The sequence below is a fragment of the Thunnus albacares genome, chromosome 7 (assembly GCF_914725855.1).
Source record: "Thunnus albacares chromosome 7, fThuAlb1.1, whole genome shotgun sequence".
Lineage (NCBI taxonomy): Eukaryota > Metazoa > Chordata > Actinopteri > Scombriformes > Scombridae > Thunnus > Thunnus albacares.
The window spans coordinates 35,462,914-35,586,827 of NC_058112.1; the positions used below are offsets into that span (position 1 = coordinate 35,462,914).

The 123,914-nt window shown below is 41.9% G+C and overlaps 3 protein-coding genes and 2 long non-coding RNA genes across 8 annotated transcripts in view; 2 read left to right on the forward strand and 3 right to left on the reverse strand.

Annotated features, from left to right (window-relative positions):
* The window catches only part of lamb1a (laminin, beta 1a), a 31,740-nt gene extending 10,756 nt beyond the window's left edge, over nucleotides 1-20,984 (reverse strand). Inside the window, exons 1-19 of the mRNA XM_044356619.1 lie at nucleotides 20,853-20,984; nucleotides 19,442-19,641; nucleotides 17,745-17,883; nucleotides 14,429-14,502; nucleotides 13,889-14,077; nucleotides 13,714-13,777; nucleotides 13,058-13,260; nucleotides 12,854-12,974; nucleotides 12,079-12,267; nucleotides 8,413-8,589; nucleotides 8,151-8,263; nucleotides 7,928-8,007; nucleotides 7,607-7,742; nucleotides 6,885-7,043; nucleotides 6,608-6,735; nucleotides 5,501-5,621; nucleotides 4,097-4,298; nucleotides 2,036-2,179; nucleotides 658-889 (exon numbers count right to left, since the gene is read on the reverse strand). Of these exons, the coding sequence (XP_044212554.1) occupies nucleotides 658-889; nucleotides 2,036-2,179; nucleotides 4,097-4,298; nucleotides 5,501-5,621; nucleotides 6,608-6,735; nucleotides 6,885-7,043; nucleotides 7,607-7,742; nucleotides 7,928-8,007; nucleotides 8,151-8,263; nucleotides 8,413-8,589; nucleotides 12,079-12,267; nucleotides 12,854-12,974; nucleotides 13,058-13,260; nucleotides 13,714-13,777; nucleotides 13,889-14,077; nucleotides 14,429-14,502; nucleotides 17,745-17,883; nucleotides 19,442-19,641; nucleotides 20,853-20,871 (2,690 nt within the window). The 5' untranslated portion in view covers nucleotides 20,872-20,984. The remainder of the gene's footprint in view (nucleotides 1-657; nucleotides 890-2,035; nucleotides 2,180-4,096; nucleotides 4,299-5,500; nucleotides 5,622-6,607; nucleotides 6,736-6,884; nucleotides 7,044-7,606; nucleotides 7,743-7,927; nucleotides 8,008-8,150; nucleotides 8,264-8,412; nucleotides 8,590-12,078; nucleotides 12,268-12,853; nucleotides 12,975-13,057; nucleotides 13,261-13,713; nucleotides 13,778-13,888; nucleotides 14,078-14,428; nucleotides 14,503-17,744; nucleotides 17,884-19,441; nucleotides 19,642-20,852) is intronic.
* Nucleotides 20,985-31,039: 10,055 nt separating this feature from the next.
* On the forward strand, nucleotides 31,040-86,305 carry lamb4 (laminin, beta 4). 4 transcript variants are annotated; one of them, XM_044356615.1, is made up of 36 exons: nucleotides 31,040-31,257; nucleotides 40,823-40,899; nucleotides 45,205-45,303; nucleotides 49,558-49,724; nucleotides 53,471-53,606; nucleotides 55,195-55,268; nucleotides 56,057-56,245; nucleotides 58,255-58,318; nucleotides 60,305-60,519; nucleotides 62,163-62,277; nucleotides 63,447-63,635; nucleotides 64,776-64,931; nucleotides 65,629-65,732; nucleotides 65,943-66,022; nucleotides 66,361-66,565; nucleotides 67,197-67,325; nucleotides 67,401-67,589; nucleotides 68,164-68,276; nucleotides 68,585-68,696; nucleotides 68,936-69,116; nucleotides 69,303-69,446; nucleotides 69,613-69,844; nucleotides 73,494-73,651; nucleotides 74,022-74,246; nucleotides 74,394-74,611; nucleotides 74,834-74,930; nucleotides 75,046-75,415; nucleotides 78,917-79,077; nucleotides 79,611-79,813; nucleotides 79,941-80,135; nucleotides 82,700-82,844; nucleotides 83,271-83,478; nucleotides 83,826-83,961; nucleotides 84,077-84,247; nucleotides 84,473-84,626; nucleotides 85,644-86,305. In XM_044356615.1, exons 3-36 carry the CDS (start codon nucleotides 45,279-45,281, stop codon nucleotides 85,781-85,783), a joined length of 5,400 nt encoding a protein of 1,799 aa, XP_044212550.1. In that variant the 5' UTR covers nucleotides 31,040-31,257; nucleotides 40,823-40,899; nucleotides 45,205-45,278; the 3' UTR covers nucleotides 85,784-86,305. The 4 variants fall into 4 exon arrangements, with proteins under 4 accessions (XP_044212550.1, XP_044212552.1, XP_044212551.1 ...); XM_044356616.1 differs by lacking the exons at nucleotides 31,040-31,257; nucleotides 40,823-40,899 and adding an exon at nucleotides 44,998-45,059; XM_044356617.1 differs by lacking the exons at nucleotides 84,473-84,626; nucleotides 85,644-86,305 and having other exon boundaries at nucleotides 84,036-84,196.
* LOC122985743 lies at nucleotides 80,201-83,306 on the reverse strand. The gene is made up of 4 exons (XR_006404179.1): nucleotides 83,241-83,306; nucleotides 83,016-83,094; nucleotides 82,408-82,573; nucleotides 80,201-80,819 (listed from the first exon to the last, which is right to left on the reverse strand). It is a non-coding gene; the product is annotated as an uncharacterized LOC122985743 (long non-coding RNA).
* Nucleotides 86,306-104,795: 18,490 nt separating the features above from the next.
* On the forward strand, nucleotides 104,796-105,280 carry LOC122985078. The gene is made up of 3 exons (XR_006404015.1): nucleotides 104,796-104,834; nucleotides 104,928-105,038; nucleotides 105,161-105,280. It is a non-coding gene; the product is annotated as an uncharacterized LOC122985078 (long non-coding RNA).
* Nucleotides 105,281-112,433: 7,153 nt separating this feature from the next.
* Nucleotides 112,434-113,809, reverse strand: LOC122986307 (collagen alpha-1(XII) chain-like). The gene is made up of 2 exons (XM_044357511.1): nucleotides 113,695-113,809; nucleotides 112,434-113,234 (listed from the first exon to the last, which is right to left on the reverse strand). The coding sequence occupies exons 1-2, from the start codon at nucleotides 113,807-113,809 to the stop codon at nucleotides 113,008-113,010; spliced, it is 342 nt and encodes a 113-aa protein (XP_044213446.1). The 3' UTR covers nucleotides 112,434-113,007.
* Nucleotides 113,810-123,914: the final 10,105 nt, after the last annotated feature.

The window sequence follows — 123,914 nt, forward strand, 5'->3', positions numbered from 1 at the left end:
GGAAGTGATGAGGAGAACTGTTAAATGAAGATTCAGTTTCTTTAAGGTGACATCAACATTACAAGTGCTGCGTCCCTGTCACACCTGAACGAGCCGTTCAAGCTGCACATGAACATGTTGGATACAGAAGCAACCACCTGCTGCTCAAAGCAACAAAGCTTCACCTGAAGCTCCACCTGGACTGAGCTGGTGCTCACGCAGGGAAAAGGATGCCCGGGTCAGGACTTGTCCATCACCATGACAACACTGTAGTGATGTCAGCTCAGATGGTGAGGACCCTGAGTGATGAACTGTTGCTCTGAGAAAACACGGCAGTAGAAGCTCCTGTAGATTCCTCCTGTACATCCGGAGGATTCAGGCAACCAGACCCCAGAATCTGGCAACCGGACCCCAGAATCTGGCAACCAGACCCCAGAATCTGGCAACCGGACCCCAGAATCTGGCAACCGGACCCCAGAATCTGGCAACTGGACCCCAGAATCTGGCAACCGGACCCCAGAATCTGGCAACTGGACCACAGAATCTGGCAACCAGACCCCAGAATCTGGCAACTAGACCCCAGAATCTGGCAACCGGACCCCAGAATCTGGCAACCGGACCCCAGACCTCTGCAACTAGTCCCCAGTTTATCAGTGTTATATGACAGTTGTGACTCACCTCTCACAGCTGTATCCTGTGCTGTGGTCCCTGCAGTCGAGGCAGCGTCCGGTGTGGGTGTCGCAGTCCTCGGTGTGTCCATTACAGGAGCAGGGTCGGCAGGCAGGGAAGCCCCAGTGGCCCGGCAGACATCGGTCACACTGACGACCGTATGCTCCCGAAACACAGACACACTGACCGGTCAGCTGATCACAGAACGGACTCTGTGAACCCTGAGGGTCACACTCACACGCTGCAAACACAAAAACCATAAACCCACACTGTTTTAATGGTTCATGACTGTAGGATAACTGAAATTATAAAGACATCATCAGGGGGACAAGCATGATATCCAATACATTACTGTGTACTACTTATTAACCTTCCACATTCATGTTCATGTGTCTTTCTCCTCCTAAACCTTGAGTCAGACTGAAGCACAGATTTATTTGGTGGATGTGCATCTTGTTTTTGAGATGAGAGTTGGTAAAGTGAAATTAACCGAATCAACAACTATTTCTGACCTCTTCAACATCCTTATTTTCTACACAAGAGATTCTGTCATTAAGTCAATCAATATATACACACACACACACACACATATACATACATATATATATATATATATATATATATATATAGAGTACTGTGCAAAAATTTTAGGTACTTTAGATATTCAGATTCTTATCTATTATGCAGGGAGATGTCTGAAGGGCTCCAAATTTATTCTGCAGCATGACATCGACCACAAACATACAGTCAGAGTCATAAAGAACCATCTTCAGTGACAAGAAGAACAAGGAGTCCTGCAACAGATGGTTTGGCCCCCACAGAGCCTTGATCTCAACATCATGGAGTCAGTCTGGGATTAACATGAAGAGACAGAAGCAGCTGAGACGCCTGAATCCACAGAACAACTGAAACTAGTTCTCCAACCAACCTGACCAGTACCATGAAAAACTGTGTGCAGGTGTGCCGAGGAGCGCCGGTGTTGTTTTAAAGGCAAAGCATGGTCACACCAGATATTGATTTCATTTAGGTTTTCTTGTCTTTTCTGCACTTTGTATGAAGTTAATTGATAAATAAAAACTATTAGCCTAATAGAATTATTTTTGTGAGCATCCTCACTTTACTTTTAATGTCTAAAACTTTTGCACAGTACTGTATATATATATAAAAGTTTGGACACCAAACATTTGATTGATACTGTATATTGATAATAGTCATAAGTCCTATTATATATGATGTCCTATTATATGTGACTGAACCTCTGCAGCTGTTCTCTTCTGCAAACCGGAATGTAGCTGGAGCACAAATACAGAATGTTGTCATTGTCGATCATATATGCATATCTTAATGATAATTATCAGTATGTATTGATTATAAATCACGTGATTACCTCTGCAGCCGTTGGGTCCGAACTGGAATGTAGCTGGAGCACATCTGTCACAGTTTCTGCCCACCACATTGGGTCGACATTGACACTGACCCCCGTTGGGATCACACACAGTACTCAGAGAGCCCTGAGGGTCACACTGGCATTCTGGGAAATGAAGTCAAACACAGGACAGATGTTAAACAATACAAAGACGACAATAAACTCTCCTTCACAGCCACAGATCCTGTGAGCGCTGATGACAAATTTATGAGCTGAGAGGTGTGACGATGTTTCTGGAATGTGAAGAGGAAACTCGTCGAGTCTTGTTCTAGATGTGAAACTGGATGTCGAGGATCAACATGACGGAAACTGTGATGCTGAGAAGATTAACGGAAACAAAAGGAAGGAAAAGAAAGAAAGAAATAATGTAACCACTGAAGAGAAGAGGGCAGAGATCAGAAGATGTTCAGCAGCAGTCAGACTTTATTTCAGAGAAGACGATGTGATGACAGAGATGTTTAAACCATACAACAGGATCAGCTGACCTGCAGCTCCTCTTTAAACCAATCAAACACAAGCTCTGACCTGCATCATTTCTCCAACAAAAATATTTGAAGTGATTGAGACTGTCTGCAGTGATATTTAGTCTTGAAACAGATCAAATAAACTGAATCTGTTCTGATCCTCTGAGTGGCAGAACCAGGTTTTAATAAACCCTGAGGGGGATTCCTCCTTCCTACTCTCATTCCACAGAGGTCAAGGGTCAGAGTTGAGCAGCAGAGCAGAGACTCATCAGATCTCATGCAGGACCATTTCCATCATCGTCACCTACAACTCCATCAGGTTTGTTCATGCGAGTGTGACATTCATCAAACTTTCATGGATTTTGGAATTTATGGAAGTATTTGTGCAAATGAAATCCAGAAATCGACTTGTGCAACCTTAACATCAATATTATTTAGAGTTCTTCTAAATGACTCATGCAAGCCACTAAAGAACAGATCTGTTTTAATTTGATAGATTGAATTCTTGTGGTTCATTTTAACAACAGAGGGCTTAAAACTGAACCTCATATTGCTCCTTAAAGTCTGCTTAAGGTTCATAATGGCTCGTTAAGACTCATAAAAATTTGTAAAGGCAGGTAAGGGCTAGTAAAGGTTCATAAAGAACTGTAAAGACATGTAAGGGCTAGTAAAGGCTCATAAAGAACTGTAAAGGCAGGTAAGGGCTAGTAAAGGCTCATAAAGAACTGTAAAGGCAGGTAAGGGCTAGTAAAGGCTCATAAAGAACTGTAAAGGCAGGTAAGGGTTAGTAAAGGCTCATAAAGGGCTCATAAAGGACCATAAAGATTTGTAAAGGTTCGTAATGGCTCATAAAGGCTCATAAAGAACTGTAAAGGCAGGTAAGGGCTAGTAAAGGTTCATAAAGAACTGTAAAGACATGTAAGGGTTAGTAAAGGCTCATAAAGAACTGTAAAGGCAGGTAAGGGTTAGTAAAGGCTCATAAAGAACTGTAAAGACATGTAAGGGTTAGTAAAGGCTCATAAAGAACTGTAAAGGCAGGTAAGGGCTAGTAAAGGTTCATAAAGAACTGTAAAGACATGTAAGGGTTAGTAAAGGCTCATAAAGAACTGTAAAGGCAGGTAAGGGTTAGTAAAGGCTCATAAAGAACTGTAAAGGCAGGTAAGGGTTAGTAAAGGCTCATAAAGAACTGTAAAGGCAGGTAAGGGCTAGTAAAGGTTCATAAAGAACTGTAAAGACATGTAAGGGTTAGTAAAGGCTCATAAAGAACTGTAAAGGCAGGTAAGGGCTAGTAAAGGTTCATAAAGAACTGTAAAGACATGTAAGGGTTAGTAAAGGCTCATAAAGAACTGTAAAGGCAGGTAAGGGTTAGTAAAGGCTCATAAAGAACTGTAAAGACATGTAAGGGTTAGTAAAGGCTCATAAAGAACTGTAAAGGCAGGTAAGGGCTAGTAAAGGCTCATAAAGGACCATAAAGACTTGTAAAGGTTCATAAAGAATTGTAAAGGATAGTGTGAGATTGTAAAGGTGGAGTCAGCAGGCATAAAGTGGACTGGTGTACCTTTGGCTCCTTGGTGTAGCATGGCGGAGATGCTGAAGATGAAGTTTCTGCAGATGTCGGTCATCGGAGACTTGATGACGCCCTGGCTGTTCTCTAGACAACGATAACGCTGAAAAGTGTCCCAGCCGCTGCTCCCGCTGGAGTCTCCTCCCTCTGATGGCGTGAAGATCTCCAAGTTCTTACAGTGAGGCATCAGCACGATCTGAGAGGAAGAAAACCATGAGACTGACAGAAAGAACACTGTCTACAAGTGTCTTTAACTGATCCTGGCTCTGAGGACCCTCAGTAATCCAGGTCTAAAGGTGGTTGTATACTCCTTCAGATATGCTTGTCAGAGGGTGGAAATGCCCATTAAACTCCCTTCCCAACAGTGGATATGGGGGGGTCATGCATGGCCATTTCTGTAACTCTCCGAAACAGACAAGCTGACATTCACACCCGTTTCACACCGTGATTGTTCAGCTGTGTGAAGGTGAGGAAGGAGTCTGGGTTTCAACTTCTCTCACTGATCTTCTTTGTCATTCTTGACTATTTCTGTAACTTTTCATGTGAACAAATGAGTGTAACACTATGACTGTGACGGTCGTCTCCCTCCCCTCTCTGTGGCGGTCGTCTCCCTCCCCTCTCTGTGACGGTCGTCTCCCTCCCCTCTCTGACGGTCGTCTCCCTCCCCTCTCTGTGGCAGTCGTCTCCCTCCCCTCTCTGCGATGGTCGTCTCCCTCCCCTCTCTGCGATGGTCGTCTCCCTCCCCTCTCTGACGGTCGTCTCCCTCCCCTCTCTGACGGTCGTCTCCCTCCCCTCTCTGTGGCGGTCGTCTCCCTCCCCTCTCTGACGGTCGTCTCCCTCCCCTCTCTGTGACGGTCGTCTCCCTCCCCTCTCTGTGGCGGTCGTCTCCCTCCCCTCTCTGTGACGGTCGTCTCCCTCCCCTCTCTGTGGCGGTCGTCTCCCTCCCCTCTCTGTGACGGTCGTCTCCCTCCCCTCTCTGCGACGGTCGTCTCCCTCCCCTCTCTGCGACGGTCGTCTCCCTCCCCTCTCTGCGATGGTCGTCTCCCTCCCCTCTCTGTGACGGTCGTCTCCCTCCCCTCTCTGACGGTCGTCTCCCTCCCCTCTCTGTGAGATCAAGCTTCAGATCTCACAGGACTGATTAATAGTTTTTAGACCCGAAGAAGTTTCTTCAGATATTTAAATGTTTAAATATCGATGTCACATGTAGGTCATATGACTGAGTTACATATAAGTTATTAACATCACTCCCCAACCTCTGCTGTGCTGAGCTTGAGGTCAGAGGTCAGTTATGAGGTCAGAGCCCAGACACCAAACATCAACTTTATACTCACAACTCTAGGAGCTGAACATCATGTTGACATATGGTTTCCTTTATAATTTGTAAATGAGTTTCCTCACCGAGTCGATGAGCGTGTATGGAGACTGGACGTCGCTGAGGGCTGAGTACAGCAGTAGACTGAGGCGGACTGTGTAGTTCAGACCAGATTCAAAACATACTGGTCTGGGAAGAACCACGTACCTGAAGAGAAAGACAGGATGCAGGAAAACCTCTTGACTCACCAAGCAGTTTAAACATTACACTTTATGCTAAACACAACCAGGAGAACTCTTTAATCGAGATTTAGAGCCAGGAGATGGTACTGTAGGAACACTGGTGTGGATCAGGGTCGTGGAACCCTAATTATGGATCGCAGGCTTCTATGGACCGTGGCTGCAGGAACCCCATGCTGCCGTAGTCCTGCTTGACACCCACACCTGCTATTATTATTATTAGCCATATTTCTATAATTATTATTGTTGCTATTGTTATTATGCTTCTTTGTCTCTCCCTCTTTCTCTCTCAACCCAGCCGGTCGAGGCAGATGGCGTCCACCTCGAGTCCAGTTCTGCTTGATGTTTCTTCCTGTTAAAGGGGAGTTTTTCCTGCTGCTGTCACCAAGTGCTGCTCATGGAGGAATGTTGGGTCTCTGTAAATTAAAGAGTTCGACCTGCTCTATGTGAAAAAAGCCCTAAGATGACTTCTGTTATGATATGGCGCTATATAAATAAAATAGAAGTGAAGTGAAGTGAAGTAAATTGGTAATAGGCTACTAATGATTTTCACTCGCACAGTGTGAAAGCACAACAACACCCTGCATTATTGTGGATTTTTTTGAGTCATCCTCCCTCTCTTCATTCTTCAAAGGACATCGACATGAAAGGTACTGTTATGAGAGTAGCGTGGCTCCGTTAAGGAATAGGGCAGTGCATAATATGTGTGCGTAGCGAGTGTGTAGTTGAGCGAGTGGAGAGAGCAAGCAACAGAAAACGTGACAGTGAGTGTGAGCGGAGCAAAGGAAAAGGTTAGCAGTAAGTTGTCAGAGTGGCAGTAAATGTACAATACAGGCTGCAGTGTGTCAGTTAATAACGCAGTGAACCTCGGGAAAACACTATGTTCTACATGAATATGTTACATCGACACGATCCATCTCATTTTAGAAAACAGGATTTGCTGCTGAACTTTACCGTGAGCCGGGATGAAGCGAGATCATCTGGTGGTCGTCGTCTGGTACGGTGTTGACACAGCGGCTGTCTGCTCTGATTGGGCCAGGTCTCATCACCGTCATCAGAACCTCCTCCCATTGGTCAGGCAGCTGGAGGTCCAACACACACATCAGAGGTTTAAGGACAAAACTTTAGTCTCTGTAATGCAACGTTAATCAAACAGAGGGACGTCAGCATCCAATCCCATGGTCTGGGTTCTGCTGGTGGGCGGGGCTACACCTGGCTGACAGCGGCCTACCTGAGGCTCGTAGCGGATGAGGATGTCGTACTCCATGGAGTGAGGGATGTTGTCGACAGTGAACTCCAGGAAGGCCCCCTCTGGGACGTTGACCAGGCCCACACCCGTCCAGGTGGGACTGCGGTCCAGAGGGTGGGGCCTCGGGACCACCATCACTCCCTAAAGACACAACATGAAGTAATGAAAACTGAAGAACTGGCACATTTGATTATTTTTCATATGGAAGCATCAAGTCAAAATCAAGACTTTTAAAGCTGTGAGCTCTTGCAGATATTTCGTGCTTTTGGAGTTAAGAGCAAACTTTAAATGAATAAAATAAGTCTGGGGGAGAAGGAAGAGCCGATAGAATACAGGACGTATCATCAGCAGAGAAAAGGAAAATAAATATTTATTTATAGAGCAAATAACAAGACCTGACCTTTAATCTTCAGCAACAACAGTCTGAGCTCTGATCTAAACCAGCTTTAAGCAGAATCATCAAAACCAACAGAAAGCTGCTTTTTGAACAAAATGCTGTTTAAACTTGATTCTAAAAGAGAAAATCACTGGATCAAAAATCCAGTTTAAAGATGCCAAAATGGGTGAAATGTCCTCATTTTGTACAAGCAGCAGCAGTGGTGTACTGGCCATCGGTCATACTGGTACAGATCTTGTGATAGATCCTGATCCCCTGCAATGGGATTCAAAGACAAAGAGAGGTTGAAGGTTGAAATATGACTCACAGGTCCCAACTTGGCATCCTCAGCCTCGTAGGTGTAGTGATCCAGAGCAATGAAGTAGAATCCAGACTCGACCTGATCACAGCGACGACCAAACATGTGATCTCTGCAGACGCACTGACCGGTCAGCTGATCACACCTGCAGGACGACAGGAAATGAAGAATGTCAGGAAAATAAAATGAACTGAAAGAGAACCCGCAACAGGGAGGGCCATGACACCTGAGGGCCACAACAGGGAGGGCCACGACACCTGAGGGCCACAACAGGGAGGGCCCTTAGCAGTTAAATGTTAACTGTTAGCTGTTATTTGGATGTGAACTCACTGGTTGTTGATGGCTCCTCCCAGATCACAGTCACATGGTCTGCAGCCGTCCAAATCATTACTGAGACCCCAGTGTTCAGACTGTACACACACACACACACACAGAGCAGATGTTAGACAATGTGTCATTAAGTTGTTTCTGTCTCTAAAAACTTGATTTCAAGCTGTGAGAGGAAATGAACACACACAACAAAAACTGTATCTGTGTGTGTGTATTTTCTCACCACACACTGGTCACAGTCTCGTCCAATCACCAGTCGTTTACAGAAGCAGCTTCCTGTTTCACTGTCGCAGGGGTTTCCTCCAGGAACCGTTCCCAGAGGGCTACAGGTGCATGCTGAAACACAAACACATCTTTATCCATCTATACACACACACACACGTGTATATGTATGTATATATGTATATGCATATATACATACTCACATGTACATATATATACATATACATGTGCATATCGTACAGGTGTTGTGGATCATATTGTACCCTTGCAGCCTTCAGGCTCGTCAGTCAGCCCGTAGTGCGCCTGTTTGCAGCGCTCGCAGCGTTCTCCCTCCACGTTGGCTTTGCAGCGGCACTGACCAGCGATCAGTCCGGCTCGAACATCCGTCATCCTGTCACACATTCCTCCATTCAGAGAGCCCAGAGGGTCACAGTTACAGGCTACGGAGACACACACAGCACAAACTTCAAACATTTAAACTGAGACTTCAGGTCAAGTGAAGTATTTTCGACAGGAAGTTTTGCACATAACAGTGACATCATCACGTTCACAATAACATCTCAAAGAAAAGGAAACAGGCTCAAACATCCTGACAGGACTGTTGGTCATTTGTTTAAAGATATATCAAATCGAGTCAGGCATGAGATGGTGGATGCTCCACAATTCAGTTATATCTCTGTAATAATACTAGTAACCATCTCTTACAGATTCTTCATTCAATATATCCCTCTGATTAAGGAGTTTTTATGGAATGGAAAAAAGCCCAGGATGGGTCTGAAAAAACTCAAGATAATGGTGGATTGGCTCTCCCAAATATAGAATTACTGTATATAACATAGCATTTGAAATGAATAAGCTAGCAAGACAGCAAATTATGAGTCCAACTCCATGTGGGTAAAGATGGAGGGGGCACCTGTGGCTCCACTTGGTGTTGTGGAACTATTATCACAGAAGAACACAGCAAAACAGACAGAAGAAGGAAACCCAATTTTACAACACGCCCAGTGGGCACGGGCAAGGGCACACAAGATTTTAGAGGGTTTCACAGTAAAAACAAAGCTACTGCTCCATATGGAAAAACCCCTCAATCTCTCCAAGGTAAAAGGTATTTTTATGGGATACATGGTTGGCAAAAGGGATATGTGTTGTCAATGATCTCTACAGAGATCATTTATTAATGTCATTTGAGGACCTTAAAGAACAATTTAATTTAACTGATAAAGGGGATTTCTGGAGGTATTTACAGCTGAGGAGCAGCACGAGATGTGTCTTTTGACTGAAAAGGGAAGAGGAAGAAGAGAATAAGGTTCAAGAGTTTCTAAATTCTCCTCATACTCTACACTCTGCTTCAATATTTTATAGGGAAAATGTTAAATATTCAAACTAGAATGTGTGGAAGCTTGAGACTAATATGGCAAAAGGATCTTGGTAGTGAGATTAGGGAAGACTTATGGCAGGATGTGATCTCAAATGTAGGTTGGACTACAAGGGATACAAGAAGTGAGTTTATCCATTATAAAATTGTACATAGACTAGTGCAGTGCCCGTTCAAAATGTGCCTGATTGGAATGGGCCGATTTCTCAGTACCTAGAGAGAGTTGTATCCCTTCCCTAAACGCCTCACATGCAGACTATCAGTACACACTATAATTTACCCATGTTCCCTAAATGCCTCTCATGCAGACTATTGGTAGACTCTGCAATTTACCGATGTTCCCTAAATGCCTACATGCAGGCTATCAGTAGACACTATAATTTACCAATTCTCCCTAAACACCTCCCACACAGAATATCTGGAGAGTACAGTTTTGAGTTGAGCTGTAGTTAATGGGATGAACTGTAGTGCCCATTCAAAACGTGCCTGAGACATTCTGCACTATGTCTTCAACATACATACAAAGTTTCTGCATGTGAGGAACAGGAATAGAGCTGAATTCTCTAAACTTTTTCAGTTCATTCGCTATGGTTGTTCTTATCACTATGGATGTAATCCCACCTCTGACCACAATGTGGGTTGCAATGACAGAGTGGCGTGGTCTATATTTAAGCTTGTTGACTCCATGGGCAGAAGAAGAAGCAAATCAATGTTATCAACGTCATTTATGAGGTATTTTTATATATTTCTTGAGAACCGCTCATCCAGACAACTTTACATTGACTTTACATTGACACTGCACTTCGTCATTTCCCCAGCAATCCACCTGCCAGGTATGAAGTATCAGATGAACAGTTCTTGAGATATGTGAAGGACAAAAATACACACATACATACATACATACACACATACATACAGACAGACAGACAGACAGACAGACAGACAGACAGACAGACAGAGATTCCTTGCTTTATAAACAGAGATATTATTTTACACCCCTGAAACTGTTTAAATTGGGTTAAACCCAGGACAATAAATGTTGGAAATGTAACAAAGAAGTGGGCACATTTCTGCATGCTCTATGGGACTGTCCCATGTTACTGCCTTTTTGGAAAGTGGTACTGAAAAACCTCGAAGGGTCACTCAAACAACCTCTACTAGAAACTATGTCTGTTAGTGGAAAAATCTCTTGTGCCAGCAGGCCTTACTAAAGCAGAACTTGGACTGACAGTAACAGGTTTTATTTTAGTGGCCAGGCTTATTCTACACATCTGGAAGAACCCACAGAGTTTACAGAGTGGCTTAAACTCATGACATAGACTGCTGCCTCTGAAAATATGATTGTCAGGGTAAATAAAATCCCAAGCAAAACTAGCCAAATATGGCAGATTTCTCTGGCTTACATTAGAGATGCAACATCTTAGAGAGGGTATAGGGTACTAGTGGACAGGATGGGTGTGTGTATGTCTGTCTGTATGTATATATGTAAGTATGTATGTATGTGTATGTCTGTCTGTATGTATGTATGTATGTATGTATGTATGTATTTATGTATGTATGTATGTATGTATGTATGTGTGTGTGTATGTATGTATGTGTGTGTGTATGTATGTAAGTATGTATGTATGTATGTATGTATGTATTTATGTATGTATGTATGTATGTATGTATGTGTGTGTGTATGTATGTATGTGTGTGTATGTATGTAAGTATGTATGTATGTATGTATGTATGTATGTATGTGTATGTCTGTATGTCTGTATGTATGTATGTATGTATGTATGTATGTATGTATGTATGTATGTATTTATGTATGTATGTATGTATGTATGTATGTATGTATGTATGTATGTATGTATGTGTGTATGTATGTATGTATGTATGTGTGTGTGTATGTATGTAAGTATGTATGTATGTATGTATGTATTTATGTATGTATATGTTTTTTCTTTTTTTCCTCTTTTCTTAATTGGCTATAAATCCTCTTATATCACATCTGTGTCATTTGTATTTTTGTATAAAGTTAATATGTATATGTAACTTAAATGACATATATTTATATATACAGATGGTGACACATTAAAGGAAAAACTGGTCCAGGTCTGAATGCTGGACCCCTACAGTGAGGGGGTCTGCTAATCAATACAAAGTAGTTGTGAGTGATCAGCTTTATCCTGTGATGAAACATGTCTATCCTGATGGGAGTGGTCTCTTCCAGGATGACAATGAATGGTTTGATGTGTATTAAATGATGTGAATCATATGTTATGACCTTCACAGTCACCAGATCTCAACCCAGCTGACGTGTTAGACAGCGCTCTCCATCATCATCATCACAACACCACATGAGGAAGATCTTTATGAAGAATGGTGTTCCTCAGCCTTGGCATTGATCTTATAGTCTCTGGAACTCCTCTGGAGGGATGAACACCATTCTTCAAAAAGATATTCCCTCTCTCTGATGTCTCTCTCAGGAGGTTGGAAGTCAAACTGTTTACAATGTTGAGTTGTTTTTTTTTTTTTTAGAAAAACTAATGAGACAATTTGGACTCACGCTGACAGATGTTGGGGTCTCTGACGTCTCTCTCGGGATGTTGGAAGTAAAATGGTTGACACTGCTCACAGTTGTGTCCGGCTGTGTTGTGTTGACAGTCATCACAGACGCCTCCGCTGACATTTCCTGAAGCCACGAACACGGCCATGTCAAAGTGACAGGAGTCCGAGTGCTGGTTGCAGTTACACTCTAAAGACACCACAGAAGAAGAAATGCAGTCAGTCAACAGAGTGACAGAATTCAGGTCAAATTCATTGGTTATCCATTTTATCTGTTGCAGCTGTTTCCTGATCTTTTCATTAATATCTCGCACTGCACTCTAACTTTTATTCTCCTGATTTATATCTTATTCTATTTCAGCTTGTTTTCATTTTCTATTTAACTTTGATTGTATTTAAATGTATCTTTTACATTTTGTCTTGATGCCTTTTATGTTTTAAGTAAAGCACTTTGAACTGCCTTGTTGAAATGTGCTGTGCAAATAAATGTGCCTTGATTATTGATCAATATAAAACAGACTGAAACAGGACGAGCAGTAACACATTTGACTTCCACATCAGTACAGATTTTAAACCAGTAAATGTAAATGTGCTGTTTAATCCTCGACTATCTTCAGGATCATTTCAGAAACACAAACAGGACCGCAGGTATTATTTTAGTACTGCAGTCCACAATAAACCAGCAGAGACTGTGTTTGTACTTGTCAGTTCCCAGTTGAGACACACAGAAACCAGTACACAACAGTGGAAACTAGTAGAAACCAGTAGAGACTCACTCTTGCAGGCATTGGTGTTGCGTCCCTCAGCTGGTCTCCAGGGCAAGTCATGGTAGAAATCCTGACATTGTTCACAGTTCAGACCTTTGGTGTTGTGATTACACATGCAGTGACCGTGAACCTGGAGACACACACACATACAATTATCAATAACCAATCAATATTTACATACCCAGGACTCACCCTGCCCCCTTCAAGACTCACCATGCCCTCCCTGGTCTGGCTGGCTCCCTGAATGGGGGCACACTCAGAGGCGTGTCCATAGCAGAAGCAGTTTCCTCGGACCACCATGTCGTAGACAGCGTAGTAATACTTCTCTTTGATCTCCATACGAGAGTCCAGCAGGTTGTCTCCGAGCGTGTGCAGTTTGGTGAACTTCACTCTTAGGTTGGTGATCTTCAACATGTCTGAACGACAGTTATCAATAACAGGACAATAAGAGGTCAACAACAGGTCAATAATGGGTCAATAACAGATCAATAACAGATCAATAACAGGTCAATAATGGGTCAATAACAGATCAATTTTGGGTCAATAACAGGTCAATAATGGGTCAATAACAGATCAATTTTGGGTCAATAACAGGTCAATAATGGGTCAATAACAGATCAATAACAGGTCAATAATGGGTCAATAACAGATCAATATTGGGTCAATATTGGGTCAATAACAGATCAATATTGGGTCAATAACAGATCAATAACAGGTCAATAATGGGTCAATAACAGATCAATAATGGGTCAATATTGGGTCAATAACAGGTCAATAATGGGTCAATAACAGATCAATAATGGGTCAATAACAGATCAACCCTGTCTTTATTCAGACTGCGGTCACATGATCAATGTAGGGGGGCATACTCTGGATTCTGGGGCTGTACGGGTCATCGATTTGGAACGCTGGATCCAGGACTCTGAAAATCACCTGAAAGAAAAAAAGGACATTTCACCAACTTATTGACCTGTTGAACTGAATAGCTAGAAACAAAGATGACATCACAGTGACATCACAAAGGTGAGTTATGACATCATTTACCTCTCCCTCAGTAGACGGCTCAATGTCAGAGTAACGTGAGTCACAGATGACATCATCGACCTTCTGCATGGGACCCTGGGAAACGGAGGGGAAGGATGTCTCGCAGTCGTAGGCGAAGTAACGGTACACATGCCAGGTGTTCCCATAGTCAGCTGACCGCTCGATCACCATGGCAGCTGGACGAAACGTCTGCAGGAAGATTGTATCACATTACAAAACATCCTCTAATTCTGTAACTGCTGATCCCACTGAGAACCAACATCGCAGACTACAGGCAGACTACAGGTAGACTACAGACTACAGGCAGACTACAGGTGGACTACAGGCTACAGGCAGACTACAGGTGGACTACAGGCTACAGGTAGACTACAGGCGGACGACAGGCTGGCTACAGTCAGACTACAGACTACAGGTAGACTACAGCAGACTACTGTCAAGCTACAGTCAGACTACAGTCAGACTACAGACTACAGGTAGACTACAGAAACGACCAAGAGCATCAGTCTGTGATTACCCAGAGTCTCCTGCTATGTGGCTTACCTTGAAGGTCATGATGAGGTGTGTGAAGTGAAACTCGGCCTCCAGATTCAGCTGGATGGTGACGTTCTCCAGACCTGCAGACAGCAGCACAACATCTGATCAGATTACACCAACAGATCAATAATCTATATATCAAAAGGAACTGTGTGTACTCCGTATGTTTCCTCAGCTGCAGTTCCTCTAATGTCCACTGGATGCTACTGTGATCAACCTCTGGAAAAACTGCATTGAAGTGAATGGGAAAGGCCTGCTGGAAGGACTCTTTGGCCCCGTTTTGACCAAAAGTTCAGGTAATTTGGAACCAGAGGACCTAATCTCAGGAACTAAACATCCTGTTTGATCCTGCAGATTAGACTCATGATAAATTAAAAAATAAAATGCGGCATTCACACATAAGAAAATAACAACACAGATCTGTCCTGTTGTTCTTGGTATTTACTGCTGCATGAGTTGGATGTGATGAATGAATGAAAAGCAGAAATGCAGTGAGCGTCTGTCTCTGCAGTAAATCATCTGCTATATGTTTGATGCCTTTATTTCTGTTTTAGAACAAAACAACATGAAACAATCAGAAAATAACATTTAATTTCATTCATTCAATGGCTTTGTTTTTGCTACCGCCAGTATTGGTGAGTAACTAGTTACATGTTACAGCGTTACGTAAATAAATGACTAAATAAATGTAATTGTAATCCGTGACAGTTATTGAGAAAAAAATATGTAATTAAAATACAGTTACTAATCAAAATGTTGGTCATTACAAAGGGGTTACATCCAAATATATTCTTTTCAGTAAAAAGCTTATTTGTAGAATATAACATTCATTCTGTTGCTTTGCATCTTTTCACATGCAGGAATGTCTTTTGGCATATTGGACCATTAACTTTTGAATTCCTATTATATGCCATTAAGCAAAAATGTCCTCACTAGATGTTTATCTGATATCACTGTAGCTACATTTAAGGAAGCAATTCAATCAGCATTGAATTCAATGCCATGTCTCAATATAACAGTTGTTGATAGTGCTGCAGGCTCACTGTAAATATCACTCGATTCCATCGCCTCTTTAAAAAGGAAGATAATTAAACATAAGAGCTTAGCTCCATGGTTTAACTCCCAAACCTGCAAATTAAAGCAAACATTGCGGAAACTTGAAAGGATATGGAGTTTCACCAAACTAGAAGAATCCATGTATCCATGGTTACCTATAGCTCTCAGTAGTAACAGGCACCGATTTATCCCCAAACACAGGAACCTTAGAAACAGCCGTAAAACCTGATATGTAATTAGACTGTTTTTCTCTCCAATTGACCTTTCAACGATTTCTTTATCTAAACCATCAACCTGTCTCTTAGACCCCAACTAGGCTGCTTAAGGAAGTCTTACCCTTAGTGAGCACTTCTTTACTAGATATGATCAGTCTGCCTTTAGTAACAGGCTATGTACCACAGTCCTTTAAAGTAGCTGTAATTAAACCTCTTCTTAAGAAGCCTACTCTTGATTCAGGTGTTTTAGCCAATTATAGACCTATATCTAACCTTCCATTTCTCTCTAAGATCCTTGAGAAAGCAGTCTCTAATCAGTTATGTGACTTTCTACATAACAATAGTTTATTTGAGGATTTTTAGTCAGGATTTAGAGGCATCATAGCACAGAGACAGCACTGGTGAAAGTCACTAATGACCTCCTAACTGCATCAGACAAAGGATTTGTCTCTATACTTGTCCTGTTAGATCTTAGTGCTGCATTCGACACAATTGACCATCAAATCCTATTACAGAGACTGGAACATTTAATTGGCATTAAAGGAACTGCATTAAGCTGGTTTAAATCCTATTTATCAGACCGATTTCAGTTTGTACATGTTAATGATGAATCCTCCATGAAGGCAAAAGTTAGACACGGAGTTCCACAAGGTTCTGTACTTGGACCAATTCTATTCACCTTATATATGCTTCCTTTAGGTAATATTATTAGGAAACACTCCATAAATGTTCATTGTTACGCAGATGATACCCAATTATATTTATCAATGAAGCCTGATGAACCCAATCAGTTAAACAAACTCCAAGCATGCCTTAACGACATAAAGACCTGGATGACCTGCAATTTTCTGCTACTAAACTCAGATAAAACTGAAGTTATTGTGCTTGGCCCTAAACACCTTAGAAACACATTATCTAATGATAAAGCTACTCTGGATGGCATTACCCTGGCCTCCAGCACCACCGTAAGGAATCTGGGAGTTATCTTTGATCAGGATATGTCCTTTAACTCCCACATAAATCAAATTTCAAGGACTGCCTTTTTTCACTTACGTAATATCACAAAAATCACATCCTGTCCCTAAAAGATGCAGAAAAACTAGTCCACCCATTTGTTACTTCTAGGCTGGATTATTGCAATTCCTTATTATCAGGCTGCCCTAACAAGTCTCTAAAGACTCTCCAGCTGGTCCAGAATGCAGGATGGAAATTAAAGAGTTTGGTCTACATCTGCTCTATGTGATAACTGCTCTGAGATAACGTCTGTTGTGATTTGTCGCTATATAAATAAAACTGACTTGACTAGACTTAAATCAATACTAGAGTCCTTCCTTGTTTTATGAATGAAGCTGTGTACAAGTTGAAGAAGCCACACTGTCAGTGTTTGACCAATCAGAGATGGTCAGACCTCCCACAAATGTTTTTACACTTGGAACTGAATGTGCTTCCTTCTTCAAACTCAAGTAAACTTTCTGAGTTCTTGATCTGGTGGGAAAGTTCCTGCAGTGGAAACAACCTCTGATAATTTCCCCCTCTGGTCAAACACACCCCCACAGTTTGAAAGCCTCTAATCAAGGATTTATGAAGGCCTGAGGCCACATTCAGACTGACATTAGCTCTGTGGAAACGTCGCTTCCCATTCATTTGATGGGGCGGTACATTTCATTACAGAGAGCTCCAGCAAAACAACACTGGGTCGTCCAGAATCTGGTTCCACTTCCTGCAACGCAACATGATGTCATCCGAGGCAGTGTGTTAGCCAATCACATTTGTGCAAGCGCACATTCCTGGTATTATGTTGTAACATGAACGTCATATTTCTACTGTTCACCCTGCAATCATCATGGTGAAAGATTAAATACCTGCCGTGATAACTTTGTAAAATCCTGTCTGAGCTTTACAAACCGCTGTAAGGTGTTTTGGTGTCTGATACAATATAACCCAACCTTAATCCCCACTAAACACATTCATCTGTTTTTAAACTGAACTTTCTGGATCTGTTCTCACTGGAACCTAAAACAACCAACCCAGCCCCCCCCCTCAGGATTTACCGTTCTCTGACTGCCACCAGGTCTTCAGTCTGTTTGGAGCAAATGTGGTGACGACATTCTCAATACGATGGCTGCTCGTCTGATTGGTCAGCTCATCGTAGGACGCCACCGAGTCGCACAAGAAACACTTCTTCTCCTCCTGACAGAAAGTAAAGGGGGGGGGGGGGCAGAGAGAGGGAGAGAAACGGGGGGAGGGTTAATGATGAGAGACATTCCTCAGATTCCTCACTGCTGGTGGTCTTTATGGGTTCAGTGGAGATACGAGGAAACTTTCTGACTCTGAATCACTTCCTGCATCAAACAAAAAGAAACTCTTCAGTGTTTACAGACACAACAGCTTCACACTGAGCGTGCTCCGTTTCATCTCTCAACATGATGTGATCTGATTGGACAGCTTCAGTTTGAACCTTAAAGGAGTTCTGTGTGTTCTCTGCACAGCTGCACAAAGATCAACACTTCCTTATAGGGGACCATCCTACACAGGAAACACTCCAGACTGTAACACCCCCCCCCCAACACACACACACACACACACACACACACACACACACACACACACACACACACACAAACACACACACACACACATTAACTAAACACACTGACCATACAATCAGGGTGAAGCAGACAAACACGGCATGAGGCCAAAACTAACACATGTTTAGACAGAAAACAGGAAGATGTTTACTGACTGACATTTAAATTAATTTGCCTTCATTCATTTTGATTAAACGTTTGTGTTTCCTGTCCTTTCACTCACTGACTCACTGTTTTCATCTCTGAACTCTAGTGACAGTCTACTGCAGGACTAATGGACGCTTCAGACCTGTGAAACACTGAAAACACCAGAACTGTGACAGGTTTGGGTTGAAGAATGTGTTGTTGATGTTTACCTGCAGTTTGTGTTGTTTAGGTGTTGTTTACCTGCAGTTTGTGTTGTTCAGGTGTTGTTTACCTGTAGTTTGTGTTGTTAAGGTGTTGTTTACCTGCAGTTTGTGTTGTTTAGGTGTTGTTTATCTGCAGTGTGTGTTGTTTAGGTGTTGTTTACCCGCATTGTGTGTTGTTTAGGTGTTGTTTACCCGCAGTGTGTGTTGTTTAGGTGTTGTTTACCTGCAGTTTGTGTTGTTTAGGTGTTGTTTACCTGCAGTTTGTGTTGTTTAGGTGTTGTTTACCTGCAGTTTGTGTTGTTCAGGTGTTGTTTACCTGCAGTTTGTGTTGTTCAGGTGTTGTTTACCTGCAGTTTGTGTTGTTCAGGTGTTGTTTACCTGCAGTTTGTGTTGTTTAGGTGTTGTTTACCTGCAGTGTGTGTTGTTAAGGTGTTGTTTACCTGCAGTTTGTGTTGTTCAGGTGTTGTTTACCTGCAGTTTGTGTTGTTCAGGTGTTGTTTACCTGCACTGTGTGTTGTTCAGGTGTTGTTTACCTGCAGTTTGTGTTGTTTAGGTGTTGTTTACCTGCACTGTGTGTTGTTTACCTGCACTGTGTGTTGTTCAGGTGTTGTTTACCTGCAGTTTGTGTTGTTTAGGTGTTGTTTACCTGCACTGTGTGTTGTTTACCTGCACTGTGTGTTGTTCAGGTGTTGTTTACCTGCACTGTGTGTTGTTCAGGTGTTGTTTACCTGCACTGTGTGTTGTTTACCTGCAGTTTGTGTTGTTTAGGTGTTGTTTACCTGCAGTTTGTGTTGTTTAGGTGTTGTTTACCTGCAGGTGGCTGACGATGCAGAAAGGTTCGGGTCGGTTCAGTCCACAGGTGGAGGTAGACAACAGCTGGTGGGCCCGGCCAATCAGAAGGTCTCCTGTTGCCGGGTAACAGCTGCCTTCAGTGCAGACGTCACTGAGCTCCGGGAGGCTGCTGTCCTCCTGGGCCCTGCCCACCTGGGCACAGGTAAACACCTGCAACGCTGAGAGCACAAGACTATTTTAAAAAGTGAACTGAGGTCAGAGGTCAAACTGGGACGCTGCTCTGATTTCAACGTGAAACTGTTAACAGTGAAGTCGGGTGTTGAAGCCCCACCCACTGTTTGATTGACAGGTAAATAATGACACAAACGAAGAAGAGTGATGTCAGTTTTCTCACTGACGGTTGTATTTAGAGTCTGTGAGTTAACAGCAGCTGCAGTCAATGATTGATCATTAACTGATCAATCATTAACTGATCAATCATTGACTGATTAACAGACTGCAGTGATTCAATCACAGAGCTTCATGAAAACTTATCAAACTTTTAGAAAATCTAAAAACCTTGTTTTGATTCAGATCAGTTATTGATCCTGTCGCTCTGGTTCCTTTAAATGTTTTTCATTTGTTTAAAACTTTTTACTTTATGAGAACTCTCTTCTTCTTCTTCTTCTTCTTCTTCTTTTCTTCTTCTTCTTTTCTCCTTTTCTTCTTCTTCTTCTTCTTCGTCTTCTTCTTCTTTGAGTTTATTTTTTCTACTTCATTTTACTCTTAAACTCTGTTTCTGTCTCTTTATATCTCATCGTTTCTCTCCTTCGTGTCTCTTTGTGTTTTATGAAAATAACTTCAAGGTTTTAAACAAATAAACTTTGTAACTGATTTACAAATTCATTTTAATGTAACATGTATGTTTGTGTATGAAACAGTCAAGATTTCATTACTAATTATTCTACATTTAACCTTTACATCTTAATTAATTTCAGTTTATTAAACATCATAAGTAGTAAAAACAAACTTCCTTCTTTAATGTTACATTCAGTCTGAAGCTGTTTATTATGTCATATAATCATATTCAGAGTGTGATAGAAAAGCAGGGGAGACTATTTGGGACTTTGATTAATAAATTACTTAAATGATTGATCAGTAATTAGAAACCGATCGATTTTTAATTTAGGTGAGAAAAAATGACGTCACGGTTGATTCAGGAGCTGAAGGTGAAATTCTGTTTTTCATGTTGGTTAAAAAAAAACTAAAAACATTTTGAAGTGAATGTTTGTGTGAACTGATTGATTGATCGCGTGATTATTGATCTCAAAACAAAAATCAGTTTGTAACAAAGGAAAGTGAATCAGATCAAAGATTCAAAGATCTCAGGACTCAGAAATGAAACTTTACTGAGCAGCTGATCGAGAACAAACATTTAAAGTGAACTCACCGAGCAGCAGCTGCAACATGCTGCCGATCCAGAACCTGAAGCTGTGAAACCTGAAGTCCAGCAAACCGCGACCCGTCCGGAACTCTGAAGACCCGCACAGCGTCTGAACCTCCGCAGACCCCCACGGACCTGCAGATAGTCAGGTCCCGCCCCCACAGATACACCGGCAAGTACACGACATGCAACATCCGGGGGAACTTTCAAAATAAAAGTGTTCGGTCATGTTGGCAGTCCGACTTTATTTATTTATTTACACTGACAACAAACAATTGTATAAAACATCAAAGTCTCTGATTGATATAAGTGAGAAGGACTCTCAGTATTTAATGCAGTTAAACATCAGATGAATAAAAGGTCAGCATTATGATTAGCATTAGCATTAGCTGGAGGTTCCTAATAAACTGGCAGCTGAGTGTAAACATTACATATAATAAATATAGAATTCTAACTGCAAGACTGTGAGCTCTTAAACACTGAAACGGAACCAAATAGTACATTTATAAAGATAAAATAATAAAGCACAATAACAACAAAAATACTTTAAGGTGTGAAATTAAATCAACTCACTTTCTGTCTGAGTTTCACCTTCAGTTGAAAGTTTTTTAAATATATATATTTATATTGTTTGTTCAGATCTGTTCAGAGATGATTGGAGTGAAACCACAAACCATCTGTGATCATACTGAACCAATCTGCTGTCCGCCGTCTCACTTCCTCAGTCATTTTTTCTTTTTTTGCTTTTGCATTACCTTTTGTATATTTTTAATTATTTGTTTAGATATTTAAAGTTATCTATGTTTACAAATGTTACAAATGTTTGTAACCAGTTTCTCAAATAGTTTTTAAGCTTATAGACACTGAATGTTTTCAGCTTTGTGATTGACAGTATTCTTTCTCTCCTCTCTGTGTTGATGTAATGATCCGCTGGCACACTGCATGTAACTGCATGTAACTGCATATGACTGCATGTGACTGCATGTAACTGCATGTAACTGCATGTAACTGCATGTAACTGCATGTGACTGCATGTAGCTGCATGTAACTGCATGTAGCTGCATGTAACTGCATGTGACTGCATGTAACTGCATGTAACTGCATGTAACTGCATGTAACTGCATGTGACTGCATGTAACTGCATGTGACTGCATGTAGCTGCATGTAACTGCATGTAGCTGCATGTAACTGCATGTAACTGCATGTGACTGCATGTAGCTGCATGTAACTGCATGTAACTGCATGTGACTGCATGTAGCTGCATGTAACTGCATGTAACTGCATGTAACTGCATATGACTGCATGTAACTGCATGTAACTGCATGTAACTGCATGTGACTGCATGTAACTGCATGTAACTGCATGTGACTGCATGTAACTGCATGTGATTGCATGTAACTGCATGTGACTGCATGTGACTGCATGTAACTGCATGTAGCTGCATGTGACTGCATGTGACTGCATGTGACTGCATATGACTGCATGTAACTGCATGTAACTGCATGTGATTGCATGTAACTGCATGTGACTGCATGTAACTGCATGTAACTGCATGTGACTGCATGTGACTGCATGTAGCCACATGTAATTGCATATGACTGCATGTAACTGCATGTAGCCGCATGTAACTGCATGTAACTGCATATGACTGCATGTAACTGCATGTAACTGCATGTGATTGCATGTAACTGCATATGACTGCATGTGACTGCATGTGACTGCATGTAGCCGCATGTAACTGCATATGACTGCATGTAACTACATGTGACTGCATGTGACTGCATGTAGCCGCATGTAACTGCATATGACTGCATGTAACTGCATGTGACTGCATGTGACTGCATGTAGCCGCATGTAACTGCATGTGACTGCATGTAGCCACATGTAATTGCATATGACTGCATGTAACTGCATGTAGCCGCATGTAACTGCATATGACTGCATGTAACTGCATGTAACTGCATGTGATTGCATGTAACTGCATATGACTGCATGTGACTGCATGTGACTGCATGTAACTGCATGTAACTGCATGTGACTGCATGTAACTGCATGTGATTGCATGTAACTGCATGTGACTGCATGTAACTGCATGTAACTGCATGTAGCTGCATGTGACTGCATGTAGCCGCATGTAACTGCATGTAACTGCATGTAGCCGCATGTAACTGCATATGACTGCATGTAACTGCATGTGACTGCATGTGATTGCATGTAACTGCATATGACTGCGTGTGACTGCATGTGACTGCATGTAGCCGCATGTAACTGCATATGACTGCATGTAACTGCATGTGACTGCATGTAACTGCATGTGACTGCATGTAACTGCATGTAACTGCATGTAGCTGCATGTAACTGCATGTAACTGCATGTGACTGCATGTAGCTGCATGTGACTGCATGTAACTGCATGTGACTGCATGTAACTGCATATGACTGCATGTAACTGCATGTAACTGCATGTGACTGCATGTAACTGCATGTGACTGCATGTAGCTGCATGTAACTGCATGTAACTGCATGTGACTGCATGTGACTGCATGTGACTGCATGTAAATGCCCTCACTGCGATGAGCTGTATTGAACTGAATGTTTTCAAACTCTTATTGTGAAAGCAAAGTGACCTGACTTCCTGTGTGACTGTTTCTCTCAGTCACTTTACAGACTCAGAAGAATGAAGTTCTGATCTTTCATTGGTTCTTTTGTTCTGGTTGAAGTGAAATCTGATAGTTTAGACTAAACTTTGTGTTTGTCTCTTTCCTGTTTCAACATAAAGAAAACCGTCCCACACTGTGAAGATGAACCAGCTCGTCACCGACATGTGGTCAGCTTCAAACATCTGCTGCGAACCAAACAGCTGCTCTGGCAGCACATTAATGTCCAAATCACATGTTATTCTGTGGTCAGCTGTCCGCATACTTTTGGACATGTAGATTCAGGAGGTAAAAACTGTTTGAAGAAAATGAATCAAAACTCTTTTGTCTTCCACTGGGAGACAGTCATGAACCCCCCCCCCCCTCCCCCCGCCCCCCACCCCCACCCCCAGGACACACACACACTTCACTGAGGACTTTACAGACAAAAGACATTCCTAACACCCCCCCAACCCCCACCCCCCAACCCCAACAGACATAAACACCTCCTCCTTTGTACCTGCAGGTGAGGTTACTGAGGTTTAACTGTGGGGGGGAGGGGGGGGGGGTGTATGTGTGTGTGTGTGTGTGTGAATCCGACCCCCCACTTGAACATCTGAAGGCTCATCCAGGGCCGCATGCCCCGGTGCATTGTGGGTAGGTGTAGTGACTGTGAACGTGTGGCGGCCTGCAGAGCCCAGCTCTCAGCCAATCAGAGATCAGCTCATCTGTCTGAGGACAAACATTAACAGATGAATGGAAACTACAGTAACACACACACACACACACACACACACACACACACACACACACACACACACACCACACACACACACACCACACACACATACACACACACACACACACACCCACACACCACACACACACACACACACACACACACACACACACACACACACACACACTCTGTGATGAAGTTTCTATCTCTGAGGGAACTAAGTATTGATCCTCTGATGGTGTTTTGGATGCACTGATCCAGTTTCTGCAGAGAGTTCAGTCGAGCTGATGTGATGCTGAGAAAGCTGCTCTTTGCTTAGAATAACAGTTCTGACTCTTTCACATAGTTCTGACGTCATGTTTCCCGCCATCACAACGCTGCTTATCGAGCGATGATCTGCTGGAAACTTGAGGCAGCCATGTTTATAACAGGTGAACGCTGGCTGCAGGTTGAGTTAGTGAACAGCTGAGTGTCATCTGAACACTTCAATGGAAGAGAAACAACTCAAGGAAATCTGACCTCCTGTATCAAGTAGTTCAGTTGGTCACAAGTTTTTAAAGATTTGATTGGTGCAGAATCTGAAATATTTCTTCTTAATTTTATACGTCATAACTTCTTGTGTTTTTAAACCTTTCTGATTATTACCAGGTGATTTTTCTCAGACTTTTGGGCCGACTCTCTATATATACATTCATATACATATATATATGTATATATATATACATACATAAAGACATACAAAGAGGCAGATACTCAAATGCCACAATTTAAAACACAATAACACAATTTTAAGATTTCTCAAGTCCAAAAACAACTTATATATCCTGTACCCCGTCTTTCTCTGCCATTATTCCTTTCTGATCCATTTTTATGTTTGTTCAGTAAATTATTTTGTGTTTTACATGTTTTCAGCTCCTCACTGCAGCTCTTCCATGAATTCAGTCCTCACTAATTGTTTTTTAAACATGTAAATTCTTCTCAGATCACATCGACTTTCTCTCTTTTTAAAAGACTTTTGGGTATAGTAATTAATTTTTTGCTTAATACATAATGAGAACCAGTTTAAAGTCGACCAGAGTTTGTTGGTTTTGTTTACAGGTCTTATGGTTCTTCTGAAGTATGAAGACTGGTTTAGTATTTGTTTTTGGGACTATAAAGGAACAGTATGAGGCATTTTTAAGAACTTTATACAGTATTGCAATTGACTTTGTTATTTTAGATTTGATATAATTTTTATGTGACTTCCAGAATGATTTATTATCTATTATCATTTAATTTCAGTCTTTCTCTTCTCGACGTTGTTTATCATGAGTTTGCTTTATGAGTTACAAAAGATTTAGTTCTTCCTCTCCAGTGTGGAAATGTCACATATATAATATAATATAATATATAATTTATGTAATAATGGGTCTAACACAGAGCCTTGGGTGACCCAACAAGTAACACTCAATAGTTGTGAGTTAAAGTTATTGATTTGGACATATTGATAACCTACCTATTCTCCAGGAACTACTTAACCAAATGTGCTAACCCTCTAATTCCATATCTTTGTAATTTCTTCAATAATAAGTCATGGTCAACAATATCAAATGCTTTTCACTGTATATTCTTTATTATCTACTGCAGTTGTTATTTCCTCCACTAATTCCATCAGTGCAAACAAAGTTCACCTTTTAGTTCTAAACCCATTCAAAGCTCAAAGAAGAGTGTAAGTGCCTTTAGTTTTGGCTGTTGTGTGTTTATTGGATTGTAAATATTCTTCATACAGTTTCATGTATATTCCTTTGCTTTACTGCTGGTCTGTTAATTATGCTAGTTTTAGTTTAAGTGATGTACAAGGTTTTCTTAGCCTGTCTTTTTGTTTCCCTTTTTAGAAACCACACACACATGCTCCCCCCCCCCCCCCACACACACACACACACACAGGGACTGTGTTATAAACCCTGTAAAACCACTTTTCAGCAATACAACTTTAAACTGGAACTCTGAACTAGTCGTGATTTGTCACTTCAGTGGTGGTGGGTGGTTTTAACAATCTCAATAATTTATTTTGTCATCTGTTCCCCTTATAAACATGGATTATTTATTCACATTAATAGTTTTACTTTTCACCTCATCTTTACTAAATTACACTGTAAAAATAGATTATAAAATGGAGTGCCAATAAAATACTGTAAAATAACAGACAATAAAAATACATTAATTTTCCATAATCTAAATACAGTTTAGAGCTTTAATTCTACATAAAATCTTGTGTATTTTTGTTTTTGTTGTTTTGTTTTTTGGCTTTTTAATGATCAAAATGTGCCTGTTTGGAACGATTTCTTAATACCTAGAGAGAGTTTTAATCTTTCCCTTAATGCCTCACATGCAGATTATCTGGAGACTACAGTTTGTCTAAGACATCCTGCACTATGTCTTCAACATACATACAAACAGGAATAGAGTTTAACTCTCCAGTTATTATCACTATGGGTGTAATCCCACCTCTGACCACAGTGTGGGTTGCAATGGCAGAGTGGCGCTGGTAACTCCACGGGCAGAAGAATAAGCAAATCAATGTTATTTATGAGGTATTTTTATATATTTCTCGAGAACTGCTCATCCAAACAACTTCACACATCAACACTGCACTTCCTTGATTCTCCAGCAATCCACCTGCCAGGTATGAAGTGGATCAGACGAACGGCTCTCAAGATATGTGAAGGACAAACTTACAAACAGACAGACAGAGATTCCTTGTTTTATATAAAGAGATAAGGGTACATTTACTGACACTGCTATAATATAAATAATCAGGCTTAAAATTACAGAAATGTCCTGTTATAAGTTGATTTAATTACATAATGTTACATAACATCTTGTGTATTTAATCTATATTCAGTGCAATAAAATGATAAACTACCAATAAAACATTTGATTTACCTTTCAAAAAATGTCAAAATACTGTTGTAAAACATATAATCAGGTTTATAATTGCATCAATCTATTGTTAATGCAAGACCACTTCAAGTATAACTTCTATAATGAAATGTAATTTTATTATATTGTTTGTGTTTAAATGGAAAAAAGCTTTCCACCTGTGAAAAGAGAAACACAAAAACACAAATTTCCTCTGTAATTATATATACACATACATACACATTTTAACTATATTTTCTTTTAAAAAATTGAAATTTTATGGTAAATCACAGTTACACATGAGTCATGTCATTTTACATTAGACATATACATTCACAGTATATTTTTGTAATTTTATTGACATTTTATGTATTTTTGAAATACAGGAAAAACCTATAAAAGAAAAAAGATATCTGTAAAAATACAGATATCTTTTCCAGGTCCAGTATGCAACTACATTCATATCATTAATAGTCGTATTATGCTTTGTCAGGAAATAGGTTTCCAGGTCCATTTCTAATAATGTCGTTCTGTCCTGTTGGTGTCCCCTCGACCTTTCTGTCTCTGCCTTCACTCTCCTCTCCTCTCCTTGTCGTTCTCCACCTGTCCACCAGATGCCTCCAGACACACTGCTCACCTGCTGCCCGTTCCCTCATTAGCTCCGCTGTACATATACAGATCCTCTGTCAGTTTATCTTTGTTACCCCTTTGGACTTGTTTGCCTGTTTTGAACTGTCTCTTGTTACGACCTGTAAGCTAGTGATGGGAGAAATGAAGCTTTCTGAAGCAGTGGATCATATGATCATCATATGTTTCAAAGCATTTGATACAGTCAAAATAGTGACATCTGCTTTTATATGCAAGGATTTGGGGCAAGACGTCATGAAACAGGTAAACTATAAGTAAACTCACCGCTGTCATTTGTTTGATGTTTTCTGTCACATTTTATTCAATAAAGGTTATTTACCAACACTGTCTCTGGATGTACAAATATATCTGGAGATAATTAGTCACTTGTTAATAAGGTTTGTGGTAACCTCTTTACTTTTATAAACTCTTTGATGACGTAGGGACAGTAAACTCTGTGACAGATTTATGATTACTGGCTTTAAGCAGTGACACGAAATAAAGGAATAAACATGTCTGCATTATATAGTATGCTGCAACTAGGAAAGTGATTGTGCTACAATGATAATATAGTGTTTAAGGATATACTTGTGCAACTAGGAAAGTGATTGTGCTACAGTGATAATATAGTGTTTAAGGATATAAAGTGATTGTGCTACAGTGATAATATAGTGTTTAAGGATATACTTGTGCAACTAGGAAAGTGATTGTGCTAATGAAAAAAGAAAATAAAAACATGTTGGGGATTTTGATGTGTATATGCAGGGGGTTCAAAGATTTCTTACTCAAAAATGAAATCATTTGGACATCACTATGCTTCAGTCTGCTCCTCTTCTTGCTCACTACCTGTTCACATGACACCGATACACTGACAGCTACTGAGCACAGATCAAACATTTGACCTTTTCAGGACTAATTAAGTCAAAGTGCTCCCATACATATGATCTTTTTGCTGGTGCTGCCCCCATTCCCCCTTTTTCTTCTTCCCTCACTCTACAGTACAGGTATGTGTGTGTGTTGGTTGGTGTATCTATCTACAGTACAGGTATGTGTGTGTGTTGGTTGGTGTATCCATCTACAGTACAGGTATGTGTGTGTGTTGGTTGGTGTATCTATCTACAGTACAGGTATGTGTGTGTGCTGGTTGGTGTATCTATCTACAGTACAGGTATGTGTGTGTGCTGGTTGGTGTATCTATCTACAGTACAGGTATGTGTGTGTATTTGTGTCTGTCTATTCTATAGTATGTATCTAATCTAATACTAATCTAACCTTAATCAAACTGTTCTTGGCTGTCTCTCAATGAAAATTTAGCGTATGCAAAAATCTCCTCCACTCAAAAAACCCACAAGTTCTGTGATTCTCCACTTTTAAACATTATGGGAGATTGACAAGTGCCCATTTAACCACGGATATACAGACGTTGCTGGAAATATTGGTACCAATCCACCTTTTTTTAAAAAAAATAAATTTTCTCTGTATTAAGTTGAAACTGACAGAAGTATATGGTATCTGTCATTCTTTATTTTACATTGAATATAACTGAAACGTTGCTTTTGATTTACAACTTAACATATTATTTAATACAATAAAGCAAATGAAAATGACCAAAAATATTGGTTCCCCTAACTTAATAATTAGCAGCTCAGCCTTTGGAGGCAATAACTGCAGTCAAGCTCTCAAAAACAGAAGGGACTGGAGCACACTGATTAATTTGCAGACTTTAATTGTGCAAACAGACTAATGTTTCGACACTACTGTGTCTTCATCAGAGTCAGGGTGCACAAAGACATGAGGTAAACAACATATGTAATCAGCCTAAAACAGGTGTGCAGTTGTAATTAGATAATAGGTTGAACAGGGATTCAAATCTATTGGATGATGAATCCGAGGGTGGGAGTTTCCCCACCCCCAACATGTCTAAAGAGGTGTGGACATGGATACCTGGAGATATGCAGAGGTGACAGAGGAGAGCTGTTTGATTTCCTGAAATATATAAATTCTACTACTATCTTTCTTTCACTATGGAACAGCATGATACCTTTGTTCACTTCCTGGATCTAACACTTTACAAGGGAAACAACAGTACTATTGAGACTACAATCTACCATAAACCCCTCAGCAGAAACACACTTTTAAAGGCTGAGAACCATCCAAAACAACTCATTGGCAATATTCCTGTTGGTCAATTTTTACAGATTTCCAGTCTAAAGCTATTGAAATGAAAGAGCGGGGTTACCCTACATCATACATCTCCTCAGCCTATCTGAGGGCCCTACATACAGAGAGGGAATCCCTGTTAGTTAAGAAAATTAGAGCTACCACCACTTATTCATAGATCACAGATACTCTACTGAGTACTCTTCTCTGGCAGACGGGTCAAAAATATTATCCTTAAACATTGGAATGTCCTCAAAAGTAACCCATCTCTACCTCTACCAACCCTCCCCTGATCACATTTAAATAACCCTAACCCTGAGAGACAGACTGGTTCATTCTGATACTAAAAAACAGCCTCCTGGCTGGCTAATCAACCCTCGCTGTGGACACTGTGCACAATGTTCTAACTCATCGGACACCAAGTACTTCACACATCCACATACTGATCTTCCATTAATTGCAGTAGCACACATGTTGTCTATGTGCTGAAGTGCCCCTGTGGTTTGGTTTATGTTGGACAAATAAAAAGAGCCTTAAAGACTCACATATCTGAACATAAGACTGCAATACGTACACAAAACATGCACCATACTATGGCTCGTCATTATGCTCAGGCTAATCACGGCTCTGCAGCATCATTAAAGTTCTGGGGAAAGAGAGGCGTTTTGGATTCGCACTCTGAACACGGTGGAGCCCTTTGGCATCAATGAACAACTGAATTTGTCATGTTTCCTCTGACTTGTCATACTTCATAGATTTTTGCATTTGTACTTTAGGTACTTTTATTTCTGTAACTCTCTAGAAGGGGTTCTGTTTTGTTTTTGTTTCTGATATGGTGTTGTCCCTTTGGCATCAATAAAGAACTAAGTATGTCATCTTTCTTCTAGTTTGTCACTTTTGATGGACTGGATTGGATTTGATGCATTTTATTAATTGTGAGTGGTTTGTGGTCTTTTGTTCCTGACGTGTTGGGGGTGTGGCACTTGGACACTGACTATGGCAACTCCCACCCTTGGATTCATCATCCAATAGCTTTGAAATCCTGCTTAACCTATTATCTAATTACAACTGCACACCTGTTTTAGGCTGATTACATATGTTATTTGCCTCATGTCTTTGTCCACCCTGACTCTGATGAAGACACAATAGTGTCAAAACGTCTGTTTGCACAATTAAAGTCTGCAAATTAATCAGTGTGCTCCAGTCCCTTCTGTTTTTTGAAGTCTGCTGTCCTCAAACTGAGAAGCACCTGATTCAGCTGCTTTTTGTTGGAAGATACGTGGAGAACCCTGTTTCTGCAGTCAAGCTCTTTCTGTAACTCTGAATAAGGTTTCTACACTTCTCCACTGGTTAGTAGTTTTATTATTATTTGATATTATTCATTTAATCTATCAGCAGTGCTAAATCTGGTCCTGTATTGTAAGTATATACACACTGCAGCCATGAGGGCAAAATGCAGAGCCTCCTTATATAAAAGCATCCAATTCCGTATGGTTAGTGATCCAATGGCGCACCTACATGCAAATCATACACAAGTTTCATGTTCCAAATGAATGCTGTCATCCATTTCATTATGTCTTATGATTTCCACAACAATATGTTTTGATAACACAAATGTGGCAGAAGAGAAATGACCTTCATTGGCCTTTGTGAGCTTGAAATCTGAAGATGTACCAGAAAGAATTACTGAAACGTCTGTAGGGAAAACTTCTTTATCTTTTTCCTGGGAGCGAGTGTAGATGCTCGTACAGCTGGTTCATTGTGCTTTAAAGCAGTATTGTCTTATGACTGAAATTACAAATATCAAACTTGAAGTCTTTCACTGGTCCTTTAGCAGAATGTCCATTTGGAATAAACAAGCCTTTTCCAGCAGCTCAGGTGCTGTGTTCCACCTCCATGTCTTGTTCAGACCTGGTGGGAATCACCCTTATCAAACTGGAGCTATCCCATTTTAACCCACCAGCTGTCTTTGGCTGCATGTCTATTGCTGACACCAGGGCCTGCTGTGTCACCGTTGGCAGGAGGTTTCCATGGTTGCCGTAGTCTGTCTCTTACTCTTTGCATGACAGCGGACTGAACTGTCTTTACTTCTCCAGACTTTTTGTTTGTCACAGTTCTTTGTCGACAAAATGCTCTGAGTATAAGTTGATCCCCATGTTTTACGATATACTGTCCTAACCCCTCATTAGTCATAACATCTATGATGCTGATGTTGATCTGAGAAAAAAAAACAGGGCAAATGTCAAAAATATTTGGAAAAAAAGATCAAACCAGCCAGGTAGAAAAAGCTACCAAATGAGATTAATGAAGTATTGCTAACATTGTGTGGCTGAAGTTAACATTTATCTTCAGAAAATGCAATGAGTTAACAGCAGGATCATTTACCTCATCTTTTAGTTGGTTGATGATACTATCAGGTATATTTGACATTTTCAGGAAAATGAATATGAGCTTAATGTTCTTGCAGCTCTAACCCTAACCCTAGCCCTGAAGGAGCTTCTCATGTTCACAAATTGCCCATGTCCCCGTAGGGGCTCCAAAGTGTTCCAATAAGTGAGGTAGTTTTGTTTCTGTTGTGTTATAATTTGGTTGGCTCGAATAGTTCTGGTCTCAGACTGGTCCTGAGCTCATCTCTTGGCACTGCAGGGCTTTGTGGTGGTAGGAGTGAGGGTCACTTTCTTTTATATGAAGCCATTTAATTGATCGCTTTTGGATTTTCAATTATGGTTATCATCATGGAAATGGGCCTAATTCAGCTCTGCAGGTGTTGGAAGTTGTTGTTCAGTTAACTAGACTCCAAGCATGCCTTAACGACATAAAGACCTGGATGACCTGCAATTTTCTGCTACTAAACTCAGATAAAACTGAAGTTATTGTGTTTGGCCCTAAACACCTTAGAAACACATTATCTAATGATAAAGCTACTCTGGATGGCATTACCCTGGCCTCCAGCACCACCGTAAGGAATCTGGGAGTTATCTTTGATCAGGATATGTCCTTTAACTCCCACATAAATCAAATCTCAAGGACTGCCTTTTTTCACTTACGTAATATCACAAAAATCACATCCTGTCCCTAAAAGATGCAGAAAAACTAGTTCACGCATTTGTTACTTCTAGGCTGGATTATTGCAATTCCTTATTATCAGGCTGCTCTAACAAGTCTCTTAAGACTCTCCAGCTGGTCCAGAATGCAGCTGCACGTGTTCTGACTAAAACTAGAAAAAGAGACCACATTTCTCCCATTTTAGCTTCACTACATTGGCTTCCTGTAAAATCTAGAATACAATTTAAAATCCTTCTCCTAACTTACAAAGCCCTTAATGGTCAGGCACCATCATATCTTGAAGAGCTCATAATACCGTATTATCTCACTAGAACACTGCGCTCCCAGTATGCAGGCTTACTGGTGGTTCCTACAGTCTCTAAAAGTAGAATGGGAGGCAGAGCCTTCAGTTATCAGGCTCCTCTTCTATGGAACCATCTACCGGATTCAGTCCGGGGTGCAGACACCCTCTCTATGTTTAAGAGTAGGCTTAAAACTTTCCTTTTTGATAAAGCTTATAGTTAGGGCCGACCAGGCTCGCCTTGGATCAGCCCTTAGTTATGCTGCTATAGGCCTAGACTGCTGGGGGACTTCCCATGATGCACTGAGCTCCTCTCTCCTCCTCCTCCTCTCTATCTGTATGTATTCATGTAACATCAATGCATGTCACTAACTTAATAATGATGATGATAATAATAATAATAATAATAATAATAATAACAACAATAATAATAGTCATATATCTATTATTGTTATTATGCTTCTGTGTGTCTCCCTCTGTCTTTCTTTCTCAACCCAGCTGGTCGAGGCAGATGGCGTCCACCTAGAATCCGGTTCTGCTTGATGTTTCTTCCCGTTAAAGGGAGTTTTTCCTGCTGCTGCTCATGGAGGAATGTTGGGTCTCTGTAAATTAAAGAGTTTGGTCCAGACCTGCTCTATGTAAGAAGTGCCCTGAGCTGACTTCCTTTTGTGATTTGTGATTATATAAATACAATTGAATTGAATTAATATTATTATATTTGTCACATTTTAAGAGGAAGTGCATCTTTGCCTCTTAAGGTAGTTTAATAATTTGGTCGACTCTGACTGGTGGTTGAAAGCAGTGCTGGTCTGAGGTTGAGCAGTATTGGGTGTTATTGATCAGTGCTGGTCTGAGGTTGAGCAGTATTGGGTGTTATTGATCAGTGCTGGTCTGAGGTTGAGCAGTATTGGGTGTTATTGATCAGTGCTGGTCTGAGGTTGAGCAGTATTGGGTGTTATTGATCAGTGCTGGTCTGAGGTTGAGCAGTATTGGGTGTTATTGATCAGTGCTGGTCTGAGGTTGAGCAGTATTGGGTGTTATTGATCAGTGCTGGTCTGAGGTTGAGCAGTATTGGGTGTTATTGATCAGTGCTGGTCTGGGGTTGAGCAGTATTGGGTGTTATTAATCACTAAGTCTCGGACCAGCTGACAGAAGGGACTCTTTTGGGGCTTCAGTTCCTGGGTTTGTAGTGCCTGGAATCTCAGTGTGTCTTAGGGGCTCAATTTGAGATGTAACCAAAAAGTGTTCTTTTTAATGTGAATAATCAATGTGTAACGGCCTAATTCTGCCCTGCATTCACTGGTTGGTGTTTTTCTCTGGATGTTTAATATGGGCCTACAACATTCTGCATGCAGGGTTTCTATGGGATGCTGGTCCCATCTAGTGTAGTCCTGATGACTGAATGGACCCCAAACTTCACTACCATAAAGGGCAATTGGTTGGATTATACTGTCAAATATTTTCATCTCTATTTTGTAAAATTTTCTTCAAATTGCATAAAATGCTCTACATGCTTTTTGTTTCACTGCCAGACCAAAGTTACCTGACGCACTGATTGTGAGAGCCAGGTAATCATATTATAGGCTGTGATCTAGATGCTGTTTCCTAGTGTCAATTGATATTTGGTTTCCTAAGATTTGGGCTTCTTTTGGAAAATGATGATTTTAGACTTGTTAAAGTTAAAAGTTTATCATAACATAATTAAGTCAATGTATGTCTTAATGCTTGCGCTCTCTGTGAGACTGTGATTTTTATGTTTTTCTTTGTGTTTGTCATTGTGTTGTTTTGTGTGTCTTTCACTGCGTTTGAGTGAATCTGGTGGCGTCAGCTGCAAACTGCTGGTAAGCATGACAGCAGGTGGAGGCTCTGGCTTGGAGATGTTAACTTGCCAGCACACCATTAAGCTGACTCTGGCGGTTAGATGTAGTGTGGAGGATTGTGGTCTGGCTGTTGATGAGGTTGTCAGTGTCAAATATGCCTTCCGGATGAACAACACTGTGGTTTGTTTTTGGACAGCGTGGACAAAGTAAATCGTGTTGTTGAGACAGATGTGGTTATTCAAGACAACTTCACTCCGGTGTTCTCGTTGGTTAACCCCGCTAAAAAAGTCATCATTTCCAATGTTTCACCATTCATTAGAAATGAAGTGCTGGCGAAAGAGTTGTTCAGGCAACTCATGTCACCCATAAAACTGATTCCCCTGGGCTTTAAATCTCCCCATTTAAAACATGTCTTTTTGCAGACAGGCTTTCATGATTCTTAGTAGAAACGAGGATGAATTACACCTTACTTTCAAATTCAAAGTAGATGATTCTAATTACACTATACACGTAACAACAGATCATATGAAGTGTTTTGGTTGTGGTTTGAAGGGGCACCTCATTCATTTCTGCTCAGAGAGGGTGGGGCCGTCGGGTCCGGCTCTGGGCGCAGAGCCGACTGGGCGGGGGTTCTGCCACCGGGGTCACTGGTCTGTGTTGCGTCCAGCAGTGCAGTGTTTCAAGATGGGGACAGACAATGTGACACAAGCGTAACGGGGGAAAATTACATGGAGATGTATTTCACAAAGTGATTTGGAGACAGGGTCAAATGTCAAACAGGTCAATAAAAGTAAAAGTCTTAGAGAAACTTAGAGAGTGGATATTCTTTCACTAGGGTAAAAAAGTTTTGACAGGACACAAAGGGGATGAGACAAGTCAAGGAAGACAATTATTTTCCAGACCTACAACTTTTTCTGGACTCAGAGTTTACATGAAAAACATGGAGGAGTTTGGATGGCTTGTTTTTTCTGATCAAGAGATCTTCAGATGGAAAAAAATAGTTCTGAAGGTGAAAAATCAAATTCACACTGATGAATAATGAGTTTGCAGTCTTCCTATTTTGTGTGTTTTTATCCCTGGTTTGTCCCATTTTGCACATGTGCACTTTAAATATCAGCACTTTAAATCTGAATGGCACTAGGGATATTACAAAGCCTCTGTTTTGCTTGATTCACATGTAAAATGTTACCTTTGTCCAGGAAACTCATAGCACAGAAGAAAATGCTGCTGAATGGAGGAGAGAGTGGGCAGGGGAGGTTTTTCTCAGTCATAAAAGCAGCATTTATTTTAATTTTAACCCCAGTTACATTGTTGTTGAGGACGTTGTAGCAGGACAAATTTTAAAGATGAGGACTGAATTTGAAAAAGTACAAATGGTTTTTATCAACCTTTATGCTCCAACTGCAGGTGCTGAAAAAGCTTTTATAATGTTTTAAGTGATGTAATTAAACAGTGTCATTTTGACAAGTTTCTGCTCCTTGGAGGTGATTTTTAACTGAACGTAAAAACCCAGAAATGGACAGGAACCATCCAGAGCCACACTTGGCTTCTAAGAATTGTATATTAAAGTTACTGGAAGCTCATGAGCTGAGTGATGTGTGGAGGGTCCTGGGTCCATACTCAGGACAACATTTTGTCCATAGCCAGGCTTGATAGATTTTATTGCTTTAAACATCAATTGAATGTTTTTAGGGGTTTGTTATTAAGTCCAGTTGGTGACCACTCCTTGGTTGTGCTCTGTTTTGTTCAAGCAGGTACAATCTGGCAGCGCCTATTGGCGTTTCAACACATAGCTTTTATTGGATGGAAATTTTAAAGATGTTTCTCTTTTTTTTTTTTTTAGAAAAACTTTAGAGAAACAAAATCCTTCTACAGCTCTTTGCAGCAGTGTTGGGATACTGGGAAAAGCCAAATCCAGAAACTGTGTTTAAGGTACACCTTCAATGTCTCCAAAAACATGGCCGGGTCTATAAGAGCTCTGGAGAGAGAAGTGATGGAGCTGCAGGCTTTTGCAGATCCCACAGAAGAAAAAGAACATATTGAGAACCTCAAAACTAAAAGGTCTGTCTTGGCTGACTTGCCGGGTACCTCCGCAAGGGGCGCTGTGGTGCGCAGTAGGTTTCAGAATGTAGCTTTGATGGACGCTCCCTCTCACTTTTTCTTTAGACTGAGCAGAAAGATGGGCAGAGGAAGCAGATGTTGTTGCTACGTTCACAAACTGGGCAGCTGCTGCAAGAGTCTGCTGACATCTGCAGGTTTGCAGTGAGTTTTTATGGTGACTTGTTCAGGTCGGACTACACCAAGTGTCTCAGTTCTTCTATGTAGATCTGCCAAAAGTCTTGGAGGAGGCCAAGGCAGAGCTGGAGAATGAGATATCTTCTGAAGAACTGTGTACTGCATTGCAGGGCACGTGGGGTGGAACATCTCCGGGCATTGATGGTCTGCCTGCCAACTTGTATAAGACCTTCTAGTTCGTGGTTGGTGGGGACCTCCTGATGGTCCTCAATGACGGTTTGAGGAAGTGCCTGCTGCCTCAAAGCTGAAGAAGAGCAGTCCTAACTCTCCTCCCTAAAAAAGGAGAGTTGCAGGATACCTAACCCTACCTGGCAGGTTGGTTACAGACAACATAGCTTTAATTAGAGATGTTGTGGACCTCTCCAGTTCTTTGGGGTTAGATCTTGGGCTGATTTCCATAGATCAACAAAAGGCTTTTGACCGGGTTGAACATGTTAACCTGTGACAGACACTCAGAGCTTTTGGTTTCAATCCAGGTCTGATGGCACAGATCCAGGCTTTGTTTGAGAGTGTACTTAAGATAAACGGTGGTTTAAGTGAGGAACCACAAGTCTGGGTGTTCGGGTATTTCACTGGGTGTCCCCCAGGGGTCAGTCTTAGGTCCACTTCTGTTCACCATTTGCCTCCTCCCCCTAGGCACTCTTCTCCGTCACCATGGGGTCCATTTTTACTGTTATGCCGATGACACACAGGTCTACATCTCCTCCAAACCCACCACTGCCATCCCCCCCACCTCCCTCATCACCTGCCTTGACGACATCCGGAGCTGGATGAGCAGGAACTTCTTGAAGCTGAACGGCAATAAAACCGAGGCCCTGCTCATTGGCTCCAAATCCACCCTCACCAAATCCCAACTCAGCCCAGCTCTGCCCATCATCATCGATGGATTCCCTGTACCGTTTTCCCCACAAGTCAAGAGCCTCAGTGTCATTCTGGACAGCACCCTTATTTGCACCCCATATTCAAAACATCACCCAGACTGCATTCTTCCACTGCTCAGCACCCAGGCTCTGGCACTCTCTCCCCCCACATATAAGACAGTCAGACTCCATCACCTCATTTAAGTCCCACCTCAAAACTCACCTGCTCAAACTGGCATACTCCCTATAACTGGACACTGTGCACCTCACCTGTTTTTATGCTGATGTTTTGTTTTAATTGATGATTTTTTGATTCTTTTATGCTTTTATTTCTTATAAGGTGACTATGGGTGACTTGAAAGGCGCCTCCAAATAAAACATGTTGTTGTTGTTGTTATTGTTATTGTTATTATTATTATTATTATTATTATTATTATTAAGTGCTCCTTTTAAGGTGGGGAGGGGGGTTAGACAAGGTTGCCCCCTCTCAGGCATGTTGTACTCACTGGCCTTAGAGCCTTTTTTACACAAACTAAGAACACGACTCTCTGGTTTTAATCTCCCAGGTTGTAACTCATTTGTACGCTTTCTGCCTATGCTGATGATGTCATAATGTTGGTCCAAAAACAGTGTCGTTGACTCTTTAGTTGACAGTGTAGAAAATGTTGGTCTGATCTCCTCTTCAAAGATTAATTAGGAAAGAAGTGAAGCTCTGATGGTAGGTGATGGTTTAAAGCAGCTCAGCTTACCAGGGAGGAACCTGGAAAAAAGGAGGCATCAAATACCTCGGAGATCCACCACTGTCTCTAAGAACTGGGAAAAAGTTTTAGAGAAAGCTGAAGGTAAACTTAAAAAATGGAAGTGGATTTTACCCAAGTTGTCTTTTAGAGGTCGTGTTCTGGTTATTATTAATCTGATTGCTTCTATGTTGTGGCACCGTTTGTACTGTGTTGATCCTCCAGCTAACCTTCTGTCAAACATCCAGAGGCTGATCGTGGACTTTTTCTGGGATCATCTCCACTGGATCCCATAGAGTGTCCTGTTCTTATCTAAAGACGATGGAGGACAAGGACTGATTCACCTGGCCAGTAGGGGCGCTGTTTTCCGCCTCCAGCACATTCAGAGACTGCTGACCGGCCCTGCTGATCTGGTGTGGAGGCCTGTGGCTCGGGCGATCCCGGGCCAAGGTGGAGGTCAAGGACTGACTGAGAATTTGTTTTTAATGGATCTACAGAACCGCAGCCTGAGTGGGCTTTCTGATTTTTATCAGGGGCTGTTCAGGGTGTGGGGCATGTTTAAGAAGCACAGGCCACTGAGTGAAAGCTCATTGTACTGGATTTTAAAGGAACCTGTTGTCTATGGACTACGTTTTAAAACACTCTGTGGACTGGGAACCTCAATGATGGAGAGGTTTGTCTCCTCCGGAGTCGTCACACTGGGTCAGCTGGTGAGACTGGTGGACCTAAGCTAGAGATGGTTTCTGCTCTGGCTTCTCAGCTGGGAGTATTTTCAGAGAGACTACTAGCCAACCAGCTCAGAGTGTGGAGAGACCAGCTCTCACAGACTGAACAGAACCTCCTGGTCTCATACTGCCAGGGCTCTGTTTTACCCACCGACTCTGATCCTTTTCCAGCAATCACACTGACTCCTGATTTGACACACCATGGAGGTCTCACCTGGGTCTGGGTGCTGAGGTGAGGCCTCAATGGAGAGCACTTTATAAGCCATCGTTGACCAAAAAAGTGGGAGATTTTACACAATGTCCCGTCTGTAAATGCTTTCATTTGTGTTTTAAATCCGTGTGTTTCTGAGTCCTGTCCTTTATGTTCTCAGAGACAAACATTTGTCAGGTTAACTCCTCTGTTCCTGTTTTTAAAGAGGCTCTTCAGTGAGTTTGGGGAAATGTTCTCCAAACAGGTTTTCATCCTGGGTTACAAGTACTCATGGAAGGCTTGTGAAAAGTGCCAGTTGTTCAACTTTCTGCTGGGCCAAGCTAAGATGGCTTTTTGATGCTGTCACCATACTGATCAAAATGATAAGCAGACTATCACAATTATTACAGGATGATGAATGACCTGGACTGTTTTGTGTCTGTGTGCTACTATAAAAATGTTCTGTGCTCCATTGATGAAGAGGAGCTCTGTTTTGGACAAATGCTGGGCTGAATTTTGTGTTTTTGATGTTCTGTTGACTTGACTGTGTGAATAAAGGTTGTTGAAAATTCAAAATTCTCTCTCTCTCTCTCTCTCTCTCTCTCTCTCTCTCTCTCTCTTTCGCTCCCTCTCTCTCTCTTTCTCTCTTTCTCTCTTTCTCTCTTTCTCTCTTTCTCTCTCTCTCTCTCTCTCTCTCTCTCTCTCTCTCTCTCTCTCTCTCTCTCTCTCTCTCTCTCTCTCTCTTTCGCTCCCTCTCTCTGTCTCTGTCTCTCTCTGTCTCTCTCGCTCCCTCTCTCTCTCTCGCTCCCTCTCTCTGTCTCTGTCTCTCTCTTTCGCTCCCTCGCTCTCTCTCTCTCTCTCTCTCTGTCTCTCTCTCTCTCTCTCTCGCGCGCTCCCTCTCTCTCTCTCTCTCTCTCTCTCTCTCTCTCATATTCACACAGCCTCAGGCTACATCTGTCTCAGGTGTGCTGTTACCTGCCCAGATGTGTTCAGTCTCTCAGTGTGGCTGCAGACACAGGTAGGCTCACATTTGCTCTCATTTTAACAAATAAATAACATGAAAGATTTTGACTATAGTGATGGTCATTCTGATGCTTGGACTGAATGAGGAGTATAACTGTGAATGAAGATGTCATGGCAACTGGTGATCTTCATGCATCCAGGTAGAAAGTGTTTCTACAGAGAAATCCAGTTCAGTGTTTGCAGGATTTATTTCAAGAAGCTGTGAGGCAAGAATTCATGCAGAAACATAACTCTGCACCAAAGAGAAAGCTCTGGAGCATTCATTCATTTTACCCACAGCTCCTACACTCAGTATGATCGGCTGTATACGGTGAAGCTGTCCATCTTCTGTTACATGGTGCCGGGTGTCACGGTGACACGGCAGGTTGAAGTCAGCAGTAAAAGCTCAATGATAATAACTACAAAACTAAAACCAAGTGAAAGCAAAAGTACAGAAGTAAATGACTATTGTGAAACTATAAACTTTTTTAAATGTTTTTTTTCTGAATGAATGTCTGTAGAAGAAACAAGTCATCTCTGTTTGAACTTTGCTCTTTCTGCATTTCTACACAAACATCATAGTTTCTGGCCGCACCAGTGATGATTAACAAGAAACATGACTAAAATAATAGCATTTCAACATTGTAAGAACATGTTTGATCACTGGTATATGTCTTGCTGCTTAGCTTGTTTTGTGTTCATTCAAAAATCAATAACATCACTTTTTAAATATATCTGATTATAAGATCATTGTTATGTCATTGTGAGCCAGTTTAAGTTTTATCAATGGATGGAAGTGTGATAGATCACCTTTTGTCAGAATATTGTATGAATGATGGCTAACTTAAACTCTTCAGTTGCACTGTCTTCACTAACGGCTCATTTTAATTTTGGCACATTTCTTCCAATTTATACATATAAATCTGAACTGTTTGTAAGTCCAAAGCATGAAAACCTCATGTATGTCAGTGGCATCACTTTAAAACAAACACTGTTTCAGTTGCTGTGTTTATCTCACAATAACATTAATGAAGATTTAAACACAGAAAAAACCAATGTGTCCCTTCTTGGATTTAAACTTACTTCAAACTATACTACTGTTATAATTAAAAACATGGTGATGTCATTATTTCATCATTCCTTGATAATCAAACTAGAGCCTGTTATCAGATTGATCAATAACTAAAGTATTAAGAACAGAAACAGACATTTTATGCCCTAACACCGTGTGAAAAACAACCCAGTTTCCGATCCCCACTGCCACTGGGTGAGAGGCGGGGAACAGCGTCAATCACTGGGCTGACAAATATAGACAGACAACCATTCACACGCACATTCATACCACAGGAAATTAAGAGTCACCAATCAACCTAACCTGCATGATTTTGGTCTCTGTGAGGAATCATGCAAACTCCACACAGCTGCTGTCACGTTTGAACCCAGAACCTTCTCGATATGAGGCGACAGGTCTAACCAGTGTATCACCGTAGCCCTGAGAATAATTTTTCACATCCCTGAAAAAGATACAAGAAACAATTCAGCACAATAAGCATCTGTCATCCGAGTTCAGTGATATATTATATATATAATATAATAAACCGTAAACCAGTCAGTCACTCCGTCAACCGTTCAGTTTGTCAGGATTAACTGAATCCCCAAAGGACTCCTCACTGGTTCTCTGCACAACTGTGGATGTAACAACACGATCACTGAGATAATACAGAAAAATCACCAGTACATGGCCTTGTCCAGCGTCAGCCTCCACACACACGATAACTTTTGGAACAACTGAAGGTTTACAGCACTGAAGCTTTTGGCAGATCTGATGTAGCATTTTTAAATGAGGTGGGCGATCGCTGTACAACTTAAATGGACCGATAATAAACCACCTACAGTTTCAGGATGAGATATTTGAGATATGAATTTACACCTATGGGATACTTAATGTCTGTTTAAATTAGAACATTTCTGAAACTGGTGCTCCCCAGAGGCAGCATAAAAAACACAGCAATGAATTACAGCCACCAGTTTGATTCCCTGTATTATCTACTCAGCACAGTGACTGAGACTTTTACACATGCTGAACATTACAATTCATTTAAATTGGATTTGTTTGTGAAGTTTTTCTCTAGTTTTCTGTGTCTGTTGGTACCTCTCTGCTGCGATTTCTGTGCTCATGCAACGTTTTGTTTCCCTGGGGGAACAATAAAATTATCTTTAAAATAACAACATTGCAACCTTTGAAAAGATGTTTTCTCTCCATATTAGCTGCAATAACACATTCTCACAGAAAATGACTTAAAGTAGAATGAGCCTGTTAATGGCCTTACAGAATTATATGCATTGTTTTACTCTAAAAGTGCAGTTTCTACTTGGATTATATGTAAAAACACACTGAAGTTCTGTAAATCCCCACAATTACTGCTGAGGCCCAAACATTCCTGTTAAAGTTCATCAGTCCCTTCAGGGTTCACGTCTATGCAGCATGTGGAACATGAAGCAGCCCAGTTTACTATTGTATGAACACATATTCATCAAGGTCCAGGGTTTCAAATGCACAACAGTACAGGCGTGGCATAAATGCTCTGAGCATTTCTCAGCCAGCTGAGGTTCATGATCACTGAGGACCCAACCAGGGCCCCATTTCTCCAAAATATCTTAAGGCTAAGATGATCTTAGCCCATAGACAATGGGATTAACATCATCTCATTCTTAAGATGCTTTTAGAAAATGTGTTATCCTGGCATACAATCCTGGTCCAAGTCTTGATTGTGTTTGTTACTGTGTGGTACTTTGATTGAACACAAATGCACTACTGGAAATATAATATCAACTGAAAGAATAATGCTATTAAGACAGGGCCTAAAGATCAGGTCAAAATTCAGGAGCTTCATCGTTTCACTTTACATTGTGATTTTGTGCTGCATATTACCCAAAAATAATAACTACTAATCAAATTGCCACAACGTAAATGTCACATACATTGATCCTACCTGCAGGACCCTTGAGGGGCAAAGGGATCTGGGGGCCTGGGGGTCAGTCACCTACTGGTTTGGTATAATAATATTATGGCTCTGTGATCTCTGTTTGATGTTTTATGTTCTGTCACAGTGTGACCGTAATATAACTATTGGCCAGTAATTTAATTGAGTTGTTGATCAGTAATTGAATATGTTTATGTGAACAGTTTATCTGTCTGTTGTGAGTCTGCAGAAAGACAACAAATCAGACTGATCATCATAACCCTAACCCTAACCCAATCTTCTGTGTTTAAAATTTAATCCAAGTAGAAATGCTTCTTATATGTGTTCGCATGTAAAGTAGTTCGACTGTCAGCTGATAAAAACATTCAGCCGAAGGAAGTTAGTTTGTCTTTGAGTCGTGTTTGGATGTAAAACCTCAGTTTGTATGCAGATAAATAATGTGGCTTCATGAAACTGTGAAGACATTCCTGTCATTCACAGCACACACACGCATGCACACGCACACACACAAACACACGCATGCACGCACACACACACAAACACGCATGCACGCACACACACACAAACACACGCATGCACGCACACACACACAAACACACGCATGCACGCACACACACACACACAAACACGCATGCACGCACACACACACAAACACACGCATGCACGCGCACACACACAAACACACAAACACACGCATGCACGCACACACAAACACACGCATGCACACACACACACACACAAACACACGCATGCACGCACACACAAACACACGCATGCACGCACACACACACACACACACACAAACACACGCATGCACACACACACACAAACACACGTATGCACACACACAGATGATTGCAGTGGTGAGTGATGTTTATGTTTCTTGGGTTGTGTTTTCTTTCCTTGGTGAGGAGATAAAACTGAGGTTGTGGTGGGATTTGACCCCAGATCAGCCATGGCACTAGATTATATTACTGATTATCATGTAATCTTATTGTTCCAGCAACAGGAAACGAGATCAGTTACTTCCAGTAGTTCAGCCTCTCTGTAATAAAAAACAAGTGTTTTTTATTTAAATTGATTAACAGCTTTATTCATCATCACCCTGAATCTAACATGCTAAACGTAACACACAGGTTACAGATGTCACCGTGTAACAGCAAAATAAACACATACTGATCAGCGACTGAAGGTATGTGGATACATTCACATGTCATTTTAATTTCATAGAACGTGTCAAGTCAGGTTTTAAGATATTTCAACATGAAGTCAGGATTTACAGCATGTGCATAATATTCCATCAAGACCAAACACGTAATTAAATTATTTTGTTTCAGTTGCTTCTTGTAAACCAAAGACGCAGCTGAAGTCCACCAGAGACGAGCAGGCAGCTGACATCTGCTAGCACAACATGATCTTCTTCTTCTTCTTCATTGGTGAGTTCAGCTCCATGTTTCTGTCTCATCTCTCATTAGCAGGAAAGATGGACATGAACATAAAGAAACTGAAGTGTAGGACAATATCGGGTGTTAATGCAGGTAGGACAGTATCAGGTGTTAATGCAGGTAGGACAGTATCAGGTGTGTTGATGCAGGTAGGACAATATCAGGTGTTAATGCAGGTAGGACAATATCAGGTGTGTTGATGCAGGTAGGACAGTATCAGGTGTTAATGCAGGTAGGACAGTATCAGGTGTTGATGCAGGTAGGACAGTATCAGGTGTTAATGCAGGTAGGACAGTATCAGGTGTGTTGATGCAGGTAGGACAATATCAGGTGTTAATGCAGGTAGGACAGTATCAGGTGTTAATGCAGGTAGGACAGTATCAGGTGTGTTGATGCAGGTAGGACAGTATCAGGTGTTAATGCAGGTAGGACAGTATCAGGTGTTAATGCAGGTAGGACAGTATCAGGTGTTGATGCAGGTAGGACAGTATCAGGTGTTAATGCAGGTAGGACAGTATCAGGTGTTGATGCAGGTAGGACAGTATCAGGTGTGTTGATGCAGGTAGGACAGTATCAGGTGTTAATGCAGGTAGGACAGTATCAGGTGTTAATGCAGGTAGGACAGTATCAGGTGTGTTGATGCAGGTAGGACAATATCAGGTGTTAATGCAGGTAGGACAGTATCAGGTGTGTTAATGCAGGTAAGACAGTATCAGGTGTGTTAATGCAGGTAGGACAGTATCAGGTGTGTTAATGCAGGTAGGACAGTATCAGGTGTGTTAATGCAGGTAGGACAGTATCAGGTGTTGATGCAGGTAGGACAGTATCAGGTGTGTTGATGCAGGTAGGACAGTATCAGGTGTGTTGATGCAGGTAGGACAATATCAGGTGTTAATGCAGGTAGGACAGTATCAGGTGTGTTAATGCAGGTAGGACAGTATCAGGTGTTAATGCAGGTAGGACAGTATCAGGTGTGTTGATGCAGGTAGGACAGTATCAGGTGTTGATGCAGGTAGGACAGTATCAGGTGTTAATGCAGGTAAGACAGTATCAGGTGTGTTAATGCAGGTAGGACAGTATCAGGTGTTGATGCAGGTAGGACAGTATCAGGTGTGTTGATGCAGGTAGGACAGTATCAGGTGTGTTGATGCAGGTAGGACAATATCAGGTGTTAATGCAGGTAGGACAGTATCAGGTGTGTTAATGCAGGTAGGACAGTATCAGGTGTTAATGCAGGTAGGACAGTATCAGGTGTGTTGATGCAGGTAGGACAGTATCAGGTGTTGATGCAGGTAGGACAGTATCAGGTGTTAATGCAGGTAGGACAGTATCAGGTGTTGATGCAGGTAGGACAGTATCAGGTGTGTTAATGCAGGTAGGACAGTATCAGGTGTTAATGCAGGTAGGACAGTATCAGGTGTGTTGATGCAGGTAGGACAGTATCAGGTGTTGATGCAGGTAGGACAGTATCAGGTGTTAATGCAGGTAGGACAGTATCAGGTGTTGATGCAGGTAGGACAGTATCAGGTGTGTTGATGCAGGTAGGACAATATCAGGTGTTAATGCAGGTAGGACAGTATCAGGTGTGTTAATGCAGGTAAGACAGTATCAGGTGTGTTAATGCAGGTAGGACAGTATCAGGTGTGTTAATGCAGGTAGGACAGTATCAGGTGTTGATGCAGGTAGGACAGTATCAGGTGTGTTGATGCAGGTAGGACAGTATCAGGTGTGTTGATGCAGGTAGGACAGTATCAGGTGTTAATGCAGGTAGGACAGTATCAGGTGTGTTAATGCAGGTAGGACAGTATCAGGTGTTAATGCAGGTAGGACAGTATCAGGTGTGTTGATGCAGGTAGGACAGTATCAGGTGTTGATGCAGGTAGGACAGTATCAGGTGTTAATGCAGGTAAGACAGTATCAGGTGTGTTAATGCAGGTAGGACAGTATCAGGTGTTGATGCAGGTAGGACAGTATCAGGTGTGTTGATGCAGGTAGGACAGTATCAGGTGTGTTGATGCAGGTAGGACAATATCAGGTGTTAATGCAGGTAGGACAGTATCAGGTGTGTTAATGCAGGTAGGACAGTATCAGGTGTTAATGCAGGTAGGACAGTATCAGGTGTGTTGATGCAGGTAGGACAGTATCAGGTGTTGATGCAGGTAGGACAGTATCAGGTGTTAATGCAGGTAAGACAGTATCAGGTGTGTTAATGCAGGTAGGACAGTATCAGGTGTTGATGCAGGTAGGACAGTATCAGGTGTGTTGATGCAGGTAGGACAGTATCAGGTGTGTTGATGCAGGTAGGACAATATCAGGTGTTAATGCAGGTAGGACAGTATCAGGTGTGTTAATGCAGGTAGGACAGTATCAGGTGTTAATGCAGGTAGGACAGTATCAGGTGTGTTGATGCAGGTAGGACAGTATCAGGTGTGTTGATGCAGGTAGGACAGTATCAGGTGTTGATGCAGGTAGGACAGTATCAGGTGTTAATGCAGGTAGGACAGTATCAGGTGTGTTGATGCAGGTAGAACAGTATCAGGTGTTGATGCAGGTAGGACAGTATCAGGTGTTAATGCAGGTAGGACAGTATCAGGTGTGTTGATGCAGGTAGGACAGTATCAGGTGTTAATGCAGGTAGGACAGTATCAGGTGTTGATGCAGGTAGGACAGTATCAGGTGTGTTGATGCAGGTAGGACAGTATCAGGTGTTAATGCAGGTAGGACAATATCAGGTGTTAATGCAGGTAGGACAGTATCAGGTGTGTTAATGCAGGTAGGACAGTATCAGGTGTTAATGCAGGTAGGACAGTATCAGGTGTGTTGATGCAGGTAGGACAGTATCAGGTGTTAATGCAGGTAGGACAGTATCAGGTGTGTTGATGCAGGTAGGACAGTATCAGGTGTTGATGCAGGTAGGACAGTATCAGGTGTTAATGCAGGTAGGACAGTATCAGGTGTTGATGCAGGTAGGACAGTATCAGGTGTGTTGATGCAGGTAGGACAGTATCAGGTGTGTTAATGCAGGTAGGACAGTATCAGGTGTTAATGCAGGTAGGACAGTATCAGGTGTTGATGCAGGTAGGACAGTATCAGGTGTGTTAATGCAGGTAGGACAGTATCAGGTGTTAATGCAGGTAGGACAGTATCAGGTGTTGATGCAGGTAGGACAGTATCAGGTGTGTTGATGCAGGTCGGACAGTATCAGGTGTGTTGATGCAGGTAGGACAGTATCAGGTGTGTTAATGCAGGTAGGACAGTATCAGATGTTGATGCAGGTAGGACAGTATCAGATGTTGATGCAGGTAGGACAGTATCAGGTGTGTTGATGCAGGTAGGACAGTATCAGGTGTGTTAATGCAGGTAGGACAGTATCAGGTGTTGATGCAGGTAGGACAGTATCAGGTGTGTTGATGCAGGTCGGACAGTATCAGGTGTTAATGCAGGTAGGACAGTACCAGGTGTGTTGATGCAGGTAGGACAGTATCAGGTGTTAATGCAGGTAGGACAGTATCAGGTGTGTTGATGCAGGTAGGACAGTATCAGGTGTGTTGATGCAGGTAGGACAGTATCAGGTGTGTTGATGCAGGTAGGACAGTATCAGGTGTGTTAATGCAGGTAGGACAGTATCAGGTGTGTTAATGCAGGATCAGGTTGTGGATATTTTGGCAGGAAAGTCTCTCAGCAGACATGTGATCACATGTTGATCTCTGATAGAGAATATTTCCACTTGCTGCTGCTTGTTCTTCCTCTGAGTCATGTCAGATTTGAATACTTTCCTCCACAATTCATAACAGACTCTTCTGTCTTTGTTTGTTCTTCCTTCCTACTCAGTGCAGAGCGGGTTGTTGCTAAATCAATAAAGTCAAATAAAAATCTTGTGTTTGATGGAAATTAGACACAGCAGTACAATCAGTCATGTGTTACCTCAGGCTGACAGTTTTCAAAGATCACATGTGAACCTCCCTGCTTTAACTCAGGAAATGTCCCAGTCTGTCTGACAGTATCATACATGTATATAATCTATAAGACATTGCTGCAGCACTTGATTGAATCGACATAATGTTCCTCCTGAGTGAAATATTAAAACCACATAGTCCATGTGTTTATGGCTGCATCAGTCCATCATATGGAAATATTCTTCATGTCTGCTGCATAATATTACACACATTAATCCAAAATTCTGATAGATTTGGGATCTGTGCTACTATTTAAAGTCTTTGACCATTCTGTTGCCTCTCTTTGCAGGTCTTCTTCCGGCAGCTTGGCTCCAGGACCAGCAGGACCAGTGCCCCCGCGGGTCCTGTAATCCCCAGCTCGGTGACCTAATGGTGGGTCGGGCTGCTCAGCTCTCAGCCTCTTCCACATGCGGCCTGGATGGACCACAGAACTACTGCATCATTGGATACTTGGAGGTCAGAGTTCAAATTTCAACATGGGCAGGGTTCAGGTCTGAACATGGACACATAATGGTTTCTGTATGTAAGATTAAAGATTCTCCACAGAAGCCTTTAGAATCCATGAGTGAAATAATTGTTTGTTTAAATGTTACTATCACCAAATGATCACTTTCTTCATAAAAAACACAAATTTCTCAATACTGAGTTCAGTTTTTCTAAACTCTTCATACACTCAGCAGCACAGCAGCAGACGTGGACTAACCTGTGGAGAACCTTTTTCTCATTCAAACTCAACCACCACAGAATCTTTGTATTTACACTCCATTAAAAACAAACAAACAAACAAACAAAAAGTTAAATTTACATTTAAAACCAACATAACACAGAATGACTAAATTGGAGTACAATTTTCTAAATTCTGCTACATCTACATGAAAAACAAATAAACAACCCTTTAGAGGTTCTTATCATCATGGAGGTGGAAGGTTTGTAATCAGATGTCTCCTGGATGCAACATAATGTTAGCGGTGATATGGATGAGAGGACAAGGTTGACTAGCACAGCTGAAAACACTATTTATATGTGTAGCTATCCTGCACATATGCATAGTAGATATATACATGTTTGTTTTGTATCACATCACTAGAATTACTTTAGGAAAATAAATCCTACTAAACCATATTGCAGATTAATTTCTGTAACAAATGCTTTAAGAAGAATCCAGATCCTGATTCTGTTCCTGGATCCTGATGAGTAGATGGCGCCTTGCATGGCAGTCTCCTCCATCAGCGTATGCATGTGTGTGTCAATGGGTGAATTTACCATTTGCCAGGTCCAATTATTTTTTTATATTGGTTTACACACAAAAAAACAGAAATCCATTATAAAAAAATAAAAGCTCCTTGAAAGACAATAGTAATAGATGAAGAGTTTTTCCTGCTGCTGCTCATGGGGGGATGTTGGGTCTCTGTAGATTAAAGAGTTCGGTCTGGACCTGCTCTATGTGAAAAGTGCCCTGAGATGACTTCTGTTATGATTTGGTGCTATATAAATAAAATGAATTGCTTGTTAGTGTTTTAGGTAACTGTAATGAGTGACAAAGTTTTCTTATTTGGAGACTAATGTCAATATTACTGTCTTAAAGTCGATCCTGAAGTGAACATCAAGTGTTTTGGATGTGAGAATAACTGTTGTGCTGAGCTGGTGCTATATATATAATGTATATATATGTGTGTATGTATATGTATGTATAAATATACACATACAGTATGTGTGTGTATACAGTGTGAATACATATGTGTGTGTATATGTATAAATATACACATACAGTATGTGTGTATATACAGTGTGAATACATATGTGTGTGTATATGTATAAATATACACATACAGTATGTGTGTGTATACAGTGTGAATACATATGTGTGTGTGTGACTAAACCGCAGCTGAACTTTGTGGTTTTTTTCTTTCTCTCTCTCTGATTGATGCATTTCTGGCTCATCGTCTATATTTCATACTGGAACATGTTCTGATCTGTTCACTTCTCCTCATTACTTTTTACTTCTTTCTTTTTTCTCCTCCTATATTCACTCTGTCTCACGTTTCTTCATTCTTTAGGATTTCTATTTCCTCACAGAAATATTTGGTGTCAACCACAGTTTTTGTATCATACAGAATAAAAAGATTTGTCTTAACATTCAAATTACACTGATTTGATGCATTTCTGCCAAAGTTGTTCTGATACTGCAAATGTAGTGATGCAGTGATACAAATGCACTCTTCTGTTCAAACTATACCACATAGGAAGCATGGTTTTCACAACATTTACCACACATGTAGACACTGAGTGCAGATTTCAGATGAGTCACAATGTCCCCATTGCTGTTCCTGATGAAGAGAAATCTGTTTCTGTTATCACTATGAGAACATGCAGAGGTACAAAAGTTTTGACTCTGTAATCACAATGAAGTGAAATGCAAAGGGACAAACCAGTTTGTCCATCTGGTGTTTGCTAAAATGGTTGCAAAGAGAGTAAGAAAGCAGCTGTGATGTGTTGGTGTGAGAATGTAAAGGGATAAAACAGTTGAACCTTTGTGACCTTCCTCTTTTCACATTTGGAAAATGAACAAACTCAAATCTCATGTGCAGGTCACATGACTATGGTGATGACCTCACAGCTGTGAGGACGTCACTGGCAAAGTGTTGTAATGACAGTGAGGTTAGGATGGAAATGGTGGGTGTTTTAATGTTCATCCTGTAAAGAACAGTAACAGCCCCTCAAGATGACGACCGTCGCTGTATGTAAATCCTGCAGATGTTGTCTACAACAGCAGCTGGACTTGTTTTAGAGTCTTGAAGATTTTCCACCTCATCCTAAAGACTTCTTCAGTTCCTGTAGGTGGAGTCTGGCTGAGTGAGAAACAGTCCACAGGTTCATTCCAGGTTTCAGCGACAGGAAATCTATGAATTCATTCAGAATTAAGCTTTTATTGTTGAGTGTTGAACAGTGTTGAGTTGATTTGCTTTGTCATTGGTTGTGAGGACTGAGGAAAGGGACGTGTGGTTGTAAGCTTAGCTTATTTTATGGGTGCAGAGAAACCATTTTTACTAGCATAGCATATTATTTGTAGAGCAGGACTGAAAAGTAAAATATTTCACTGGTAATTTGCTTACCTGGAGACTCAATAAGATAAAAATAGATGTTGGGGTAGGACACCTCTGGCTATTGAGTAGGGTTATTATAACTGACATCTTGATGTATCTCGCTCATTCTATGGCAGGCAGAGTGGACATATATTTACTTGACAGTGTTTTTAGATGATTCATAAACTTATTTAATTCTGGTGGTTTTCTAGTGGTTTTGTTTTGACTATTTTACATTAAAGGCTATGGTGAGTGTCATTTCTTTCCCCCCCCTAAAGGGGCGGGGACATGTTGCAAGCCAACGTTCCCAGAAGTGCTGGTCTGATGTATGATGATGTAATGAGGTAGGTCTATCTGTGGACTCACAGTATCTTCACAACACACCCACTTGGTTAGGTTTAAGCATGAGCAGTGAGATGGTTAGGGTTAGGCGTCGGGGGGGGGGTGTCATGTAGTGAAGTGGCTGTGTCACAAGTGCATAATCGCCTTGGGGGATGGGGGCGTCACGTCCCCCCCAATGTATGAAACAAGGAGTTTTGTCGCCCCAGTATTTGTAAATGACACAACATCAGATGCCCCCCAAAACTGAAAGAAAGCTCATTTGTTTCCCTTAATATTCAGTGTTGAACCGATTCAAAAACACACTGGATGTGAATCATTCACAGAAAACCTCCTTCGTCTTATTTGTGTTCATGTCCAACAGTGAACCAACAGCAGCTCGTGACCACACGTCCCGTAGATTCAGGTCTGTTCTCTATTCTTTGTACGCCATGCACAGATCTCTGATCTACTCAGGTTCACTCAGTCCAGCTCCGAATATATATTTTGGTCCATAAAATCTTTTTTTTAAAGTAACAGAGCAGAACTTTAGTCTTCTTGAAGCGTTGGAGGGAGAAACATAATGAAGGCAGCAAAGTTATTTCTACAGCAGCAGTTTCTGCACCCGTCTCCAGTGTTTCAGGCCCTCCTGCAGCAGGGTGGAGTTGCTCCGTGAATCAGCTGGCAGGAAAGGCTTTCTGGTCAGGACAAGTTTAGAGTGACAACCACTGTGAAAAAACTAAAAAAACATATTATTGATAAGTATTGATCATTTTCATTTAATGTGTCTTCACCCATCAGGAGGAGCAGAAATGCTTCACATGTGACTCTCGGCTGCCGTACAATCGCAATAGCAACCCTGACAGCCACCGTATTGAGAACATCATCACGACCTTTGACCCCGAGCGTAAAATGAAGTGGTGGCAATCTGAGAATGGTGAGCTTTATCCAATCAGAGACTGAAGGTTTCTTTCATTCAGTTACATCTTCAGGCTCCAGGAAGCAGGTTCGACAAACTCTGAGTTTAAAGCTGGAGAGAGGGACTTTTGTCTCCCCCTTCTGGCAATGAGAGTAAAGGGGGGCGCTTGTGATTACCTGGCATGCAGCAGCTCTCATGCACACACTGAGTGACAGGCACACCAGTAAAAACAGATATGTTTTGATGGTCCACCGGCCCACTGGGCTTTGTCCCAGTATGCCAGTACACCGCTGGCTGTAACCTACTGTTGTGGCAGTGGATACATTTATTTGAGCATCACACAACACCTGTGAAATGACCCGTTTCACTATCAGAATTTGATCCATTCGGTTTGATAACATTTGGAAAGTCTAGAACAGCCACACAATTAGCGTGGGAGTGTCACCCCGACAGGAGATTTAAAAACTCTGTATACTGTGCACAGATCCTGAGTCAGAAGAGGAAAAGTCTCAATGGTTTTATTCGATGTTTTCCATTAATTCATCATTTAGCAGACTTACCTTAATGATGATAAAGTGGAATCTGACTGTATCAGGCTGCAGCTACATTACATTTTAAATATGTTTGTTCAGCTTTGACGGACAAAACACAGGAAGCAGCAACTGAAGCTGAAAAATATAAAGATTTAAAACATAAATAGATCAAAGACACAGAGACGTGACTGTAGCTCACAGTCTGATCAGTAATAATGTGTTTGATTATCGAGGTTAAAATACAGCAGATTTTAAATGCTTAGACGTCTGTTTGTATCTCAGCTCAACATCATTCAGTGATGCTGCTCACTCAGAAATATTAACATAGACACTCACTGGCCACTTAATCTAATGCAATCCAATACAACAGCTTCTCCATGAATTCTACATTTAATAAGTTTATATATTTTCAGTTTTTGTTGACATTGTCAGAAAGGTGATACCACCACCACCCACTACAACCTCAATAAGAAACATAAAGTAGAATTATCACCTTTTCCTCATCTCAGAGTTAACAAACTGAGAGTTTTCACTCAACCTGCTTCCTGGAATATTTCCCATGATCCACAGTTTTAGTCAGTAATTGGATCTATTGTTGCGGCTATCGGTTGCTTGTTAAAGAGTTTCTGGTCCATGTCTGAAATTATCATGATTTATTAAATGTTGCACTATATTTAATCTCTGAGTGTGCGTAAGTATCCACTATATAGTGCCTCAAATTTCCACAACGGAACAAAAAATAGTCCATGTATACTCTCTGAGAGTGCAACTGAAAGTGATGGTTGTGCGACTCTACAGCTGACAATGAGGACATAGTGAGATGATGATTAGTTGTCAGTTTACTGCTCACTGTTGATTTATCTACTGAGTGTCTGTTTCAGAGGGAGAGATTTCAGACACATCCCAGATCTCTGAGCACTGTGATTTATAGGAACATTGGAACAATGTAAACAAAGAAGAAAACATGTTTTATAACAGTATAAATGTTTTAACATAATATCCAATGATTCTACTATAATAATCCTGTTTATGAACTCACCTGTGTAACTGTGTCTCTGCTGTGTCCTCTGCAGGAGTTCATCAGGTCAGCATCCAGCTGGACCTGGAGACCATGTTCCAGTTTAGCCATCTGGTCCTCAGCTTCAAGGTTAAACACTGAACATACGCTACCTTTTCTGCACACCTGTTCAGATGATTAATTAATGAGATGGTAGCTGATTGGCTGATAACACCTTCACATCCTTTCAGTTTATTTGTACAAAGTTACTCTTGAACTGTTTGATGTATCAGGATTATTGAACCGCTTCATGATAGTCTGAACTTTTTGCTCATATTTTGATTTGATCCGCTGCCTGTTTCTCTGTGAAATCTTATTTCTGTGAAATATTTTGATGATCACTTGCAGGCCGTATTATTATAAAATTTAATGTATATAAATCATATTACAGCCAAAGACACACAATGCTGTGTTTAGATATTTATTTTCACTTTTTAACAGCCAAACTATGAGTCCAATTCTATCTGCTGACACAAAATATAAGACAGTCCGGCCCTGTGGTGCCAGAACAGATGCGAGTGTGCTGAAACTCAGCCTCAGTCAACCAACTCTGCTGTATCCCTGGACTTTTGTGATGTCACACCTTGTAATGGCACACGAGACACCTGATTCCCCTCTGTGGTGAGACAAAGTGCAGCAGGAGCTCTCAAACACATGTCCACCTGAATATATGATACAACACAATATCATACGATACATTACAACATGATATGAGTGCATCAGCAGCAGATACACACCACCCATTTCTTACATGAGACTGAAATACTAAAAGTTACTGGGAACAAAACCACACCACAGGGACAATAAGTCTTCACTGCATGACTGACCTGACAAGAAAATGACCCTGTGATGTCACTTCCTGTGCTGTCTTTTGACAGAGTTTCCGTCCTGTGGCCATGTTGGTGGAGCGTTCGAAGGACTTCGGACGAAGCTGGAAGGTTTTTCGATACTTTGCGGAGGATTGTTCGCTTCACTTCCCTTCAGTGTCCGATCAGACGGCAGACGGCATCGACGATGTTGTCTGTGACAGCAGATACTCGGGATCAGAGCCGTCATCTGACGGAGAGGTTATATACAACAAAAACACACACTTACATCACTTCCTGTCTAACATCTGTTCCACTAGCTTTTCTGACTCAGTACAATTGATAATTGATCAACTCTGTCTCCTCGAGATCATGTTTATGCTTCATTTTTGTAGCTCACGGTATCTGAAGGTTGAAGGTCAGAGGTTGGGTTAGAGTTAGAGGTCAGAGGTTGAAGGTCAGAGGTTGGGTTAGGGTTAGAGGTCAGAGGTTGAAGGTCAGAGGTTGGGTTAGGGTTAGAGGTCAGAGGTTGAAGGTCAGAGGTTGGGTTAGGGTTAGAGGTCAGAGGTTGAAGGTCAGAGGTTGGGTTAGGGTTAGAGGTCAGAGATTGAAGGTCAGAGGTTGGGTTAGAGTTAGAGGTCAGAGGTTGGGTTAGGGTTAGAGGTCAGAGGTTGAAGGTCAGAGGTTGGGTTAGGGTTAGAGGTCAGAGGTTGGGTTAGGGTTAGAGGTCAGAGGTAGGGTTAGAGGTCAGAGGTTGAAGGTCAGAGGTTGGGTTAGGGTTAGAGGTCAGAGGTTGGGTTAGGGTTAGAGGTCAGAGGTTGAAGGTCAGAGGTTGGGTTAGGGTTAGAGGTCAGAGGTAGGGTTAGAGGTCAGAGGTTGAAGGTCAGAGGTTGGGTTAGGGTTAGAGGTCAGAGGTTGAAGGTCAGAGGTTGGGTTAGGGTTAGAGGTCAGAGGATGAAGGTCAGAGGTTGGGTTAGGGTTAGAGGTCAGAGGATGAAGGTCAGAGGTTGGGTTAGGGTTAGAGGTCAGAGGTTGGGTTAGGGTTAGAGGTCAGAGGTAGGGTTAGAGGTCAGAGGTTGGGTTAGGGTTAGAGGTCAGAGGATGAAGGTCAGAGGTTCGGTTAGGGTTAGAGGTCAGAGGATGAAGGTCAGAGGTTGGGTTAGGGTTAGAGGTCAGAGGATGAAGGTCAGAGGTTGGGTTAGGGTTAGAGGTCAGAGGTTGGGTTAGGGTTAGAGGTCAGAGGTAGGGTTAGAGGTCAGAGGTTGAAGGTCAGAGGTTGGGTTAGGGTTAGAGGTCAGAGGATGAAGGTCAGAGGTTCGGTTAGGGTTAGAGGTCAGAGGATGAAGGTCAGAGGTTCGGTTAGGGTTAGAGGTCAGAGGATGAAGGTCAGAGGTTCGGTTAGGGTTAGAGGTCAGAGGATGAAGGTCAGAGGTTGAAGGTCAGAGGTTGGGTTAGGGTTAGAGGTCAGAGGATGAAGGTCAGAGGTTCGGTTAGGGTTAGAGGTCAGAGGATGAAGGTCAGAGGTTGGGTTAGGGTTAGAGGTCAGAGGATGAAGGTCAGAGGTTGGGTTAGGGTTAGAGGTCAGAGGTTGAAGGTCAGAGGTTGGGTTAGGGTTAGAGGTCAGAGGTTGCAGGTTGTAGGTAAAGCAGGTAGCAGGCTAATGTCCCACCTGTTATTGGTATAGACACTAAAACACCTTGATTCGGTATTATGACCATTTGGTTTAGGGCAGAGGGGGGTCAAGAGGCCAGAATAACAAACCAAACAGCCCTGAGTAGAAATACACAAAACACATCTAGTCCCCAAACACAGCAGCCAATAGCACGAGGGAGAAGAAGGATCTAGAGCTCCAGGAGCAACACAGCATATTATTAATACATTTAAACAGTCACACATTCACAGATGGGAGAATACAACATTCAGCTTCAGGAAAGACGGATGTTTCGGGGCTTCAAGCTGCTTTTTCAGTATTTAATCAAGACCATGATCTTTCCTGAAACTGAACCAGGAGCTCTGAGGATCAAAACAACCAGAATGAACAAAACCTTCATCAGGATTTAGAGTTTATAGTTCCAACTTCTAAACAGAGATTATAAAGATCTTATCATCTGCACAGAGAAATGAGAACACATAAAGAGAATATGAATGACACATTAAACTTGTTTTAATAGTAACTGTTTTATAAACATGATTATGTTGTGAATGCATCATTTATACATCTGATCCCTGAAGTTTTTCTCAGAACATGTTTTATTCTGTTTGTCCACCAGGTGGTGCTAAAAGCTCTGGATCCAATCTTTGAAATAGAAAACCCGTATGCTCCACAGATCCAAGGTGAAGTGGCATTTACACCAGAGAATCCTGCTCTCTAATTGGCTGGCAGCTGTCTGTCAACATCACATACATCAAATAGTTCAGGTCAACAGTTTAACGCTCAAAGAACTCAATTATAGAGAGCCGAAGTCATGACGTCACATCCGGTTAGCCTCCATACAACTAGCTTCTGTAACTCAACACAATCACTCATTCAGCATTTCTTTCATCCGTCTTTCTAAAAAAAAAAAAAAAAGCGTGTTCCCGGAGTTTACTTTTCACTTTCTCAGACCACTCGGCTCCACTACAGCAGCTGCTATCAGACATTTAAACCTTTGTTATTTTGAGCCCCCATTAAATGAACTGTAAGTGTGGCATTGTGGGTACTTAGCCTGCAAATGTCCAGGATTTATGGGAAATGATGTTTGTTAAAGGTAGCTAAAAACATAAATATTGACTAAATAATGATATTAGATAGTTTTTCAAAAAATATCTAAAGATATGAAGCGAGCCACAACATCCTGTTGAGAAAGCTTCTGTTCCAAGGCAGGATTTTTACTTATTAGCAGAATAAAGGCCTTTACACACTGTGACCACGACAAATAAATGACACAAGAATGTGAAGTACTCGCCCACGAATATTTCCCATCAGAACTATTCACACCGGCAGCAATACGAATCTGCCACAGAAACACAAATTTGCGACAGCTTGTTCTGCTGTCAGTCAGCCTGGTGAAGGCAGTTTATCCTCTCAGCTTCCCGGAGCTGCAGCTGACAGACGACTGCTTCTGTAGACAGAGTCGTTGTGGATCGGATATAACGCTCTCCTCTTCAGTTGTTGAGTGAGGAGGAGGACAAGATCATTATCATATGATGATGATGATCTCTGACCTGCATTCAGTGTCTCTGTCCACAGAAGCAGGGTTAGGGTTAGGTGGCCGGACAAACTGCCTTAACCATGCTGACTGACAGCAGAAATATACTGCAGAGTCCTGCATCGGGTCGGTAAGCCGCAAAAAAGTCAGCAATGAAAATGATTTGCAGTATTTTTAACATCTAAATCAACTGATAGCCTATTATCAAGTCTAATCAGCTGCCAGGTTTTTTATTGTGAAGTGGTCGGTGGATTACTATGAAACTTCAGAGTATATTGCACACTGTCATACAGCATACAAGTGAGCAATCATCATAACATTAGTATGCAACCATTGTGTTTGTGCACTGGCATGTATAGATGTCAGTGACTGTGCAGTGCTGTCTTTCTTGCAGAGACACGGATTATGACACGCAGCAAGTAAAAATAAAGCACTTTAAAATGAGTGACTGTGTAGCCTAAGTATCTAATCACAGGTTGGGTTTTATATTTACGAGTCTGGAGGGGACTGGATTTGACATGGAGATAATCGTGGGTAACGGGTAGGTTTTGGTACTGAGCTTTGCGGGTGCGGGTTTACGCTTCATAATTGGTTGATGCTTTTATTTGCTGTGAGAAACTCAGAAAAATCGACCTTGTTCTGAAAAAATTATGCCACTTTTTCGCTGCATAATATTTGCATTCTGTGTGAAAGAACTCATGACAAAAAAATATGAACTTGTTAATTAGTCACATGAAAAAAATGCCTTTATACACATCGATGGGATTCTTAATGAAGTTTTCCTACTTCTGGAATGGAATCCGGAAGTTCTGGTCTGACTTTGGCTCTCTATGTTAACCTGCAAGTAACCATAGCAACAGGACTGATTGATCGGTTAATAGAGTGGTGGAACAAACTTAACACTTCAGAGATGATAACAAATTTACCTTCACTGAGTTTATTATCATGCACACTGTGGTTATTTCTGTGAAGAACTAAAGTACTATATAAGTATTGCATATTACATACTTTACAGTAAACAGTACAGCACAGGCTGATGGCTGTCATCAGCTGTGACAAACTGTTTGATCTGAACAAGAAGAACATATCAAACATTTTGATTTTGTTTTTTAACCATCTCCATCGTCCTCAGAGCTGATCACCATGACCAACATCCGGGTCAACTTCACCCGTCTCTTCACGCTGGGAGACACCCTGCTCAGTCGAAGACGCAGGAGCCCTCAGGACAAATATTACTACGCTCTTTACAACATGGTGGTCCGAGGCAGCTGCTTCTGTAACGGCCACGCCAGCCAGTGTATGCCTCTGGATGGAGGACGTGGTGATGTCTTCACCCAGCCTGGCATGGTACAGATTAGTTCTGGATCAGCACAGATCAGTTCTGGATCAGCACAGATCAGTTCTAGATCAGCACAGATCAGTTCTGGATCAGTACAGATCAGTTCTGGATCAGTACAGATCAGTTCTGGATCAGCGCAGATCAGTTCTGGATTGGTACAGATCTGGATCAGCACAGATCAGTTCTGGATCGGTACAGATCAGTTCTGGATCAGCGCAGATCAGTTCTGGATCGGTACAGATCAGTTCTGGATCGGTACAGATCAGTTCTGGATCAGCACAGATCAGTTCTGGATCGGTGCAGATCAGTTCTGGATCGGTGCAGATCAGGGGCCTCATTTACAGAATAGTGTTTAGGATCATAAAACATAGATAAACATGTGTATGCTAACAAAACTTTATCAGATTTGCACACACGTCTGCATACTTTTTTCTTTTTTATAAATCACTATTTACTTGACAGTGAGCTTCGATGTCCCCGTGTCTCCACCAGTAAACGGTCTGACAGTGTGCACCTTCATGTCTGACCTCTTTGTTTCACTTCAGGAACGATTCGTTCATGTGTTTTTAATGCTACTGTTGTTCACCGGCAGATAACGTTCATGAGGGGTTTTGCATCGAACATTTGTGATTAATTGTGAAATATGAGCTTCATCTACAAATATGCATTCATGACTGATGAGACCACACACTCAGTATCTAAAAATATCAAACACTATTTACTTCAAAATCGAGCATGCAGGTGTTTCACTAATTTACACAATCAATGAGTGTAGGTGCTTGTCTCTTTTAACACTAAGAGGTGCTTATGGAACAGTATGGTTTACTATAAGCATAAACACATGCAACACTGCAATTATAATTAATGTTTGATATGATGTGAAATGAAATATATGAGAAGAATCGTTACAGAAATTGGCTTCAATTCATTACCTCACCATCTGTCCCCAAAATGTTCAAACGCCTGGGTCGGAGTTTACAGGTGCCACATTCTCATCACGTTTGTTTTTATAAATCCAAACTTTTCATGGGAAGTGGCGTTCAGATCTTTCAAGTCCTGTTTTGTGCGTATGCAGCATTTATGAATGAGGCCCCTGATCTGGATTGGTACAGGACTGTGTTTTCCTTCAGTGACTACTTACAAAAACACTAAACTGACACTTTACTTATGTGTAAATCAGCTCTGTAACACTGTCCAAGCAACCAGCTATGTAAACAGGAAGTGATTGTAGCATGACGAGCTGTAACATAACTTCCACAAATAACAATGTTAGGAGACAAAATATAAAATTAAGTTAACAGCCAATACTTTGTGAATGTAAGTGTGTTGTTTTATTTCTAGAAATATGTGTGTTTTAACTTAGCAACAGTTTCAGCTGCAGTTAGTAGCTGTAAATATTTAGCAACAACTGTAATGTGGCTGCAGGTTTATCCATGTCTGTTTTGCTGCCTTCAGATGCTGCAGATTTAATTAATGGAAGGAAATTAATACACAAAGCATCTGTGTCAAACCTTTTTACTTTTGTTTTTATGCCTGTATTAGATATCTGATGGTTGTGAGATGACAGGAAAGGAAGGGAGAGAGATGTGGAACGACAGGCTACCTGTGGTTTCAGGTGATTCTGCAGGTAAAGATGTTTTCTGTTGTTCAGGTCCATGGACGATGTGTTTGTCACCACAACACAGCCGGAGAAAACTGTGAGAGATGTCAAGACTTTCACCACGACTCCCCCTGGAGGCCTGGAGGAGAACATGACGTCTGCAGGAGTAAACACTTCCATTCACTTTACTTGCTTCCATTCACTTTATCCGCTTCCATTCACTTCACCCGCTTCCATTCACTTCACCCACTTCCATTCACTTTACCCGCTTCCATTCACTTTACCCGCTTCCATTCACTTTATCCGCTTCCATTCACTTCACCCGCTTCCATTCACTTCACCCGCTTCCATTCACTTTACCCGCTTCCATTCACTTTACCCGCTTCCATTCACTTTACTTGCTTCCATTCACTTTACCTGCTTCCATTCACTTTATCCGCTTCCATTCACTTTACTTGCTTCCATTCACTTTACTTGCTTCCATTCACTTTACCTGCTTCCATTCACTTTATCCGCTTCCATTCACTTTACCCGCTTCCATTCACTTTATCCGCTTCCATTCACTTTACCTGCTTCCATTCACTTTATCCGCTTCCATTCACTTTACCCGCTTCTATTCACTTTACCCGCTTCCATTCACTTTATCCGCTTCCATTCACTTTACCCGCTTCCATTCACTTTATCTGCTTCTGTTCACTTTATCCGCTTCCATTCACTTTATCCGCTTCCATTCACTTTACCTGCTTCCATTCACTTTATCCGCTTCCATTCACTTTACCCGCTTCCGTTCACTTTATCCGCTTCCATTCACTTTATCCGCTTCCATTCACTTTACCTGCTTCCGTTCACTTTATCCGCTTCCATTCACTTTATCCGCTTCCATTCACTTTACCTGCTTCCATTCACTTTACCCGCTTCCATTCACTTTACCCGCTTCTGTTCACTTTACCCGCTTCCATTCACTTTACCCGCTTCCATTCACTTTACTTGCTTCCATTCACTTTACCTGCTTCCATTCACTTTATCCGCTTCCATTCACTTTACTTGCTTCCATTCACTTTACTTGCTTCCATTCACTTTACCTGCTTCCATTCACTTTACCCGCTTCCATTCACTTTATCCGCTTCCATTCACTTTACCTGCTTCCATTCACTTTATCCGCTTCCATTCACTTTACCCGCTTCTATTCACTTTACCCGCTTCCATTCACTTTACCTGCTTCCATTCACTTTACCCGCTTCCATTCACTTTACCCGCTTCCATTCACTTTATCCGCTTCCGTTCACTTTATTGTTTTTGTGTGTGAACATGTCCGGATGTCTTCGTCCTCGTCAGGGTGTAACTGTCACGGTCACTCGGACTCGTGTCATTTCGACGCCGCTCGTTTCGAGGTGACGGGAGGCGTGAGTGGAGGCGTGTGTGACGACTGCCGCCATGACAGGGTGGGGCCTCAGTGTGAGCGATGTCGCCCTTTTCTGTACCAGGATCCTCAGAGAGCACCGGAAGACCCGCATTCCTGCATACGTACGCTTCAACTACTTTCATTCTTCTATTTCACCGCTATCAACACATTTCAGTTGTCGTTTTGGTTTTGTTTATTTTCAACTCAAAATAATTAAAGATTAACGTTAATTACACATGAAACGAGATCCACAGAGTGACCGAACATGTTTGCACAATAACTGATTCCAACAGTGAATATCGGCTCCTCTTCACTAGAAGGATTGTTTATTTTGGTGTCAAGATGTAATAATTTATCTCACAAATTAAAACTTGTGTGTTTGTGCTGAGAACACACTTCATCTCTCCAGCTGACATTTGTCATGTGACCCAACAAACACATGGATAACTTTCTCTAAAAGTATAATGTAGTCTGTGTTTCTGGATATGATACCAGACAGTCACTGTTTGTTTTTCTTGTAGCTTAATGTTGTTGTAGGACAGAAAGCTGAAGGGAAGTGAAACCTTTTAAGAGCAACAATCACAGTTCTGAATGAGAAACAAAAATTATTTAAAAGAAGAACCCATTTCTACAAACACAGCACTATCAAACTGACAAAATAAAACCAAATTAATAAATATATACATTATATATCTGCCATATATCCACAACTGTCACTCATCACATATGATTCTCCAGAACATCAGTTTATGCACAAATGACCAGAAAAAACACAACTCAACATTTAAACTAAGATGACTCAAACACATTTTAAACTAAACAAATTAAAATTAGAACTCACCACCAACGAAACAAGCAGAGTCTAAATCAAACCATCCAGATGAAAGATTGCCTTTGAACAGGCACGTTACATATTACAGCATACCAGAGCAGTGTCCATGGATCCTCCAGGTCCACACAGAAAACCCAGAAGATGAATTGACCTGCACAATAACAGTTCTGTACGTAAACACCGCCACCTGCTGCCAAAGCCAGAAATAGCAGCTGAAACCTTGGAAGTACATCAGAGTCATCTGTGGATTACTGAAGCAGCAACATGTAAATACAAACATCACCAAGTTCATCAACAACTTCCTGAACTCTTATAATCCTGATGGACTTTAGAGAACGACTGAAGCGTTTATTTGTGTGTTAATATGAAAAGGGTCAGGGCTGACATGATGATGTAATGATGATGTAATAGTTGTGTTTCTGTGATTTAGCGTGTGATTGCGACCCGGCCGGCTCGCAAGGCGGCGGTCTATGTGACCCGCTGAACGGTCGATGTGTCTGTAAAGAAAACGTGGAGGGGCGACGCTGCGACCGCTGCAAACATGGCTTCTTCGGTCTGACGCAGGAAGACCCAGCTGGCTGTCAGAGTGAGAATTTAAACATACACATCATCACAAATGTGCTGAAATCAGCTCTTTATAAAGAAAGTTTCCTGTGACCCTGATGTTCATGTTTAATGTAATATAATTTATATCATATATAATTAAATGATCTATAAGTTTATATGTTGAAAATATGAGAGAATTTTGGGTAACATTTTATGTTAAGTCTTGCTGTTCAGCATTTATAATCAAGTATACAAACATTGATCAATGATTTATAACAAACTATTACAGCAAATATAAGGACATTTGAATTGATTGCAGCTGATAAATACTGAATGTTAATAAACACTTCTGAGTTATAGTTGGTGACTAATACATTAATAAACAGCTGACAGCTGCGATATTATTGATGATTATTAATACGTTATAAACATTTATTGACTCTTTATTGACTGGTTATTGATGATAGTAGGACTTACAGTAAAGTTTTACTGCAGCTTGAGATGCTTTGATTCTTCTTGTAGAAACAGTGAAGCTGTAAGTTTGTTAGATTTTGTTTGTTTGTCTGATTCTTAAAGTTTTTTATTTTTATATGTATATTTATTTATTTATGACGGTAACAGCTCGACTGTTCATCAGCTGAATGTCTCAATGAGAGATGACATACCGATGAGAGACACTTTTAGAATAAAAGATGATAAATAATGCAGGATTTCTTCTGTGTGTGTGTATTTTACAGTGTGCAGGTGTCATGTGTTGGGAAGTGTCGGGTCATGTGATCAGCTGACAGGAAGCTGTGAATGTGAGCGTCTGGCGAGCGGAGCACTGTGTGATCAATGTGTGGTAGGTTAACTGACACCTGGTGGCCTTTTTATTACCTGCTGCATGTTTGACTCATAACTACATCCACTGATTCAGAAAACAAACATGAAATAAAATGTATGTATGGATAAATTTTCAGTCATGGAAAGTAGAAATAACAGATAAATAAACAAAGAGGCTGTACCAATGGTTAAATACCTGAAATAATGATAAGTGTGTGTGTGTGTTCAGGCAGGTTTCTGGGGTCTGGGAGACTCTGGGTTCAGGTGTTCACCCTGTGACTGTGATACTGGAGGAGCTCGCAGCATCACGTATGTTTTGTTCTTTAATCAATATATAAATGAAGAGGAACTGATGAAGGTCAAGTCAGTTTTACGTCTACAGAAAATTTTACAATCTGTCCAACATGTGACTCATTGATTAAAAAAAACTCCAGAAAATGACCCTTTAACATAAAAAACAAATCTTTACAGAACAAGAGAACTCACGGTAGAATCAATCATAAATATGATCAGCTTCTCTTCACAGCTGATTGGTGTAAACAGCAGATTGACATGAACTCACTTCCTGGTTTTTCTTTTATAGCTTCCTTGGTTTTCTGCAAGGAACCATGTGATGTCATCACTTTGCCTACTTCCTGTCTCCTAAGGTGTTCTTCACACGACGGGCAGTGTCACTGTTTACCCAACATGGTGGGCCGGCGCTGTGCTGACCCCGCCCCCGGGTACTTCCTGCCTCCGCTAGACTACTTCCTGTACGAGGCGGAGCTTGCCGCCCCGCTAGATGAAGAGAGCTCTTCTTCTACTCCTCCACCATATTCATATGCATATGATTCCTCCTCTTCTTCTTCTCTGGTGTGTAGCACTAATGAGTGTGTGTGTGTGTGTTTCATTATGAGTGTAACTGAAGTCCTGCAGCTGCCGTCAACAACAGAAAACATCATGTCATCATCTCTGTTTCTGTGTCACATGTTCATGTATCGAAGTCTGCAGCAGAGGAAACCAGAGAAAAGATGATGTCAGAATGAAGCTGAGCTCAGACCAACATATCATCAGTGTGATCTTTTTAAAAGAAAGATTTTATCCAGGTTTCCAAATATATACAATCAACATCATAGAATTCCCTCAATACTAATGACAGAACAAAGTGAACAGATTTACCCCACAATATGTGGGTTTATGTGAAGTATTAATAAACATAAATAAATGTATCTCTATCGATTACACCTTCGTCCTTCGTCCAGTGAGACTTCTACGGCCTGATCAGTCCTTTATTATCATGTCCATGTTTTTATGAACTTTCGCCACACAATTTCAATCTAATATTTATAATTAATTAATAATTTAAACAGCTGTCTGTGGAGTTTACACTTCTGTGTGTTTCTCAGTCCATGTGGATTTACATGATAACATGGATGCGTGTTTCTCTCTGGTTTGTCCTTTAGCGTGTGTTTGACATGTTGTATGTTTGTGTGTGTATTCTCAGCTGAAACCATCTGTGCTGCCGGAGTGTGAACAGTATTACAGAGAGCAGGGTTATGACTTCAAGCTCTCCAATGGACGAATGGTTCTGGTCCGGAAGACTCGCCGTGCCCGCCGGAGGAGGCAGGTGCAGGTACGTTTGATTTCACCATCAGTAATCGATGACCCAGTCAGATCATTCTCATCACTACGGACTTCCCTCCTGCAGCACAGCGGCATCCCACTGGAACCGGGTCATGCCTTGCAGATCATCCCTCGTCAGAGGACACCTGAACAGCCAATCACCTGGAGCGGCCTGGGATTGGTCAGAGTTCTAGATGGAGCAGGGCTGAGGTTCACTGTTGACAACCTTCCTTCCTCGATGGATTATCAGCTGGTGATCCGCTATGAGCCAGAGGTGAAGAGAACTGTCCAGGTTCTGGTTCTGACAGAATTAGCTGCTATGCTAACACAGAGCAGAGTAGTTCTTTTTAAAATATACACTTTACTTTAAAGGATAATTTCACACTGAAAGCAAATATAGAAACATAGAAAACATTTTTACACCACTGCCAGGAATAATTAACACTGAATGCCACAGTTAAACAAACACATTCAAAATGGCAACTGGATATAAAACTTTATAAGAACTCCAACTGTTGACCAAATGATGATCTCACAAGTCCAGTAAAAATAAAACAAACATTATTGACATTAAAAATATAAAGTCTTTTTCTTATTTGTTTTACTCCTTTAACGTTTCATCTGGTTCATTCAGACACCAGCTTGTTGTTTATAAATAAGAGCCACTTATAAAAAATAGATTAACATGCAAATAAACCATTTTATTAATAATAATTATTAATATCATATATATTAGTATCATTGTTGATAATACAAACCTAGTTGACCTTTAAGATTATTCTTTGGCTGCTTTAATGTGGACTGTCATGTCTTCATGTATTATAACCTCAGCTGCTCTTGCTCTGCAGTCTCCGTCTGATTGGCTGGCATCAGTCAGCATCATCATGCTGTCACCTGGCGACGGTGGCTGCAGCAGTGACCCAACAGGAACTAAAACTCTGACTCTTCCCGGAAACTCCAGGTGAGACACCATCAGTAAACAGAAGAGTCTATTAACCTGCACAAAGGTCACATGGTTCAGGTGTCACGTACAGATGCTTTAAGTCTGAGGACCACCTGACGCTGCATCAACCACAGCACAACATGACATCATCCGGTAAGATGCTGCATTAGCCAATGAAACAGTGTCTTTCTACTGTTTCCCACTAGAACACCTGCAGGAGGCATTCTGGACGTTTCATCAATAAGTGAACAGGAAACTATGTGGGTCATCTGACTCTTCATTGAAAGACTTGTGTATGTAGTTGTTTATTGTTTGTTTGTTTGCAGAGGAGGCGTTCTGGACTCTGCAGTGTGTCTGAACGCAGGCGGTCGGTACTTTGTGGACATCACCTTGAACAAACAACCCGGACCTGAAGGCTCGCACATCCTGATCGACTCGGTGAGAACGTCTTCATTTGTTCAGTTGGAATTCATTCAGAGTGAATGATATTTCATTAAGCCACGCCCTCTGAAAGTGATCGATCAATCATAATTTAGCAAATGCAACATGTGGCAGCAGGTGTGCCAGTATCTGTTTAAGCGGTGTACATGGAGTCAGAGAGGTCATTTTTATCTTTTCTAAATCCAAAAACACAAGAACAAAAGTGTGAGGATAGTTTACTTATTTTACTTTTTCAGATGGGTCTGATTCCCAACATAGAGTCCATCCGTGACTTCTGCTCCCAGAGCGACCTGGACTCTTTCCGTCGCTTTCGCTGCGTTGGATTGGCTGTCGATCTTGGATCACAAGAGTCACTGCCGGAAGTCTGTGAGAGTCTTATCGGGAGCATGTCGGCACGGATCCACAACGGAGCCGTTGGTATGTATTTTAACACAGAAGGACAGGCCATGTGGAGGTGACTGAACTGGACACAAAAACACTTTTATGCAACGTTATGTCCTCTTTAATATTTATTTTTTCCCTTCATGATTTTTGATGTTTTTTTTTAACTTCTTGTAGTGTTGTTCTCTGCTGCATGTTTATCTCTGTTTCATCTGTTGGCAGTTTGCAGGTGTAATGTCGTCGGCTCTCTTGGACCATCCTGCAGTAAACTGGGCGGGTTGTGTGAATGTAAACCCAACGTGATTGGTCGTTGCTGTGATACCTGTGCACCCCTGACTTTCGGTTTTGGACCCGACGGCTGCAAACGTGAGAAACTGTCACAATGTAGATCCAAAAATACTTTTGAAATACTGCAAGAAGAAGAAGAAGAAGAAGGAAATCCTTCTGAACTGAGTTTAACTAAGAATGAAATGAAAATATGAAATATGAAAATCAGTCCATGATGATTTGTTCTCTGCTGTTTCATTTGCAGCATGTCAGTGTGACCCCAGTGGTTCAGTGTCGGAGCTGTGCGATCAGGTTACGGGTCAATGTGCGTGTCGCTTAGGGGTGACGGGTCGCCGCTGTGGCCGCTGCCAGACGGGATTCTGGGGTTTCCCACAATGTCGACCCTGTGAATGCAATGGATTGTCTGATGTCTGTGACGAACAGAGTGGAGAGTGTCGGAACTGCAGAGATCATGCAACCGGACCGCACTGTGACAGGTCGTGTATATGAATATATTATATATATGTATATATATATATATGTGTGTGTGTGTGTATATATATATATATACACACACACATATATATACATATATATATATATGTGTGTGTGTATATGTATGTATGTAGAGATGTAAAACACTGGACCACACTGTGACAGGTTATATATATATATATTGTATAAATATACAGATGGGTGACAGATTAAAGTAAAACCTGGTCCAGGTCTGAGTGCTGAACCCCCTACAGTGTGGGGGTCTGGGGGCTCTGTTATGCTGTGGGGGGCATTTTGCTGGCATGGTTTGGGTCCACTTGTCCCCTTAGAGGGAAGGGTCACTGCTAATCAATACAAAGTATTTGTGAGTGATCAGCTTTATCCTGTGATGAAACATGTCTGTCCTGATGGGAGTGGTCTCTTCCAGGATGACAATGAATGGTTTGAGTATTAAATGATGTGAATCACATGTTATGACCTTCACAGTCACCAGATCTCAACCCAGCTGACGTGTTAGACAGCGCTCTCCATCATCATCATCACAGCACCACATGAGGAAGATCTTTATGAACAATGATGTTCATCCCTCCAGAAGAGTTCAGAGACTGTAGAATCAATGACAAGGCTGAGGAATATTTATTTATTTATAATTAGGGATGCAGCAATACCACTTTTTCAGCCCAAGTAGCGGAACTTACATTTGGGTATTTACCAACAACGAGTACCAACAGGAGTAATTAATAATACTGACTTTGGGAACAGTTTTTGTTTTCATCAGATGTTTTTCACTTTCTGATTCAACATGATGCTGTTGCAGACATCTAAAATGTAACATTCAGTTTTGTGTTTTACTAAACTAACAGGGCCACCACATTTTGACAACACGTAATCTGCGACTCATTTAGTGTATTTCACCACCACACAACATACAACTATAGCAGAACAACTGAAATGGTCATCATATGTTAGTGCTGTCTGTAAGGATTACAGATCCTTTCTGATGAAAACAAGCTTCTCTTCATGATCAGCTGTGAGCCTGTTTCTGTTTTCATTTACGATATGTGACACTGAGCTAAACAGCCTTTCACTTTCCACACTACTGCATAGTGCTGAGGGGTATCTGCATGACATCTGGGCCAGAGTGGGAAACTGCACTTTGTTGAATGGCAGTACCTACTGGAGCACTACTCAGTGTTGCTGTTGACTGCTCATCTGCCATCTCACACACACTGTCCTGGGCCTTGCTCAGCTTTCTGGCTGGTTCAACCAGATCCTCCCGCTCATCTGCCAGCATCACCTTCTCTTTGGCCTCTGTAGCGCTGTTGATGTTTGAGAAAAAAATATCTTTATATCTAAAACAGTGACAAGCTAGTATGTTGCCTTCAAAGTTAAATACTAAAAGGTTTTTTATATGGGGGGGTGTTGCATTTATTAGACAGCGATAGTCTAGAGATGACAGGAAATGAGGAGAGAGAGAAATGGGAGATGACATGTAACAAAGGTCCGCTGCTGAAATTAAACTACAGACATTGCATTTATGTGGCATGCATCGGAGCACAAGCAAACAGAACTTTTCAGAATGCCCCAAGTCTGAAGCATATCATGAAATGCACATGCTATAACTTGGCTGGTATGTGGTCTCTGAAACTGCTTTGCTTGTAGAATGGCTCTGTAGGCGGTAAAATCTACATCAGTCCACTGCACAGTTAAACTGATGAAAGACACTGGGCAGACGCTGCTACTCTAAAATGTCCTGAGGAAGAGCTTCTGTTATGTTTACCGGCCATAGGTTGTCTCTGGACATTATCTCTTGCTTCTCCAGCGTTTGCTGCAAAGTTGGTTGTTGCTGTTTCCTGCTGCTAGGATTAGTAAACCCTTTGAACTCTATGTTGTGTTGCTTCATTAGATGTTTGATCAAATTACTTGTGTTAAGGAGACATTTTTCACTCCTCCTGACAATTTAGTAGAGCACAGTTGGCGTCTCTCTCTCTCTGCTGTCTTACAATATCTCAAAATTACTGGCGATGCTCCTCCTCTGCCTACCTGCTCAAACAGGAGGTTAAAGTAACTTTGTCAGGAAACTTGTATCAGGTGCAATTGTATTGGAGCAGTTTTACAAGTACAACTATATGAGCACAGCACTGGACTGCTACCCGATACTTGTATATAAGAATATATATATTATTATTTTATATATATATATATATATATATATATATATATATATATATATATATATATATATATATATATCAGTGGACCACACTGTGACAGGATATATAACTGTAAAAATATATATACAGTACATATAATAAATAACACTTTACTAGATAGTCAAAAATGCTTTACATGATCTAGAAATAAATTAGACTGAATACTAACTAAGACAGCTCTAATTCTGAAGAGACAGTACAGATAACCCATTGTCACTTCTGACTTAAGCTTTAACGTCTAACACAGTCAAGTAAACTTTATTTATATAGCACCAAATCACAACAGAAGTTATCTCAGGGCACATTTCACATAAAGCAGATCTAGACTGTACTCTTTATTTTACAGAGACCCAATATTCCCCCATTGACAGGTTTTCAGACACACCAGGAATAGACCCAAATGCACAACTCACAGACAGTTCAGGGTTTCCAAAAACCTGAGTCTTTACTGAGTTGGCAGGTTCAGTACACAAGCAGTCAGTCAGCAGAGGCAACCAAAACATAAAGGGCAAGGGAGCACACAGACGATATACACAAGGAAAGGGAGGGTAGTTAGACACAAGTGGATGACATTAGGGGATAATGATGATGACCGGAGCGGGAAACACACAAGGGCAGGAAGTGGATCTCAGACGAGAGGAGAAAAACAAGATATGTAGAATTGAAAGGGAAAAGCAAAAACATGATGAAACATATGCAGTATATAACTAAACTGAGCACACCCCTGTGCAATATCACTGAAATGTTAAATGATTCAAAATTATATTAGGTTTAAATTAAATAAGATTTGATCTTATTTGTAATTAAAAACAAGCAGGTTAGATAGACTCCATTGAAAACACCTCAATGCAACAACAGTGAGCATACCTGAGACTTCCAGTTCAGACTAACAGCCTGAACCAGGTTATAAAAGAACCTGTGAACACCACAGCTTTCTCAGTCTAATGCTACATGACTCCACATGGTGAGAAACTGCCTGAACAAGTAAGAAACCAGATTGTGAGACTTCATAAAGATGGGAGAGGGCACAAGATCATCAGTAGGCTGCTGAACATGAGCCCAAACACAGCTGCAGCAGTGGCGAGCAGGCACAGGAGGACTCATACTACCAAACAGAAGGTGCAAAACAGACAGGCAAGTGCTTCTGACTTGACACCAGGATTATCTGTGGAAACTGGTGTTTCAGTTATGCTGAGACAGTGTGAAGTCAACACTGCATGAAGTCAACCTCAACAGATGACGTCCAAGAAGAAAATGGAACAAAACTGCAAGATTAAACTTTGCCAAAGAACATGAATGATGAATACTGGCAGCACATTCTTTGTTCAGATGAGAATGAACAGAACTTGGATGTGAAGTATGATAGAAATTAAAATATATACAAGCAGAGTTCTGTAGATTTTCTGGTTCTGATGCCATACCTGCTTTACTGATGCAGGTGTGTGGAGGGTTACTATGGTAGCCCTGACTCCAGGCAGCCCTGTCAGCCATGCCTATGTCCAGACGTTCAGAGCAGCGGACGGTTCTTCGCCACTTCCTGCCACAACAACCCACAATCCCTCAGTCTCACCTGCAACTGCTGGGAGGGACACACAGGTAGGAGCTGACCTCTGTTTCTCACCTGTTTACCTGCCTCTTGTTACTCAGGTGATTTTCTGTTAGAGGTTCAGGTTCATGTCAGTACAGAAAACATCAATGTTGGACAAAACCAAAGGTCATTGACAGATTCAATCCCACAGATGTTTGTGTCAGACAGCAATCATCCTGTGAGTCAGTCTTCAGGTGTGTTCAGTTAGTGTGCTCAGAAGATTTGACATAAGAGGGAAGCAGAGTGTTTAGAGAGTCAATACAACAATAAAAGACAAATATTAATTTGTTATTGTGCATAAACTTTTGTTACTTTTACTTTAAACGTGAACACAGTGAAAATGTTCCAATGGAAATTAAAACTGACCATGACTCTCAGGTCCAAACTGCAACAGATGCAGTCCTGGTTTCTATGGTGACCTGACAGTGCCGGGCATCCGCTGTGAGGAGTGTCCCTGCAACAACAACATTGACCCGGATGACCGAGACGCCTGTGACAGCGTGACGGGAGAGTGTCTGCACTGTCTCCACAACACAATGGGACCACGCTGCCAAAACTGCAAACCTGGTTACTATGGCAATGCCCTGGAGCAGGACTGCAAAGGTAAAGATGAGAATAATAACAATCATATAAATAATAATAACAGCAGCAATAGTCGGGGAAGGACACCTACAGAACCGCAAAGGTTCGGCCTGCATCCCAGGGTTTCATGTATTCATGTATTTAGTATACTTCTGATTGATTTCCCAGAGTGCTCCTGTGACCGGCGGGGGACAGAGGTGACTCAGTGTCCTCTGGGGAGTCCCTGCTTCTGTGATTGGAGGACTGGACAGTGTCCCTGCAGGACAGGCGTGATTGGCGTCCTCTGTGATGAGTGTGAGGACGGATACTGGAACCTGGACGGAGCGTCGGGCTGTCAGCCCTGCAGCTGTGATCCTGCTAATTCTCTCTCCAACATCTGCAACAAGGCAAGACGTCCACCAGTCACTGCACATGATGACACTGTCCTGTTCAAGTCAAAACAACCATGTGGTCCAGATCTTCATCATATTCACATTATATTTATCTTTACATGCAAACACTTGTATTCTTTATGTATCTACCTCACACAACTGAACAGAAAGTGAAATGTGCAACTTTAAGTAATTACTAAAGGATGATAAAACTAAATAAAGCTGTGATGTGTCCAGGTGTCAGGACAGTGTCTTTGTCGTCCTGAGTTTGGAGGAAGACAGTGTGATGAATGTGGAGAAAATCATTTTGGGAACCCAGATGTGCAGTGCATGTGTGAGTGAAAACACAAATGCCTTGAACATTTTCTTTAACCCTTTCTGTGACAGAAGTCATTATTTGTCTGCTAGTTTTTCAACTATTATTTAATTTCATCACATCTTGTTCTTAGCTTGTGACTGTAACACGGAGGGAACTGTGCGCCCGTCATGTGACCCTGAAACCGGCGAGTGCATGTGTCGGATTGGTGTCACTGGTATTTTCTGTGATGAGTGTGCTCCCGGCTATGACTCGAAGTTCCCAGCATGCGAGGAGTGCCACCCCTGCACCACCCTCTGGGCCGAAAACGTCACCGACGTCCAGCGTGCTGCCCAAAGGATGAGAACCTTCATTCCTCGCCACGGTGATGACTTGCAGCCTGGTTATAGTCACCACCAGCAACAGATGCTGGAGATGCATTCCAAGCTGGAAGGTCTCACCAACCTGACAGGACTTTCCCCGCAGAAGGTGGAGAAGGTGGAGAAACTATATCTGAAGATCAGGTATGTTCAGTTATCATCTGATGTGTATATCTGTGAGTTGACAACTTAACACAACAAACTGTCTGAGTGAATGAAAACACTGTCAGAGTGTCTACGTGGATCCATAGAGTGTTCATTTAACTTTTTGTTGGCACTTTTATACTATTATGGACTCAGGGGTGCCAGATTCATTTCAGAAGAGTGGGGGCCAAAAAATCTCTGTCTGTTAAGGTCTTTTCATATTTTCCGCATCCAGCATCCACAGACGGCTGTGGACTTGGATGTAGACCGTGGACTTGCATGCGCACACGGTTCCATTCATTTTTCGGGGGACACAGATACACTCCACATGTTGAAGCGTGATAACTTTCCAGAGTTGTGCATATTACAAATTGCAGTGCAGTGTTTTTCGGATCAGCCTTTAAATGCAATAATCTGTTACTCCAACCAGACTGCTGGATCATATTTCATTGTCTCACCGGCACTTTAAACAACACGGTTGCACCAATAGCCCCTAAATTGTTTTACACAGGACTGTTTTCAACGAAATCTTCAGTCAGACATGGGGGGGACCAAGTAGATATGGGGTTTTAGGCTTATCTTGGACTTTTAGCTACTTAGAATAAAAATGTCCTGACTGCTATGATGGAGCCTCAAATTCATCCATAAGGCTGCTTTATTACAAACAATTCTATCATATAAACCTGAGTGTAACAGCTGACCTCTTGATATACAGCCAATGGTGTAGATGTGTAGCAGAAAACCAGAACTTTAATTACTGTCAGATCATGACCGATTCAGTGCAAATGAAGAGACCACTGCTGAGCCATGTGAGTAAATGCACACATCGCTCTCTCACTTTAAAGACGCACTTATAGTTTCTGCTGCTGTGTGATGCTGCAGTCAGCTGTGACCCACAGCCAACTGTGGGCAACAAACAGAACATCAGTACTGATGTTTCTGCAACATCCCGGATTACATTCAGTCACATTAATAGCTGGAGCCTATTCTGATGGACATTTCAGTAGGTTATGTTATAGATGCAAAAAACATGAAAGTTGGTTTGTGATTGTCGACAATTTGAGGATTTTGTGCTCTCTGCAGTTTTCTATATGGATCAATCTCAATCAATCAATCAATCAATCAATCAATCAATCTTTATTTATATAGCGCCATATCACAACAGAAGTCATCTCAAGGCACTTTTCACATAGAGCAGGTCAAGACCGAACTCTTTAACTTACAGAGACCCAACAATTCCTCCATGAGCAGCACTTGGCGACAGCGGTGAGGAAAAACTCCCCTTTAACGGGTAGAAACCTCAAGCAGACCCCGGCTCTTGGTGGGCAGCCATCTGCTTTGACCGGTTGGGTTGAGAGAGAGAAAGAGAGAGGGAAAGGGGGAGGGGGGACAGAAGAAAAACAATGACAACAACAGACAACAACAAACAACAACAAGCACAAGCAGCAACAGCCAGGGAAGGATGCCATCAGGACTGTGAAGGACCGCGAAGGTTCGGCCCGGGACTCAGGTTTTTCTGTGAGATGAGAAAGCACAAAAAACTCCGGGGAAGAAGCAAAGTTATTGACATGCATTGATGTTACATGAATGCATACAGATGGAGAGGAGGAGGAGGAGAGAGGAGCTCAGTGCATCATGGGAAGTCCCCCAGCAGTCTAGGCCTATAGCAGCATAACTAAGGGCTGATCCAAGGCGAGCCTGGTCGGCCCTAACTATAAGCTTTATCAAAAAGGAAAATTTGAAGCCTACTCTTAAACATAGAGAGGGTGTCTGCACCCCGGACTGAATCCGGTAGATGGTTCCATAGGAGAGGAGCCTGATAGCTGAAGGCTCTGCCTCCCATTCTACTTTTAAAGACTGTAGGGACCACCAGTAAGCTGCATACTGGGAGCACAGTGTTCTAGTGGGATGATACGGTACTATGAGCTCTTCAAGATATGATGGTGCCTGACCATTAAGGGCTTTGTAAGTTAGGAGAAGGATTTTAAATTCTATTCTAGATTTTACAGGAAGCCAATGCAGCGAAGCTAAAATGGGAGAAATGTGGTCTCTTTTTCTAGTTTTAGTCAGAACACGTGCAGCTGCATTCTGGACCAGCTGGAGAGTCTTTAGAGACTTGTTAGAGCAGCCTGATAATAAGGAATTGCAATAATCCAGCCTAGAAGTAACAAATGCGTGAACTAGTTTTTCTGCATCTTTTAGGGACAGGATGTGATTTTTGTGATATTACGTAAGTGAAAAAAGGCAGTCCTTGAGATTTGATTTATGTGGGAGTTAAAGGACATATCCTGATCAAAGATAACTCCCAGATTCCTTACGGTGGTGCTGGAGGCCAGGGTAATGCCATCCAGAGTAGCTTTATCATTAGATAATGTGTTTCTAAGGTGTTTAGGGCCAAACACAATAACTTCAGTTTTATCTGAGTTTAGTAGCAGAAAATTGCAGGTCATCCAGGTCTTTATGTCGTTAAGGCATGTTTGGAGTTTGTTTAACTGATTGGGTTCATCTGGCTTCATTGATAAATATAATTGGGTATCGTCTGCGTAACAATGAAAATTTATGGAGTGTTTCCTAATAATATTACCTAAAGGAAGCATATATAAGGTGAATAGAATTGGTCCAAGTACAGAACCTTGTGGAACTCCGTGTCTAACTTTTGCCTTCACGGAGGATTCATCATTAACATGTACAAACTGAAATCGGTCTGATAAATAGGACTTAAACCAGCTTAATGCAGTTCCTTTAATGCCAATTAAATGTTCCAGTCTCTGTAATAGGATGTGATGATCAATTGTGTCGAATGCAGCACTAAGATCTAACAGGACAAGTATAGAGACAAATCCTTTGTCTGATGCAGTCTGTGTGCTGAAATGTGGAGGAAAGCTTGAAACACTGGAAACTGATCCGCTTACTATAAAAAGTAATTTTACTGTCTGTACTACATCCACTGCTTGTATGTGCCTTGTTATGTGCAGCACCATATTTCTCCCCTGTCACTCCACTCTGTTACATTAAAACACCAGTTTTGAGGAGCAGAAATATGTGGTTAATGGTTTATTAATGTTTATTTCAGTTCCACTTTGCCTGTTCAGTAGTCTTTGTGTTAATTTTAGTTTCAGTCTGAAATTATTTATATGAGGATGTATTGCTGTGTGGAATAAGCTCACAGTGAAACTTTACTCTGTTTTTGTCCTGCTGGTACTCACATGAAAAAGATCTTCTACATGGACAAGAATTCATGAGTGAAGCCAGATATCAGTCACTGAAAGATGACACTTGTTGATTCTGATGACAGATTTTGAGTTTATTGTGATGAAAATAAAATATTTTTTATAAACTGTTGGATGACTGAAGTCTGAAATCTTGTCTTATGTTTGGTCAATTTCTGCTCCGTCAGTACCTCTAATGATAGAAACAGAAAGAGGTGCATCATTGTTACGCTGCTGAATGAACCTGTTTTCTTTTTGTAAAAAGTTCAACTCTGCATTTTCTTCCTCACAGGAAGCTGAAAGATGGTATCGACCCCAACATGATCCTGATCAACCCGTCTTCCCTCCTCAACTCTGACATTGACAACATTCAACATGAGTTCAAGAAGCTGCTGAACAACCTGAAGCAGAAACTCACGGAGCAGCCGGATAACGATGATGAAGACCTGGAGGGTACAGAAATGTTATTCTTAAATATCTTAACTTAACATTTCAATATTTCCATAGCTGGAGTCTCAGCTATATCAAAGATGATCAAATAATGGGAAGCAAAACTTTGTCAATATGGCTGATTGTTTGTAGAATGAATTACCAAACAGTAAATTTAATTTCTTAAAAATCAAATCTGTAGCATCATTTGGGAGGTGAAAGTGTCTGAATGAGGGTTAGTAATTAAGGGTTGAGTAATCAGGGGGCGCTGTAGAGCCAATGTGCCAAGCCCAATAACTACAGAACTTTACCATTTTTGTGAGTTCTGATATGTTTGCCAATTTTTCAAGCATCCCAAGTCCTTCATAAATGCAATGGCGTACTAGAATAATAATCTCTACAAAAACAGTAGGTTCCTCACACTTCTTTCATGCTCAGGCTTTAATAATAATGTAAGTATGATGAACATGTTGTATATCTGTATATATCTATATACTGCTGCTGCATTAGCTCCACTTCTTCTTCTTTTGTTCATGTGGAAACTCTGTGATGTGTAGAAATATTGGATGAGATCCAGAAGCTTCATAAAGCCTTCCTGTCTGACGAGAAGAGAGTGAAGAACGCTAACAAAGCTCTGGAGGACTCCATGGACACCAGACAGGAAGTCAAACACAAACTGAGCACGTGTAGCAGCAGAGGAGACCTGTCGCCACTGGAGAAGACGGTCAAAGCGCTAAGCGTGGTCAACCTTAACCGCAAGGTGAGTTTACACCTGCAGTCACGTGACCTCGATTTACAAACTTTCCTCCAGCAGGAGAATCTCTGACTGTCATGTGACATCAACCCGAAGGCTGTTTGTTACTGTCTGTTGTTGTGGTCTGATGCAGATCTGTGGAGGACCAGGACTGGAGGACTGTTCAGGATGTGGTGGCGCTCTATGTGGTCTTCTGGGAAACAGGAAGTGTGGAGGTCCAAACTGTGATGGCGTCGTTCCTTTGAGTGTAAAAGCTTCAGAGACAGCAGAGAAAGTGAAGGACAAACTCATCACACTCCCTGGCAGACTGCAGGAGTCCAAGAACAAGGCAGGTTCATACTGGGGACACTGGGAGCACGGGGAACAATGGGAGTAGTGTGGTTTATACTGGGAGCACTGCTGTTTGTACTGAAAGTAGTGGGAGCACTGGGAGCAGTGCTATTTGTACTGAAAGTAGTGGGAGCACTGGGAGCAGTGCTATTTGTACTGAAAGTAGTGGGAGTACTGGGAGCAGCCCCTGTCATGTGTTTTCAATCAGACAATCCAGATGAAGAGGCTTTTAATTTGAAGGGTCAGACCAGAGCAACTACATTATTCTGAATAGCTTAACCTGAAGTGAAGCTCCGCCTTCTGTATGATGTCATATTGCACTTTATGATGATACTGCTATCCATGAACACATGAGGACTGATACTGACTCTATGAACACATGAGCAGGACTGATACTGACTCTATGAACACATGAGCAGGACTGATACTGACTCTATGAACACATGAGGACTGATACTGTCACGTGGCAGCTAAGCAGGTGAACCCAAGTGTGAACACAGACAGGCCAGAGACAGGGTTGGAACGGTAGGGCAAAGTTAGCCAGGTGAGATGCAGGGAATGATTCACAGCAGAGCCAGCCAGAGATCCAGAAGGTGAAGGATGGAGCTTAGTGGGTCTGAGTTAGGAGAATGGAGCAGACAAGAGTCCAGGACACAGGGGCTGAAGGGCTGAACAGATGGACCTGCAGGGAAGAGAGAATAAGGTTCAGACTGTGTACAAGCAACAGGTAACTAGCAAATAAGCTGATGGAGCAGAGGCTAAAATCTGGCAGAGTGGATGTGGCAGAGCTGGGAATATATAGGCAGGATTGATTACAGGATGAGGTGCAGCTGGTGATGCTCTGCTCTGACTCCAGCACACCTATCTCCACTCGGACAATCACACACACACACACACACACACACACACACACACACACACACACACACACACACAGGCAGAAGAGGGAGAGAGCCGCTGGAGGAGTGACAATTAGAAAGACAGAGGCTGCATCTCAAGTCTCTTAAATTGCATCCATGTTTCCCTCGCTGGCGTCTTCGTCCCTCCCACCGTGGATGCAGGAGAGACGCAAGGAAACCAAGCGAGGAGAGGAGACGAGGAAATTTGTTTTAAGAGACATGAGACGTCTGTTTCTGATGACGGCAACAGCTGATCACAGCTGGATCAGCTGATCACAGCTGGATCAGCTGATCACAGCTGGATCAGCTGTCAGTCAGCTGTAGGAACTTCTGATGGAGTTTGTGTCTGTACACATGTGCAATGTGTTAACACTAATAAAGGTTCACAGTTATCACTGCAGCAGCTGTTTCCTCTCTGCAGCCTGTTTCCTGTTTAACAAACATAAATAAAAACCTGCATTCTGTATTTATACTGTGTCCTGCTCAGACACACAGGAACCATTTCTACTCACAGAATGCGTTTATACTATTTATTGATTATTTGTATCTGTATTTATTGATAATCCTGATAGTGAATTCATTATTCAATAACCCAGAATATGATCAGAGTGTCTCCTGAACACTGGGAAATATGTATTTGGTTAAATGTTTCAGGGAAAATGGAAATGATGTAACTCATATCAAACCCGACGTTCAGGAATTTTCAGCCTCACATGTGACTGAATGTAAATGACGATAAATGATGTAAAATATAAATGTGTTGAACTGTTATTATGGATCAAATTAAAGTCAGGAAGAGTCTGTCTGTCAGCAAGAAACAGTTTAATGGAGGAAATAACATCATGAAAAGAAAAATCTTTCTAATAAATGAAGAAAGTTGTTTTTGGTTCTTTTGTTGATCAGACCGACAATTAATAGATTTTAACTTTATGATGAATCAGAAAACAAATAAAGCATAAAACTCGGGAGTGAACCACATATTTAATCTATAATCTGTCACTTCGGTGTGAAACTGCAGTGATGTATCAGATCAGTCTGATCAGCTGCAGCGTCCAATCAATAACTGATATCCAATAAGGGGGCGTGTCGGCTGGTAAAAGACTTCCGTGAAGGCTGCTCTCATGTTTCCTCCTTCGCTCCTCGGAGCAGAATAAGAGACTTGGGACGCTCATCTAAATGGCGCATCAGAAACAACTTCCAGTTCAGGCGAGGAGACATAAAATAAGAGACTTGAGACGTTCCCACAGAATTAGATGTGGAGGGAGTGTAACAGATACTGACTATGAACACATGAACAGGACTGATTCTATGTATGAACACATTAACAGACTGATACTATATGAACAGATGAACAAGATAGAAGTCGTTTACCTGGATGACATGTTGCAGCTCTTTGCAGTGGCTCTTTCTGATTCTGCTTTTCCTTCCTGTAGTATTTAAAACTGATCCAGTGACTAAACAGCACTGGATGTCTCCGTATCTTCTTATGTAGACCATTAACAAATTTCCACTCAGCATGATGTCCACGGCTGTGAAGCTGCAGTGTAAACACATTTCATGGGTCAGAGCTACTGGATAAACACTCATATACACAGAAAACACTGAGACTCTTCACTGCCTCCCTGTAAAATAAGTGATATTGTTACTGTTTCTTCTCTTTCAGATCAATGATGCCCAACAGGTGGCTCAGGACACTAAAGCCCTGACCAAAGACCTCCAGGACCAGATCCACAACAACATGGACACCTTCGAGAGAGAAAAGAACAAAAGCAAGGAGCTCATCCAGCGTGTCAAAGACTACCTACTGGGTCAGTGTTCAATATCAATCGATCAATATCAGTGATCAATGTGGTGTCTGAGTGCAGTGTTAGTCCTGAAGATAAAGAAGAAGCTGAATGAGAGTGAAGGACGGATCAGTAACTGAGACAAGAAACATTCATTCATTCACTGTTTTTACAGGAAACCGTCTTTGTCCTCACCTGCAGCTGTTCAGATGTTTACTGACAGGTCACAACATAACTATTCTGGTTTTATGTCAGCTGGTGCTGCTGATTCACCCTAACCCAGGAGACATAAACAAGCGCATTTTCATGTACTGCTCACAAGGACTTATTGTACATTAAACTCTACATAACACACCCGTTGAGATGATGGAACACAGGTCATGTAAAACAGTTTTATACTGATTCTGATACAACTGAAACCTGGTTATTGATCATGTTGTGTCCCGACAGATGAGATGGTTCCTCCAGAGGACATCGAGAAAATGGCCCAAGCAGTGCTGGACATCCAGCTGCCACGATCACCTGATGAGATCCGGTCCATGATCAAAAACATCAACCAGATGCTGTCCAGTGCCACCAACTTCCAGGAGGACCTGAAGAACTTGGAGGAGCACACCAAGACTGCCCAGGACCTTCTACAGAAAGCTCGGGAGCTCAAGTTAGTGTCTGAAAATATGAAATAACCATTAGATCTCTGAAAAAAACATTTGTGTAAAACACAAAACTTTAACTGAAACACGAACCTTTAACTAAAACATAAAACTTTTGAAGTAAAACACAGAACTTTAGAACATTAACCCTAAAGTAGCTTTGTGAAAACACTTAACCTTAACCCTTTCCCCTAACCCTAACCATAACACATTAGCTGGTTTATTTGACCTCCTGACTTTCCTCTGAAGTGATGGACTCGGTGAGTCTGTGAGTGTAATGTCTGGAGCACAGTCCTGCTTCCTGGTGGAGAAATCTTAGTATGTTGAATCTGTGTTGTTACATTTTGTTGTTTAGGGAACAGACAAAGGACATTGATATGACAAAGATCAGCAGAGACATTTATGAAGCAGAGGAAGCTCAGGATAAAGCAAATGATGACCTGGAGACGGCCAGCCGAGACAGTGACACGGCCAAAGACCGAATGCGAAAAGTAAAGATTGTTAAATATCTTCAATATTTGAAATATATATCAATTATTATTTTTAAATGCATTTATGTTCTCAGATTACAGACAAACTGGATGTGAAACACATCTGTGTTTTCAGATTACAGACAAACTGGACAACGTCGAATCGAAGCTGATGAGTCGTCGACCTGAAGAGCTGCTAGATGACATCGATGCCCTTAAGAGGAAAACTGAACAGAACAGAGAGCAAGCCAGAGAGGCCCGAGAGGCTGCAGACTCAGCTACAGACAGCAGTACAGACGCACAGACGGTAAGACTACAGATGCATGGACAGTAACAGACAGGAAGTACTATAGCGTAGTTCTAACACTTGGAGTGATTAAAGTGTCTGTCAGCAGTTTAAGTCAGCAGCAGTTACTCATGAGTTACTTTAGTTTCACCTGTAATAACCTGCAGTATTGTTGCTATGGTTACCACAGTCCCCTGCCAGCCAATCAGAAATGTCCTTGTGATGCTCTGACTGTCTCTCTAACAGGAGCTGGATGATGTGAGGAAGCTGTTTGAGATTTTAAAGCAGAAAAACAAGAACCAGACAGTTCAAGACGAAGCTGGAAAACGGCTGAAGAGCATCGTGGATGAGGCAGAAATGCTGAAGAGACAAGTGGAAGACAAACTGCGACGCATACAAGGTAGTATTTTTATCATAAGTACTTTAACTATTATTAGTTTTTCTATTGTTACTTTTTAATATAAATACTTTAATCATTGTTACTTTTATTGTAAAGAGCTTCATTATCATTACTTTCTCTTCCTTTTTTAAATGAGGTCAAAACAGAAATATTATTGATTGGCCCAAAACTTAAAAGGGACTCTTCAGAATGAGATACCTAGCGAACAAATTAAATCATACGTTACTAACCTGGGTGTGATTTTAGACTCTGAATTAAATTTTAATTCAAACATAAATTCTAAAAAATCACCTCAGGAATTTTGCAAGAGTTCGATCATCTTAATAAAAAAAGATGCAGAAAAAATCATTCACGCATTTGTCTCTAGTCAAATTGACTACTGTAATGCACTTTTTACTGGACTCTCCAAAAAATCAGTAAAACCACTACAATGCACTCATAACTCAGTTGTCAGGCTCTGAACCAGAACCAGGAGTGAGCTCATTACACTGATTTCAGCTACTCTACACTAGATGCCAGTTAGTTTTAGTTTTTTTGACTTTAAAATTCTTTTAAAGGTTTATAAAGCAGTAAATGGTTCAGCTCCAGCCTATAATGCAGAGCTACCATAACCACATTTCCCAGCCCAGAGGTCCTGTGATACCCCGCTGCTGCTTCCACAGAATTGCACACATAAAAACATCAAGGACGCTTTATGCACCTGAAATCTGGAACATCTTACCTGTAGAAATGAAAGAGGCAACCTCAGTGAAGTAAAAACTTATCTATACAGACTTACCTTTGATTAACTTCCTCCCCAGCATCTACCAATGTATTTTTATTGCACTTTTGCATCTAATTTTTCATGTATTTAATGCTTTTCTTTCTTATTTGTAATGTTTTTCTTTTGTGTTGTACAGCCCCTTGATTTACAACTACTGTATGAAAAGTGCTATACAAATAAACTTAGTATCAGCAGTAGTAGTACAGTAGTAGTATATGCAGTGGTAGTAAAGTATCAATGTTCTGTGTTGTCAGATGTGGAGAAGAAGATCCAGCAGCTGATCAACAGTAAACAGCAGAAAGCTGATGAAGTCACCCGTTTGTTAGAAGAAGTGGATTCTCTTCGCCGGGAAATTGCCAAACGAGCTGAAGGATACATCAGCTGCTCCTCCTGAATACTACATCTCCTAGATACTACACCTAAATACAATGCCCACTAAATGCTACAGCATTTTTAGGATTGAAATCATCTGTAATTTGCATCAGACACTTAATCATCATGTGGCCTATTTGAGGACCCGACCCTCACATTTGAAACCTTAAACACTATTAAATACTTAGAATCCATCTGTATTTTTTTTAATGTTTCAGGAATTTTGCTGTCATTTCCAGGGTGATGTTTCATATTTTGTTTAACCACATGCTCATGTAAATTAAATGTTTGTTTATTTCTCACTTTTGTTTTTATCTCTCAAACATTTAAAACACAGATCTGAACTTTCAGAGAATTTATGTATTCATACTTTTTTTTTTCTTTTACATGGTGTGTTTTCCCAAACCATAAAAATATTTTACTTTTCAACTATAGCATATTAAATGATATGTGAAAATGTTTCTACATCATCGGACCATCATTATAATATCTGACAATATATCTGAAATATATGTGATAATAAATCTTAAGGGGTGAGCTGTGACCAGTCCTGTATATGTGTGTTTAGGATGGAAGCTGGTTTTGTAGAGCAAGAATGTCTGTCTCTTCGAAGAATAGTTTAATGTCCAGTTTGTGAGTTTATGTGAAGTTTAGTCCTTTGCATGGAGTGTTGTCCAGAAAACATACTGATCTGTCAATGGGGATACATTTTAGCTGGATAGATGGGTTGTGGTGCTATTTTTCCCCCATAGCAGTACCCTTGGTCTGCAGTAAAATATCACCTTTGAATTCGAAGTCACTCCTGGTAAGAGTTATTTCTAGGAATTGTAGTAATTTCTTATGTCAGTATCCATGGGGAATAGGATGACATTCACAAGGATATGCAGCTGTTTGATTTTCTCCACAAATTCATAAGTATCCTTGATATAGTTGGTGTGTCTGACAGAGAGAGGATTCAGATATTGGTTGAGAACTCTGCTGTAAAATAAGTCTCGCTGTAATGGTCAGACTATAGGTCTCTCAGGGGGAATTTTGTGCAATTTACTCCACTTAATGGGGTCTCTGTGTATCTTTGGCAGGATATAAAATGGCTGTAACCTCGGCTCAGAGCTGCTTAACACATGTGCCTTCCGTTTGGCATTAATACATTTTTTGTTGTACAGGGGTTGGACAACTTTTTCCACTATGGATATAATGATAAAAACTCCATTGGGACCTCCTCCAAATCAGTTATTTTTAATAGCTTTTTTCTGAAGGTGTATTGACTTGGAACCAATTTGTGTGTGCCCATTATTGGGTGTTCCACATCTAACTGTACCAACCACTACTCTGTGTGACCAATGGAAGTGGGAGAGTGTTGTGTGGTGTGTGTATTGTGTGTCTGGTGTGGCGTGATGTGGTGTGCTGGGTTAGGAATTTAAGGCTATCTCGATGAATCCCCCTGCTTTGTCCATCAACTAGGAAGTTGAAGTGTGGAGCCAAAGGTAATGTACTGGCCACTGCATGTCATCAGCAGCCTTCAACTCCACTATCCACTGTTTTGATTGTGTCATATATTTCCTATCTGGGGTCATTGTGCAGGCTGACTTGAAGTCCTTCTTTTTGTGGATGGGTTATTGAATTGTTAGATGTTCAGGAAGTCTTTAAGTTTGAGAGCAGAGTTCCAAGAGGTAATTGAAGCTTGTTGTTTTTGTCTCTGTAGAATTGGTTTTAAGGGTTGATTTTTAGGATTTTTTTATAGGACACATCATTAGTAGTGGACCCCAGGGTCATCCGCTGTTTTGGCCATTATTGCTAGACACTCTTACTCGAGAGGGTTAGGGTTAGGGTTAGGGTTGGGGTTGGGTTAGGGTTAGGGTTAGGGTAGGAATGGGGGTAAAACGGGGTTTGTCTCACTGGACAAAACGGGACAAACGTGAATAACTTTTGATAGGGAGATCATAGAGACTTGGAACCAAGCTCCATCCCCACTAATTCAGGAACGGCCTTTCCAACAGTACCACCCATGAGCATGTGCGAGCTTCCGGTCCTGAGATACGTCCCTTCTGGTTTTTGAAATGGCTGTATCTCAGCAACGGAAGGTCGTAGAGACATGGGTCCAAGACTGGCGCGTTCAGAGCCCCCAAATTAGGTCTGACATCACCCACTCCCGAGTCTCTACGACTTTTGGTTCCCGAGTTATAGAGCAAAATGTCCTCCCCATTGGAAATGAATGCGATGAAAATTTCAGTGTGGAGGCCGAAATCGACCACGCAGAAAGTATTTAGGAGCACGTTTCAGGTCATTTGGAGTCGATTCGTACCACCCATGGAGTGACTTTTCGAAAAATCCTGACACCCATGAGAGATGAGGTAGGTATTAAGGTATAAGAGGTAGGTAAGTATTTTAAAGGTAAGTCGTGGACTGTTAGGTCTGGCCTGTGTTTGTGTTTGTGTGTGAGTGTGTGTCAGTGTGTGTGTCAGTGTGTGTTTGTGTGTGTGTGTGTGTGTGTGTGTGTGTGTGTGTGTCTGTGTTTGTGTGTGAGTATGTGTCAGTGTGTGTGTGTGAGTGTGTTTGTGTGTGAGTGTGTGTCTGTGTGTTTGTGTGTGAATCACATGATTTACATGTGTTTCCTGTGTATTTTCTTAGTATACAGAAATATATAAAGTACCACAGAGCTTATAATGTGATACAGGAACAGATCAGTGCTGAATACTAGAAAGACTGAACACTAAAAACATTCACAGATCTAAAAGTGTAGGTTCACATCAGAAAGTATTAATGCACGTATCAAATACATGACTTACACACTCTGATCTATGTGCATGACATACAAAATATAGTCTACAAAGCTGACATGTTAACACTAGGGGTGCAACAGATCACAAAACTAACGGTTTGCATCGTATCAGATTTGAGTCACGGATCATTTTTTGGATCAGCAAAAAAAAAAGGGGGAGACAATAAAACTTTGTTTTCTATTTATTCTGTAACACTCTTACAGCACGAAACAGCAATGAACTTTTGCCCATGGTCTTAAATGAAAACATTCAAGACAAACAACATTTAAGATGTCCAATGCTTAAATAAAATAAAATAAAATATATGAAATATTCAATGCTCAGTTATTGCAATATGAGGCATGAAACCTTCCTCTTTTAAATACGGTAGTGAATGAAACAGTCTCTGTCCACATCATCAAAACTTGATAACTTAGAAACATGAACACACGTCTCGTCCTGCAGCTTGTTGAACGAACCACCAAATAAACATTCACCGCTAACGTCAGTTAGCAGCTAGATGCTAATTAGCTGCTCAGCTGCAGCACATCAAACAGCGTGTAAACACACCTACAGACATCACTTCGGACTCGTTAGATGCTGGTTGGATCGTTGTTCTTCAAAATTCCTGTTAGTGACACGCTGTCTGCCCATGACTTGTACTTACAGCAGTTTGTTTACTTTGTCTTAAATGAGACATTAAATTTTGCAATTAATCCGCAGGTCATATGCCTGCTGAAGCGTGGGGGAGCAGCCAGACCTCCTGCACTCATTCACTAATCACACAAAATCAACAGGTGACTGAACAAACACTCCATTAAAAACGAGATCAATTCCACATGAATGAGTGAGTCCAGACAGCTCACTGTAACTTCAACAAGCAAACTACCCGCAACACATTATATATATATATCTCTGCTGCATTCTTGTTAAGGACATAAATTCACACAACAGCCACACAGAAAGACATTTAACCATCAGAGATGAAATTAGCAACCAAAGAGACAGAGAGAGAGAAGCTGTATCTGACTCACGTTATCTGATGTCCTCTTCTTTCTATCATGGAGATGAAGTATTCATGTTATAACATCCATTTGTGACTGTTGGTCATCTTATTTGTTAGTTAACAGAACTTAATGGCTGCTGGTTAACCAGTCTGATATCATTAGCAACAATGACAAACAAGCTAACTCTCCTGGTTGTTTCTCCAGTTGCTTCTCTCTCCAGCCTCCCTGGCGGTGTCCTGCTGCTGCTGCGCTGCACAGTCCAGATCATTTCTCCCGTTAGCTTAACAACAGTCCTTAACAGTCCTTCCATGGATGTATAAAGAGTCCTTCAGGCTGCTACAACAAGCCAGCTGTTGCATTGACTATCTGATGGCCTGATGGCGTGGGCCAGGTCAACACACTTCCAGGTTTCCACAGGCAGTCCGTTCAGCTGCAGGACCGAGTCTCCCTGACGGAGACCGGACTGATGGGCTGGACCACCTGCAACAGACAACCAATCACAGCAGGCCGGTCACATAACAGGAAATGGAAATATGTTGGTTAATATTCACATAAAGAGTTTCAGTTTTACAGAGAAAACACTGGTGACGAGCAACAATGATACGTGATACAATACAATAACGTACGATACAATACAATACGATACAATACGAAACAATAATATACGATACTATACAATAGGATATGATAAGGTAACATGTCACCTTCAACTCAACCTCTCTAAGACAGAGTTTGAGCCTTACCATCCCAGCCAGTCCCTCCATACAACAAAACATCAGCATCCAGCTGGAATCAACCCAACTCATGTCCACAAAGTCTGCCTGTAACTTGGGTGTCATGATCGATGACCAACTAACCTTTAAGGTTCACGTGGCCTCAGTTGCTCAGTCATGTTGGTTTGTCCTGTACAACATCAGGAAGATCAGACTCTACCTGTCTGAGCAGGCAGCACATCTCCTGCTACAGACTCTCGTAATATCACGCATTGACTACTGCAACTCCTTACTGGCAGGCCTCCCTGCATGTACACTCAAACCTCTGCAGATGATCCAGAACGCAGCGGCACATCTGGTCTTCAACCAGCCGAAAACAGCACGTCACCCTGCTGTTCATATCCCTCCACTGGCTCCCAGTTGGTGCCCGCATCAAATTCAAAACCCTGACACTCGCTTACAAAACAGCAACTAAAACAGCTCCCGCCTACCTGAACTCCCTCATTCAGGTCTACACTCCTCCTGCTCACTACGCTCTGCCAATGAAAGGCGCCTGGTACCACAACATGACCCTAAGTCACCAGCTAGACTCTTCTCCTCTGTAGTTCCCCGGTGGTGGAACAAGTTACCAAACTCTGTTTGATCTGCAGAGTCCCTCTCAGTCTTTAAGAGAAGACTAAAGACCCAGAAAATATTTCTGCACCTGATGAACTGAAGGTAGAGAAAAAACAAAAAGACAAAAATAAATAAATAAAGCTGCTTCTATGTACTCTATGCGTTGCCTCTGTGCGCCGCCTGTTGGCATCTACGTCCTATCAGACTCAAACTTAAGCTTTACGTCACTTACTTGTGTTGTTGTCTCCTGACTGGATCCCTGTTGGTGTTGAATCAGTCTCAGATGTATGTTGCTTTGAATAAAAGCGTCTGCTAAGTGAAATTGTAAATTGTAATTGTAAGCTCAGAATCAAACCTCTTCATGTCCTTCTGTTATAACCCTGAGACTCTGTCAGTTTGTTAGAGCAGCTGCTGACCTCAAATCTTTATTACACATAATGTTTAATCTCAGTTTAAATTTAAACAATCAGTATGAAGCTTTGGACATGAAGGATCAATGAATAATGATCTCTATCTCTCATGATGTGATTGGTCCATTGATGGAACATCATTCCTATTATATTGGAGATTATATGTTAATATTTCTGAGCGAGCTGTATGGAAGCCTATGGGGGACATGATCATGTAAACTTGAAAATGAAAATGCAATTCCATAATAGCATTATAATACTGTATGTATGTTATTTGAGTAAAAACGAAAATGAAAATGCAATAATACAATTTGCATTGTTATGTTGACATACTGGATGGACATATTAAAATCAAATACTGTGCTAAAATGAAAACGGAAAAGTCGTTTGACATTGACAATATTCAAATGTTATTCAAATTTGAAAATTAAAATGCAATATAAACAATGTAACCTGATTTTCCATTTATGCATCAATATTTACCTCACAATTAAAATTAAAATGCATTTTTCTTCAATTTGAAAATGAAAACAGCATTTGAACTTTCATCTTTAAAGACGTAACCTGCTGTACGGTGGACAGTATTCAAATGCAGTGAAACAGCGCCCCCCGTCTGTTGCATTTATATTTACATGTCAACATGCTGTTATGGGGTCAAAATAAAAATGAAAATGTAATCTGTCGTCTCATCATGCAGGTCGTCAGTGAGGATGTCGCTAAAGGGAAAACTAGCAGGTATTGTGATGATGTTTAAGGCAAAGTACTGTTTAAAAATGACATAATCTTCTTTGTCAGGTTCATCAATGATGATAAATGATCTGAAGTCTATAGTTTTTGGACGAGGCTGCTGTTGACAGATTAGTGGATTTGATATATTAACAGAGGACTTGCGATCATTTTGCAGCCAATTCATGTTGAAGTTGGAAAAGTTTAGAGTTTGACAAATTACACGAGAGGCTGCTAAGTTTAATAAAATAGTTGGGAGATTGCTAAGCATACTGTAGGCAGACCACTGTGTCTGTGCTTATTTATAGACACAGCCGACGTATAACTGAACTGTTAATATTGTAGCTGTTGTTAGTAATGTTGAAGGATTAGGGTTTATATTAACCCTACAGGAGACACCTTATCAAGAAAAATGAAACTTGCAAATGAAAAAATGAAAGAATTTCAAGCCTTTTTTAAATAAATTCTATTTCTACATTCTGTATTCTATATAAACCCTGTGCTTCAGAACAGGAAATCCATTGAGATGAAGGTACAAAGACTGTACATTCTGCTTTATGTGCATATTTTTCTGAGGTTTGACTTAAACATTTAAAAAAACCACAAAACAAACAAAACCTGAGTGACAAATGTTAAATGTGAGGAGAGAGACCCGGCCGACACTTCTAACAAAATAATACAAATGAACAAAGAGGACACAGAAAGTCAAACTGTCTCAAGTTGCTTTGGATGTTGTTGGCTGCAGAAGGAGAGAACGTCACTGTGTGAGAAGGTTTTGGTTGGTTTTCTCTTCACACTCAGCTGGTTAAGATGTTTCCTTCAGTCTGCTGCTGCAACTAAACACACTTTAAAGTCAAACTAACTGCTTTCAACAGAGCGTTTGGTGGAGGTTTGAAACCCTGATGTGAATCATTATCTGCTGCACGCTGACAGTAAATGAGAAGCCGAGCAGAAAGCTGATGTGATCTGATGTGTTCACTTTGTCTCCTGTGTGTTTCGCTCTGGATTCTCTCATGATGGACTCACCTGACATCAGTGACATCACACAGGTGTCATGTGTTGTATCAGCTGAGCTGGAAGTCAAACTGCAGCACCAACAGTCAGACATCAACACATCTGATTGTGTCCTTATAAGTGCAGTTTTAACACTTTGTTTCTGTCTTTTTCTTTTATTGTCACAAATCAAACAATAATTGTATTATTTGATTTTCAGTGTAGAGAGGGAGAGGTGCACTAAACTGACCAGAATATCATGAAAATGCTAATTATATTTGGGGGTCTGACATTCAAAATAAAACAGTGTAAAGTGTAAAAGTGTTATTGATACATTAGAAACTGATTTATTAGCATGAAACTGTCACATATAATAAATGAGTGAACATTCAGCAGAAACACATGTGCTTTAAATTCTGTCAAACATCAGATTTTTTCATAAAAACAGCAAAACAAAGATAAAACATTTGATTTCACTCAATAACTTTTTCTTTTATTCAGTTATTTTAACTCAAAAAGCAAATATTCTTAAAAGAAGCAATAACACATTTCAGCTGAATAAGTAGTTTATAGAATATAAAAGACAGTGAAGAAAAAAGATATTAACTCATCAAACATCTGGATGGATTTTTAAATGATTTGTTGATTCAACATTTATCCAGATGAGACCATAAAACTCTGGATTCATAAAAATATTTAAGTAAAAACAGTTACAGCTGTTCACATGAGAGAAGTTAATGATGATAAAATATAACTATATACAGATAATTATGTTACAAATGGTCCAATCAGATCTCCTCTCTGCTCTTCTTCTACTGGTCTTAATAAAGGTCTCACTACTTCCTGTTGTGGCACTGAGCATTGCTGCTGGATGTAAATCAGAAGCTGTGGAATCGACCAGTATGGACGTCATTCCTCGCCGTACTGGGCTGCAAAAACCTGGCTGAGACTGAGAGGAGAGATGAAACCAAAGATGATTTTCTTCTTCAGTGGTTTGTGGCTCCTTGGAGGTCCTACTCTGCTCCCTGGGCTCCTTCCTCTTCAGCCGGCTCTCCTTCAGCTCTGGAAACACCGAGGTTATAAGAATCCAGCTCAATGTTCTCCTGTGGGTCTGACTTCTGCCCCCTGCTGGCCTGGAGAGACATGACAACACAGATCTAAGTTACTGCATCACTCCTCTCTTCAGTTCAATATAAACAGGCTGAGTGCTTCATTTCAACCAGTCCTCTAAACAACAAACATGTGTTCAGTACCTTCAGGATGAAAAAGACGACAGCGACGACCAACAGCAGAGTCACCTGCAGGACGACCGGTCTGATGATATGAACTGTTGGATCTGACGAGACACATTCAGTCATCACATTAGATCACATGACATCATGAGTACAACAGCTCCCATCAAACAGAAACTTTAGTGACGTTAAATCTCCTAAAATCACTAAAGTGTGAAGCAGCTTGTTGATTATAAGTTCATCTGATCTCCTCTGTATGCTGATGATGTTGGACAAAAACAACTCATGTGTTTACAGCTGGTTTGAAAGAATGAATGAAAGTCTGCTGATTGTCTCCTTAAAGCTCCTGTCTGGTTGAAATGATTCAACTGATTGTTAACAATCAACATCTTTACATGCAGTTAAATCAAATGTGATCCTGGTGAAGCTCTGAGTTCTCCTGATGACATTCAGCTCATCATGTAAAGTCCTGTTTATTATCATTATAGTGCTTATCTGGCTTCACTGACTCGTTTGCTGTCTTTTACTTTTCACTACAACACAGTTGTTATGGTTCAATAACATTAAAGAAGCCGGGAAGGAAACAGTTTACAGTTCCTTCATCAGATTCTGCCTCAGCTCTCTGTAGGTCGCTGGGTCGGTCCTGCTGCCTGATGACTTTTTATCATTTTTACAAACATGGAAACAAAGTCAGTGTGACGTCTCAGTTCCACTGAGCTTCACACTCTGCTTCAGCTTACCTGTGACAGTGAGAGACAGCAGACGGCTCTCAGAGGAGAAGTTATGAGAAAAAACATAGACGCCATAAACACAGCTGTAGCTTCCTTGATGGGCGGGGTCTGCAGCAGGAAACAGGAAGTCAGCAGAGTGATTGACAGCTGGCTGGGTGTAGTTGTGTGCTGTGTTGGAGGAGGTGAAGGTGAGCTGGAAGGAGCCTCCTGGGTACTGAGGCTGGACAGAGCAGCTGATGGTGAAGTTGGAGCCCCGACGCACCTGAAACCCCTGCTGCTGGGCCTCGGAGACCCCGTCCATGGTAGAAGACACAGAGATGATTGGCTGAAGCAGCAGGTCTGTAAACACAGAGAGATGATGAATCCTTCTTCCTCTGTGAGGAGCTGAATGTTGTTTTCTCCTCATTTGTTTGTTCAAATTAAGGCCTTTTCTTGCTACACACAGACTACTCATGTGTGTACGACCCCTGTGACCACTAGAGGGCCCTGTTGCACCAACGTATTTCTTCTCTCCTCAAATATAAATTAACACCAAACGTCCTTTTGTGTTGATCTAAAATACAAACATTATTTAAGCTCATAATGGCTAAAATAAAATGTGTGTATAGATCAAAAAGCAGTTTTTAATCCGAGAGCTCTTTGTCTTACAAGCAGGGCTGTAGTGGAGGCTAAACGCACGTAAACGCCGTTTACCCACCTCTCAAATTCTGAAACAGTGTTTGAGCAAACTTTCCATCACTTTACAGCCGTTAGCTCAGACTGGCTTCCTACCACAGTTTCTGTTGGAGCTTCTAGGAGCGCTTGTTTTGTTTTCTGTTGGAACATTGTGTCCTTTTATGAGACACGGAGACGTCTGTTAGTGTTAACACGGACCAACAAACCACCACCCACTCCTGCTGCGCTGGTGTTAAAACAAACTAACCCTCTGTGCTGAAGCTAGCAGGCAGACTGGAGCTGCTTTCATGAGACAGACGAATGAATCAGAGTTCAGAGGATCATATATGACATTAACTGACATGTGCAGCATCAAATAATAATCTGTCAGACAAAAGACAACAAAGTAAGAAGCTAGAAAAACTCTTCAGTGAAGCAGAAGTTTTATAAATTGACATTAGTGTTGTTTAAGTGTCCAGTTTATCTGCTGCTGCTTTACATTACAGTAATGTTAATGTAGCTGATAGTTTGATAGCTTGACTGCTGATGTATTCACACTGTGTGTCGTTGGTCCACAATTACTGTAATTAACATCGTACAAGTTAAAGTTCTGCTTCATACTCTGTCAGACTCTTAAGAGGAAGCTTTTTACATTTCCAGACTGAGTGAAGGAATCAGGAGAGACGAGACAGAAGTGATGAAGAATCACAGGATGTAATGCCTGCAGGCCCGACCATTTATGAGAGGTGTCATTATTAGTTCATAAAATATTACACATCAGTAATTATAAGGTTATTAAAACAATTTTATTTAATTAGTTATTAAAATAATTTATGTGATTTTTAAAAAATATTTTGTTTGATTTCAGTTACTATCATAACCATAAACCCAGTATCTGGAGCTAGAACTGGATGTGTCTGCCTCACGCAGGACTCACATAGGACTCACGCAGGACTCACGCAGGACTCATGCAGGACTCTCGAAGGCCTCACGCAGGACTTACGCAGGACTCACGTAGGACTCACGCAGGACTCACGTAGGACTCACGCAGGACTCACGTAGGACTCGCGCAGGACTCGCGCAGGACTCGCATAGGACTCACGCAGGACTCACGCTGGACTCACGCGGGACTCGCATAGGACTCACGTAGGACTCACGCAGGACTCACGCAGGACTCACGCAGGACTCACGTAGGACTCACGCAGGACTCGCGCTGGACTCGCGCAGGACTCGCGCAGGACTCACGCAGGACTCGCATAGGACTCACGCAGGACTCATGCAGGACTCGCATAGGACTCACGTAGGACTCACGCAGGACTCGCGCTGGACTCGCGCAGGACTCGCGCAGGACTCACGCAGGACTCGCATAGGACTCACGCTGGACTCACGCAGAACTCACGCAGGACTCACGCTGGACTCACGCAGGACTCACGCAGGACTCACGCAGGACTCGCATAGGACTCACGCTGGACTCACGCAGGACTCACGCTGGACTCACGCTGGACTCACGCAGAACTCACGCTGGACTCACGCTGGACTCACGCAGGACTCACGCTGGACTCACGCTGGACTCACGTAGGACTCACGCTGGACTCACGCAGAACTCACGCAGGACTCACGCAGGACTCACGCAGGTCTCACGCTGGACTCACGTAGGACTCACGCTGGACTCGCGCAGGACTCGCGCAGGACTCGCATAGGACTCATCAGCTTCCTCACTAACGTTACTAGCGCTCCCTCTCTCCATTCACTCTCTAGCTCACTCGACCACAGCTGCTCTCTCTCTCTCTCTCTCTCTCTCGTCTTTTTTTAAAATGAGTCGGGAAGCCGACAGAAAAGTCTAACTTAACTTTATCGTTGTCAAACAAAGAGAAATGTCCTCCCCTTGTCCTAGTAACGTCTCTTTACTTGCTTATGGCAGAGTTTACAGCTCTGATCAGTCTGATCTCCGTCACGCCTCTGAATCCAGAACGCCGCTACGCTATGAAAAGCTCACACGGAGGCGGCTTTATGCCGGCTCACTGTAAAAAAGTAAAGGCAAAGGCGTCTTTATGGCTATAATGCGTTTCTCTGTATAGAAGAGGTGTGTGTGTGTGTGTGTGTGTGTGTGTGTGTGTGTGTGTGTGTGTAAGACCCCACAGTCCGCTACTGCCACTGACTATCACTGTGACAGAGGAAGGAAAATATTACTGTCATAGATGATGTCACTGATGGACTTACCTGAGCAGGTGAGCTCCACGATGGAGGAAGAGGAATCTGATGATGCACAGTCCCTCAGTGTAGATCCAGAATGAACACAGTAAGAACTGATCCACCATACAGATCTGACTGAGGCTTCATTTCTGCTTCCTGTTGAAACAGCAGAGCCACAGTCCAGATCTCTGCAGGCTGCTGCTGCTTCCTTCAGGGTCCAGTAAAAGTCACTCACTGGTCTCCACTCTGATTGTTTCACCTCCAGTGTACCTGCACAGCGACTGGCTCCTCCCACCAACCTGATGGTCTGAGGCTCTGAACAGAAACAAGAGAGTCATCAGTAAAAGAATAAAGTGAGTTTCATTAGAACAGAAATGAAGCCAAATCAAAGCTGCAGCTCCTCTTCTACCTGAGCAGGTGAGTCCAACAGCTTTGCCAGGTGAACAGGTGCTTCTAGCTGAGTCTGATCTTCCACAGTCCAGGAGAGCAGATTCATGGCCTCCACACTGGAACTCTTTGGTCCACATCGGAGCCTCCACTTCTCCATAGAGCGCCCCCTGGAGGACTGAAGGAGCCCCACAGCCGAGCTCCTTACAGACCACCTCTGCATCCTGCTGGTCAAAGTCAGCTTCATACACTGAGGACCACGACTGCTCAGACTTCACCTCCAGTCTGCCTGAACACAGACTAGTCCCATTCACCAGCCTGACAGAGTCTGGAGAGAGAGAACCATCATTAGTGTGGGTGACCTCAGTAACTGTTGGAAACACAGCACTAAAACTGACAGATAGTTTCTGTTATAAACACTAAATGCTGATTCATCTAGAAGTCAAACTGTTGTCTTGATTTGGCTTTAAGTTTGAGGAAATGAGTTCCTCTTAAGTCAGTTGAGTTGTTTAGTTATATTACAAACATGGATCTATATTAAGGAGCATATAGACGGTGTGGCTGAGGTAAGGTAGGGTTTACTCAAGCTTTTTTTTACCACTACAGCCCTGCTCACAACAAACCAGTTTCACAATCATCATCAGATTCTCACATGTTGACGTACTGACGTTGATGGCTGAGTCGGTCAAGTCTGACAGTCTGACAGTGACATCACTAGATCAAGGACAACGTTTACACACATATTTGATGCACTGTCACTATGGTTTGCAAAAGGACTTATCCTTCAGTGATGATGATGATGATAACTGAAAGTCTTCTGTTTTAATCTTCATAGTGATAATTGTGTGTAATTTGTTATTTCTTTGTAGTTCATTTGCACCTTTAGTTTCATTAGGCCCTAAAAATAATACTGTAGTTGTCTGATTTGGGATCAGACTCGATCTTGCTGGTGTCACTTTATTACACTCAATTTTACGTTTATTCTTGTTCATCAATTTATAGTTTATTCAAAACATTTTGATCAAAATATTTTGTTTATAGTTTGGATGTTTGTTTTGATCTTGATGTTAATGCAGCTAAATTCCTTAAATGAAGTTTTTTATGAGTAAAAAGTAGAATTTGTTGTCATATATATGCAGATGGAATATGATGCAGATTTGGTTTGAGTAGAAACGGCTTTGGTTGAAATAAATGAACGTTGATCAGTGAGAGGTGATCACACAACACAGAGAACTCCTATATTCATGTGTAATACAGAGGAGTCAGAGAGCAGAGGAGGAAACAGATTAACATCCTCAGCTGCCTTCAGATCAGACAGAAAACAGCTGATCAACATGTTAATAAGACATTCATACAACACTGCACGCACAATAGTTTCCATCAGAAACAAGTAGTGAACACAACACTGACATATCATCAGCTTTTAACTTGATATATTGAACTTGTTAGCAAACAGTTGCTTATTTGTTCAGGCAGCAAACAACAAGTATATTAATTAGTAATGTAGTTGTTGCTTGTAAGGTGGATGTGACTGAGCTGCTCAGGAGAACTGCAGGGTGTGTGAGTGAACCACAGCAGGTTGCTTAAAGCTGCAGGTTGTCTCAGTTTGAAGCAATGAGCCTCCAGGAACAAGCTAACTTCTCTACCCTTTAGGATGCCGTCGTCCTGGATAAGTTTACAGTTCAGTCCAATGGAAACCAGCGACCAGAGGAGGTCCGTCAGGACCTTCAGGACCTTCTCTGCAGGCCCGACCGTTTATGAGAGGTGTCATTATTAGTTCATAAAATATTACACATCAGTAATTATAAGGTTATTAAAACAATTTTATTTAATTAGTTATTAAAATAATTTATGTGATTTTTAAAAAATATTTAGTTTGATTTCAGTTACTATCATAACCATAAACCCAGTATCTGGAGCTAGAACTGGATGTGTCTGCCTCACGCAGGCCTCACGCAGGACTCACGCAGGACTCACGTAGGACTCACGCAGGACTCGCGCAGGCCTCACGCAGGACTCAAGCGGGACTCACGTAGGACTCACGTAGGACTCACGCAGGACTCACGCAGGACTCACATAGGACTCACGCAGGACTCACGTAGGACTCACGCAGGACTCAAGCAGGACTCACATAGGACTCACGCGGGACTCACGCGGCACTCACGCAGGACTCACGCAGGACTCACGCAGGACTCATGCAGGACTCACGTAGGACTCACGCAGGACTCGCGCAGGCCTCACGCAGGACTCAAGCGGGACTCACGTAGGACTCACGTAGGACTCACGCAGGACTCACGCAGGACTCACATAGGACTCACGCAGGACTCACGTAGGACTCACGCAGGACTCAAGCAGGACTCACATAGGACTCACGCGGGACTCACGCGGCACTCACGCAGGACTCATGCAGGACTCACGCAGGACTCACATAGGACTCATGCAGGACTCACGTAGGACTCACGCAGGACTCACGCAGGACTCACATAGGACTCACGCGGGACTCACGCGGCACTCACGCAGGCCTAACGCAGGACTCACATAGGACTCGCGGGACTCACGCGGGACTCACGCAGGACTCATGTAGGACTCACATAGGACTCACGCAGGTCTCACGCAGGACTTACGTAGGACTCACGTGGGACTCACGCAGGACTCATGCAGTACTCACGCAGGACTCACATAGGACTCACGCGGGACTCACGCGGCACTCACGCAGGCCTAACGCGGGACTCACGCGGGACTCACGCGGGACTCACACAGGACTCATGCAGGACTCACGCAGGACTCACATAGGACTCATGCAGGACTCACGTAGGACTCACGCAGGACTCACGCAGGACTCACATAGGACTCACGCGGGACTCACACGGGACTCATGTAGGACTCACATAGGACTCACGCAGGTCTCACGCAGGACTTACGTAGGACTCACATAGGACTCACGCAGGTCTCACGCAGGACTTACGTAGGACTCACTTAGGACTCACGCGGGACTCACGTAGGACTCACGTGGTACTCACACAGGACTCAAGCAGGACTCACGCGGGACTCACGTAGGACTCATGCAGGACTCACGCAGGACTCACGTAGGACTCACGCAGGCAGGCATTGCAGAAAGGAATGGAGGATGGATTTTGTTTTCCAGTGACTGGTGAGTCCTGCTGTATTAATTATCTATAGAGGTGATTAAGATTGTTGTTGGTAATGCTCGACTTTGCTGCTGTGAGAAATATGGCCTAATTTCTATCTTTCAGAAAATCTTTCCTTTATTGTCTTTTTGTTGAGCAACATGAGTGAACGTTTACCATCGGAAGACCGGGTTGGCAGTTTAGCTAATGCATGTGTGGGAGAAATAACCAGGTTAGCATAGTTTCAGCTTGTTGAGCCGGTGCTTTGAGTACATTTGTTAACAGGTGTCAGAAGGTGATTTTGTAATGGACTTATTCTTAATGACGTAGTTTTTATATTGTTTAGATGTTAGTTGTTGGTGATGAGTGCACTTCAGCCTCTTTTACACAGCCCGTTCAAAGCGGGAATACTGCGCCTGTAATCCGCCTCGCTGTTCTGTGTGACAGCCGGCACGGCGGGACCGGGAGCTGACGCTGTTGTTTAGCCCGTATTCAGACCACATCAGGCGGTGCGGCGTACAGCTGCAGGGTTGAGGAGGTGTGCGGGGATGCAGGTGCGTTTGTGCTTTGGAAAGTAACCATTGTGAAACAATCAGAAAATAACGTTTTAATGATCTGATTCATCAGCTTCCTCACTAACGTTACTAGCGCTCCCTCTCTCCATTCACTCTCTAGCTCACTCGACCACAGCTGCTCTCTCTCTCTCTCTCTCTCTCTCGTCTTTTTTAAAATGTGTCGGGAAGCCGACAGAAAAGTCTAACTTAACTTTAACGTTGTCAAACAAAGAGAAATGTCCTCCCCTCGTCCTAGTAACATCTCTTTACTTGCTTATGGCAGAGTTTACAGCTCTGATCAGTCTGATCTCCGTCACGCCTCTGAATCCAGAACGCTGCTACGCTATGAAAAGCTCACACGGAGGCGGCTTTATGCCGGCTCACTGTAAAAAAGTAAAGGCAAAGGCGTCTTTATGGCTATAATGCGTTTCTCTGTATAGAAGAGGTGTGTGTGTGTGTGTGTGTGTGTGTGTGCAAGACCCCACAGTCCGCTACTGCCACTGACTATCACTGTGACAGAGGAAGGAAAATATTACTGTCATAGATGATGTCACTGATGGACTTACCTGAGCAGGTGAGCTCCACGATGGAGGAAGAGGAAGATGATGATGCACAGTCCCTCAGTGCAGATCCAGAATGAAAACAGTCAGGATTGATCCACCATACAGATCTGACTGAGGCTTCATTTCTGCTTCCTGTTGAAACAGCAGAGCCACAGTCCAGATCTCTGCAGGCTGCAGCTGCTTCCTTCAGGGTCCAGTAAAAGTCACTCACTGGTCTCCACTCTGATCGTTTCACCTCCAGTGTACCTGCACAGCGACTGGCTCCTCCCACCAACCTGATGGTCTGAGGCTCTGAACAGAAACAAGAGAGTCATCAGTAAAAGAATAAAGTGAGTTTCATTAGAACAGAAATGAAGCCAAATCAAAGCTGCAGCTCCTCTTCTACCTGAGCAGGTGAGTCCAACAGCTTTGCCAGGTGAACAGGTGCTTCTAGCTGAGTCTGATCTTCCACAGTCCAGGAGAGCAGATTCATGGCCTCCACACTGGAACTCTTTGGTCCACATCGGAGCCTCCACTTCTCCATAGAGCGCCCCCTGGAGGACTGAAGGAGCCCCACAGCCGAGCTCCCTACAGACCACCTCTGCATCCTGCTGGTCAAAGTCAGCTTCACACACTGAGGACCACGACTGCTCAGACTTCACCTCCAGTCTGCCTGAACACAGACTAGTCCCATTCACCAGCCTGACAGAGTCTGGAGAGAGAGAACCATCATTAGTTTGGGGAATATTTACCTGCAACATTCATATCAATAAAGCTTTTTAGAAAATGAAAGTAAGAACTGATAAAGAGAGAGAGCACATTCATACCTGACTCAAGTCTTTATTTACAGAAAATATTTCAAGCTATTTGTAGGATTTGAACTTGTCTTACTCAGGCTCCATCTTGTGGGAGCATTGTGGGAAAGAGAAACACATAGAAGCAGCCCAGACGTCAGGTGATGGAGACACATGAACACATTAAAGCAGGAGGCAGAACAAACTGGTAAAGTCTGACTTCCACCTGTATGTAGATGAATTACTGTTCTGAAAATATCTTTAAAAGCACAAACTGTTATCCAACTGTAAACTAAAGGACATCCTAACAAACAAAAGTCAAAGCACAAGATTAAAACCTGCTATAAAAGGACTAACAGATCTTTGAATACAGGCACTAACACTACACAACAACTCTATTAACATGATGATTTCTACAGCTGTTAAAAGGTGGGTGACCTCAGTAACTGTTGGAAACACAGCACTAAAACTGACAGATAGTTTCTGTTATAAACACTAAATGTTGATTCATCTAGAAGTCAAACTGTTGTCTTGATTTGGCTTTAAGTTTGAGGAAATGAGTTCCTCTTAAGTCAGTTGAGTTGTTTAGTTATATTACAAACATGGATCTATATTAAGGAGCATATAGACGGTGTGGCTGAAGTAAGGTAGGGTTTACTCAAGCTTTTTTTACCACTACAGCCCTGCTCACAACAAACCAGTTTCACAGTCATCATCAGATTCTCACATGTTGACGTACTGACGTTGATGGCTGAGTCGGTCAAGTCTGACAGTCTGACAGTGACATCACTAGATCAAGGACAACGTTTACACACATATTTGATGCACTGTCACTATGGTTTGCAAAAGGACTTATCCTTCAGTGATGATGATGATGATAACTGAAAGTCTTCTGTTTTAATCTTCATAGTGATAATTGTGTGTAATTTGTTATTTCTTTGTAGTTCATTTGCACCTTTAGTTTCATTAGGCCCTAAAAATAATACTGTAGTTGTCTGATTTGGGATCAGACTTGATCTTGCTGGTGTCACTTTATTACACTCAATTTTACGTTTATTCTTGTTCATCAATTTATAGTTTATTCAAAACATTTTGATCAAAATATTTTGTTTATAGTTTGGATGTTTGTTTTGATCTTGATGTTAATGCAGCTAAATTCCTTAAATGAAGTTTTTTATGAGTAAAAAGTAGAATTTGTTGTCATATATATGCAGATGGAATATGATGCAGATTTGGTTTGAGTAGAAACGGCTTTGGTTGAAATAAATGAACGTTGATCAGTGAGAGGTGATCACACAACACAGAGAACTCCTACATTCATGTGTAATACAGAGGAGTCAGAGAGCAGAGGAGGAAACAGATTAACATCCTCAGCTGCCTTCAGATCAGACAGAAAACAGCTGATCAACATGTTAATAAGACATTCATACAACACTGCACGCACAATAGTTTCCATCAGAAACAAGTAGTGAACACAACACTGACATATCATCAGCTTTTAACTTGATATATTGAACTTGTTAGCAAACAGTTGCTTATTTGTTTAGGCAGCAAGCAACAAGTATATGAATTAGTAATGTAGTTGTTGCTTGTAAGGTGGATGTGACTGAGCTGCTCAGGAGAACTGCAGGGTGTGTGAGTGAACCACAGCAGGTTGCTTAAAGCTGCAGATTGTCTCAGTTTGAAGCAATGAGCCTCCAGGAACAAGCTAACTTTTCTACCCTTTAGGATGCCGTCGTCCTGGATAAGTTTACAGTTCAGTCCAATGGAAACCAGCGACCAGAGGAGGTCCGTCAGGACCTTCAGGACCTTCTCTGCAGGCCCGACCGTTTATGAGAGGTGTCATTATTAGTTCATAAAATATTACAAATCAGTAATTATAAGGTTATTAAAACAATTTTATTTAATTAGTCATTAAAATAATTTATGTGATTTTTAAAAAATATTTAGTTTGATTTCAGTTACTATCATAACCATAAACCCAGTATCTGGAGCTAGAACTGGATGTGTCTGCCTCACGCAGGACTCACGCAGGACTCACGCAGGACTCACGCTGGACTCACGTAGGACTCACGCAGGACTCACGCAGGACTCACGCAGGACTCACGCAGGACTTACGTAGGACTCACGCAGGACTCACGTAGGACTCACGTAGGACTCATGCAGGACTCACGCAGGACTCAAGCAGGACTCACGTAGGACTTACGTAGGACTCACGCAGGACTCATGTAGGACTCACGTAGGACTCACGCAGGACTCACGCAGGACTCAAGCAGGACTCACGTAGGACTCACGCAGGACTCAAGCAGGACTCACGTAGGACTCACATAGGACTCACGCAGGACTCACGCAGGCCTAACGCAGGAATCACGCAGGACTCACGCAGGCCTCACGCGGGACTCACGCAGGACTCACACAGGACTTACATAGGACTCACGCAGGACTCACGTAGGCCTCATGCAGGACTCACACAGGCCTCATTCAGGACTCACGCGGGACTCACACAGGACTTACATAGGACTCACGCAGGACTCACGCAGGACTCACGTAGGAGTCACGCAGGACTCACATAGGACTCACGCAGGACTCACGCAGGACTCACGTAGGCCTCATGCAGGACTCACACAGGCCTCATTCAGGACTCACGCGGGACTCACGCAGGACTTACGTAAGACTCACGTGGGACTCACGCAGAACTCACGCAGGACTCACGCGGGACTTGCATAGGACTCACGCAGGACTCACGCAGGACTCACGCAGGACTCACGTAGGCCTCATGCAGGACTCACACAGGCTTCATTCAGGAGTCACGCGGGACTCACGCAGGACTCACGCGGGACTTGCGTAGGATTCGCGCAGGACTCACGCAGGACTTACGTAGGACTCACGTAGGCCTCATGCAGGACTCACACAGGCCTCATTCAGGACTCACGCGGGACTCACGCAGGACTTACGTAGGACTCACGCAGGACTCACGTAGGCCTCATGCAGGACTCACACAGGCCTCATTTAGGACTCACGTGGGACTCACGCAGGACTCATGCTGGACTCGCGTAGGAGTCACGCAGGACTCACACAGGACTCACGCAGGACTCACGCGGGACTCACGTAGGACTCACGTGGTACTCACACAGGACTCAAGCAGGACTCACGCAGGACTCACGTAGGACTCACGCAGGCAGGCATTGCAGAAAGGAACGGAGGATGGATTTTGTTTTCCAGTGACTGGTGAGTCCTGCTGTATTAATTATCTATAGAGGTGATTAAGATTGTTGTTGGTAATGCTGGACTTTGCTGCTGTGAGAAATATGGCCTAATTTCTATCTTTCAGAAAATCTTTCCTTTATTGTCTTTTTGTTGAGCAACATGAGTTTAGCTAATGCATGTGTGGGAGAAATAACCAGGTTAGCATAGTTTCAGCTTGTTGAGCCGGTGCTTTGAGTACATTTGTTAACAGGTGTCAGAAGGTGATTTTGTAATGGACTTATTCTTAATGACGTAGTTTTATATTGTTTAGATGTTAGTTGTTGGTGATGAGTGCACTTCAGCCTCTTTTACACAGCCCGTTCAAAGCGGGAATACTGCGCCTGCAATCCGCCTCGCTGTTCTGTGTGACAGCCGGCACGGCGGGACCGGGAGCTGACGCTGTTGTTTAGCCCGTATTCAGACCACATCAGGCGGTGCGGCGTACAGCTGCAGGGTTGAGGAGGTGTGCGGGGATGCAGGTGTGTTTGTGCTTTGGAAAGTAACCGTTGTGAAACAATCAGAAAATAACGTTTTAATGATCCGATTCATCAGCTTCCTCACTAACGTTACTAGCGCTCCCTCTCTCCATTCACTCTCTAGCTCACTCGACCACAGCTGCTCTCTCTCTCTCTCTCTCTCTCTCTCTCTCTCTCGTCTTTTTTTAAAATGTGTCGGGAAGCCGACAGAAAAGTCTAACTTAACTTTAACGTTGTCAAACAAAGAGAAATGTCCTCCCCTCGACCTAGTAACATCTCTTTACTTGCTTATGGCAGAGTTTACAGCTCTGATCAGTCTGATCTCCGTCACGCCTCTGAATCCAGAACGCCGCTACGCTATGAAAAGCTCACACGGAGGCGGCTTTATGCCGGCTCACTGTAAAAAAGTAAAGGCAAAGGCGTCTTTATGGCTAGAATGCGTTTCTCTGTATAGAAGAGGTGTGTGTGTGTGTGTGTGTGTGTGTGTGCAAGACCCCACAGTCCGCTACTGCCACTGACTATCACTGTGACAGAGGAAGGAAAATATTACTGTCATAGATGATGTCACTGATGGACTTACCTGAGCAGGTGAGCTCCACGATGGAGGAAGAGGAAGATGATGATGCACAGTCCCTCAGTGTAGATCCAGACTGAACACAGTAAGGATAGATCCTCCATACAGATCTGTGTGAGGATTCATTTCTGCTTCCTGTTGAAACAGCAGAGCCACAGTCCAGAACTCTGCAGGCTGCTGCTGCTGCCTTCAGGGTCCAGTAATAGCCATCCACTGGTCTCCACTCTCCCTTTTTCACCTCCAGTGTACCTGCACAGCGACTGGCTCCTCCCACCAACCTGACAGGCTCTGAACAGAAACAAGAGAGTCATCAGTAAAAGAATAAAGTGAGATTCATTAGAACAGAAATGAGGCCAAATCAAAGCTGCAGCTCCTCTTCTACCTGAGCAGGTGAGTCCAACAGCTTTGCCAGGTGAGCAGGTGCTTCTAGCTGAGTCTGATCTTCCACAGTCCAGGAGAGCAGACTCACGGCCTCCACACTGGAACTCTTTGGTCCACATCGGAGCCTCCACTTCTCCATAGAGCGCCCCCTGGAGGACTGAAGGAGCCCCACAGCCGAGCTCCCTACAGACCACCTCTGCATCCTGCTGGTCAAAGTCAGCTTCACACACTGAGGACCACGACTGCTCAGACTTCACCTCCAGTCTGCCTGAACACAGACTAGTCCCATTCACCAGCCTGACAGAGTCTGGAGAGAGAGAACCATCATTAGTTTGGGGAATATTTACCTGCAACATTCATATCAATAAAGATTTTTCTGAATTTGAAAGTAAGAACTGATAAAGAGAGAGAGCACATTCATACCTGACTCAAGTCTTTATTTATAGAAAATATTTCAAGCTATTTGTAGGATTTGAACTTGTCTTGCTCAGGCTCCATCTTGTGGGAGCATGAAGAACGACACTGTGGTGGACAGCAATGCATGATACCAGAAATAAAGATGTACAACTTTAAAAGGAGGCGTCTCTCTGTTATAAGGTAGTCACGCCCCCTCATAACTCTGTTCACAGGAGAATAATGGATGAAGCTACAGCTAATCTGAATTAGACTCCTCCTGTTTTCCTCTGTCAGATTATTGCTTTCAGCAGTAGCAGCTCATGCTATCAGACCTCAGCTCAGACTACAGTGAACTGTAATTGTTAATGCTGGTCTGAGGTAGGGATGCCCCCTGAAACCTGGTTCTGACTTGGATCCAGTATTAAACAGTTAAAAACCTGAGATATTTTTAAGGTCAGTTCTTTTATCAGTACCTGAAGAAAACAAGGAGTGAGATTATTGGACGGTAAAATCTGGTTTTGGGTTCTGCTCGTTTCAAGCAGTATCAATAAAGAACTGGACTGATGAGTATTGATGAGAGTAGTAGTATTGATAAAATCCTAAAGAAACTGATCACTAGTCTGAAGTCAGTACATCTGATCATCATGTTGACACTGAGCTGACAGAGAGCAGCAAACTGGTCTGTTTACACTGTTAATGTGAATGATTAAATATCATATACATACAGTATATTGTAACTCAAAACTACTACTACTCCTGCTTTCTCTTGTAGTGTGACATGTAGACCCCCTGTGTTTTTTTACACTTCAAGTCTATTTCTGCTGCATTTAGTGAAGCGTAATCTGCACAGACGGCTGTAAACATCCTGCTGTATATGTGTTTTAGGGATATATGATATTGGATGTTTTGCCAATATCTGGTATTATATGTACAAATGTTTTTCCAGCTGGCTGAGGAGACTATTACACATGCAATCATAGATTCTACTAAGTATGATTAAGAAAGACGATATATGAAGGAAGAACCAAGGAAGACTGGAGTTCAGGAGCTCAGCATTTAAAAAATTAAAGCATTAATGAACCTGCCAAGTGGGAGCAGCAGTAGTGTTCTTAGAGTTTATTAGACAGACAGGATTAATGTGCAGGATTTAATCTTTGGTCCACAGTCTGAAGCAGAGGGTGGCAGTAATGCACCTAATATGCTGGTTGCCACCTGCTGTTATAAACCAAAAAGAAGTAGAAGAAAAAATGTTTTCCAACAGAGTGGTACATCCTGTCAGCCGAGGTGTTTCCTATCTGTGCAGCTGAACACAGCAGCTCCTCCTGGACTGTTTCACCCTGACGGTCCCGGTGTTTCCTCCGCAGGCTCCACTTCACTCAGCTGCCTGACAGACCTGCTGCTTCTTCCAACCTGAATAACTAACCGGGGCTCGGTGCTCCGGTTGGATCCAAACGGAGAGTCGGGGCTAGCTGGGAGGCTAGCGTGTTAGCTGCAGCATGATTGGAGGGAAGCACAGCCAGCGAGCCTCCACTAGTAATAAAAAATGATGGAGTTATATGAAAAGGTTGGATGGTCGTCACTGGCATCTAGAAGGCAGCAGCAGACTGTGTCTTCATTTATAAGGCCTTGCTTTCTTTGCCGAGTTATTTAACATCTTTAGTTGAGCTCAGAGCTGAAAACCATGACACCAGATCAGAGAGAAGTTTAGCTTTAAAAGTTCCTAATGCAAGCTCTGAACTGGGGAAGACTGGTTTCCAGTTTCCTTACTACTGGAATGAACTTCAACACAGTTTACTGTGCACTCACATCCAAAGATTCATAAGTGACAAAAGCAGCTGGCAGTGGTTCATTTCCAATGAAAGCTGGAGACGAAGGGCTTCAGACGCCTTGGCAGCAGCGAGCAGCGCGATGTCAGCACCAAGAGCTACAAGCTGAAGTTCAGCAGAGTTTAACTTTATGCAAATAAGCAGCAACCAACTCAGATCAGGATTTGATTTTCTACTCACAGCAACCGCTGCACTAAAGTTTGTAGCAAACATTTTTTACTACTGTATTAATATTAGGCTATTTCTACAATTATTGTTCTAGATGTATTCTATAACGAGCCTATAATGCTTTATTCCACAGGATACTCAGCCAACAATGTGGTTTTGAAAGTAAAACAGCATTTTTATTTTTTAAATAACAGAAATATACTAAACACATTTTTCTTCCTAAATGATACAAAACGAACAGCCGGCGACCAGAGCGCCCCCTGCCGATGACTGCTAGAGGGCTGCAGTGAACAGCCAGCGAACAGCCGGTGACCAGAGCGCCCCCTGCTGATGACTGCTAGAGGGCTGCAGTGAGCAGCCAGTGACCAGAGCGCCCCCTGCAGATGACTGCTAGAAGGATGCAGTGAGCAGCCAGTGACCAGAGCGCCCCCTGCAGATGACCGCTAGAGGGCTGCAGTGAGCAACCAGCGACCAGAGCGCCCCCTGCCGATGACCGCTAGAGGGCTGCAGTGAACAGCCAGTGACCAGAGCGCCCCCTGCCGATGACCGCTAGAGGGCTGCAGTGAGCAGCCAGTGACCAGAGCGCCCCCTGCTGATGACCGCTAGAAGGCTGCAGTGAGCAGCCAGTGACCAGAGCGCCCCCTGCAGATGACTGCTAGAGGGCTGCAGTGAGCAGCCAGCGACCAGAGCGCCCCCTGCTGATGACTGCTAGAGGGCTGCAGTGAACAGCCAGCGACCAGAGCGCCCCCTGCTGATGACTGCTAGAGGGCTGCAGTGAGCAGCCAGCGACCAGAGCGCCCCCTGCAGATGACTGCTAGAAGGCTGCAGTGAGCAGCCAGCGACCAGAGCGCCCCCTGCTGATGACTGCTAGAAGGCTGCAGTGAGCAGCCAGCGACCAGAGCGCCCCCTGCTGATGACTGCTAGAGGGCTGCAGTGAGCAGCCAGCGACCAGAGCGCCCCCTGCTGATGACCGCTAGAGGGCTGCAGTGAGCAGCCAGCGACCAGAGCGCCCCCTGCAGATGACTGCTAGAAGGCTGCAGTGAGCAGCCAGCGACCAGAGCGCCCCCTGCTGATGACTGCTAGAGGGCTGCAGTGAGCAGCCAGTGACCAGAGCGCCCCCTGCAGATGACTGCTAGAAGGCTGCAGTGAGCAGCCAGCGACCAGAGCGCCCCCTGCTGATGACTGCTAGAAGGCTGCAGTGAGCAGCCAGCGACCAGAGCGCCCCCTGCTGATGACTGCTAGAGGGCTGCAGTGAGCAGCCAGCGACCAGAGCGCCCCCTGCTGATGACCGCTAGAGGGCTGCAGTGAGCAGCCAGCGACCAGAGCGCCCCCTGCAGATGACTGCTAGAAGGCTGCAGTGAGCAGCCAGCGACCAGAGCGCCCCCTGCTGATGACTGCTAGAGGGCTGCAGTGAGCAGCCAGCGACCAGAGCGCCCCCTGCAGATGACTGCTAGAGGGCTGCAGTGAGCAGCCAGCGACCAGAGCGCCCCCTGCTGATGACTGCTAGAAGGCTGCAGTGAGCAGCCAGTGACCAGAGCGCCCCCTGCTGATGACTGCTAGAGGGCTGCAGTGAGCAGCCAGCGACCAGAGCGCCCCCTGCTGATGACTGCTAGAGGGCTGCAGTGAACAGCCAGCGACCAGAGCGCCCCCTGCTGATGACTGCTAGAAGGATGCAGTGAGCAGCCAGTGACCAGAGCGTCCCCTGCCGATGACCGCTAGAGGGCTGCAGTGAGCAGCTGGTGACCAGAGCGCCCCCTGCTGATGACCGCTAGAGGGCTGCAGTGAGCAGCTGGTGACCAGAGTGCCCCCTGCCAATGCTCATCAATCTCTTGGTGTGAGCAGTTAAAGTTAGAGACACTTTTAGTTTTACTAGCTGCTGTTTTTTCATCATATTTGTGACTGTTTTACGTCGTGTGTCTGTCAGTATGTATGATGATTATTTTGTGACTGTGATGTGAATGAACTGTCGTATTGTGATCCTGTGTATATGTAACCTGTTCTCAGGTCTCTCTTGCAAAACAGACTCAGATGTCTGTAAGAGCCATAATTGACTGTAAGTAGAACTGAGTTTTGTTATATTTCATGTTATTGCAAGGAAGAGAATATATTTATTACCACATGAATTATATTTGTTTATTGAAATTAGTAATTTGTTTGAATAGTGAGCTCATATTGAGACGTGGTTACTGCACATGGGCAGAAGGTTACAAAGTTCACGCTTGCTTTAAGAAACGACACTTACGTTAGAAGAAAGTCAGAAGAAAGTTAAGAGTTGAACTAATCAGGTTTTTGACCGTGTAAACGTATGAACTGTGTTAATGTAACAGAACAACAGGTTGGATATTACCAAGTTCTCCATTTGAGAGAAGCTCAGTCGGATTTCTTTTGGATGGTCAAAAGATGAATGAACGGATCTCTGCCCTTCTGTGGAGTTGTGGATTATTAACAACTATGTGAATACGTGTCAACAAGTTCTCCCTGGCTGGCTTTCTAAAGGCTTTATAAAAACACTGGATTTCACCCCCATAATCTCAATGAGATTCCTGAATAAATAAAGCTTCATAATAAATATACATTGTTGGTTTTATAGATGAATTTTCTGATCTTTTCTCTGTTATCATACCTGAGTCTGACAATATTCTGATAGATTAAATAAAGAACTAACCAGCAGTAAGATAACTTTATATCTAACTGTAAGAATCCAAAATGTTTAACAGCTTTTAAAACTTGATATCTAAAGATTAATTCTGACACCAGCAGATCAGTGTGGTGTTAACATGTATCACTGTTTGATGATAACAGACTCTTTGCCTACCTGAGCTGTAGCTGTTGACACTGTTACAGAGGTTGATGGTGAGGTTGGCAACGATGTCCAGGAGGAACGAGGAGTCGATGACACTGAACATGTGAATTTCATCAGGATCTGAGGCGATGGTCCTCAGCTGAGTCTCGTTTACATTCTTTACACCTGAGAGAAAAATGTTAAAACTGAACCATAAAAACTTAAAATAAGAAAACAATTTGGTTGGAAAAGTAATAAAATTATTGTTTCCTGCTGCTTCCTGCTCCTTAATTAAACCTTAATTGACAGAACGTGCTGATGGTTGTGCATTTTTAATCCCATTAAACAGAAATCATATGTCCTTCATTATCACTACCAAAGCACACCACATATTTAGATTTACTTTCTTCCTTGTGAGCAGCAGATTGGTTTAATTCATTTCAGCCCACTATTAAAAGACTTGATTTAATAATGTAAGACATTAACTGATATAAACTATAAATGCAGTCATACACATCATCTTAAGAGTCTTACTAACTAACGCTTTCATTGTAGCAAAATATCATGTTTAATTCATGTTAATGTCACGTTATTCTTTCATGGTAAAATAATGTAGTTTCAGAGTTGCAGAGAGAAAGTCAATCACCAATAGTGTAGATCTCAATGCCGTCGTCTCTCAGGTGCTGTGAGGGGCGGGATACGTCGTCCCGAGACTTTCCATCAGTAATCAGGATGAGAATATTTTGGGAGTCTGAACGCATTCCCATACTGGGTTGAAAGAACTCATATTGGATGCGACTCAGAGCTCCTCCTGTATGACAGAAATAAAGAGGCTTTAAAAGATACAGAGACTTTATTTCATGTGTTGCTTGTTCCAGACATAAAGGTCCCGTTACTTTGTTCATAGACTGTTAGGTGACTGACAGCTGCAGCACTTCAACACCTGTGTAACAAAATATCTGGTTCTTTGATAAAAAGTCAAAGCTAGAAGCCTGTAGACATAAAAACTGAGAGAGAAGTTAACTACGACTCCCAAGATGCATTTCAGTCAGAAACATCCAATCACAGAGCTTCAAATTCTATTGTGAGACTTTTATTTGTATTATTATAATTATTATAATCACTATCACTATAACAGCATCAGCAGTCTGTGATATATAACATTATACCATGATACTATAACAATAATGTTATATCACAATCAGCTCAGCATCTGTTCCTGTAGAAAAGAAGAAACTTAGTATAAAATGGTTCATGTCTGCAAGTTTCCAAGATACACACTGAGCAGTTTAATGACTATACAGCTGGATGATAGAGACTTACACACTGTTATCACCACGGTTACGTGTTGTCATCACATTTTCTTTCCCAGAATCCTCAGTCACACTGTGTGTGTGTGTGAGTGTGTGTGTGTGTGTGTGTGTGTGTGTGAGTGTGTGTGTGAGTGTGTGAGTGTGTGTGTGAGTGTGTATGTGTGTGTGTGTGTGTGTGTGTGTGTGTGTGTGTGAGTGAGTGTGTGTGTGTGTGTGTGTGTGTGTGTGTGATTTGAGCTAATCGAGTAACTTGAATAAAGCTTTTGAATATTAGATTAAAATCAAATTGAAACTTGAAAGTGAATCCAGACCTTGTATATTCAGAAAGGTGGTTTTCAAAGTCAAACCTTTCAGTGCAATAAATTCAGTGATATTTAACAACATTAAAGCATTCAGTAGTGATAAAATGTCAAAATGTGATATTCAGTTGCTGATATAATTCAAATTATTATTGCAATAATTGGCTTCCATAGTTGTGCATTGTTGTCCTGACAGATCCTGTGAAATGATGTTGGGGAATAATTTCAAAGCCTGTGGTGCATCTATGGCTGGTATATCAGCTTCTGAACATAAAAGTTCCCACACTGTGTGTGACACTGAAGTTACAGACTTTTAGTTGTTAAAGCCAGTGGTCTGGGAAGACAAAATGGACGTGTTAACTGTCGTCTTAAGACGTACAAATTAGACATATTAATGTGAACTTCAAATTAGACGTTTTGATCCATATGGCTTGCCGTACTTAGCCTGTTCACTGATGCATGGAGCAGGTTAGGACATCTTAACAGGGAAAAACTAAAACAATCTCATGTTTGCTTGTTTGCATCCTGTCCGGTTAGGAATCATGTAACAGAGCTGAGAGAACAAAGTTAGCATCACACATAGAGCCACAATGGCCACATTTATGGGAAATATATCAGGTTCAAATAAACCAGAATTTTCCTTTAATATTTCTGGAATCACCATAAATGAAAATACTTTTTACTAATTTTATCTGAAGTCTGTTCTGAAGATGTTATTTGTTAGCAGAGACACAGTTTTCTTCATCAGTCAAGAGACTGAATTTCATTCACAAATTGCTGGATATATTCAATATATTCTTATTACTATAAATACTTCAAGTGAAAATATGGATCACTAACAGCTTCACTTTCCACCGCTGACAGACCTAAATACAGAAAGTAAATATATGTGGATCTAATCAGAGTCTCTGCCTCAGTCCCTCACAGTGTAAAGCTGGTGTGGATCAGACAGTCTGCTGTTAAATTACCTATGAAGTAGTAGTCTCCTCCTCTCTTTGGCAGGTTGGCTACGGCCTTCAGCAGGGATTGTTTGGTCTGGTGGGTGTTCAGGTACCAGTCGGTCACTGAGAAAAATCCATTGCACTGAACCAGACCTGCAGAAAACACACAGAAATGTGTGAAACTGACACACTGACCCAGCTTTTGATTTTAAATGATAATGAGAATAACAATGAGAATAATGATAATTGTTGTTTTACAAGCTGAATCATAATTACTATGAGTTATAAATGTGTGTTTCAGTAGATGAAGCACTGAATTTTAAGGTAGGTGTATCACCTGAACATTTCATTTTGAACGTTTTGAGAATTCTGCAAGTTATTACAAAGCTAAAATATGTCTGCATGTTTTGGGAAATAACTGGCAGTAATGGAGGCTGTATGCAGACAGCAGTTATTTAGCTTAAACATGTAATTCAGGAGCTGCACCTGTATTTGAATATTTTCACATTGTGGTGTAAAGATTTTAGTATTTTGAGTACTTTATACACAAGCAGTAGTAGTAATAGTACCAGGAGCAGTAGCGTGAATAGTTGTAACTGATTGATGAAACCAATCAGTTAAACAAACTCCAAACATGCCTTAACGACATAAAGACCTGGATGACCTGCAATTTTCTGCTACTAAACTCAGATAAAACTGAAGTTATTGTGTTTGGCCCTAAACACCTTAGAAACACATTATCTAATGATAAAGCTACTCTGGATGGCATTACCCTGGCCTCCAGCACTACCGTAAGGAATCTGGGAGTTATCTTTGATCAGGACATGTCCTTTAACTCCCACATAAATCAGATCTCAAGGACTGCCTTTTTTCACTTACGTAATATCACAAAAATCACATCCTGTCCCTAAAAGATGCAGAAAAACTAGTTCACACATTTGTTACTTCTAGGCTGGATTATTGCAATTCCTTATTATCAGGCTGCCCTAACAAGTCTCTAAAGACTCTCCAGCTGGTCCAGAACGCAGCTGCACGTGTTCTGACTAAAACTAGAAAAAGAGACCACATTTCTCCCATTTTAGCTTCGCTGCATTGGCTTCCTGTAAAATCTAGAATAGAATTTAAAATCCTTCTCCTAACTTACAAAGCCCTTAATGGTCAGGCACCATCATATCTTGAAGAGCTCATAATACCGTATTATCCCACTAGAACACTGCGCTCCCAGTATGCAGGCTTACTGGTGGTTCCTACAGTCTTTAAAAGTAGAATGGGAGGCAGAGCCTTCAGCTATCAGGCTCCTCTTCTATGGAACCATCTACCGGATTCAGTCCGGGGTGCAGACACCCTCTCTATGTTTAAGAGTAGGCTTAAAACTTTCCTTTTTGATAAAGCTTATAGTTAGGGCCGACCAGGCTCGCCTTGGATCAGCCCTTAGTTATGCTGCTATAGGCCTAGACTGCTGGGGGACTTCCCATGATGCACTGAGCTCCTCTCTCCTCCTCCTCCTCTCCATCTGTATGCATTCATGTAACATCAATGCATGTCACTAACTTTGCTTCTTCCCCAGAGTTTTTTGTGCTTTCTCATCTCACAGGAACCCCGGGTTCTGGGCCGAGCCTTCGCGGTCCTTCACAGTCCTGATGGCATCCTTCCCTGGCTGTTGCTGCTTGTGCTTGTTGTTGTCTGTTGTTGTCATTGTTTTTCTTCTGTCCCCCCTCCCCCTTTCCCTCTCTCTTTCTCTCTCTCAAACCAACCGGTCAAAGCAGATGGCGCCCACCAAGAGCCGGGGTCTGCTTGAGGTTTCTACCCGTTAAAGGGGAGTTTTTCCTGCTGCTGTCGCCAAGTGCTGCTCATGGGGGAATTGTTGGATCTCTGTAAGTTAAAGAGTTCAGTCTCGACCTGCTCTATGTGAAAAGTGCCTTGAGATGACTTTTGTTGTGATATGGTGCTATATAAATAAAAATTGATTGATTGACTGTAGTAGTAAAATTATTACCGATCTGGACTTTGTCAGGGCCGATGTTGAAGTTGCTGACTATTTGAGTTAGAAAGGACTTAATGTTTTCATGGTCTTCAGAGGTGGTGCTCCTGGATTCACAGACCAACAGCATGATGTCAGCCTTGGCTGTGCTTTCACACTGAGAACCTGGAGGAAAACAGAGGATTGTGGGATACAATACACGAGACCAGATATAGAAGCAAGACTAAGACTGTGTCTGAAATCACTCACTGTTTACTACAAAGTTCACTCTATTTACCCTCCTCCATTTTGTTTCAGTGTGTGAATTCTGTGTGTAAATTTATCCAACATTTAGAGCCTCAAATGATCCACAATGGAACAAAAAAGTTGTGTTCATGTCATGTACACTACTTCCTACAAACAATCCCACAATGCCATGCGTTGCATTTAATAGATCTAATTTAATAGATTTTATAGAAATTAGTGGTGTGCAGCTCTACAGCGAGCAGTGATGATGTCCAAAATCTAGATTTTCACTTTTCAATGCTAACATTAGCATATTTTATTAGTTATCAGTTTTCAGGGTATTTGTTCATAAACCAAAGTGGATTCATTGTGCACCACTGATGGAGGTGCGGGTAACGTCCTCCAGCTCCTCCTGGGGGATCAGAGGCGTTCCCAGACCAGATGAGATATATTCTCTCTTTTTACCTGTTGGTTGGTGTTTATCTTCAGCCTGGAGTCCTGCAGAGAAAATCAGAAAATTAATATTTATATTGTTGCAGAGCTGTGAACTGAACAAACACTGTGAGGCTTTGCAGCAGCTCAGAGCTCATCTCACTGAAAACACACAGATGTTGAAGTCGACACTACAAACAATTATAATTTGTGTATGAAAATAACATGTTAAGTTTTCAGTAACTAGAAAACTGAGCTACTGCAGTATGAGGTACTCTCAATTATTCTGGGGTGAAAATAATCCTCATAAAAAGACAAAAAATGAAGGAAAACCAAACGTCTCTCTTTGCCTGGTCAGTCTGAAACTTTAAAACCTTTTTTCTCAACCTCACTGCTTCTACTTTCTGCTTCTTCTCTGAAGAGCAGCAGATGAGATGAACACATGAACACAAGCTCAACAGACGCTTCATACAGAGTTAAAGGAAAACTAACATGTTGGTTTGTTTCCTGTCTGATCGTCTGACTGCTCGTGTTTCTGACCAATCAGACGTCTTTTTAGTGATGTCACCATGTTCACAGATCTCTGATATTAACTTGTTGAGTACGATGTTGTTACTACTGATAGAAATGATGAACAAAACTATGAAAATGAGCCAGGATTATGTTTTAGTGCAACAGACTGGTTCATATAAAGTTAACCAACAGACTGGTTCATATATCAATCAATCAATCAATTTTTATTTATAGAGCACCATATCACAACAGAAGTCATCTCAGGGCACTTTTCACATAGAGCAGGTCAAGACCGTACTCTTTAATTTACAGAGACCCAACAATTCCCCCATGAGCAGCACTTGGCGACAGCGGTAAGGAAAAACTCCCCTTTAACGGGTAGAAACCTCAAGCAGAACCCGGCTCTTGGTGGGCGGCCATCTGCTTTGACCGGTTGGTTTGAGAGAGAGAAAGAGAGAGGGAAAGGGGGAGGGGGGACAGGAGAGTTAACCAACAGACTGGTTCATATAGAGTTAACCAACAGACTGGTTCATATAGAGTTAATGCAAAACAGCAGCTCAGAATGACTTCAATACCCAGAAATCCTGTGTGGTGACATCATATAACCACTGTGCTATTTAAAGACTGTATGTGTGATGAGCAGCTTCTCAGAACTGAAGCCTCTAACCGCAGGTTAAAGCGTCAGTTCACTGGAATTATTTCACCAGATTTTGAGATATCGGCCTTTTCTTCATCATCGTCCTCAGTACGAGCTCATGCTGTGCAGCCAGACTTTGTTTAAACTTGCAGGACTTTATTTTAAATTCTAGATGAGATGCCAACGTTTTCAAAAATACCCAAACTGTCTTCTGAATTTTGGGGAAATGTGTCTAAAATGATGCAGCAGCAGAAATGTAGATTATTTCCATCTGATGGAACGATGCAGCAATAAAAACATGGAGCCTTTTTGAAGAATTCACTCATGAGTGAATATGAACAACATGATAGACAATATGTCCGACGCTGTCAGAGTGGAGTTTGATTATTTTAACAATCTTTAAGTGATGAAAAGGGGAAACTGGATTTTAGGGGGTTAAGTGTGAGAAACAGTTTGACAGAGTTACAGGAAGCAGCTCAAACACGTATATTTGATAAGAAGAAAAAGTGTTTCGCAACAGTCAGTCCTTTACATGACAGGAAATGCTCTGCTGTTGCCATGGTAACAGATATATACTGTGTAATCTCACATCAGATGCTCATCAGTTAGTTTGTCCTCAAAAACTTTCCTGTTACAGTAAAACCTCTCAACTTAATTTTGATGACCCCTCCCCAGGAAAATATAAAAAGAAGACAGATGTCCATCATCAGACTGTTTTCTTAGTCTGACATGTGGACATATACTGTAGCCTGTTTATTTTTATGATGACAGCATGTTGTGCTGTTTGGGATTATTTTCTATTCAGTATTGAAGTTTGCTGCACATAGAGCTGAATTAAACAGTGACTTGCAAGAATGACATTAAGAGTATTGACACGTCTGGCCGAGTATCCACAGTACTGAAAGGAGCGTCGGGGGATTTAATTCTGACATGTTAAATTAACATTAAACCTTTAGTTTTGTTGTATATGATCACATCTCCTATGTGTCCAGATGAGGAAAGACATGAACATGACATCACATCACTGAGAGTGAAAATATCACACTACTTGATGAATTACTTTTTAAAAAATGGATTAAAATTTTCCTGCAAATGCAGTGGTCAAGTTCAAGTTTCATAATTATTTTATAAATGTTGCTGTAACAGCTGAGAGAAATAACCTCATATGTTTCATAATCTATATAGAATCACTGTGGTTCTGATTCATTTTCCTGAATAAAAATGTTTCAAAAACACAAATAGCACCCTGTGTATAAGTACACATATAACTCTCCTGTAGCTCCTGATGCTTTCATGTAAATGTTTACTGGGCTAAACTATTATATGGAAGCTCTTCTGTCACATTACAGCAACAAAATAACACATCAAATGATTAAAACACATCAAATAAATAAACAGATCCAACAATGTGCAGTCATCCATCTAATAATAAACACAGAGGTAGAATAATAAAAAGTCACTTATTAAATGAGAAAAGTCCAAAAAGAACCTCCTCACAAATGAAGTTCAGCTGCATCTTTTTTATTTTCAGGTCTATGTTTAGCTTTCGTCACCAGATGTCACAATTTCATTATTTAATGAGGGTCTTCCTCATGTGTTGCTCATGTCCTGCACTGGCCTGTCAATCAAACCTGCCTTCAAAGTCCCTCCCTGTTCTTCTTAATATACCCACAGTCCCTGCAAGTGATGGTCACGTGACCCACAAACAGCCCGAAGACGTCAGCAGGATTTTACATTTATATGCTTTGAACTTTCATTATTAGATGATGAACACATGAATTATTGGTTTGTTATTAGAAGTTAAAGAGATAAAACTCATTACAGCAAGTATCATAACTTTTACTGAACACACTTCACTACATTTTACTGACCATGTTGACTTTTACTGCAGTTTTCAAAGCTGCTGTTTGACTTGAACTCAGTATTTTTACATTACAGCAGAGTCTTACCTGAGCTCCACAGCAGCAGCAACAGCATCAGCAGGTGATCCATGTCCAGGTAGACGTCCGTCTCCGTCTCTGTGTCGTCTCTCTCTGCTCGTCCGTTGGACTCATCGTGTCTTTTTATATTTATCAGATGTGGTGTTTCCTCTGAATCCTTTATCTCCTCATCAGCTTCATGTGGTTTCTGACAGGACGCTGCTGGCTGAAACCGCTCTGAGCGGCTTCATCATGTGACTGACAGCTAAAGTAAATGAAGGGTGTTTATCCAGCACACCTCTCATTCATACACACTCCAGCCTGTTATTTGCACTGGGGATGGGGGGGCTTCCATTTAGAAAGGTTGGACCAACCAACTAAAACCTGATGCTCACATGTGGTTTGGATCGCCATGACAACACGCAACCAATCATGACAGCTAATTTGGTTTGTAAGGATCAGAGCTATTGATATGTTGATTGACAGTGAGATGGACCAATCGGTGGGTGTAGCAGCCTCACGTGAACAGCTGGCAGTGAAAGAGTTAATGTGAATCTAATGAAGTGACAGGAAAGAGTCTGAGGACAAACTGATGAGCAGCTGAGATTATACTGCTGTTACCGTGGCAACATCACTGCAGTTATTGCGACATACATACCGTACAGTCTGTGAAATCCAGGTTGTCACAAAATGCTCAATAAACAGTAACATCATGTGACAGCAGTGATGGATGAAGTACTCAGATCCTTTACTGCATGAAAAGTCCTACTACAGTAAAAGCATGTTAAAGTATTGCAGTAAAAGTTGTCACATCCTGCCTGGACTTTGTGTGTTTGGACTCTTTGTGTTTTTGTGTTCTTTGGGGTTTCCTGTGTTGCACTTCTGTTGACTCCTGGTCCGGAGCAGGTTATGTTCTGAGTTTCGGCTTAAATCAGCAATAAAAAGCGCCGCCCACTAACTACCTGATTTACTGCCAAGTCCGTTTAACACTGCTGGTACTGCAGCTATTAGAACACCGATTAGAATATTGATTAGTCTTTTATCAGACTTACCATTGATTTGATGTCATATTGTAAATTTGTAATGGTGCAAGAGGTTAGAGTTACTGTGGGATTTTGTTACAATAGATAAAACTGTATTTCAAATAAAAACAAATTAATAAAAAACAAAAAACTAATTAAGAAGTACTTTGATAAAAAAAATAAAATTGATTAGTCTATCGGTATTTATCAGGAGCCAGTTCAACATATCCAGGCTTTCTTTGTGTGAGTGGGCTTGACAAACTCTAAACTCTCAGTCAGAGATAAGTGGTATCACTACGGTAGATATGAACTTTCTTTGTTAACTCAGGCTTTCTGCTTCAGGCTCTGTGTGCGTCCGCATAAAAGGGGGTGTTTGGCATCATTTGACTCTTTTTCCGTACAAAATGGACCAATCACGTGCCCCCTGCTTCAGTCAGGAGGAACAGGTCATTATAACAGAGAGATATGAATAATATAAATACATTATCACAGCAAGAAGCAACGCTGTTGCTGCAAATAAGGCGAGAGATGAATGCTGGCAGAAAACTGCTGATCGTGTAAATCTGTTAATTAAAACACTAATTCATTAATTTATTAATTACGTAATTAGTTTATACACATATTTTACCACTCAGTGTACTCCTCGTGCCTCCCACATCCAAAGCTCTCAAACTTAAAACTTGATGCAGCAGATTTAAACATTATACTGTCTGACTCTGTCCCATAATGAAGGATCAGTGGAAACCACTTTAGGTTCTTGCTGAATCAAAGTTAAATTAATATTATAGATTTAATAATATCTGTGACAAATACCAATAGACTAATCAATTTTATTTTATTATTTTTGTTCAAAGTATTTCTTCATTAGTTTTTTGTTTTTATTATTTCTTTTTATTATTTGAAATACAGTTTGATCTGTTGTAACAAAATCCCTCAGTAACCCAAACCTCTTGCACCATTACACATTTACAATATGACATATCAAATCAATGATAAGTCTGATAAAAGACTAATCAATTTTCTAATCGGTGTTCTAATACCTGGGTTAGGGTTAGGGTTAGGACACAGTGTTAAACTGACTTGGCAGCAAATCAGGTAGTTAGTGAAAGGGCAGTGCTTTTTATTGCCAATTAAGCTGAAACTCGGAACATAACCTGCTCCGGACCAGGTTAAGTTTGCAGTATAAGTTACCATGGTGATGTAGCAGGTTAAAAGAGAGCCACCTTCGTGACATTGAAAACCCTGCAGGCTCAACATACCTCGCTAACCCACTAACCTCACTCAGTAGTACACCATTCTGCTCTGCTCCCTGTGTTTCTCCAGCCAATTGGCTCCCTGTCTGTTCGCTCTCCTCTCCTGAGTTCTCTACTCATCTCCCCACCTGCACCTCATCTCCTCCTAGTTCAGTTACTTTTTAAGTCCTGGTTTTCTGTTCAGTCTCTGTTGGATCGTTTGTTCTGCTCTGTTTAGCCCTGTTCTGTCCTCGACCATTTCAACATTAAAGAAGATTTTCGTTGTCCCTGCATTTCAGTCTATTGATGCTACTCCACATGACAGAAGTAGTGGTTTGGTCCCTCTGACTGA

Bases quoted from the DNA above. Each gene is read 5' to 3' on its own strand.
- LOC122986307 (XM_044357511.1), bottom strand. From the start codon at position 113,809: ATGCGTTCAGACTCCCAAAATATTCTCATCCTGATTACTGATGGAAAG. The intron at 113,235-113,694 runs GTGATTGACTTT...TTTTTCTCTCAG, and splicing joins CATTGAGATCTACACTATTG to GTGTAAAGAATGTAAACGAG.
- lamb4 (XM_044356615.1), top strand. From the start codon at position 45,279: ATGATCTTCTTCTTCTTCTTCATTG. The intron at 56,246-58,254 runs GTTATATACAAC...TTTGTCCACCAG, and splicing joins AGCCGTCATCTGACGGAGAG to GTGGTGCTAAAAGCTCTGGA. The intron at 80,136-82,699 runs GCAGGTTCATAC...CTTCTCTTTCAG, and splicing joins TGCAGGAGTCCAAGAACAAG to ATCAATGATGCCCAACAGGT.